Genomic DNA, 144179 nt, shown 5'->3' on the forward strand with positions numbered 1-144179 from the left:
AAAATATTCATTGATCTTAACGCAAAACAGATTTTATTGATCAGAGAAGATTAGATCACCACTTATTGAAATGTTACAATTTACGACCAGGCATAAAACCAAGTGGCAGTCACTTTACTCCGAGCGACACAAATGAAGAAGGCTCCGCCACAAATCATTTAAGACTCCGCTATACCTTTTGTTGATTCTAGATGGAATCCGCTTACTTTTGGCAGCCATATGGATGCCAAACGGTGTCATATTGTCTATAAGTTTGCTAGGGGTCGAAACCAACCAAATTTGACAAGTGACTTGATTCTAAATATACTGTTGCCTAGTCATTGCAGTGGCTACATTTCAGTATGTGCCGATCGGGAGAAGGTTTACACTTTTGTAAATCGATATGTGTCGATTTTTTAAAATTAGTAAATTAATTATGATTTTTATATGTTTTCTAAAAATGACTTTTAAATTAAACCGAAATTTGTATTAAATGCCATAAAAATCATTGGAATCGTCAAAATAAATGTGATAATAAAATGCTTGCATATTTAAATATAAACGACTATTTATGTTAAATGTGTTTTAATTGCCTAAATAGAAGCATATAGAAATTTTTGCGAACATGATTTTCAACATTTTATGCAAATGTCGCTGAAAGTAAAATTCAAGGAGATAAAATAAATTGAATTCTTTTTGTTCCTTTAATACAAAATAAAAACATTGACAACAAAATCTTTTTTGTGAAAGGATTTTTTTTTTCTCTCTTTTTTCGTTTCTTCTTTTTAAGCATTTTATAAAGCAAAGCAAACCACTCAAAAACGACAAAGGGAAATTGAGATTTTTTTGCTTTTTCTTCGTTATTCATGAGATATTTATTTTGCGAACAATAAAAGATTGAAATATTGTGAATGATGATGAAAAATAAATTTTTTATGATATTTGGATGATGAGAAACGAAATGTTTATCTATTAATTTGTGTTTATGCAAATTTATAGTTAATGAACAAAAATCCTTTTTCAAAATTTATTGGATGGAATTTCTGGATTTGAATATTACCTCAATCAGAGTAATAATCATAAAAATCTGAAAACCCCTCCATTTTTTCGAAAAAAAAATGTTCATCTGGTTAGTTGTGAGGTGGCATCAAAGGCCAGAGTGATCTTATATACATGCTAATGATCCTGAGATCAATCTCAGGTAAAGTCAAATTTTCGAAGCTCTTTTCATATTTCTCCGTTCTGGTTGAGAAGTTCGTGTTAAGGATGAAGTTTTGAAGTTTTTAACACAAAAAGTGTCTCAATTGGTAGGTTTACAAGAATACTAAAGTATCTGGATGATTTTCTATTAGAAATCTTACACACACGAATTATTGCTGGATAAATTGAAGGGACCAGCTCTTATGACGTAATCTTATCCTTCTAATGTGCAGAGTTTGCACGCAATTAGATTTTATTGTAAAATGTTGGTTTAAAGGTAGAGTGGCCAGAGCATTTTCGCAAAAAATCGGGAAACTTCTTAGTTTGGCACTATTGGGTTGTACTTTCGGACTATTTTATGTCCTAATATTCAAAAAACTAGTTAAATTACTTTAGAAACTTGCAATAAAATGTTCAAAATTTATCCAAAATTCCAAAATTTTGTATGGAGTTTTCGACTTTTTGAAAAATCGGGACATTTTGAAGCTTTGTCGGGACACAGCAGCAAGGTCAAAATTACAACAATATATTATTAATCCTCCTCATAAGGCTGGGCCTTTATGGGTCCCATATAAGTTACTCTCAATGAGGTAGACTTCAATTTGTTTCAAAATCCAAACAGATTTATAAAGCAAACTGAATTAAGCTTCTTTAATTTATTATAAATCTATTAATTAATGTCTACAGTAAAACTAATTTTTACACTCATTTTCAAATTTATTGCTGTTGATCATCACATGTTTCCATCACCGAAAATATTGTGCTCCTGACATTTACACAAAATCTCAAAGCATATCATGATAATAAATTCCACTAAAGCCTATTTCAACCTGTACGAATATATGTTCCGCTCAATAAAATCAAATGAAATTGTTAATTGATGGTGCGATACAGAGAAAATAATGAAATAAATGAGAATCACTGGTTACATGTGTGTGTATGGGTCGAAAACAACCTGTAATAAAATCGACGTACAATCAACAAATGTTATTGATGCTTTATTGCAAAACCAATATTTTTTACACAACTTCGAGCAAATTTCCAAAAGGGAACCACATTTGATGAGCGTAATCAGCTGCAAGTGTAAACATAAAATTATTTAAATTTTTTGGTAAGAGCATAAATAGTCCAGGAATTTGCTATTATTTGAATCATTTTGTCTAAATATATGTACATTTGATAAGAATAATGAATTTATCCATCTAAGTCAATCTTTCTCATCACGACTGATTATTCAACACATTGTCAGCACTCAAAACCATTCTAAACGATATAGTCTGAGTACCGCAACATACTTGTTACAAGTCCTTGATCTATGACTTTGAAATGTCCCAGAAAATAACAACTAATGCGTTTCAATTCCAAAAATTTTGATGAAATTTCCAAAAAAAATTTATTGTGTTATCCCCTTTAGCATTCCCATAAACACCCAGACATACATTACACAGCATATTGCACCCGAAATTATATTTTATTCTTTATCATGTTTACATTTCTCATCGTGCAAATAATTCAACGCTGTTATTATTAAATTTAGTGGTGACTGATGATTTTTGGTGGTGTAACGTACATACATGCTGTACAGAAAAGTGAAATTAGATATTGAATGGATGATGGCACACACAACAACCAGAAAAATTTCATTTCATTTTGAATTATAAAATTGGCTGGAGTGGTTCCCCAATCTCTTTTACATTCGTCTCTCCACCGTCAATATACACCCATTCAATGCAATTTAATTTTCGACAGGCAAATTAGATTACTTGATTGCAATCGCTTTTCACAAAATTCCCCCATCGCTTCAATTCATTTTTCAATCTATCTATCTGTCCTTCTATCTAGCTCTATGTATATATTTATGCATAAATATAAAACTTTCTATTTATTTGCCATAATGATATGAGATTTGAATGTGATCCAAAATTGCAAAAAAATCAAACTTTAAGTATATCAAGGCATTCAAGCAAATTGAAGTATGTCCCTAAATTTATTAGGAAATTATCTACATTTTTATACAAATAATTTCAAACCAAAATTCAATTTCTAAAATTATTTTGAATATTTTTCAACTTTCTAGTCCACTATGCATACCAAAATACCTATATATATTCAATATGCACATATTCTGTATGAAACGAGAGAGAAATGCTAAATTGCTTTGGCATATTACGTTAATTGATGTGATACGCATGAAATGAGATACTGCCCGCCACAATATACTATCTGTAATTAAAATTATCATCATTTCGTAGTCATTTTTGAAATCGGTACATGATGGATGGAAAAATTCATTTTTTTTGGTATGGATAGATTCTTGCACACGAGCATCACTTTTTAGTTGAATTATGAATTTAAAGTATCATTGACATAGAAACTCAGTAAAAAAGTTTTATTTTAATGAAAGTTTGAGGAGATTTTTGAAGATGTGCTTTAAGGTTTTCAGTCGGAACTTTGAAGTGATTTTCAAATTATTGTAAGGAAGTCTTATTCAGTTGTGACTTCAGGCTTCTTTCATTCAAATTGGTTCAAATTATTATGCTATTTAAGGATTATAATTTGTCAAAATAATGATAATACCTACATAATGATAGCATTAATCTGTAAAGGATTAAAATAAATTTAAAAAGACTTGTTTTAAAATTTTCCAATTTTTTTGTGGATCGTTTTTATTATTTTTCTTCAAATAATTTTTCAATTTTTTTTTTGTTCTTTTGTTTCATCCATGGTAAAATTAATTTAATTTATTTTATTTTACTCTGCTTTTTTTCATAATTAAATGTTTCTTATATTTTTCTCATTTTATCGTTTTTTTATAAATATTAATTTTAACACTACCTATTGTTTTAATATATATTTTTTTATGTACAGAGATTCATTTTCTTTCTTTAAATGTCTGTTGCCTTCATGCATGATGACGTGCAAAATATTTATTTCCTTGTTTTTCAATATTTTTTTTAACATTATACACTTATGCTGTCATTTGTTTGTAGTATTTAATTATTTATTTCTGTTTATATAGAAATACTGTTTTCCGACTGTATGAGAAGTGTAGCTGTGAGTATCGCATTTTATTTTATTATTTTTAATTATTATAATGATCATACAAAATTCATGTATATCCTTTAATGTTTAACAGAGTTGATGGTGAAGTACATTGTCTAAAAATCTCTTTTTTTTGGAAAGCTGTTGAGATTGATTTTGAAAAAATTCAAGAATTCTGACATTTAACAAAATTTTAGTAATTTTTTAAAACTTAAAATCTTTTAGAAATTCTTCAGATTAAACTCAACTCAAAATCAATCTTGCTTTTAGATTTTTGTGTCTATAAAATTCAACTTTCGTCTTTACAGCTTTTTTACCATTATTCTCCGAGCGACGCAAATGAAGAAGGCTCCGCTAAAGCTCTTTAATTAACACCAAATGAAAACCGCCTAGATTTGGCTTCCTTGTAGATACCACACGTAGGAGGCTTCCATTAGGTGTTAATGAAAGGAGTTTAGCCGTTCACTTATTACATTCAAGGGGAGGGGATTTAAAAATTGGAAATTCCTTGAATTCCACTATTCATTTTTGAAAAAGAGTCGTTAATTTGTAACGTAATAAATGAACGGTCCCTTAAAAGCTTAATAGCTGAGCCTTCTTCCTTTATGTCGTTCGGGAATTTTCTGTTTTCAATGGCTTTTATACTTCATTTTCATTCAATAATTTTTTTATTTCATTCTCTATGCAGTGGAGAAGTAAAGCATTAAGGTTTATTTTTTAAGCGCAACGATTTGCAGTAAACAATCTTTATACTACAGTTTAAAACTGTGTGTGCAATAATGAACATATTCTGTTAAGTGATTTATATTTCTGATTTTTGAATTTCATTTAATGATTTCGGAATGAATTTAAGAGTTAAACTTTGTATGAGAAGGCAGAAGGGGATAATATTATTTAATATGTAAAGTATAAGCTCATAATATTAACATTATCAACAAAACTAAAGTAAATTTTTTATTAATTTAAAAGGATTTAATAAATTATTCATAAATTTCAAAATTCACTCATTTCTGTCTTGATTTGTTTACTTTGGCTAAAAAATTACAAGTTTTGAAACTTTGCCTATCTCACAAAAAAATTATTATAAATTTTTAAAAACTTGAAAACGCTGATGTGATCTTTAAATTACTCACTTTAAGTCGTTCATCGTTATAATAATTAAAAATTCAAACGAAAAAGAAATTTATCTCGAGAATAAATTTCACGATGAATACTAATATCGAAATTCATGTATAATTTAATTTTGAAATCATATTCATAACTGAAATGCTGTTGACTTGGAAACAGTGTCGATAGAAATTTAATTAAAATCCCACTTAATTTCATTTTCAACTTTTTAGGAAAATTTTAATAATTTGAACAGGTAAATTTCTTAATAAAATCAAATTTGAGTCATTTTGCTAAACTTTCAAACTTTTCTGAAAATTGGGGAGAGAATAAAGTTGAGGAAAAGTGGGAATTTTGAATTTTCAACTCAAAAATCCTTAACAAATTGAAAATTGTTTCTCCAAAAAGTGAGATGGAGGTTTAACAACCTCTGAATATGCCCCTGATTACTACCAGGCAATGAACAACAAAGCATGATTAATTGCAACTTTAGGTAACAAAATTGAATGGCAAAATAACTTTCAATTGAAAGTAAAACAGAATGAAAACTATTAATTAATTTTTACAAAACGTAAATGTTCCTAGTCATTCGAGAATTCTTTTTTTTTTGCTGTAATTAAACTTGTTTTTCTGCTTAACAATAGTTATATTTACAAATACTTTTCAGTTAATTTCACTTTTTTTAGCCATAAAAACTTGATACTTTTTTTCTTCATCATATTCTAACATTTTTTATATTAATTCTTTTTTTAGTCTATATTTTATGTCGACATAATATATTAACATAAAAAAGTAAAGGTGAAATATTTTTCTGTAGTAATTTAATCTTTTCGTCTATTCAAATTTTTTTTGTGTTGCTCCTTTAATTTATCATTTATGTCGCTTAGAGCAATTTTTGCATACAGTTCATAATACGATAAGTATTTTCATATACACATAACCGATTATCTTTCTACCTTCATCATCATCATCACCACCTCTTGTGTTTATTCTTTGAATGGTTTTCTCACTCTATAGTTTCTGTCCCACAATTTTTGCTGTTGATCCATTCCACCCACTCAACAACAGAGTCCTCCATCTTATTATTCATTTATGATAAGATACATGTGTGTATATTCTTGCATATTCATGTCAAAAGGGGGTAAATGGTGGTTAATTGAGGCCTCTTATAGCACATTAGTTTTGATCCAAATTTAACTCGACATGCTTTTGGGGATGAGTATGAGAGTGTGGGTGATGTAGGTAGATAGATGGAATTATAATAATAAAAAATCTTTTATTTTATTTGGACAGGCAGATTAGGCGAATAGTTCTAAACTTCCACTACTTCTTATCGTAGATATTAAACTTGCATGTGCTACAACATGTCTGCTGGAATCGATGAAGTCGACACAAGCCCATAGTCTTTACATTATTACAATATTTTGATATGTCCTTACATTCATTTGCTGTTCATAGGAATAATAATGGGAAAATGGCATTAGCATAATAACAATAACAATGATTTTTATCACCTAAATCTCTAAAACATATTGAATTTTGTTAAGCTTTACATGCTTCAATGATGACTAAAGAGATGGAAAATTGCTACATTTTACTAAAGGGATATTCTTGGCAGGATTTAAATTTTAAAGAATTTCAATTTTAGGATTTAACCATAAAATTATAAACACAAGAATACCCACTGCAAAATGTCAAAAAATTTCAAAATACTCACGGTTAACAACACATGGCTGACCACTACATGGCTTCATAACAGCTGGTCTTGGTTGTTTATTGCATGCATTGCCAGCTGGCTTTTTTGTTCCATACCATACGCACGATATTGTTCTATACCGCGTTCCTTTTCTATTACATTGTGCGTTACACTGTTGATATGATTTTGATGAAAATAAAGTAAAAAAACAGAAATTAAGAAAAGTTAATTAATTTAAAATAACAAAAAAATCGTGTTTTACACGTGTTATTGAACATGAGAGTGTCATTAATTATAATTCATGTCATATCGCGTTTTAATGGACAAAAAATTTACATAAATGCAAAGTCTAATGAAATGAAAATTTCATGATAATTTCACTATGTTATTTGCCAATTTTACATCATAAAAACAGAGAAACACGCGTTAAAAATCAGGAGAACACGATAAACCCAAAAACGCATATATGAACACCCAGAAAGGAATCGGAAAAAATGGGCAGACATCATGAATAAAACATTTATAAAAAATTTATTTTCCACTCTCTACCCTGTTGAATATATATCCAATCTAAAAAAACAACATATTCTACCTCTGACCACTGCTCAACACGCCAAACACCTTTACACAGCTCATTGTAACACTCTTGTTTGGTTGTAGGTTTTTCATTTTCGTCGCATTTATCACTGACAGTATCATTGTCGAATGTACAACTAACATTGCGCTTCTGTAGCGCCGTATGCCATGCAAAACATTTTGATGATCGACATAGTGTCCATTCAGTCGTCGTCCACTGTGGACATGGAGTGTCACCACATTTTTCAATTGTATCTGGTGACTTTAAGCCAGCATCTTCACATAGAATATTATCAACAATCTTGGTAGTATTTTTAACTCGAACCATGCAATGAACTGACCGTAGCTGAATAAAATTTAAAAGGGTTAAATGAAAATGTTAATATTGTGATTTATTGCTGTAATAGGATAGGTCGTGGGAACTTTTTGGGGAGAAATGTGATACTTATTTAAAAGCCTGTACAGCTTCTTATAAAAATTTAGCTTAATCTAAGAAAAATTTCAGTTTCGTTGGATCCGCTTTCTAATCTTCAAAATGTATATAGTACATGTATTGAGATATCATTAAAGTGATTGATTATAGAAGCGAAAAGTCTCCCCATAAATTCAATTTATTGAACATCATTACTCACTCGATATCCACTGTCGTTAGTACCACAAGTCTGAGAACATGCTGACCATGGACCAACAAAAAACTCAAATTCTAATCCATCCGTGAAGCTTTTCTCTTCAGTTTTTAGTGCTGCTATTTGTGGCAAAGCACGTGGATCATCGTCTTGCTCGAATGCTCTTTCACCAGGATCGAGTGCGTGCTTTAAATGCTTTTCATGAAGCATTTGATGTCCTTTTGAATTTCTAAACGCCTGTAATGGCCAAAGAAACTGTAAAAGAAGGAAAGAAAAAGAAATATTTTTAAATAAATGCCATAAATATTTCCATGTTAATCTCTACTTATTAACTTCTAACAACTACTGGACGAACACAAAAACGAAAAAATAAAATAATTTTGATGGAATGTCTGACAAGTAAGAGAACAAAGAGAAATTTAATCAAAGATTAAAATATAATAGTTTTTGATTTAAATAATTAACTAATTAACGTGATTTTTGTGCATTATGTTAAGAGTCTCTGTATTGTAGGATTGAATTTTTATGTGATGATTAACAATGGAATGTAAGAAAATTGTGGATTAAAATTCATAATAAAATTTATTAACTTCCCAATAATCTTGGACTAGAAATTTCTCTATGATTCATCCCAAATTTTTGTTTTTCATGCAGGTATATAAAACTAGAGATGATATAGGTATAGTCTATACAAAATCACTATCAACTCTAGATTTATTTTATGATTTAACTTCAAGTTTTCATCATTCTTTTTTAATTGGGCCAATACCATCGATTTTTATGAAATATGACATAAGGTTCGGGAAATAACCGCAGGCCTGCATTTTCTGCATTCAAAATGCACAGACTGTGTCTTATAGTTCGTTCAATACTGCAGGTCTGCAGCTTTTGGGGAACTTTATTATTTTGCAGCGGAACTTGACAGTACCGACAATTTCTTTAAAACCACGAATGATTGAAAATAAGAAGTTAATTTTTATCAAATGAAGTCATATTGTTCAATTATCGTAAGTCCAATTTTCTCATCAATAATTACAGAAACGTGCTCAATTATAATCCTGTGCAGCAACACACTTATTTTAATCTAAATTCTTTCCATTTTAGCATTCCTTCTTTTTAAAATTAATTAGAACCTCAGCATATTCGAAAAGGGTATATGAAATTAACTTGGGGAAAACGTCATGACATAATTATCTTATTCATGTATACAAATATATTCCAAATATCAGCCTCTAATGCCAATTAAGTGGAAAGCTATAAATAATTAAAATCTGGTTAATTTTCTGTTTAGAAATTTTCGCATCAAAAGTTTTGACTACATTGTTTTACTATCAGACGTGTTTCGTAATTCGTTGAATTGAGTATATACAAATATGTATGTATGTAGAGTATGCTGTGACATTATTTAGATGGCATGTGGTATCTAAATTTATGTATTGTTTGATTTCAGTGAAATAATTATCGCTATCGTTCACATAAATACATGTGTACATTCAATCGTGTCATTTATCTTCTCGGTTCCACTTGATGGATTTTAGCAAAAATATTTAGGGAAATTAAATTTTGCATATTTTAATAATTATTCGACTAATTTGATGTTTGTTAAGTAAATATTAGGAATTTATATAATGAGATTCAGGTATGTAGCCAAAACAATTTATTTGGGGTGTCTTGACCTAATCTTGAATTATGTTCCATTTAAAGTCATACATTTACTTGTATTGCAAACAGAAAAATGATATTTTCCAATCCTTGGATGGGGTCCAAGCTTCCAATGCCCCCTCTCCCTAGCTACACCCTTGATAAAATCAATTTGTAGTCATATGCTGTGTTTTTCGTATAACATTTTAAAATAATTGAATCTGAAAATTCGTACATTCAAAATAATAAACCTGTTTTAGTTCATAAACTTTATAAACTTAAACATGTACGTTTTCTGATTATATTTGCGGAATTCCGCAAGAGCATGTATCGATAGATTAGCTGATGAACCAGAAGCTAAATATTCACATGAATATAGAGTCTATATGTATCTGATATTTACAGCATATGCACTCAATAAAATTCATTTTAAAAATGGAAATACTGAATTTTTTCGATCGTAATATTTCTTGTACCTTCCGAGATTTTTTATAGTGTCGTTTACTGCACAGGAAAAAAACATAAAAAAAAATCATATTTTTCATCATATTTCTAAATGACATTCACAATAAATAATAACAATAGTAGCAATAATAATAAACATTTTTTGGTTGTGGATAAATAAAAATGATGCCTGATTATTATTATTATTAATGCACATTAATTTCTACACAATGAAAAACAGCAATAATGAATATATAGGTGTTTTTGGAGAAAATTTACCTATTAATGAGGTATATTGTGTGTGATTTTTGTATTTTATTTCCTCAGAGCGTGTATTAAATAGTAAATAATAAATAATAAAAAAGTTCTCTCTGTTTTTTTAGACCACCCCGTTGATGAGAAATTGTTACAACATAGAGTGAAGAGATTTTGAAAATTTGAATTATTAACTGCCGTTAAAATTTAAATTTTTAAGTTCTCATAAATTAAGCTTTCGATCGCATCAATTTTAAAATTGTTCACAAAATCTTGCTCAATTTCTCATTAATGGAGCGTTCATAAATTACGTAACGCTTAATGCGGAGGAGAGAGATGACTCCTTTATTAAGGAGTACTAATCTTGATTCATGATTTTGCCACAATTCAATGGGAAAGGGGTCAAAAAAAGTCATTTTTAGCGTTACATAATTTCCGAACGTTCCCTACGGGGTGCACTACAATGTTTATGTATGTCCAAAGTACGTGAAAAATATTTTCATATATTGCATTTCTCCTTGATAATTATATATTGAAAGGAAGGACGATAATGTTTATAATAATACTAATAATAGTGAACATTAAGTTTATATACTGTAAACAACAACAACAATCAAATTGTAATTTACTTATTTTTAAAACTATCGTACATGCTTTCATATATATTCCTATGTATTATATGGACATAAAAAAAAGGAAAATATTTAACTACAAAAGTACGTGATAAAATTAAATAAAATAAAATCTTTTAAATTGGCCACAATATTTGTTTTAAAATTTATTGCTTTTAAAAACGGATATTATTATAAAATTATAAACATTGTGATGTGTAAAGTAAAGAAAATAAAAATTTTGTGACTTGAAAATTTTAAAACTTGACTTTAAATCTTTATTTACACCTTAAAGTAAATGACGATAAGTGTATGTCTTGACCGTAACCGAAACAGGTTGATCACCACTGTTCTAAGGTGAGCCCTTAGACAGAGTTTTTAAAACTTTATAGCACATCACACTAACGAATGCGAACGAAAATGCAAAACAGTATCCGTGACACATCTGTGATGGCTCTGCAAATTACTAGATAGTATACATACTACGGTGCTTAGTTTGAAAATCACTCCTTGAACTTTACCGGAATACTAAACCCAAAATTACGATGGAAGTAATTTACATTCGTTTTGATGGATTGCTAATCACTAGGGCCAATTAGATTCATTAATGAAAAACAAATCAAATATTCTAAATGATGTCTGGTTTTGGAAATTTTTGACCTATTCCAACCTTCTCAATTATATTCAAACTAAAATGAGTCGTCCTCATGAGTTAAAGTCTATTATTATCATGTTAATAATTTGGACAAAAATTCCAATAATGATGTCTATCATTCCACAAACGCCCACAACTTTTATAAGCTATGTATCATATAAACTAACAAGAATAGAAAGGAAAACTGTTCACAACAAAAGTCAAATGTAAACAAAATGATTCACTGAATACTTATTGTGTGGAAAAAAAATTCTCTTTTATTATGATTGTTGATATATCTTGTATCCGTATGTATGTTATTTCCTTAACTATTTTACCAAGTATTTGAGTAAACACAAAACAATATGATAACAAATATGTTGTGCAAACAATATTCTTCCTCGTGATTTTAATTATGTATTCATACATTTACATTTATTCACTTATGATATGATATTATATTTATGTTGTGAACGTATTATTGTATTTAAAGTTAAAAGTCTGAAGAGTAAGTTGTAATAATATAAAAGGACGAGTAAAAAGGTTGAAGACACATGTAAGATCAAACAGCACAAAATGTATAAAATTTGTGGTAATTTGAAAGAAATTTTCATGCAGAATGTCTATCATAGAATACTCGTAGACTACTATACTCAAAAAAATAGGAATTGTATACATGAAGAAAAAGAAGCTTATGCATTTTAATGAGGATTTTCATCGGATATACTCATACATTTCTTGACAATTCTACTTTTTTTTGTTTCTATAATAAACTCTCTCTTTTTTAAACTTATAAATGATAACGAAAATCCCTTTTGCTCTATGTCATGCTCATCAGTTTTTGTGCAAGCCAACTGATTCTACTTTGAGTGAATTTCGTCAGAATGTTGCATCCCGAGCGACACAAATGAAGAAGGCTCAACGGAGTTTTAAATGCTCCATCAAACTTCCTTTATTAACACCTAATGGAAGCTGCCTACGTTTAGCGTACAAGTGGCTGCCAAAAATAGTAAAATAGGTTTATCGAAGCTTTCAAAAATCCAGGGCTGAAACTTCTTCATTTGTGTCGGTCGGGCATATTGCGGTCATCTATACAACTTTACAACGATTAGAATTGATTTTTTGAATTTCTAAAATTTGAAAAACTTTGCAAAACAAGTTTCAACTTAAAGCATTGTAAAACCAAAATCTGACAAAATAATTCTAACAACTTGACTTTCACTGCCATTGCAATATCATGGAATGCAAAAATTTTCTTTCAGATTTTTTTTTCTACTAAAATCTCTTTCTTTCATTCGGTTGAAGTACCTCTTCTGTAAATGTGTAATTTAAATATTCATGAATATTTTTTTTCTCCATTTACTCTATAGTAATGCCATCCATGCATCTCATCGTTCCGTTCTTCTTACTATTATCCTCATTTCCTTTTTTTGAGTACTTCTGTTCAAGTTAAAGTAAATTAAAGTGAAAGATATCTTTCCACAATTTAATACATTGAAAGGATTTAAATGTTGGCTTGATAATTTGTTCAATAACTTTTATGAACTTTTCCAAATTAAATCATTCAAATTTGATACTCAAGCATAAGGAAAATCGAATATTTAATAGATTTATGAGAACTAATAAATCTCTAAATCTCAAAGCTAAACTTGCAAATTGACACATTAAAGCTTCTACTTATCTCTATACTAAAAAATCTATTTCAATTTGCATACAATATATAATTTTCTTTTTTCTAATAAAAAATGCAATAAAATTTGCATTTCACCAAGATTTTGATATTTCATTCTTAAGAAAATTGCAATAACATTAAGATAAGTCAAGCATGAATGGCAAGCAATAGAAATAGAAACAAATCTAAAAAAGAATTCATCAACAAAAGCTTTTTTTTCGCTCACTTTAGTCTTGAATAAACAGGTTTAATTTCAAATGCAAAAGGATATTTGTTGAATATTTTAAGAAGGCGGACTTTCATTATTTGAATATACATGCCATGATGTTAAAATACAGCAGAAGAAATAATATAAATATATAAATAATTTTTTTTTCTCCCAAGCAACAAAATTGCTTAAAAACATTATTCCTTCTTTCCCTGTGTATTTATATTACCATCTCTGTACTTTTTATTATTTTTTAAAGGTTATATGTAGCAAAAATATATCAAGCACAAAATATGATGCAAAAAGTTTTTGGTAAACACAAATAATTTAGCGCAGTTATATTTAATGGATAAGAATATCTTGAAACTGATGTGTAATGCAGCGATTCCTAGCAGACAAGGAGCATGCTCATGAGTATGCTCACAACATTGAACACCAGATCAATTTAAAGGGTTTGATATCCGAGAGACACAAATGAAGAAAGCTCCACATCTGGCTCCAACAAGGAGCTTTTAAGACTCCGCTAAGCTTCTAAGCCTATTTACGACAGTTAAGTGGACGCCAAAAGAGGCAGCTTCCGTTTGGAGTTAATAAAAGAGTCAGTGAATGAGCCTTCTTCATTTGCGTCGCTCGGGATAAATAAATTCCGAAACTTATTGTTATCCTTCTATTTATAACTTTGAAACCAACCCCCACATCCTGCAAAGTCAACAAAACATTCCAATAATTATTAACAATATTATTTCGTTCCTTGATTCCTTTAAAAATCAACATTTTGTTGTAAAATTTTCCCCCATTTAATTTTTATGAATCATTCATAAATTGAGCTTAAAAGCCTTAAATTAGACTTAATGGAAGGTAACGAAAATCTTCAATCTACTCAGAATATAAAGCCATGTATATGCTTCATCATCCCACACACCATGCAAATTTTATTGAAACAAATTTACCCTTTCAATCATCATTTTCAATAGATTTTGAGGTGAAAATCTCATGTCAATTAGATCTTAATCAAATATTGATGCCTAAAACAATAATGAAATGCCAAAAAAAGTTTTAGACATGAATTTTAGAAAATTTATTATCTGATGACCTTTTCTAAATTTTAGTCTGGAGCTCCGAAATTCCAACAAAAAAATTGCGCTAATATTTTCCCACATAGTTTTAAAAAATTCATGCAAAATGCACTGTGGGTTATATAAAATGTTAAATATGAATGTTCTTGTTTACGGTTGAATTTAAAAATCATAACATTATACAACTGTTACAGGAGATAACGAAAGGATGAATGAATCAGTATGTATGAGATAAAAGTTAAGGTAGGGTTAAGGATGAGAGGAAAAGAAAAGAGAAAATCATTGAAGGTTATTAAAATTACTTAAATATTACTACATGGGGATATATGTTTGTGAATTGAAAAATGCAAGCTGTTTATGTATGTATTGTACAAGGATGGAAAAATGAATTTTAGAATGTTAGTAAAAATTTGAATAAAATAAATTTACACCAAAAAATATGTTTTTTTAATTAGATCAGGGTGTGTATATGAGGTATGATAGTTGGAACTGTTTATAGATGATGTTCAATATTTGGAATAAGTAAGAGACTGAGCTTTATAAGCCTCTGAATAAGAAAAGTATGCATATTAAGTCAGGAATAAAGGGTTTGAAATCCAGTTCTTTTAATGAATATCATTTAAAACTGACTTCTTAAATGTTTTGTCAGTTTACGTAATACCCGAGCAACACAAGTGAACAAGGCTCCGAAATTTAAAAGCTCCATTAATTCATATGAGTGCCAAACAGAGGTGGCTTTCATTTGGAGTTATTAAAAGAGGTTTAACTGAGCCTTTAAAGTTCCATGACGAAGCCTTCTTAATTTGTGTTGCTCGGGATGCAAAATTAGATTATATAAAACATAAAACTGCATCAACTGTCTAAAATTTCAATTTAAAATGTAATTATCAGTAATTATGAAATTTTGGATGCTACACAAAAACATTCTCTTTTTAAAACCCGGAATGAATAAATAATGAGCTACAGAAACAGTGCAAGGTTACTAATACAAAAAACACTGAGAGAATACCCTTTAAAAATATTTATATGTAATAATGAAAAACCCTTTGAAACACACACATACAAAGTCAAAAAAGAAAACTCAAAACAAAACAAATTATGAAAAATCGGGAAGAAAAATTAGTTTTATTTTTGTATGACCTCATCAGTTCGTCAGTATTCTCACCTGTAAACTAGCCAACAAATGCTCAAAATGCGGCAGTAGAGGAAGATTTCTATTGCCAGAGCTGGTCGATGGCGTTATCGATGAACTATCAGTATGAGTCATTTGTGAGTGGGACTGTAAAGGTTCCTTAATTTTTATATTACGAAATATTTATCACACAGTTGTAAGCATTAGAATAGATATGGACAGAGGAAAGAGTAATAGGAATTATTGGAGGTTAAGGATGACAACAAAGGAAATTTTAAATTAATTTATTTTTTTGTACAATTCAATTAAATCAATCAGTGACAGCACATTAGCATAGCGTCAGCGTTGAGATGGCAAATAGAAAAAGAAGAAAAAGAGAGAAAAAAAGAAGGGAAAATGAGAAAACAAATTACATGGTACAATGGAGCATGAAGCATCTGAGCTTTCTCCTAAGATACAATAGCCTCGCGTAAATTAAAATAAAAATAATTTTTCGATCAAATTGCAGATGCTTCAAATAATTTTTTTTTCTGTACATTTTTCCGCAGAATTCAATTTGCTATGATTTTAATTTTTCTAATTTAGTAGCTTAAATTTCAATTATACAATCAAATAAATTAATACACTCTACCTCTTCCTCCTTTAGACGTCCATCTGTGTTTGCTGGATTGTCATTGACGTGTTTATTTCGTGTTCTATTTCTCTGCCTCGTTCTTTGATGGCTGTCCAATAAAAGACATAAAAAAAATATAAAATAAAGAAATTAAGGTATAAAAGATATATGGAAACATGTTGTATGAGACAGCAATAATTAACTGAACACGTTAAAGCTGTCTGAGAGCTGTATAAGCAATTTTTACAAGCTTTACACTGAAGGGAAAATATGTTGTGATTTACAAAAATCTGCAAGAATTTGATGGGGCTAATTTATAGGTGATGTCATTTCTTATGTCATTCAAAGACGTTGACTTTGTTCGCAATACTATTTGAATTAACTCAAGACCAAAACTTCCAAATAAACAGTATCAAATTTCCTTCAATTTTTATAAATCTATAAATTATTTTCTTTCAGTGTATCTTCAAGGGACAGAAAAGAAATTTATGCTTTTTGAACTGCACCCAATATTTTCATTTCATGTTTTTTGATTCATTTCACCTTGAAGTCAAGCAAATAGAAACACAGATAGATGTGCGTGTATGACTACATAATAATATGATAATTTTTTTGTCATATCTTACCTTGAGTTTCGGCCATGAACTGTAGATTGTGGGGAATCGCTATATTTAAATCTTCCACCTGAAATTTCCATTTTCACAACAGTCATTTGTCGTAGTCGATGTTGTTGTTATTTTGTTGTCGTATTTTGTTTATTGTACAAATGATAAGAACAGTGGCATCAGCAACAGCATCAACATGAACGATATTCAGTTGTTGTTTTGTGTATTTTTAGAGGAACAATAGACAAGCAAAAAAAAAGAAGAAAGACAAGATTGTTAAGATTTTTTCACTCTGATGTTGACTTAATTGAATTTTAGATGGATAGATACAGACACCGTTGAATTACGTACGGAAATATTGTATGTTAACGAAAATGAATGAAATAATAAAGATTTTTTCTGTTATACTGATGAAATTTAATCCTCTTGATAGCTATGAATAAATAAATTAAGACTTTTTAGTTGTCCAATAATTGCTTTTGGCTCTTTTGTTTGTATTTGTAGATTTCGCAGACTTAAGGTCTGAAGTCTATTTTAAAACTTGAAATCCTGATCGTAAAATTGAATTTGAATTGAAAAACGATAAATTCATATGAATGTTTCTATTTTATACAAAACAGTCATCAATTAACCGATTTTATGGCCAATCCACTTGCCAAAAGTCATAAAACCTCATATTACAACAATATTCATTGAGCGTGTATATGTTATTTCTTTGTCAAAGTTTAATGGACATTATGAAAATTATAAAAGTTCATTTGCATTAATTTCAATACGTGATCTCAGATTTATCTCCATGAAATTAATCAGATAATAATTTTAATACCAAAAAATTGTGTGAGGTGACATCCAACAGCGTGATAATTTAAGCTAATATATTTTATCGCAAATTAAACGGATTTAAAAAAAAATCTTCAAAATCGATAAAAAGGAATTATTTATAGTGTAATGGGCAGCGATAAGCGCTACTTAACTACTTGATGTGTCATCAGGCCCTTAAAATTGACATACTAATTGATCTTGTAATCTAAAGACATAAATTATGATTATTAGTTTCTAAAGATTATCAGGCAGGAGATTAAAGGAATAAAATCGACCGTCGATAAAATGTCAAAAGTATAAAGCATAAAACTGATATTTATAATAATCCTCTCAAATATTTTGTTACACTCATTTAATATAATATCAATATTTTTATTACTTAATGTATTCAGTGTGATATTTCAACGTCAAACACTAATTTCCTTAACAAGCTGTCTCATAAAAAAATTCAGTTTAATTTTATTCATCAGCAAATAACCAGAAAATTATAATTTTGCATACCATCATAGTCAGATTCATAGATTTATGATGAAAAAAGAATCGATGACACATAACTATCATTTGCATCTATCCAGCATTAATCAATCAAATCAACACACTTACTTAACACAACACTCATCAACTGACGAGCATTGGCATTAAGAATCTACAGAAGTCAAATAAATATAATCAACATACTTGAATCACGCCCTCTTTCACTCTCCTCACTTGATGGAAATTCTCCAGGTCTGGGTTTTATTGTTAATTGAATATCGGAACCAGATAAACCAGCATGACACGTATACACGCCAGCATCTTTAAATGTTACATCAAGTATACGCAACGCACCTTTCTTTGAGACTTTGTATTTACGTGATTTCGGTAAATAGTTATGATCCTTACTCCATTTTATTTTCGTACGATTGTATTTCTTGACCGGACATTTTATTTTGACTTGTACTCCATAAAATACTTGTGCAGCACCACCGACCTTTAAGCTAATTTTCTTTTGATTTGGATCATGTTGAATATATTTGCCATCATTTGCCGATATTATTGGTCTGTCATCCTCTGGTGGGCATGCTTTTGTATTACACATTTTCTTGTCAGCTGGCTTTATGCCCGGACACATTGAATCAACACGACCAACTTTGTGGTCTTGTGCCATTGTTTGCTTACAAACGACAGTTCTATTCTTGTATCCACCGCCACACGACTTGGAGCAACGCGACCAATCACCAACTTCCCATCTTGCTGGACAATCAAGAACATTACAATATTGTCGGTCACTTGGTGGTGGTTGTGGACACATACTGTTTGGTACAATCATTGTATTCTCACCACCTCTTGTAACCTCATGAATGCAATTAATTTCTCTAGTTTTAATACCAATTCCGCACGATTTTGTGCATGGTGAGAAGTCAGAATAATTCCATCGTGGTGGACATGGAATATCATTGCATGTTCTTATACGATTTTCAGGTTTCGTCTCCGGTGAACATAAATATGGTGATACAACCTTTCCTGTATCATCTCGTACACAATTAATTATGAGTTCTTCAACACCGCCCAAACAGCTTGCACTACACGCCGTATAGCCTTCATCACGCCATGAGTATGTTTTACCTGGCACTGCTGCTTGCACTTTTATTTGATCTCCATTTAATCTATCGCGTGATGATGATCTGTAGGTGTCATCATAAATGCCAGCACCATATGCATATGAACATGGCTCCATAAAACACCTTTCATAGTCATCTGCTGGTTTTGGTATATGACATTTGCTATCATCAATGGTAGCAATGACTTTTGAGAACTCTAGAAATATTTTACATTCAAAACGACGACGACGGACACCTTCACCGCATGTTACACTGCAAGGACCCCACTCACTTGGAATGAAACTTAATAAAAGAGGAAAAGAATTTATTAAACAAAATTCAATTTGTAAATTTTTGGAATAAAATGAAAATTTGAAGTGACATGAGGAAATTATTCTTGAATATCCATCTTCGTATTCTTATTCCTTTATCTAACTCCTCCCTATCACATAAAAAATGTAATAAATTTAATCTGAGAAAAAGTCAGATTGAAGATATTTCATTTTATTTTCTACTTGAAATGATAAGGGTTCACTGTGAGACTGCTTAAGCACAAAACAAAGACATAAATGATAGGATTGAAAGTGGTTTATCCTTAAGTTTATTATTGTGTTTTAAGGTTAGATTCATATCGTACATGACTAAAAGAATTTATTGCCAAACACAGTGAATCCTCTTGTTCCTGATATTTTGTTGGCTTATTTTATAAAATTTCATCCTTAACGAATTTTGACATTAAAATATTTTATTACATTTCCGAAGTAAATTTTCTAGATGAATTTATATCTCGTATCCCAACACATATTGCACAGTCATTCATTGTAAAAACTTAAGCTAGTAAAATTTACAGTTAAATCACTATAAAATCTATTCATTGCCTTATTCATGTCAAGGATGATTCCGATAAATAACTCATCAACTATAACATTTCAAATAGCAATAAATAATCAAACTTGATGGAAATGAAAAAAATGTTGAAGAGGAAAAAATAGAGCTAAATTAAATCATAACTCAATAAATCTATTAAAGTACATATTTCAATGATTGTTTGGAAAATTGGAATTGAATTTATGCAAACTTTTAATTAGGGGTTCATTCACTTGCTACGTAATGCTCTCAGATTTCAGGAGGGGGCACTCACACTATTTGGGAATTAGGAAAGGTGTACTCTGAATCTGAAGCTGACCACATGACAAGTGCATAACTGGCCGATTCACGTGATGAGATATCTACTACAAAAGGATGGATTGAAAGCATATTCTAACCCTGCTTAAAAGGTGGCAGCCCACAATCAGGATAGAAATGATATGATTTACAACTTGCAATCTCCGAATTCAACATGAACAAAGAAAGCAACTGAATGCAAACAGGACTGGACTATCAACAACGATCCTACGCAAACGACGCTTAAATGAATTAAACTGAAATGCGCCATAACAAAATATTCATAAAGCCTTTTCAAACAATTTTCCATATAATGCTTATCATGCTTAATGATATTTGATTCAATAATATCGACTCATTTTTTTGTAACGAATATCCATGGAAAAATATATTGTTCAAATATTTTTTTGATTCATAAAATTGAAAAAACGAGGAAAATTGTATTTTTATTTGTTGGAAAAAAGCCGAGCGCAAAAAAAAATCCACTTTCTATTGTTATTTTCCATTGAAACCAGAAGCTGAACGAAAGAACTGATAAAATTCAATTATTCATTTAGACGAGGGCCAAAAAAAAATTGTTTGCCGCTGCTTAAGCTCGGGAATAAAAATTATTACAGCAGTGGATTGGAAATTATCCAATACGCGATAGTCATGCATACATGTATGCTAACAACATCTCATGCTTGAATGGCTGGATTTGAGTGAAATTTTAATGCCACCAGAGTTCTTTATCTCACTTTTTTCGAATATTTTTGTCAGTGCTTTTCCCATATGATACTGTATAAGCATTATATGGCCAACCTGGTACACAAAAAAATGTTAACAATGAAATTGTTTTCAGGAATTTTTATGATAATCTTCTAGCATCTATGGCGCTTCTAATAAAAATTCATAGATATGATCAAAAATTATACTTTGTTAAAAATTCCAAAAATTATCATAAATTCATGACTCATAAGTATATATCTTAAACCTACCCTTCAAATCAAAAGGACCCATTGACAGAATATTAGACATATCTCCCATCTATGTCAATTTCCTGCTAAAAGTATGATGTATTTACATGTTAAAAATTTGTATCTGATGTTTAAATAAACCGTGGGATTTTTCTGTCTGATTCTGTAGCTTTTTTTTTCTTCTCTGCTGTGTTTCAATTCATTTTGCTGACGAGATATAAATTGAGGACATGTTCTGAAACATTTTTTTGTTATATTGCAACTTTTTTTCCACACTATGTCAGTTAAAGAAAATTTGTATTGCTGACTCGCCGTTATTTTTTCCAATATTTTATTTGATAGTGCGCGCATTGTACGTATAGTAGGAATGGAATGTGTGCATGAATGTAATAAAACTTATATGACTGAATTTCTATGTCATACATAGCTATAGATTTATGTCTTCAAACTTATTTGACACAATTATGTTCTAGAGAAATGTTTTAAATATGTACAAATTTCAATTCAGGGTGATTTATTGATGATCAACATAATAATGTATTTTGTCTGGACATACGGGTTTGTAGCCGAAAATAGAGTCACGGTACCGCTAAGGGAAATTCGCAACTTGCCTTTAATACGACATAGTAGCGATCTTCAAGCAAGCACGTAGTGTTATTCATGCTTTAGGTACATAAATAAGCTAGTTATAAAGCTACCCCAAGTGGACAAGAATACGCTAGAACGAGTCACCGAATGGAAATAAATGGCCATCAACTGGTTATAACGCATCTCCATACCATCAACTATGACTTTCCGTTCACTAATTAAAAATCGACTTTTGGACCCGCCGCATCCCATCTTCTCTTGTCTTCCTAACACGTATTAAGAGAACGTCCAAACAGAAGTCAGAGCAAAGTCAAACAGACAAGTGTCGCCAATTCTAGTTTTTTTTTTTTGAAACAATTTTTAGATAAAATATGTATAAAATAGCAATACATATATTTATGCTTATGGGAAAATATGATGTATACAGTCGTCGACATATAGAAAACAGTAACACACAAAAAAATGGAATGTACATATTTTTTATGCGACAATCGACAATCATGATAAATTCTTTTTTACCACCATACCACATACAAATATGTATATTCACAAACATTCTTATACACACCGTACCACATAACACCATCATATCATGCGTGCAAAAGTTGAGAAATGAAATGGATTTTTTTGCTTTGTTTTCTGTAACTTTCAATTTGCTATTTCCCGTATATGTTGATGGAATTGAATCAAAAGTGTTGAGATGTGAAAGATATAAATATTTTGAAATTGCTTCTTTTTTATGTCTGCTCCGGAGACTAAAGGCTTAATTTTGAAAGTTAACCTCGACTGCCTTTGAAAAATGATGAATTTAATCAATTTGTATTGTATAAATTTAATCAAGAGAAATGAACTAATTATCGGAAATATCTCCAAAACAATGTAAGTGAAAAAAATCAATTCAGAGACAGTGAACTAGAGTCAATTGAAAAGAATAAGGCACTCACGTCGAATATCAATAAATATTCAAATTTCTTTCATTCCATTCATTTTTCTTGATATATTCTTTTCACTGTCGTCGATTGTTGTTATCGCTTTCCTATAATATCAGCGACGAATATTCGCATATCGAACAAAAAAGAAGTATAAAGAATGTTTGAATTGAATGGCAAGAAAGAACAAAAAGTTTTCTATTTTTATTATGATGGATGGTTGTCAGGAACAACAAAATAAACAATACAGTCATAAGAATCTCTTACAATTGAGCGATTGAAGCGATTTTGAAAAATTTTCTTCTATCATGAACTTCCTACTTCTCTCATTCTTCTTTTCATAGCTAAACATTGCCTTCTTTTATATATCTATTCGCCTTTTAAGCGGGTTTTGGGAAATGGCAAGGGAAATGAAAATCCGCTTATATATTCTATTTGCCTTACTAAGTAGCTTGACGTTTGAATCGTTCAGAGCTTTGGATTAATACCCTCTTACCTTGAAGTTTATCGTATTTAACTCTTGCTATTTAATAGAATAGCATGTATGCTTACTGATTTGTTGAACTCATTAATTAATTGATAGTTCAAGGTAAAGGATTAGGTGATGAAAGTTTGAATTTTTGTATAGATGTAGGTACTACAATTGCAAGTCAAATAACAATCATTGAACTAAAATAAGAAAGAATCTTTTACCATATCTGATTTTATTTATTCAAATCAATATGAGAGACAGAATAAGAACTTGAAATCGGAAACAAGCATTACTACAATCACAATAAATTTCAATTCATTCTTCCTTACTATGTTTTTCTCGTTTCATCGTTTCATTCCTTGTATCTGACTATCAATTTTTTATGTGTATATTTCTTCGCTTCGATTCTTCCTATGTTATGACTTGTCTATTTCTTTTTCCTGTTCCATATATTGAATGGAAAGGCGAGAAATGCATTATTGGCTTTTAAAAATGTAATGCTTATAAAACCTCAGCACTGATACCTCTTTGGATTACTCAATGCTGATTTTTATTGTTATTGCCAGATTTTAATGGTGAATTTTTTACTAACCTAATGATGATTGGCAAGTGATTTAGTGATTCATAATATAGTCTAGTGTTCCAGGGTGTTCCAATAGAAATTCAATTCAAGACACAAGTTTTCCATGAGAAAAATCGATAATATTAAGTTTCGAAGCAGTACAATTAAATATGAATCCTTCGGAAGCAATACAGTGTCAAAAAACTTAAAAGTCTTCTCCATATAGAAACACTTATTTCCCACTAGACTCATAAATTCCTTTACTACCTGCCTTTTTCTTTAAATATCTTGCTTATTAAACAACTTTAAGTTTTCTAATTCTATCATAAAATAGACTCCACCATTAAATATTGAATATGTTTAGAAACTACCTTTATATACCTATACAACCCGAACAGCACTATGTATTCGTTAGGGAAATGCTACGTCAATGCGTTAATGGTAAGATGAGATGTTGCCTAATCCAGTGGTGAGCACCTTATCATCAAAAGTTTGAAAATGCCACGAAAAGTGCGGTCTTGTTATAAGCTTATCAGCAAGACGTGCCGCAAAAAATAAAAAGCAGCCCACAACTGGGCCACCCATCAAGGCGTCTCACTCAGATTCACCTCAAAAATGAGGTTCACCGCATTGTGTCGCTCGGGCAAGTGCTTTTATGTACTCATTAAAACAAAACAAATTTAAGACGGAACCTCAGGAAGAAGAAGTAAATAGCTCAAGTCATACAAGTTTCAAAAAGGCCCTTTTTGTATAAGTTTTCAAGCATATGTATAATTTTAGAGATTTGTGTTTGAAAAAGTTCAGTTTGTTGATGGAATAGACTTTTTTAAGTATAAGTAAGTAGCTAACTTAAAAAATTCACTAATTTTTAAAGACCTACACAATATTTTAAAGAGTACCTAATTTTGTAGCACAGATTAGCACGGTGCATTAATGTTACAAATCCGATAAAATTTAACAAACCTATATCCCTAGTTAATCTGTTCCTTATATACATCTACACAACGAAGCACATCCGCTTTTATATACAAAAAAACACACCCGTACATCCTTTTAAATCTATTTCATAGATAGGAATTAGTTACGCACACGTATATTTGCGTACATAATACCAAATATATAAACAAGTAGAAAGGATGAAGCGTCAATCGAAATAAATTCTTTTTATTTTCCACATCTACTCACTTAATCAAACCCATATGAAAGTTAAAATTAGAGTGTGAGAGATGAGCTATAAAATCATACTGATATGTGAGTAGGGAACGTAATCTAATTGACATGATACACGCTTTTTGTTAGAGTCAGAAAGCATGCTTTTTACAGAGTGGATTTTGAAATCAAAAAAATATTTTCAATTCGTTGTTTTACATTCATCAATGAATAGAATCTGGCTGTATATTGATGATAATGAAGGATATTTTTGAAAAAGTTGTTTGTTTTGAAAACTTTTTGAATTGTGAAGCTCTTGAAGCAACATCAATTGAATGTGAATATTTTCTATTCAATTCAATTCTTATCTATTCAAAAAGGGGGATATCGGAACCATAGAATTCATATATTATTCGGGATATACAAGAATAATTTCATTTTTTAAATACTGTTAATGCCACAATTCGGGTTAAAAATGAAACAAAGAATTTGATATGAATACATACGTTGGCTCATTCGGTGTATTTGAGTCAATGAGACGCTCAGCTCTCGGCATACGATATTGAAATGGATTATTTCGATGACTATGTTCCATTGGCTCATCACCCTGCATTTCAGCATCATCATCATCCTCTTCAGTCTCATCATCCATATCGATTGTTTTTCGTGGCTTTTGTTGATTTGTTTCGTTAATTTCCTTCTCCTCACCGTCATCATCACTCTCATCCTCGGCTGTTAAATCGTCAAAATTTTTATCTATATTATCCTTAATGCCATCATCATCATTTGTTTTTGATTTCTCGCTTGATAAATTCTCTTGATAGAATTCTGTTGTTGTCGTTGTTATATCATCAATACATGGTATACCGACAAAGCAATTTTGCATCGAATTGGGCCGAGTGGATGGATCGCACTGTGTATTGTGAATACCATTTTGATCAATACACTCCACAGACCTCACTTGCATACCTGAACCGCATGATGAAGAACACTTCAAAAAAAAAAGAAGAAAAAAGCTTCAATGATGAAAAAATTTCACACACGAGCTGGTTAATTTATAATAAATTTGATTAAAAATATATTTTTTCAATTATCGTTCAACATTTTCTACGTCTGCGAATATAATTTTTCACTTCAATATTCCCACGAGACATTCACAGAAGTTGACTTTTGAAGAGGTTTTTGCGGATTTCAACAAAAAAAAAGAAGAACCTTATTCCACGAAGGAAAGAGTGATTGTTGAAATTGGGTTATGGTTTTTGACATGATTTTATAAGAAAGTACTTGACTATGTAGACACTTTGTACAGTTAATTTGAACTTTATATTAAAGAAAATTTACAATTTAAAGGAATAAACTTTTCATAAATATGAAAAGTTAAGCATGAAAAAAAATCTTGAAATGTAGAAGGATGGACCGCATATAGTTTTATTTTCCACCTACAATAAATAACTTTTACCCATTTCACGTTTCATGCCATAAAATAAATTGAAGGTTTCCATGGTTTCCAATGATTTTTTTTACCATTCATAAACGAGCTTTTGGTGTTGATGTAAAAGATTCAATTTGGAAGTAAAAATGAAGAATTTTTTGCGTTGGATATAATTTATTAAATTAGCTTTTAAACTTCAGTGTTCTTCGAACTTTTTTGAGGCATGGCACACTTTGGTTGTAGAAAATTCTTTTTGCGGCATACCATTGATTAAGAAAAAATGTTTTACGGCATGCCAACCCGAGCGGCACAAATGAAGAAGGCTTCAGCTTAAGCTCATTAATCTAAACACCAATTGGAAGCCGCAGTATAAACAGAAGCTCTTTGGTGTTAATCAAAGAGATTTAGTAGAAACTTGAAAGCTTCGTGGCTTTATCTTCTTCAATTGTATTGCTAGAGGCAAAATTGTGATGAATTAGAATGTAATCCTAGCATTAGTCCATAACACCAAAATACACTTTTTGACGCTTGAAATAAGCTTTCTAGGTTTGAAACCTGTTCTATGACACACTCAGGTGCAGCGTCATACAGTTTGGTCTACACTGCTTAAAACAGACAATCATGAAAGCTGTTGCTTTTTTCAAGGTAAATGATTACGTTTCATCAGATATCTTAGAAAGATTTCAGCATTTAGGCTTAAAACAGAAGAACAACAGATAAAATAAACAAAACAAGATGGAAAATTGAAGATTTGAACAGTAAAACCAAATCTATTTCAAGAATCAAGTATTCTGCTTCTCATACAGATTGAGCCATATTCTTTAGGCTTCAAATAAGAAAAATCATAAATGGCAGATGTTGCTATATTCTTTAATTTTACATTAAAGGAATCTTATTCAATGAAATTTTTGTTCTTATTATCTACGCCTTCAAGTTTTAACCTTTTGCTATGTAAAGCACAACAAGTCATTTAAAATACAATTTCGAAGAAAAATGTTAAAGTTCAAAAAATTATTTTTATAAACGACTTAAAAAATGGAAGAGCTTTCTATTTGTAACTCATGATTCAGCTATCAAAAAAGACTAATCAATCAACTTACCCCCGACCATTCAGATGCTACCCATTTTGGGCATTCATGTGTATTACAATTCTCTTGTACTCTCGGTCTCATATTTCTACAAGCTTCATCAGGAACACGATGTCGTGCTCCATTACTCTCTTCCGCACAAACAACCAAACGTTCTCGCATGCCACCACCACACGTTTTGTTGCATGGACCCCACTCATCCGTTATCCATCTAATTGATAATTTTGATGTTATATAAAATTAATTTTAATGATGAATGTAAATAAAAGGCAAAACATCTTACTTTGGTGGACACGCATGTGTATTACATTGTACAACAGTTGGTTCAGGTCTTGATCCATGATTACATAATGATTCTTCAACATCAGCACCTGTAAGACGATTCCTACACACTGGTAACGACATTTTGTAGCCTGAAAATATTTTTATACAAGAGAAGAAAGCCACAGAAAGTGTGTAAGTGAAGGTTGATGAATTGTTCGCACACTTGTGTGCTAAATGCCTAATGCAATAATAAAAATCTTTCTCATTCTCTCTTACCTCCGCCACAAGTCACAGAGCATAACGACATTGGCGCAATTTCCCAATGATAAAGTGGTTGAGAGCATGTTGATCCATCGCCTCCACATACACCGCATGAATCTATCTTTTTTGTTGAGCCAATTTTGAGATCACAACCGACTCTCTACATATGTCAGATAATGTACATGATTTTTTTTGTTGTTTTTATTATCGATGGTGGCATCATTTTGTAATTTTTCATTTTTTTATTCACATTGAAAACATATAATATGGACGAGATTTTTTATAGACGAAAAAAGGGAGTAAAAGATAAGAATAAATGAATAATGCTGATTAAGTATGAAATTGTATTAGGAATGAAAATTTAGAACGCAGGTCTATGAAAATGACATTCAATCATATCAGGAACAATATGTAACTTTCATATATATTTTAAAGCTCTATAGAGAGGGACTTCATTCATATCAAGTGTCATGCTTTCTATGATTAAACTTCAAGCAGCCGATAGCGATTTACTTTTTTATTCACAATTCACTATTCTACCCTGTGCCACATTCATACACAATAAAAATTCTTCCATGGCTTTTTATTATAACATCTTCATTTCTACCCTTATTCACCTTCACACATGTTCATCAACCATACTCATGCTTATTGCTTATCATCTCAAGTATGCCAATGAAGAGACTTTGAAAAAAAAAACTGAATGAGAATGTCACAGATGTGTGACTCTATATATATGTGTATAGTGGATATAAGAGCAGGCATAATTTTTTTTCTCCTCTCTCCTTGTATTGACGCTTTTCTTTATTATTTTTTATTATTCATGATGACGATGATATTCAATTCAATGAGATATGAGAGATATATTGAAGTGTATTCCTTTGTGAGGCATTTATGAAGAGAATAGATAAGGTAAGTGGCGTTCTTCACACATATTGAGTATACAAAGATAAAAAAAATGAATAAATTGTACTTGTGTTTGTATACAGGCACTTCAAAAATCATAGATCCTTTCATTTCTTTTGTTTTTCACCTTCCTGTTCATTTTCCATATTTTACTAGACAAATGTTTTTCCACATGACTGAAAAATTTCATTTGTGAATTAAAAGCATCAGAATTAAAAGGTTTTAAATCCTGATAAAATGTCAAAAGACTAACTTTGTTAAGAAGGAGGGCTGTCAAGTAGTTATAAAATAAAATTTAGCTGTTCAGATCTCTGAGATCCATAGCTAAGACTTATATGCGTTTTTTTTTGTTATTGATAATTTAACAAGTGTAGGACGCCAGATATCCAGCTCAAACCTAGACCTACAGTTTAAAGTGGGATCCAAACTGCCTGTAGCCTTGAATAGAATATTGTAAACCGCGTATCCACTTCATGATCGCTGGGTCGATATTGAAATAATTAAGTACCGAAGTACTAAACCATTCAGCAACCGAGCCTCTTCAACTTACTAGCAATCAAGTCATGCTAATTAATCATTAATTCATTATATTATGTAATCACGGAAGCATTTTGTCCTCTTGAAACTGCGTTAAAGTTTACAATTCTTCAAAGTTTTCACAAACTTATCTATAAAACGATCATGTCAGAAACATTCATCATGCCGCATGTTCAGAAAAATGTGAACTTTTTTTTATTCACTCTTTACAGACAGGCATTTTTTTGTTCGCTGCTTTACATACATTTTATGAACAATATAATGTTCGTATATAACATGAATCTGTCTTCATCCACATTCGACCTCCTATCACCTTCTCCACCAACTAACATCATTTGAGCTTCCCATCGTTTGAATCATTTAGTAGAATGAATTTTTTTTTTCCATCCCCGTCCTTTTTGCTCTCTTCATTCTACTTAATGGCACTTTGTCATACAGTCGAAAAAGATTTCTATCTAAATTGTTACTCGTACAACAAGTCATTGGCTGACTGCCTATGAAGCAGGGTCTATAATCTGTAAGTGTTGTGTAGGATGTCAAAATATCGTGACACTTAATCAATTAAGAGTAAGTGAGAGGAAAAATATTGAAAGTGTGGCGCCCAGCACTTCATTCAATTTACTTACAACATGCCATATAAAAATAGGAAAAGGTATTGTGACTAACTATAACTTCTCTTTCATTCCCACTGACCGAAATCAATTTGAAATTGATATTGATATGGATGACATAAAAATCACAAAGTTAATGTGGATGTGATTGAATAAAATGAAAGATTATACCGCATGTGTTCTTTTGACCCTTGTTGGATTTCCGATTGTAAAAACGATTAAGGATTTGCTGCTAAAAATGGCTACGGCAATCCACAAAGCCATTATGTCAAAAAGTTTATTTGAAGGTATTTTAAACACTTTTTTAAAGTTTTTAATCGCATATTAAGAAGAAGAACATTCAGTGACTGAACAATATAAATCAGTAGCTCTTATATCCAAGAGAGGAGAGTCTAGAATATGATCAAGAAGATGAGTGAGATAAAATTGCAAAAGTTTGATGAAGTCTATCTCTTTAGTTTATGAAAATTCACGCATATATCCCATTTATCTTGCCAAAGGGAACAATAAGGTACATTATTTAAAAGAAAAAGGAGGTAAATTGACTAAAAACTTATTAAAGGCATAAACTTTAATCAACTTAGAGTATATAAATGAGAAAACTTTGTTATTTTGACATTTAAAAAAAAGGCGAGCAAAACGGAAGCGGAAAAGAAAAAAATTATCGACGATAAAGGATATTAATGAAGGTCATTTTATTTTCACATGTATAAAATTAATTAGAGAATGAAAATGGTAGGGTATGATAATCATTTACCCACATATATATCCCTTACCTGACATTTTCCTTGAATACACATATCGAGACTGCCAGGTCGACAACGTGTTCCATCTTGAACACGATTTGACAATTGAACAATCACACTTGCTTCTTCCGATTCCTCATCAGACGACTCAGACAGCTTATCGTCACGCAAATGCTCTGGACGACCCCTGTGAAAAAAAAGGTAACAGAATAAATGAAAATAAATAAATTTTTCATGTATAAAAGAAAATTTCTCTGCATATTATATGCGTATGTAAGGATGAATACGTCACCGAAGCAAAAGGAAAAGTAAAATGAACAGAAACGAAAAAAAAAGAAACGGCAACTGACAGTCAGGCAAAAAATTTATCAACGTTGGAATCAAACAAATTACGAAAATATTTTCTCTCTCGTGAGACAGAAATAAAGTGGAACTCGACAGTGACAGCAATAAAAAAAAGGTAGAAAAGAAAAGTGGTGCAGACATAATTGATGAAAATTATCAAGGCGCATTAACCCAATCCTCTTTTAGTTACATATGACTGTAATTGTGTCTAAGTGATAGCGTTAAAGTTGCGTTTCTAATGTTCTAATTTCAAGCTCAGATTGTGTGGGTTTTGATGTATGGTCGATAAAAATTTCCAGCTTTGACATCATGCTCATTGTCTGTTAAGGCTGGTTATATTCCCTAACAAGCAAAGAGATTGAGTTTTTAGGTACCATTGTGGTTTTTCTATAATCTGAGAGCATGTTTTATGCCTGTAAGGGATTAAATACCCTAGCAGGCAAAGAGCATGCTCTCAAGAACAAAGTAAGCTAAAAGTAACGCTCACGAACATGGTTATCTAGCATATTTGAGGTAGGCAGACTCTTTGCATGTTAGCTAATTGATTAATTTGGCTCAGAATGCATAACCTTTGACAGGAATTGCAGCACTTTATGAATGGCATGCTTCTCAACCGATGTACTCATCAGTAAATTACTAGGTAGAGCAAGTTTAATCACATCCTCGAAATGTAATGAGTAGAACATGCAACTACAAGCCAAACAGTAGATTATCTACAAACTGATCCTAATGTGTCTAGCTCAAAAAGCTTAAACATTATTATTGATGTGCCACAAAGTAGTTCAGACAAAATTCGACTTGTGCTAACAGATTGTCATGAAAGGGCTCTTAAAAAAAGGTAGAAACGGAAAACTTTTTTTTTTCTCCTTTCTGAGTGAATAATTACAAAAAGGAAAAGAATCTTTACTTCGACTGAAAACAAAATACCGTCTGAACTCATCTGAATTGATGTAACGAGGAACAAATATCTTTCATCGTTTTTTGTGTGTGTGTCTCTTCTTAGTTACTTTATTTGTTATTCAAAAAAATTGTTGATATAGAAAATTTCCTGCCTTTTTTGCCATGCATACATAGAAATGACATTCTCGTAGTTTTTTTTACTTCCCTTTCATTTTTATTTTCTTCCTTTTCTGCTACATTTCTATATTTAAGACTTTGAAAAATGCTCTTAAAAAACTTTTTTGCATGAGAAAATTCAGAAGAAGTAAAAAAAAAGTTTTGAGTGAAAAACAAATTTCAGTTTTGTGATTCATGAAGACGTCGGAGATGATTATTTCATGAAGCTCTTATGAAAATTGATTTAGCAATGCTACAACTTGGAACTGACTAAAATTTATTTTTTTAAAGCTGTTAATATTTATTTTCTGGTATTTTGAGTGCAAATAAATGGAATTATTTAGTTACATCACTTTGTGAATTATGCATCCTTTGAAATCGTATTATATGCTGCACAAAATTATTGATACTTAGAACTGCAACTCAAATCTTAATTTTGTAAAGTCTTTAAGAGGAGGTTAACCAGTCAAACATAAAAAAAAAACTTTGAAGATTTTTAGGAAACGGTAAACTTAACTAATGAAATTAACATAATGGATACATAAATTTTTCATTCTTTACACGAAGAAAATCGAGACAAGGACAAAGTTTTCTATCGTAACTCTATAAGTCACTCTTCCAGTCGACTGTTTCTACACTAAAACTGAACTTTTTTTTTTCGTTTTTTTGTTGATTATTTCTTATCCATTGCAAATTCGAGTGGAAAATTCCATCTAGAACAAAAAACTTTTCTTTTAACTAACCTGCATGTCAATGCACATGGCTCAGCATAATCGTAATGAGGTGTCCAATTGAATAAAGCACCATCGTATGGAACTTCGTTGTTAGCGGCACATTGTTGAGCACGAAAGTCTTGTTGTTCGGGACATGCTTGCATGTTACATATTCTATATCGTACAGATTCACCTTTACATCCTTGAGGTGAGTGACATCGTCTCAATTGAAATGCTACGCCACCATCGCATGTTCTTGAGCATGTTGAAAAGTCTGACCATGCGGACCAACCTAAAGCTGACTTTCCACTACTTCCACGTCTTTGCATTTCGTCATCTTCAGATTCTTTATTCTCTTCATGGTGAAATGTCGTTGATGATAATGATAATGATGATGATCTTGTCTTTGAGACATCACTATTACTATTATTTGTATTTATAAAAGTAAAAAGTACACCCTGAGGAGAGATAAAAGATAATTTGCATTAATTTTTTTTTTGTTCAAACTAAAAGAGCTGTAAAGAATTGGTCTTCATGTCGAGCGAATTAAAGAATAAGTTTCATGTTAACCCGAATAGCACAATGCGGCGAATTTCAATGTCTTGCCATCAACGCTTCAACACAACAAGTCCAAAACTACATTGTGTTGCTCGGGATAGCTAACGTTTCTCAAAAATTTCAGAAATTATGTAACAACTTCAAGAATCTCTACCCGACTCTGGACATACATAATACATCCAGACGTTCATATTCCAACATGAGTTTGTTAAATAATGTTGTTGTAAGCTTCATGGACTCTTACACATATGTTTATTTGAAAAGAATGAAAGAAAACATTTTTTTTTGTTTGGTTATCACGAAAGGAAAGCATGCGGAAGTAGATACAATATCAGGCTGTGTAGTTTTTCTCGTAAAAAAGTTACAATAAGCGTGTGTGTATTGTGCTTGACAGTTAGGGATGGTAACTTAATTAAAATAAATACTGGATGTTACCAAAAATCATTATCACATCTTATAGAAAGGAAGCATCTTGACATCAAAATAGGAGGTTGATATACAATCATTAACCTTTTAATGAGGTTTTTATTAGCTATATCAACCCAAACAAAAATTGTTATTCTCTTTGTGCTTTTAAATACTTTAAACATTTTAGTCAATTCTCATCCTTTCCTACACAGCTAGAAGAGATAATCTCAGATTACGGAAGGCTTATGATATTCTCGTCAGTTAACGGAATATTGAACATGAAGCAAAATAAAGCACAAAAAAGAAAATATGTAATGTAGTCACAGAAACAAGCGAAAAGAGTAGAATGGATGAATTGAAAAAAAAAAGTCAATTTAAAAAAGTCTCATCACGCCTATACACGCGACATGCTTACCTATAACTGTCAACATAAATTAAAAATAAATTAAGAGAAAGGAAAAAAAATTTGAGAGTAGAAATTGGAGGTACAAAAAAAGAGTTTTTGATGGGACTTTTTTACTGCATAAATGGATATTTATGAGACATTTTTATAAGTTGAGAATTTATTTGTGTACAAAAAGGGGCAATAAAATGAATAACATTTCTGTTTTGCAATAAGTACCAATAATTTTGGTTCTTCTGTTCACTTCTGTTCGGTAGTCAATGATTTGGATGAATAAATCATAAATATTTATTGTCAAGATTATTGCATGATTGACAATCATATAACGGTCATAGCGTTAAGCTATGGCTTTATTAGAAGTTATCACTAACCCAAAATACTGTCTTCATTCTTTCTGACCTGACTAAGCTGAATATATATCCATGCATCAATAGTGTCAAGGATGTTTATGAATATTAACGCCTTACTTAGCCACTATGTATACTTAAGGAATTCACTACTAAAATAATAATTTATCATATTTCTTCAATTTCTATTTAATGGGAAATATCGATCCTTAAACGTCATGATTCTTATTTTATATCGTGACTAAATGGCTGAAAACGTCTCTATTAAGAAAATGAAACAAATTCCACTTAAACGTTTCGCCGTTCAAACTTTGTTCTATCTACAACAATTGTTAATTCCGATAAGAAAATTGCCTTACACCAATGAACCTATTAAGATAAAACTGCCAAGATTTTTTTCCTTTCCTTGTTAAAGATTACAATAATCTCTAATCTAATTCATCATAATATCTTTATGTGCGTGTAATTGAAATAGAATTAAAGTATTTTCTTCCTTTTTTGCCCCATTCCTTATTCCATTTTTTCCATTCTTCATTTGACAAGCAATGAATGAAAGCACATATACAGAGTTGACAAGTATACATTTTTTTGTCGTTCATGGCTAATGTTAAAGTCTATGAAAACAGTGAGGAATCTAGGGCAATGTAATGACTTCATACAAATATGTATATATTTTCAGGATAAATTCTTCTAGTAATTCATGAAAAATAAACTTTTCTAGAACTGAATAGAAGGAGAAAGTAAATAAAAACAATATAAATAAGTAAAACTCCCTTAGGATGAATCTCTGGCTTAATTCTTATTCAACGTCAAAACAATGGCTTACAGATCTTTCCCCCTTCTTGTAAAAAAATACAGTAGAAGTTACAAGTCAATTCTATACTCAATTATTCTACCCACACTAAATAGCTGTTTGTTTCAACTGTTCATAGTTTTATTGCTACGTTGATTCTCTTTAGATTGGTTTCTCAATGGAATCATACTATGGTGGAGAATGTATAAGATGAGTATATTAAGAATTTATTCTTTTGGGATGTCCACGCAATGGACATCAATGACAAAGTGAGAATATTTGACGATTTGGTCGAACAAAGATTTCTAGTCCGTCTGCTTATGTTTAGATCCCAACAATAAAATCACCGGAAAGCGTACGGGTCAAAATCGGCATGACTCAGACCTGAGATCAAAATTCATCGAATCTGATTTGGGACCAGAGTCAAGATGCCTTGTGCCGGATTTCTATGCTTTCCAGGAAAGGTTTTTAACTTATTTATGTACGGCGATCCTTTTCATTCGCCTGACTTGCATTTGCTTTATTCATCGATGAGGGCGGAAGTCTGTTTATGCACTGTACCCAAAATCTATAGCAGAATAAATTTTACTTGAAATTCTTTGCGGGGATTCTGATAAAAAAATACAAAAAAAAATTAATTTTTCATCGATCGATGAGTATGTAAATTCAGCTCATCTAGACATCCTTTTGACAACACAGACAACAGAGTGATACATCAAACATGGAATAAAAATCAGAAATGAACATAAATAGGAATGGAAAGGATGGAAAAACAACTTTTGAGTTTATTTATTATTAATTTGCTGTATGAATAAAACGTCAATTTCGGTAAAAGAGAGGCAAGAGAGCATAATAATGTAAATACTAATTGAATAATGTGAAAGCTAATTCCCACTCCTGCTACTTTTTATCCATTCATTCATTGCCTGCCTACTCGACTTTTACATTATTATTGTATTTTGTATAACAAATTTTGCCTTCTTATGTTTTGTACACTTATTGAGTTTACTGCTTATTTTTTTCTTGTTTCCACTTTTTTTTGTGTTGTTTCTTATTCTTGCTCTTCATGTTGCCCTGACGCGTGCTTTTATAAAAGATATAGCATGCTGGAATGAGTTGGGGTGAGTAATGTTGAGAAGGAAATAAAATTAAACGTATTCGATTGCTGAAATAAAGTTTCTATTTCATATAAAAACTGTATAAAACTTGTTCAGTTTTTCTAACCATCCAAACCACCCAACATCTACCTCCTCAGAATTAATTAATAATTAATTTTTGAGTATTGATTTACAGGGACGTAAAAGAAAACAAAAAGAAACAAATTAGAATACACAGAAAAACTAGCTTAAGATGGAGGAACAAGAAAAACTGAAACAAACATGAAAGGCAAACAATAATGTTTATTTGATGGATAAAAAAAGGCTTAAGAATGTATGAAAAGGGATTCCAAAAAGACGAAATGCAAAAGTTTTCGATGCTTCCATTTTTATGAAAGTTTTTAGTCTTTCCGATCAATACAAGTTTGTCATGGCATTCAGGTGGGGGCAACATGACATCCAGATGGTGGTTACATGGCATCCAGTTGAGAATCACATGACACTAAGGTGAGAACCACATGGCATTCAGATGAGGGCCATAGGGCATTTAGATGTGGGCCACATGGACACAAAAGGCATTTTTACGGAAATTTCTATTTGGACGCCATATAGCAGCCACTTGGCCACTGTCATAAGCAATTTGTGCCATTCGGGTCATCCTTGTATATCATCATGTATATTGTGCATCTCTTTCCTTATCAGATTTCATATCTCTACTCCTTTGAGAGAATGGACAGAAAAAAGAAACTTTCTAAGTACCATCCTTAACAGATCAATCATAAATCGTCACTAAATTGAGAAACCCTACTCAAAAAACTGTGAGATAAAGAAACATAAAAGAGAATTATATTCTTAACATTAAACGATCTCAATTTCAATTTCAGCAAAAAGAACTTAACTGGGATCAGAAAAACTTTATATTTTCGGTCTTTTTAAGGAAAAAAAAGTTATGTGTGTTGAGAAAAAGTTGAGCGAATTGGAGGTGAGCAGCACACAAAGAAAAGGTTTAGTTCCGAGTGAAAAAAAAAATTAAGCATAAAGGAGAACTTTAGTCTTAACTACGTTAGAAAAAATCTTTATCTTTATTCCTGCCTTTGAAACAGCAACAAAAAGAAATTTAGATTAACCTTTAACCTTTCAAAAAATATTATAAAGTTTCAAAACTTGGCAATTTAAGCGATACGTGGAGGCGAAAATGTGTATGTAAAATGAGCTTGATTGTATAAATGTTCTCATCTTTTAAAGATGATTTTATTCTCAGAGACAACTCAGTTATCAACAGAAATTCCTGGTTTTTCATAAAACTCAATTTGTAGCTATACTTAGCCCTAACAGGCAAAGATACCACTTTTAGGTACCGTAGTGGTATTTGTGAACCATGAAAGCATGCTCTTTGCCTGTTAAGGTATGTGCCAATAAATTGACAATTAAGTCATTTAAAAATGGATAACATCCGATCTTGAATAAAAATCAATAGTCTTTAATAAATAATTACATTCTTTCGTGTCTCAAGACCTATTTTGACGCATTTTCCTAAGAAAATGCATGAAAAATTTATTTGAAATAGATAGAAAGAAATAGAGAAACTTATTGATTTTTGAATTTATTAGGGGTCATGATCACAATTTATTGAAGAAAATATGTACAAAACTTGTTAAACACATCTACATGTGTACATTTCAAATAATTATAAACTCTCAAATTAAGAATAGATATCAATATACTAAATTAATTCTAAGCAAAGACTATTATGTCAATTTTTCAATAAATATTCTTATAGGCACTCTTCAACTGTCACTAAGGATTAAAATTTTACTTATATTCAATTCTTAGTACTCGAGTTACTGAAGTAGCGAATGTTCGGAAATCACCAAAATTCGAAGTCGACTTGGATTTTGTAGAGAATCTGAGTCGACCATAAAGAATCCGAGTCAACTTCTAGCTCTGGAAATTGAGTAACTCTGAGAATACTGTATTTACCCCCTTTTTTCTCTCCAATTTGAACTCTACAATAGAATTGTAACCCTTCTCGCCCTAAGAGTTAGTTCACTTATTACGTAGCGGTCTTAAAGGGGAAGATAGGTGACATTTTGTTACGAGGGAGGGGAAGGATGGTTCATAATAAGTAAACATCCCTAAGCATTACGTAATTTTCGAACGTTCTCCTAGGATTTTTTTTTGAAAAGATTACTAAATACTCAACACTCAAGTAACGAAAAGTCAATCGAGTACCAATACCTGATTGTCACCCAAATGGGTATCATGATCACAAAAATCACAAAATTCCCTTTAACAACTTTAAATTAAAGCTAATCAAATCAAAAAACATTTCAATGATCACATAAAGTATCACTCAATCTCGAAATATCACAGCAGATATAATTTTGGACTTGTTCAATTTCAGTATGTACATTTTAGCATATATCTTCTTCATTCATGTCAACTTAAAGCGACAGATATAAATTTCTTGAGTTCATAAGTACAATGTAAACGAAACTAACTTCAAACTTCTCACTTCTGATTGAATGAAAATCAAGAGTTTGTGTCTACAAAGAAGTCAAGACAAGTCAGTCTGTTAAAATGCTTGGAAATTATGCAAACACTATACTACCATTCATACTTCTCTTCAGTTTATGATTCATATAGAAAAAAAAGGTGGAAAGGAAGAGAATAATATGAATGCGCAAACAAAATCAAGTTACAGAGTTAGTGGAGTTGAGTGAAATAAGACGCATTTTTTATATTGTCGTCATTTAAACGGGGATTTGTGTAATATCATTGTAATTTAGTAATCGAATGAACTGAATGCGTTAGAGCTGTTCACTAATTGGACACTAACTTAACTTTAGCTAGTTATAACTGACTAGAGTAGCTATGTCACTTAAATTATTAATTAAATTAGAAATTTGATGATAAGTAGACGCGGGTACAGCAATGCAATAGCACAGACGATTTCTCGAGTGTATTTTTGAAGCTGTCTCCATATATGACTTATTTCATTACTGCATATAAATATTTTGTGATAGACAAAAGTACAAACAGAACGTTAAAATAATTTGTATTGTAAAACTTCCATATGGGTAAAAAAATAAGTGCTTTCGGTAAAAGCAAAGTTATGAAAAAATATTTGCTGAAATCATTGAAATATGTAACGTGATATGAGAAATGTGTACACATTCATATTAATATTAACTTCATATATAGATGTTTTTAACAGCTTTAGGTTTTTTGTTTTGTGAAGAATTTTCCAACTCAGCCGACGTAACATGTTATTAATATTGGTGTTATTCTTATCGCCTCGACCATAAAGTTCGATTTATATGGAAATGAAGGGGAGAATAGGAATGGCAATAATAATAATGATCAAACTCACCAGGTACAATAATAAATGCATAAATTCCATTTTTCATCCGTCAAAATATTTCATTGTTTCAGAATTGCTGATGATTATCTGCAAAACAAGAGGAAAGAGAAAATGAGTTAAATTCAATGTAATAAAACATTTGCAATCGTTAATCACTTTCAAGACCATTTCAAGTTACAATCTTGATATCGTAATGCGATATGGTGAAAGAAAATTGAAAAATTATAATCTTTTTCTTTTCATACTATGACTTGCTTGCTTCCTAAATCGCATTGGCATTTGTGTACGGTCTGAGTAAAGCAAGTTCTTGATGTGAGATAATCGTTTTTATTTCAAATGCTTGTTTGAAATTTCCTTTGATATAATCAATAGCTGTAGTTTTGAAATTATCAATAATTAAATTTTAGCCCTCAATTTTAAAATTAAATGATTATTTGTGAACTGACTCAGAAGGCACACGCCATAGAATTGACTGAAAATTAAAGTCCGGCCAAGACCCGCTGGCCTGTATTTTCTGCATTTTAAATGCACGGGCCTGTAGTTTTTTGCTGAACCTTATACAAATTCTACTGATAATAATACGCCCAGAAACGAGCATAACTCTGGCACAATAATAGATTTGATGAATCCCGAACACCTGATTTTCAGCCTTCTCTAAACAGTATTCCTTCCGTGGGTGTGAGCAACAATGAAATGCTTCTACATTCATAAAATAACACTCAAGTCACAATTTTATCTAAACACATGTATTAGATGTCAGAAGCTGATCTATTAAAACTTCATTAATCAAGAAGATGACGCACATTTATGCTTTTATATAAATAAAAACGAGAAAAAAAGAGAAAAATGTGAAAACGCATAATCTGTTAAAATTTTGTAGTGGGTGATTAATACATCTGTCACTGATTCGGTAACATAGAATGATTACTTATAAGAGGCCGTTCAATTATTACGTTACATAAAAAAAAAATAATTTTTTGAATCCCCATCCTCTTACATCTCTATCGTTACAAACTATTCTTGTGAATCTGGCAAACCGACTGATTCTCAACTGATTCTGAAGAATTCCACAAAATTAATGAAATACTTTTATTTAGGTTGCTCTGTTTAAGACTTTCAAATTCAAGTAAAAAGATTTTTTGAAAAAAAAGAATTTTCTTTAGAAGGCCAAAAGATATGGAAGCTGGAGAGCTGAAATTTGCAGAATTCTAGATTGTAGAATTTTGCAAAATTTTAAAATTTATTAGGGCCATGAAAAACTGTTTTTTTATCTCAAAATTAAAGGAATTATCGACATATTGCATCCGATTGTCTGATCTTTTAATAAGCATTCTCAATAAAAACCAAAAAGAATTTTAGGAAAAAATTGAAAGTTGACGATTTTATAATAACAAACCCTAATTTTTGGCCTGTTTTAAAGTACGAATTTATCTTCATGGAATACAAAAAAATTTTAAAAATTTATTTAGGACCAATTAAAATTTCTAAATTTTTTTCAATTCGGATACTAACAAAAATTAAAAATATGTAAAAAAATTTCGACAATGAAAAGTTCTGTCTCATATGTAAAAGTGATCATTTTCTTTTCATAAGTCTCTTTAAATTTAACGTCATTTTCTAATCTTTAATCTGAGAATCGACTAAAATTATTCACGACAGAAAAAAGTTGCAATTGATCATTTTGTAACCATCTTTAATCTGAGACGGCAGAAAAAGGTTGCCATATGGCAATTTTGATGATAACTGCCATAAAATTGCCTATTGATTGCCATGTGCCTTCCATTTGACTGCCATGAAAAACTTGTGACTATCGAGCTATGTACCATACTAAACAATGTGATTGAGAATGTCAAAAAAGTCTACCTTTCTGTAAATTTTCCCCAAATGTCATTCACTTATTTTACGAAACAAAAACATCAAAATCATAACATTTCTCCTATCCTAAATCAAATTTTTAAGCATTTAGATATTTGTATGAATTATGAAAAAACATAAATGAGACGAAATAAAAATTAATTTAAATGTTGTTTAAATTAGGAGGAAGAAAAAATCCATTAAAAATTTCACAATAATAATTTTATTCTCACAATAATCTGTCTCAACTCCCTCTTTTTCTTAATTGACATATTCTATAATCTTCTTACAAAACAAAATCATCTCAGTTTAAGAAAAAAAGAAGAAAAATTTGCCTACAGAAAATATTTTAATCATTAATTTATTTTTTTGAAATTTTCTTATTTGACATAAAATTTCTTCTTGAATGATTAAGAAGATTACCACACGACATAAAGTTATTAATGAAATTAACCTAAAAGACCATGTAATACACAACTCAAGAGGAGACATTTATCGATTAAGTTTCTTGTAAAACATTCAAATTCTATTTTTAACATGACTGAAAAAAGAGTAGAAAAAGTGTAAAAGAAATATGAAAAGCGTGAAAGGTGAAATAGAAGAAAAAAAAAGCCAGTTCCATAATTTTCTTTCCTGACACATTCATTTGAGAAAGGCCATTAAGTCGTTTTTACGCCATGCCTTTGCATAATCTAATCTAAAGTGTTGACGAAAATGTCATTAACCATATTCACGCTGTTAAAGTGCCGTAAAAAATATGTTGCATCAATAAGAGGAACTATTTGGGTTATGGAGAGAAAAATTAGAATTTTTTTTCAAGGGGTAAAATGAAATTTTTCTCGCCCCAAGCGACAACCGAAAAAATAAGGAAAAATATGTGGAATGTGAAAAGGGAAAACAGCATTTGAACGTGTCGCCCATAAATCATTTCAACTTTCTTTTTTTCTTCATTCAATAACCCCATCTCCTTCTCTATCCTTTTATTCCTTTTCAGAAAGCTTGTAGTGTATTTTTTTTTTTTTTTCAATTTACGAAACATTTCTTCCGTGGCTTTAAACTTTTTGAACTATTTAGACACCAACTTATATCAAAACTCAACTTTGATTTTATTCATCTGTAGATATTGCTAAGGATATCCACATTCATTCTTTGAAATCAGGATGAAAACCAATCAGCGGTTATAAGCAGCGGCTATACCACAAAATATACTAAAAACAAATTCATTCAACTTATAAGCCATAAGGAACATACGGAAATTATGTAACGCCAAAAATAACGTTTTTTGACCTCCTTCCCCTCTCAACTGAAATGCTTTGAGACAAAGTCATGAGCCAAAATTATCTGTAACAAAACAGCAAGCCCCTCCTCCCTCCTTAAGCATTACCTAATTTCCAAACGCTCCCAATAGCTCACCAACTTTGCAATTTCTTAAGTATCTACATCCAAATTCAAAATTGTGAAAATATTTCAAGCAAGAAAAAAAGTCAGAACCTAACAGCAACAGCAGTGTCGACGACGATAAGTTAGTTATGGTGCGTGATAAAACTCATTCAACTTCAAGCTTTATGAAATATTTTATATGAGCATGCCGGTTGTCAAGTTAATTTTCCTTTTACTCTTTACTATATTCTTTTTGCTTGAAATAGTGTTTAATGGATCGCACTGTGCATATATATCAACCATCACCGACAATTTTGTGTAAAACATTCTGCATTATTTAAGGGAGGTGAGTTTTGACGAGTGGGAAAGTTTTGGTGCTTAAGCTTCATAATAAGTGTCAGAAATTACATTGAATTTGTTTGAAGTCTGTGCACTACTTGCAGTCAGCCTATTTACACAACAAATCTTCCTACTTTAAAAGCCTAATGGCGAATTATTCCCTTAACGCACTTTATGGAAAACACCGTATGTATTATACAGACAATTCTCATTGTAATACACTGTTCGTTATCGTAATGTGCCGCACAGGAAAACTTTTTTACATTTAATATCACCAAAATTTTCCTTCCATATTAAATAGGCACACGTTACACGTGCAGGAACACAAATAAAGCTTTAAAAATGAATTACAAATTAATGTTCTTTCACTTGCTGTTTAAGCAATTTCAGAAGCAGAATTAGAAAATTTTCAACAAACATGTAAATAAATTTATTAAATTCTTGTCAATATTTAAATTAAAAGATATGTTAAGATATGAGTCTACATACATCTGATAATTAATTAAGAGGAAAAAAAAGTTTTATTAATTTTAATTAAACTCATTTCAGTATTTAGCACAAAGTCTATTTCATTAAAATAATTAAAGATAACTTTATGTTATATGAAACTTCAAGTTCTTCAAATCAGGACTTATGAATTTACTATACAGGAAATGTTCGTAAATTACGTAAAGCTTAAGGAGTTGGTTTACAATTTTTTAAGGATTATGAATTTCGGCTCATGATTCTGTTGCAAAGCATTACTACGGGCGGAGATATGTGTTATATTGGTGAATTTTCCCATCTATTGACATCTATCCCCGAAAAGCATAAATCGGGTAATCGATCAAAAAATCAGGTTCTGGACCTGTGATTATTGGCCGAATAGTAAATTCAACTTTACCCATATAGCGCTAGTCGGTCAAAAATCCTATCAAAATTCGACATCAGACCGACATGACTCTAGCATGATTTCGGATTCAAACCGAATGAGACACTAAGTTTGAGTCACGTCGACCTGGTGGTGAATTTTGAATTGATTAGCCTACTTGTACTATTCGACTATAGATAAATTATGAAAATTAGGGATCATTAAATTGAATGAAATGTTCAAAAACTTTAGAGAAATTATGAAAATTTTAAAGAGTTAATTTTAAAGTGTCGTCAATTTTGATTCAATGCAAAATTCATGAGACAAAAGTAAAATATTAGAATATAAAAACCGAATAAAAAATTGTACAGCTTTTCACTGCATGTGAAAGAGTGAGCGTTATAATGAAATTAAAACGACGTAGATAAAACAAGGAGAAAAGTGAAATAATATTATAAAAAGAAAGAAAAAACTCATGCTTTTGAGTTTGTGGAAATTTTTCTTTTATATATTTTTCTTTCTATAAAGTACGAACGAGTAATAAAAGTAATTGGCGGTTTCTCAGAATAAACAAAATTAAAGACGCATTTTCAAGAATTTAAATTGATTTTCGAAATTTTTCCTTGGATGAAACGTCAAAAGGATAGTAACAAGGATATTTTTGGATTTTTTCCACGAAAAACCCTTGCAAATTGAAGAATTTTTCACGTGACCCCCTCTTCTCTGAATATGCTCTTAGAAACGTTTTAAATAGATTTCTCTGAATTCTTGGTTTAGCAATTTCTCTAAATTGAGACCGGAACTGAGATCACAAGAGAATTTCCCGAAGTTTCGGTCTCGAGAATATTCGAGAAATTTTGGTTTCGGCATCGAGAATTCTTTGTTCTGAAAAAGTTCACTCAATTTAACTTGACTCCACATAAATTTAGAGACAACTTCGAGTTCCACTTAACATTCAAACGATCTTAAAGTCCAAAGTGTCACGACTTTCATCAATCTCTTAATTTGAGTATAAAAATTTTTACGAATTATATTTTTTGTCTCTTCCCCAAATTTATATCATCTCTATGTATTCTATATTCTCCCTCTGTGTGTTATGTTTTGCATGAAAATGAACAGAGAGAGAAAGAGAAAAAATCGTGAACAAGAAAAAGTTGGAAAAAAATTTAATTTTCATTTCCACACTCGATTTGCAGCAATTTGTCGCTTGTCGCTTTTTATCTTATCACTTTTACTGAATTCTATACTTTGAAGTTGTTATTTTTTTCTATAATGCTATGACTGATGGAAATGAAATTTTCGTGACTTTATGTTGCAATCTTGTTTTATGGCATTATAAAAATGTTGTGGAATTTTTCATTAACTTCCCACGACATTTCTTTTTACTTTCGATTGTTTATTTTTTTGGTTAGTCTTGATACATCCTTGAATAACTCTTAAAGTAGAATAGAACGGAAATGCAGAAAAATTCTATCTACATTATTTATTTCATTTCATATAAAAAAAAGGTTTGAATCAACAAAATTCAAATAATTAAAGTTCCTGAAAAAGGGAATCGTTTAAATCTTTAAGAAAGTTTTTAATTACTATATTTTTTAACTTCTAATGAAATACTTTTTATATTAATAAACAAAAAGTTTTGACTCTCATTAATTATATCATGGATCCCTATCATCAAAACTCAAGCTTCTCATTTCCTTCTTTTTTTTGGAAATACAAACTTTCTTTCAGCATTCTCAAATTAAAATTGGCATGATTTAATAACTCAAAAAATGAAAAAGTAACGAAGTTTAAGTTTTATTTAATTTAATTGTAAATATAAATCAAGTTCAAAAGTTAGTCATCAAATATAGGATAGTTAGTTAACTTTTTAAGCTTCACAATTTTTCCCAAAATTTGAGTTTAAAATGTCATCAATCAATCAACTAATATAGGTTATGGAGCTGAGTCTTTAACTTATTAAATTGAATAAATAAAGTAAAACAAACTGAATTGACAGTTTTTCGAAAAATTCACCCAAACAGCACAAAGTATTCGATAGGTCTCATCGTTACATCGCTGGATTAATGGCAACACATAAGGTTGCCTTTAAGACACCGTAACGGCTAATTTGGACCCATATTTAAGATTGAAAAATATTGTGCCGCTCGAAAGAGCTCATGACTTGGAATTGAAAATTTGCAGACGGAAGCCAGCGATAGAGTCAGCATTAGGTACCATCTGAAGGAGACAATAGATCACAATTGATCTGTACGGCCAGCGAAATAAGTAAGTATTTACTGTGCCGCTCGGATCAGTTAAATAAAGTCAGAGAAAATTTTAAATTCTGAACCACAAGAACGAATGTTATTCAAACTTTATAAAACAATGAGTGGAAGGAAAAGATTATCAGAAAAGCAAATAAAAGCGGAACTATATTCATTATATTTTTCCGGAATATTCAGGAATGAATCAAGTAAATTGTGAAGATAAAAATTTAAAACTTGAATTTTACCGAAATCGGATTTTGCCAAGTCCAGTATTTGAATTAATTGAAGAGAATTGCATCTAGGAAATTTTATATGAAAATCATCAATTTGATATGATTAGATTTGAAGGAGAGTTGGCAGTAATTTGAGCAGTGCTTAAAGTTGACTCAGATTTTGTATTGAAAAGTCGACTCGACTCCATATGAAAATTGAGTCGACTTCGAGGTCTGACTTTGAGAATCCATGCTCCAAAAGTCCATAAAAGTGTCTTAACACTGGATTCCTGTCAACTTTAATTTGAAGCATTAGAAAGTGAATTTTCGATTGGATTACTTAAGTGACTAATAATAAAGGTCGTGAGAAATATTATGTCTTAAATTGCTCAACAGTTCCGAGAAGTTAGCATCTAATCAGGCATCTAATATAAACGCAGAAATCTTTTCACCAAAGAATTTCTTACAGACTGTTACAGACAAAAACACAAGAAAAAATTCATCCCGTCATGCATGTTGAAATTTCTATTATATACACATAACTTAACATTTTCAGCTTCTTTTACTACCACTGACTCGTTAAAGTACTCATGTAATGGAATGTATGGTTAACTGATTTTTTTTTCTCTCTTTATATCATAAAATAAGCACTTCAAAAACTTTAACATCACAATTTCTCATCTTTACTTCTTATTATTCCTTTCTTTTTGCATTTCATTTTTAAGATTGCCTTGCTATTGTATTGTGAATGGTACATCATTATGATGATGATTATTATTATTATTAGGCATGTACACAGCACTACCGGTAATGTTAAAGAATGCATTTCTATTGTCCTACGGACAGAATGAAAAAAGAATGAAAGATAAAAAGGTGGTAATTTATGGTGCTTGAAAAATTGTTGTACTGCTAAATGCCGACACATGTAAGGAAAATTAACTTGAATTATGAATAAAATTCCCTTTCTGACAATTCTTTATCGGATACAAAAGATATATTGAGGAAACAAAGAGGAAAAAGGGACGACAGAAAACATTATCGTCACCAGGAGTCTTCAATCTTCTTTCATTTGTTTTTTCCTTTCTTTTATTTACATCCTAAATTTTTGGAGCTAATTTAATGAGTAAATCTGTTAGGCATGTTCATTTTGGGTACTGAACTAATCCATTTTTGGATTTAACTTGCAGAAGTTGTTGTTTTGACTGGTCGTCAATTCACCTTTCAATTCACAATAAGAAAGCCATTACAGGAGCTAATTATAATCACTATAATTTTTAAGTCACATTTCTCGGTAAAGTATTACTAATAACATGCTTAGCGTCACACAACACCTCGATTAAGATTCATATTCTACCATAAATGCGTTCCAATTACAAGTAAACATCTTAAATATATTAAGAAACATTTATTGCCTTCTAACAACAAGACAGAAGGCATGTGGTCAATGAGCCTTCTTAATAATTGATTATCTTTGGCATGCAACCTCTCACCAGCTTGGAATGGACAAATAGATAGATGAATAGCTGATGGACAAGAGTAAAGAATATCACAAAAGAGACGAGATGAAAAGAGCAAAGAGAAAAAAAGGACACGAAATTAACCTTTTGGGTTTGTGTGTGTAAAGGAATATTGGTAGACATAAAAGAAATCAACACAATGCGTCACATTGAGTGAAAAATAAATTTACTCTAAAACTTCAAAAAGAATAAGATAAAAGCTGATGACAATCTCGAGACATCTTTGAGTTGTTTGAGATACTTAAAATATTTATTAAAGATAAAATATTTTGACCGAAACTGAGATTGTTTATAAAGTGGCAATCTTAAAGCTAAAATGACAGACCCGAAATGTCCATAAAAATATACAAAAATCAATTTTTTCTTCTTTATGAATTTGATCCGATATAAATAAATCATTGATTTTTCTTATTCAAATTACCCTAGATCTTAAATATCTTATTCCACATCCACAATTCTCAAAGAATAAGGGTCAATATTGTCTTCAGTAAATGCAAACATAACGAAGGTAAACAAAATCAGATACGAAGTGTTTTACTAAATTTATATCTATTTAAAGGAAGGAGTATGAGCTTGAAACCATTAAGAGTTGTGAAAAATTTATCGGCTTTTTTGCCTTTAATTCCACTTACTTTTCGTTCTTATTATTTTCACTCTTACTTTTTGTTGTTTCTTGCTTATGTGATTACTGACGGTCGCATCATCTTGTTGGCGTTGATTTGAGATGCATAAGCATCATAAAAAGAATATTGCTGTTGGGATTAAGTAGCTGTTTAAGAATCATTTTTGACAAGGTCACAGTATGCATTAAATAATTAGTTTTAAGGTATGAAGAATTTTAGATCCCTGCATACCTAGACCGATATTTCTTAATGGGAAGTTCAATGGACTTAACACACATATTGCACTTTTATTTAAAACTTAAATCCATAGCTTAAATTCGACTCAGATTTTGTATGAAATTGGGTCGACTTCGATCTCTGCTTAAATTAATGTTTGATCCACGTCCGAGCGACACAAAAGAAGGAAGATGGGCTTTCTTAATGTGTGCGGTAAAATCGCTATGCCTTGACAAAATCCATATTTGGTTCCAATTCATTTCTAGGCCAAATTCACCTTCATTTCATTCCCAAAAATCATAAAGCAGTCTAATGTCACTTAAACCAGCTAAAGCAATATATTCATCAATGTAATAAAAACAGTTCTAATGCCTTTGACTTTAAGGAGCAACACACAAAAAAATAAGAAAAATATTTCATGTCTGTTGAAGGAACAAAAACATAAGATGTACATATGTAAAAGGAAAATTGATATTAAATCTGTCTCGCTGAAACTCAGACATAATAAATTTTATCTCTGCTATGTTCCTTTGCCGCTTTTCGACTTACAAGTATTACGGAACAAAAAAAAATATGAGAAGGAAGAGAATATACATTCAGAAATAGTACGAGAAATGGGTAGGAACGAAAAAGGCAAGTCGTCCATGTATGAACAATGTGTAATACATTTTTTTTCGGGGGGCAAGAATGAACAAAGAAAAGACACAGCCAAGAGAACTGTGAATAAGGAAAAACAATGTTCCGAGATAAATGGTGAAATACGTTTAAGGAATAGAGAATGAATGAGAAAGTGAAGGAGACTAATAGATAAATGGTACAGCACAAAAAAATCTGAAGAATTGAAGTGTTTGGGGTATTAAATAGAGGAGGTTATAGTTCTTCAAGCACAGGGGAGTGAGTCTCTGGTTGCGTACCTGATGGGACCAACTTAAGTCTGTAGATTCCGACAATTAATTTCCAATCATTCCTTAAAGATAAATTCATTCAAGTTCATTCAAATCATTTTTCGATTTATCTTCTTCGTAGTCAACCAATAATAAAAACAAGAAAGGAACCCCAATTCTGATATCAGCTCGCAAACAAACATGTTCCTCGTCTTAAAACAATAAATAAATTCTTCTTTTTATCTACGGCTGTTAGACGGTAAAAAAATGTGTAACAGTGGGAGAGTGTATTGAAAAGAAAATATCTGTACTCGATAGGCTAAGAAGGATTCGTGATCCCATGTGATGGACATAAAATAAATCTTATGAGAAATCTATAAACAGACATGATGATGTCGACACCATAGTGTGTGAAGAATATTTATAGCTTTTTAAACTGTAATCGTGGCAGACGATGGATATTTTTTTAATGCTCTTTAAATATTTGTATTTTCGTTTCCTTTTTTAATTGATTTTCAGGTAAATGTTAGTGTCACATAAGAGCTATAAGCCGGTAACGACAGCAAACAATGCCGAGTATGTGAGTGAATAAAGAAGGCTTTTTTTTGTGAAAAGGTATTATATGATTATGTAAACTTCTACTGTATAACAAAAGGGATCAAGTTTAAATTCCTTTCGCTTTTTCATCTTTTATATGTGCGACATCTAGCACATATCATATCACTTACACTCGTGCTGTCCTCTTTTCAATTCGCTTACACTCTGTGTACTTGTCTACAAAGTATGTAAATAAGAAAATCATTGAATGGTTATTCAAAGACGCATTTCACGCAAATAACACAAATCAATACTCTTTTATATCAGCCTGACATGTTATAGATTCATGAATATTCTGAATCAACTTCTGATAACAAAATAAGCTAGACAAACAGTCATCTTAAGTGCCTTATATATATTCTTATATACACTGTTTCTAAGCACGAAACGCTGATAAAGCGAAGCTAAGTACTATATGACACCCCTTTAACACACAGACAATGCTTATCCGAAGAACAGGAAATAAAAAGAAAGAAGGGGAAAAGTAAGCATATTTATTTTTAACATTAAAATTCATTTTCTTGAATATAATGTAGAGCTTTCGGAGTTATAGTAACGTGAAGAAGAAGAAGAATTCTACATACGTATGGAAATATCATATTTAATAGCATTAGAGTGGATGGGGGTTCATGCAAGTTCACACAATTGAATTGCTCCTTTATCTTTTTATACATATGTGTGTACACATTTATTTGTGTGGGCTTCAACCGACAACAAAGTGTTGAAATGTCAAAATATATTTGGATTTTATTCTCTTTTTTTCTGTTCATCCCCGCACGCTTTTTTTTTATTTTACATTTTGAATTTCATTTTTTAAATGTTATCCTCACACAATTTTTTTATTGCCCTTGCGTGATTTGAAAAAGGAATGTATGTGTTATATTTTTATACCGCATGTTGGGGATTTATATAAATAAAAAAAGAGAGACTCATATGAATGAAGAAATTTTCATTCTGCATTTTCAAATGAGGGAGCACAAAAAATCATTTTTCATGATTATTTGACTCACGTACAATTCTAATTTGATGTTAAGTAGTTGAAGATTATTTTTTCATACAAAATGATACAAATTTGTAGTTGTGAAAAATGACACCATGTATTACAATTCAAATTTGACTTTTAAAATTGAAGTAAAATGTTAAAGCCTCAATATATACATTTATAATGTTTAAAGGGCTCAGCCTTATGAGCTGGAGGCACTGCGAACAGTAATCCATTGCATCGCACCCTTTTGATTCACAGTTCATATTGGGATCCGAAAGCACTTGTAAAGATCTGCATATTATAAGGACACGAGTACGTCATTAGACCTAGCACACTCTGTAATGTGCTATATCCGTGTATACTTAGCAATGGATACGCATTATGTGTCAAAGACCTCAAAACTGCTTAATACACGAACCAAGCTTATTAACTTGAACGACGAAATCGAAAAAAAGCTTCAAAAATTGAGCCTGGCATTGGATTGAAACTAGGACCTTTGGCACGTAAGCCCAACATTCTACCATCTAGACCACTGAAGCCATTTCACTATATACGTTGAGTTACAACCTCATCCGTTGCTGCATTTCAATAAAGTCATTTAAATAAAATTCAAAAAAAAAATATTAAAATTAAAAAGAAATCCAATATCATCAAATAAAATAGAAAATTCCCTCAATCCCTTTTCTGTTTCTAACAATTTTTTTTAATCTCAATAAAAGCCAGCAAATAAACAAAGTATAGAATTCATGTCATGAATAATCCCACTTCCATAAGACAAGAAAAAAAAAAACAAAAAGCAATCTCAAAATTATATTTTTTTATTATTTGATTATTTTATCATTCACATATTGTTTCAAAATCACATCACATCGCAAATGCACATAACAACATTGTATTCATGCATGCACACACATTCCAAGTATAATTTAATCTATTTTCCGAGGCTATTGGCACTGAGATGTCATATATGTGAATTTAAAAATTTTTTTCTAAACATTTTTATTAGAAATTTTTGGATTTACTTTAATTTTGGCCTTTTGACTGGACTTCGTGAAGAATTTAGGCTGCAACTTTTGATGTTCAAGATATAGGCATGCGGAAGAAGCGAGACAGACAATCTGTGATCGAAAGGGTAGGTCAGTTTTGGTCTACCTGTGTGTCGCGGCTTTGATCGAGGTTTGTAACTTAGGTGTGACTCTCAAAATAAAGGTATTTGAGGAACGATTTTTGACTCTTCAATTTTCGCCACAACTTCAGACCATATCTCATAACACAACGAATGCAATAAGAGGTTGCACTGATTAGGTTCAATTTCTAGGAAGGGAGGAGTAAGGGGGTAGGGAGTGAGTAGTGGATGAATAACGTAATATAATAAGTAATCGGTCCCAATGTTGACTCTAAAAGTCAAAAATAGAGTTAAAATGATTACAAAATAAATATCAATAGCAGCATCAATTATAAATGCATTTCACACTTGTTTCTATATATTTTGTATATTCCCAGCAGACACACATACAAACCATAGAAAATGGAATTGAACAATAATTTTATTATATCATCGTCATGCAGTGATTGAATTTGAAAGATAAAAAATGTTGAAAATTGATACACTCAATTTTATTATCAATTTTGTATGTAGTCACTCAATAGACACAGATTAACTGTGAAAATATTGACATGTTCTCGGAAAAAAAATCCTAAAGTGAAACAACAACACACAAAAAAAGTCTGATCGAATAAACAGTAAATTGGATTGTGTGTGAAAATGTAATTGACCTCAAGCTGAAAAATCAAATGAACAATAAGTAAACCGTAAAGTAACATTTTGTTTCGTAAATTGATGACAACTTTGTGAGAGAAACAATCGAAAACAGCTATCGGATTCTCTTTTTTTTTTTTCATCGAATCTTTAAATTGATTATAATGATATCAAAATTCACTTGTCAGCTGTGTTGCTTTAGCACTGTTATTTAATTTTATTGGCTTTTTTTCGTAGCAAATGATTTAACATGGGCGGAGACATGAAAATAACAATTTACTTCCATTTCACATTCTTTAGCAATTTTTGGTTCCATATAAAATTAAAGAATGAGGAAAAGTAAGCGATTTTTTTTTTGATGAGAATATCAACAAAATATTTTGTGTGGATTCTGCGTTTTTATTTTGGTTTCATAAAATATTTGTTGAAAATGAAGCACGCAATTCTAAATTAACAGAATCAGGAAAAATCCAATCTTGAACATTCAAAAGTTTGCCATTTTAGGTAGATAATTTTTGGATTTTTGGTATGGGGATAATCATAAGCAATGTCATGCTTTTATAGGTAAAGAGTTAGTCTTATGAATTTACGAGAAATCAGATCAGATTTTGTATGACGTCATTTGTGGACGACCTATATAGTAAAATAAATATTTATATTTTCTACTGTATTTTAAAATGTTTAGGTGTCTATAGACTCATATTGAGTTGAAACTAGTGTCATTTAAATATTTTTTTGGATTAATCCCGAGCATTACAGATGAATATGGCTCTGGAACAGAACCTCATATCCATATGGCTGCCATATCCATTTTCCTTTTGGAGGAGTGCATTTGGCTTTATTAAAAAGCTTTGGTGGAGTCTTAAAAGCTGCATGGAAGTCAAAAGAAAACTCAATTATTGAGTTCAAAATTTCTAGACTTTTATTATTGTCCAACAATGTGTTGTGGCACATATAACGACTGGGAAGTCTTGTTCTCAGTCTCGAGAACACTTAAGCTTGTAGCTTAGCTAGCATAGCTTTTCCGCAAGATTAAATAGGTCGTAGATGTCCAAAAGCTACATGGTTCAGAGCAGTGATTGAAGAATATCTGCTTAACATGTGGACAAAAAATTTGTACAAATTAAGTCACAAATCCAGCAACAAATTCAGATGGAAAAGATTTTGATGTAAACTTAGTTCCACATAGGTGCATGGCTTAAGTAAGTTAGTAAATTAGCTAGCAATGATCTGCACAGAATATATTTGATCTTAAATGCGCTTTTATCCAATGTATTGAATAACAAGCAAATTTGTTTCGCAAATAATTTTTACCAAAAGTTTAAAAGACAAACACAAAATCAAACCCATTTGATTTTTTGCTTCCAAAAACTCAATATGTAATTCTCTTTCTTCTTTTATTTATTTTTTTCACATATTATATAAGAATCATATGAATGAAAAACAGAAAAAAGAAAATCAAAATCAATAAAAACCACCGACGGCATGTAAATATTGTTTTAAATCAATATTATTTTTTATTTTTCCGTACAATATCATGAACATTAGAATATGGCAACATATTTTTCTTTTCCTTTTAAACCATTTCTTTTTGCCCAATCATCATACATCCTTCAATTTTTATTTTTTATTTTTATTTTCTGAAAATACTTTTTTATTGTTCATAATACAAGAATTTGAGTGGTTATACCTCAATCATATGAACTTTTTGATATTTTGTTTAGTAACTTTTGGTTGTTGTTGTACGGAATATGCTTAGAATCAGGGTTGTCAACTGAAAGTTTCTGATTTTCAGATTTCTCAACTGAGTCCCCAGCGACATATGGCAGCCAAAATTAGGCGGCTTCCCTTTATTTTTAACCTTTTGACCCTCTTCATCTGTGTAACTCGGGAGTCAAACACAAGTTTATACAAAAATCTTTAACAAATTTGATTTTGGACAGTAAAAGCAATTCTGCACATCAACATAAAATACCAACTCTGCTAAAAAAAATATACGATGCAAAAAGTTAGATATGAGAAAATATCAAGAAAAAGTTTTCAACTTTATTTCGATATATCGAAGATAAAGTTTCAAGTGCAAATAATTTGATTAAAATTGAATTTGAAAATAATTTTTAATTGAACCAGATTTTTTCTTCACTTAATGATTTGATTTGAAATAGAAAATTTGAAAAGTTTTTTCAACAAATTTGCAACACTATAGAAAGAATTATATAGCTTTATTCTGTTAAAAAAGTAATTGTTTCACACTTCATCGTGCTGATCAATTCACTATGAGGGGGATTTTCCTAAAAACCAACAAATTCAATTTACCCATGTCAATTTTTAAAAATATTTTGAATTATTTATCCTTTTTCAAATCTGAATCAATGGCAAAACTTCATCAACACAAACTCTAAATTAATCGAAAAAGTTTGATCAAACCACTTATCAAACCAGCTTGAATAGAAAAAGAATAATTACTTCTTTTGTTTTGCCAAATCCATACCAAAAAGTTTATTTTGAAAAATTTCATCAATTGAAATTTATTTTCAGCATACGAAAAAAAAAAAGCTAATTAAATTTTATTCATTTTCGTAAATTAGATTGATCACGAAGAACTTGATCGATTTAGTTACACAGCACTAATAGTTTGAACTGAAAAGATTAATTCAACTTTTTTGATTTTATGAACATAAGTTCTGAATAAATCATGAAGAAAAATTTGCAAGTGGGTGTGGAAATCGAGATTTTATTTCGAAAACAGAATAACAAACTAGTGAAAAATCAAGAAGAATGAAAGAATTGCTCAATCATTGTTTGAAGAAATGTTTTCGTTCCCTGATGACGTTTGACATTTCTAGAATGAGATGAGGAATGGTTGAAAATTCTACCATACTCCATTATATCAGAGAAAATATGGAAATTATTAAGTTCACTATTCCTTGAAGTAGAATGAAGGATTGGAGAAGCCGAACAGTGACTCCGAAGCTGACCAAATGTCTTGTTTATCCATTCTTGTTGTGTTCCCCGATCTAAAGACTCCGTTTGGGTCCAAGCTACATATTTATCGGAAAAAGTTCAATAAACGAAAGAGTTAAAGACTATCCAAACCACCTCGTCTGAAGGGTGGCAGCTTCACAATCAGACTAGGAATATTTAGGCTTTCAACCGACCAAATCCAAAATCAACTTTTACAAAGAAAGCAACATTCCTAGAAGAACGCAGGATGATCCAGAAAATTCCAGAATGACAAATGACCTAAATTATACTAATAATATCAATAATGTGATAAAGGATGTCATTATTCGTTAGACTTTAGTTAAATATTTTTAAAGAATTTTTCAAAAAATAATTATTAATAAAATCCCCAACAAATTGAGCCTATAAAGAAGTAAAATATGAAAGCTTAATCACGTATAAAAATGTGTCTGTCTATTAAATTTTCGCAAAAATATAGCAACTTAATTTACAGCACAGGATAAAAATTACATTATTTTCAAAGATAGTAAATTGCCTTTACTGTGCGAAGCAAAATGTTTTTCGCGAGTTAATAGCTTATGATGGTTATTAAAGGCACGAACGTTGCCTTCACTGGTTGCGTTAAAAATTGATTGATTAGATAATTTTGGCAGCAAGATTCAACATCAAAAGTAAACTTAATTTGATAATTTAATTTTTACTATAGAACTAGATAGTAAACACAAGATAGTCATGCAATTTAAGTTGTTTGTTTACTATGGATGTCTACTTTAATTATCATCATCTGATCCTCAAATTAGTCCTAAATAACTTATTTTGACCTCATCAAATAGAAACTTTTTTTCAAGTTCCACTTAACAAATCTTCAAAATTCTGAATTAATTTAATTAGATTAAGGTTCTGTTTTATAAACATTTTATGTAATTCAACAATCTTATCTTCACTCAATCGAATTAAAATAATCTCAATGTTTATAACCAATCTTACTGTCTTTAAATACAAATCAGCTTAACACAAAAAAAGAAATCCTTAAATTCTCATGTTTTTAAAATTGAGTAAAGCAAGAAAAACGAGAAAAATCAATTTTTATTTAATTTGCATTAGAAGAGAAAAAAGAAGAAAAATTTGCAATTCTTTTTCTGACTTCTTTTTACTTTTCTTAAAGATTAAAATGTTTGGAGTCAAAATTGAAAAAGTTGAAGCGCATTTTAAGATTTTCAAATAAAAATTTAAATTCTAAATTTTAAAACTTTTCCCCTTAAAAGTTTTGTTGACTGAAGTACCACGGCATGAAGTGAAAACCAATTTTTTCTAAATTTTCTGAAACCTTGTCAGAATTAAGTCCATATTGTGTCCATTTGCGTCCAACAAAAAAATATTTTCGTCCTACTTCCAAAATATAGCATGTTGAAGTTTTGGTGATTTATGCCGTCGTACTTCAGGATTTAAAACGGCATCCCCTCTTAAAATCAACTTTATTCAACATATTATATATCAAAATTGATCTACTAATTACGTCCATTTACGTCCCGCAAACACGATGTCTCAGACAGAAGTTATGGTCAAAATTCCCGAAAAAGCTTGCAGCGCATTTTAACTTTTGAATGTTATATATCAAATAAATATTTAAATTCCAGTTTTAAATTTCAATAATAACGAATTTGTAAAAAAATCTTAATTTTAATCATTTTTTAAATCACATATGGTATTTAAAAAATCATTAATTAATTTTTCAATTTACACTTTCGATAATTTCAAAAGTTTTTTTAATTTTTCATTTGTTATTGAGATTTTTGAGATTTAAAATTTTGGGGAAGAAAAATTAAAAAATTTTGAAATTATCGAAATTTCGATTTGAAAAATAATTAATGATTTTTAAATACCATAAGTGATTTAAAAAAGAATCAAAATTAAGATTTTTAAACAAATTCGTTATCTTTGATGAAAATAGATATGTTTAGACATATAACATGTATGAGCAAAGTTGAGAAACTTTTCATATATTCAGGTACGGCAGTAAAGCTGGAACTGCCATAATCCTAAAGCTTTTGTAAAATTTTTTAATAGCTTTGAAATGCTGAGAAAAAGTAGATCTGATTTGATATATAACATGATCATATAAAAGTCTTTGGACGAAAAAAATATTTTGGCCTTCAAGCAGCCTGGTCGGGAACTTTGAGTGTCTGAGAATCGGTTCCTCAAAATGTTTGCATGGACGTAAATGGACGTAATTTGCCATGCTATATTTGTGGTTTTTTGTTCAAATGGACACAATATGACTTAATTCTGACAAGGTTTCAGACCAGACTTCATGCCGTGGTACTTCAGTCACACCTTGCGATCTGCAACCTGTGTGCTGCGACATATTAGTTTTGGAAATCGTATGAATTATTTGCGTGTTCAATCATGGCTCACCACCAATTAAGTGTGGTGACAAAATAGATTACCTATCATCTTTAGATTATGGATTAAGGTTCGAATCTCCTTAAACCTTTTCACATACTGCAGATTTATGTCTCTAATACTGACATAAAAGAAAATCATTAATTCAAGTTTTTGTGGTCATTTCAAAGCCTAAGTGCTACTTTGAAGAATGAAAATTTTCAGTTTCACTTTTGGATTCGTGCTGTGTGTCGACTATACATGTACACAAATTTATAGGAATAAATATATATATATAAAGGAAAGAAAAGAAATTGAAAATGGAATGAAATGAATAATTTGTCGTTCGAACGAATAATAAAATATGGAAAAAGCGTGCTAGATGAAGGAAATAAGGAATGAAAATTTTATTGAGGCCTCGTTAGTTCAGAGAGTATTTCAATGTACGAAGTAAGTGAGAAACGAAAATTAAGGAATAAGAAGAAAAAAAAATTCCTTTCAACTTCATCATTTATAATGTTCGCGCGCAATTTATGGCATCAACAAAAAAGAAAAATAACTTTACAGCTTCATTTCAATAAAGAAGGGAAGAAATGTTCACTTGAAATAAGAAAATATGCTAATAAATTTTAATCATAATGAGGCAATTAATGCTCTTTTTATTCCATAACAAGCTGTAAGTTTTATACGACTTATATTGAAATCTTGTTAGTTTCCATTTATAGAAGAAAAAAATCTCATTAATAATATAATATTCATTATTTATCGTTCTGACATTTCATTAAACATTGTTGATGTGGAAAAATTTGTGAGAAAATTATTTAGAAAATATGCAAAAATTAACTTTTGTATTTTAATTTGTAAATGTCATTAGTCTATGAGTTGATTTAAGATATTGTGTAGTTTTGCATATCTCGGTGTGGTCCAAAGTTTTTATGCCACGGCACACCTTGATAGAAAACCACGACCAAATCAACAATTGCGGTTCATGGACATTTTCAAGATATTCCCGCAGCACACAGTTTGGACAAGACTGACAGCTGAGCTAGTGCAGTGATCAAGTTCGACTTAAAATCGTTTGTTAGATGTGAATAGTCAATTAAATCTAGGGTTCGGCCAAGAACGCACAAGCCTAAATTTCCTTCATTTAAGATGCGCAGGCTACAATTTCGGCTGTACCTAATAAGTAATGTACGCTGCAGATTCTGCAGTTTTGGACGAACCCAAATTAAAACTAGTAATGTAAAATAAACAGCAGATGACATTTTAGAACAAGGACTTGTATTCCAATTTTTAAAGGGGAGGGTGATGGAATGAATTTTGGATGTCCCTTATTCGAGCAAAATTCATCAATTTTCTACAACTTTTCGAAACAAAAAGCACCACTTTGTCAACGCCCTTGAGGTTAGTCAATAAAAACCTTCATCATAGACAACATTCAATCAATTTCAACTTCAATCACCATCATTAAGTTTAGAACATTCTAGTTTTTGTGATCATAAACTATGTTTTAATCTGACGTTGCCACTTTTATAAAGTATGAAAATTTTCTTTGCCTTTTCATTCGTTAGTTTCGTTACTTAGTGATATATAAAACTTTTATAATTGAATTATTTTTTCATAGAGTTTATGACTTTCTTTTATAAGAAGCCTCCTCCACCATAAAACTTATTACATTACATTCTTAATAAATTCCAATTTTATTTCTCATTCCTACTCAAAAAGCAGTCAATTTATTGTGAAAATTTTTTTCCTTTCTTTTTTGTATTCATCAATTAATAATCAATTATAATTTAATTTTATGTCGAGAATGAGATTGGAAAAATAATGCTTCCCATTATGAATCATAAAAGGAAGCAAAGAGGAGCAACAATCAATTATTTGAATAGAATTAAAAATTGAGAATTTTACAAAAGCAATATTAGAAATGATTTGCTGTTTTCAAAGAAATTTCGGGGATTATTTAAGTATTGAGTAGCCAGTGGTGGAGAATCTGCGTTCCGCGATGTACCTGTGTGACGACTAAAAATTGTTTGGAAATGCCATGAGCAATAGGCCGTGTGCGGTTTCGGTTGAGGCATACCACGTTGCCAACCGCTGGAATAAACCTTAATTTAGACTCAATTTGCCTGAAATTGCTCATAAAAATGAAAGTAAAATTTATGTAAATCATTAAAATTTACGCTTCTTTAAATCAAACAATTTTAAATTCTAAGAAATCCTTCAAAAGCTACAGAAACTCAATTTTTTTGTTGAATATACACCCTCGACTTTTAAGAATAGAAAAGCAATATGAACAATCTTAACAGATTATATGAAGCACATCTGAGTTATTCTTTTCTCATTTTCCTCTTACACAGTTCTCAGCTGAAAAATTTTTGATGAAGAATCTAGCATGCAAACAATTTTGTTTTGTTTCTCATTTTATATTATCAAACTCTATTGTGACACAAAGCTCATTTTTAATGCATGAATCATTTCAAGAAAAATTTCTAGAAACAATATGCAAAAGTAGATAGAAAAATGTCATGAGAAAAAGTCAAGAGCATGAGAGGGTTGAGCAACCTTATTTGATGTTTTTTTGTCAAGGGAGAAAATTAAAATTCATTGTTTATTTGAAGATAATTTTAGATTCAGAAAAGGGGGAACTAAAGCTTTCAGATGGAATCTAAAGGAAATTAAAATATATGTTATTGAATAAATTATTATTGAAAATGGGATCTATTGAATCTGAGGTTTTTTTGACCCTTGTTAAGGAACGTTTGTAAATAAAGCTGCACTTAAGAGGGAGGTTTACAAATTTCGGTTCTTGATTTTGTTACTAAGCATTAAGGTAGGGAGTGAGGGGTCTAAAATCGTCATTTTAAACAGTCGCAGTTACCCGGAAATAAATATTTAAAACGGTCGCACTAATTAAAAAATGTCATAACATCTGTCAGTGACTGTAGATCTCGAGTAACACTCGGACCCACGGCCTACGATTTCCGGTCGCTCCTGACACTGAGCTATCAGGAGTAGTTGACAAAGTGTCAAAGTATCTCATATTAATTACATTTTTTGTATCCCCCTTCCTACTACACTCCCAATGATACATCGTTGAAAGGACATTATTGGAATCCAGTTCCAAAAGTGACAAATTTCGCAATTAATTTTTAATTCCTAATTTCACCATATACGATATCAATTAATGAAACATTTAATAATATTAAGGTATTCCAAAGCTTAAAAACTTACAATTATGCCATAATTTTGTTTCAAATTCTCAACATATACGAGCGATAAAACTTTCTAAAAGAGCGTTGATGCTTGTTGAAAGTCTGTTATTTCCTCCTTTTTTGCGTCTGTAATACAATAATTTCACTGTTGTAATCCTTAGCTTTATGTCGTTAAAAAAAATTCTTTTTCGTCTTGTTTCTCGTTTAAAATGAAGAACAAAAAATTAATTTTAATCCAATAATGAAAATTTTTTGCATTAAGCTTCGAGAAAGCTTATTCCTGATTCAGTCTTCCTTATGGAGATGTAAGGATGAGTAATAAAAGCAATTTTATCTCATTTCTTTTATAAATCCCATGCTTTCAGGTGAATTTTACACAACAGCACATTTCACAACACAAAACTTTTTTTTTTCTTCCTTTCTTTCTTTTTTCTGTCTGTGTCGTTTTCACTTTTGCTTCCTTTTTCAATTTTTAATATTTTTCATCACTTTTTCACTTATCTGATAATTTTTTTTTCTTTCTTCCTTTTTTTGTGTCCTTTGAAATTCTTTTGTCAGGTTTTCCCTCTATGGTTTAAATTACATTTTCTTTATTAAGTTGTTTTGAAAAGGTTTAAAAAATTATCCCGAGCGACACAAATGAATAAGGCTCCACTAAAGCCAAATGAGCGCCAGAATGAGGCGGATTCCATTTGAGATTCAATTTGACTTAAAAGAAATTTAATAGAGCCTTCTAGAAAACTCCATGATGGAACTCTCTCTATTTGTGTCGTCCGGGTATAAATCAATGATTGAGAGTTTTTTAACAATTTTATTGAGTCAGTTCCAAATCCTCAATATTTTCAAAATTTCTCCCGAATAACCCAAATCTTAATGACTCTGATTTGATGCTGGATTTAAACTGAATCCTTAAATAATACCAGAGTCATAATCCTGAATTTTGGATTGATTAACCGACTTGTGCTATTCGGACCAACGACGAAAGCCTCATCGAGCTACCAAACTCAAATTTTAGGATAACTCAAAAATTCATGAGATTGAAAAATTTGGCTTTGCCAACTCGAAAATCCAGTGTAGCAAAAGTTAAACGCCACCGAACCACTTCAGCATACATACATGAATTTGTGGTTCAAAAATATGAAATATTAAAATCTGATAAAATTTTCATTCAAGGCAATTATACAATTCACGAAATTTCCATTTATAATTAATTTCTCGGCTCCTTATTTGCTAAATTTCTGATATTTTCCTCACTTTTTTTATTAATATTATTATTATTTTATAGCCAACGGAAAATACAAAATTCAGTGCGTTTCGAATTATGCCTTCAACACTCAACGCGGAATATTAAGCACACACTAATTTCATTAATTTCATTTTACCTACTTTTTTCACTTCTCTTCAACATTCATTATCATAATTTTCGGCTAATTTTATTTTCGCACTGTGATATGACGGCAACAACAGTGTCAGAATTTGTGAAGAGAATTGAGTTGAGCATTTATTGGTGCTGCTCATGTAGCACAAGAAAATTAATACATTCTTCTCTGTTGATAATTAAATTATTAGCGTCCTAACAGTTTGTTATTGTTGCTTGAATTTTTATTCTTCCTACGAATCTGTCACTTACGGTTATTTGCTTAATTTACTAATATGTAAAATCGACTTAAATGACTCATATGCACATGTTTTAAATATTTCTAAACTTAGCAAGAATATGTGAATTAGAATAGATGAAAGGGAAATTAGTTCTTATGAAAATTAACAGAATATTGTGTTTTTAAAAGCTTTTACCGAGCGGCACAAATGAAGAAGGCTCCGCAAAAATTCTTTTTGTACATAAAATGCCTTAAAAGCTCTGAGACTCAGATTTCTTAATTTGAGTCGATTGGGATATTTTTAAATGAAATTTTACTTGATAGCCTTAAAAGATTTTTATAATCAGAACTCGAGGTCGGCTAAGGTTATGTATGCATTATTACGACTAATATCCCGAGCAACACATCATGACGATGACGTTGTAAAAACATTTTTTAAAAGTGTCTTGAAGACTTTCGAGTGACGATTTTTCAGAAGACAATCACGGAAAGCTTTACTGCTCCAACGGCGTTTAGCCAGATTTTTCTGATTCAATTCACGCTAGAGTCATGTCGACCTAGAGACATTATTTTTCTGCACTTTTTACGCCGTATGCCTTTCGGGATTATTTAAATTAGTACGGAAAATCTCAAAATTTATGAACAAATTTTCTCAATTCTTAAAAAATTAAGCCCACCTCCCCATAAAAATATTTCTTCGATAATACTCAAAAGATTAGTTGCTAAGTAGTGTCTTCGAGTGTTTCTAAGAGAATTCATTCAATTAAAACCATAATTATTTTAGTTAAGATGTATTTTTCCTACTTTATTAAATGATATTTTTTGAGGAGTTCCAGAAAAAATTTCCAACTTTGCACGTGTTTATTAAAAACCACAAAATTGCTTATTTATTAAAATTTGGATAAAATTGATTAGTATAACAAATTAATGTTATCTGGTTACAAATGATATTCCTGACCTATTGCATTTGAATGCTTATTTTATTCAGATTTTCTATTCCAAATTCTCACGACGCTCAAAAATATTCCAATATTAACCTGTCCTATTAGAAACACATTCTGAATTTATAAAATTGGATCTGCTAATATTTTAATTTATAGTCTAAATTAAGCTTAGTCAGAACATTGCTAAAAAAATTTCCGATCGAAGCGAATAAGCAATTTTTCAATCTAGAATCTCGGAACCATTAGAAAGAAAGTCGAGGATAGTCGTGTATGTTTAAAAATCAATACAAAATGTTTCACATTCTTTTTAAAAAACTATTCACAAAAAAAGTTTCTTGTACGAAAATCACAAAAATTACCAAAAACAAACTTTTTTTTTCTCTGCCAACGGCACACAAATTATGCAAAAAAAACCACACAAAATAAATTTTGTCTATCTTTATACGACGAACGTGGATGAGCAATAATATGTTTGTATATGGAAATTTCACTAGTTTGAAGGTTTCTTATTTAGCTGCTTGTGTTTTTGCACTAGTTTCGTAATATTAAATTTCACAAATGCCTTCGTTTAATCTATGTTTATTCACTATTATCCTTGTATATCCGATGATATTTTGTGTGTATTGTGATATAATAAATGAGATTAATTTTAAAGATAATTCACACTTATTCAGTAAAAACGAAGTGATATTTAACAATACTGTATGATATTCATATTCCACAAAAACCGATGAATTTTTGCAAAATCGTGTAATAATTTAACTAATTATCTATGATTTTTCACTATAAAAATTTTAATTAATTATCCATTTTTAATGTTCACACAAATATCCCACGAGACACTTAAATTTTTAATTAAATTTCTTTATTGTGACTACTGATTAAAGTCCTATCACAACATATAATCAATTTACTCCACATCTGATAATAAATCGCTCCGTTTCGATTGAAAATCGACACACGAATGAGACACAGCACGAGCATACGATTTACTATAGAAAATGTTTCGTGTATAAATTTTCAAAATATTCTCCTTTATTTTTTTCTTGTTTTGTTTCTCACCGAATGTACCGAAGTCTCCGGCTGATTATTTTCGAACAGTTCGTCTATTCGTCGGCTTTAGAAAAGGAAAAATGTGAGCGATAAAAGCATGCTGCTTTTGAGGAATTTTTCGAATATCATAAAGAATTCTCTCAGAGAACAAAACGAGTATTTTGTGAGAGTCACAAGGTTTAATTTCGAAAGAGAGCCGGAAGAATTGGTTGATAAAAACAGAACAGAAACGTATAAATGTGAGAAAAATTGGTTGAGGATAAGTGAATGCTTCGAGATTTAAATTCTCGTGTTTCCATAATCATCATTAACAATAAATATACATATATATGGTTAAATTCACACAAATTATAGCCCTTGAGATAAGTTTCTTCAAATTATCAAAAAGATTTGTTAAAATTCACGATCAGGATTTTCAAAACTTCAGAGCTCAAAGTGGACTCTTTGAGTGGACTTGAGTGTCTTTTATGGAGTCAAAAATCAGTTCGAACGACTTTAAAACCTATTTTTTAAATGTGCATGTTATTTTTTCTGCTGATACTTGTGAAGTATAACATTTATTCAAATTTGAATCGGTTTTTTTCCGAATGAAACAAACTTAATTAAGCTTCGACGTCCCAAACGTGCAGAAGTTATCGAAAGATAGAGCTGTCTCCAGACGTTCTCTAAACCGTCTTAAAAATGTTGATAGTCAAAGAGCGCGAGGAAGGTCCAATTGATCTACATACAGAGAAGCTGTCGATAGAGATGCATAACATTGAATTTAGATAGAAAGCTTTAATGTCTTAGGGAGATCATGGATCGAAACTGTATGATTGATATCAGTTCTTTTGACAAGCTCGCAGGGCTTCATTTTTAAGGCACCACAAGATGAACCGTTTTCATCTTATCGATGCCGACTTTCACTGAGCCTTCCTAACTCTTCTAGTTGATATGACAAACTTTCAATCATTATTTTCAATAAAATTACAACTTATTAAAAGTTAAAACTCACTGAATAAATTTTGTAGAATTTAAAACTTTTTAAATAATAAATAAGAAATTTTAGATTCCAATAAGAAGAGAACATTATGGAATCAAGAAGAAAAATGCAAAACAAAAGAGAAGAAAATTATCAACAAAACTTTGTGCTGTGTCGGAACATTGATACAAGATTTTTCTGTTTTCTTCACCGTCTTATAAATCAGACACAGCTGAATAAATTAGCTGGATTAAAAAGTGACTCATTATGGTTAATTGACATTGAATGAGAATTCTTGTAAAAAAGAAGAAGAGATTGTTGCTTTGCATTTTATGTGTTTAGCATTTCTGATCTGTTTTTTCAAGGCTTTAAAAAATTAATCTTTTAATTTGACAGTTTTAGAAAAAATTTGAAAAATAATTAACTTCTTTCTTAAAGCAAAAAAGCAATCACCGAACTTGGAAGCAACAATAATTTCCTGTTTAATCAATGTGCACAGTCAATGCCTTTTATCTGCTGTATCACATGTTAGAGTCTATCAAAAACAGCAGACTTCTGTGAAATGTTTATTGCCAAAATAGAATGTGTCTTTAATGCTCTGAATGACAGTTCCAAAATGGGGTCGTTCACTAATTAGGTAACATTATTAGATGGAGTGAGATTTTGTTACGCAAAGGGAGGGAAGATAAGCAGGAAAGGTTCAAAAAGAGTTCGATTTTCATCGTTACCTAATAAATGAACAATCCCCAATTCAAGTTTTAGATATTTAAATAAATTTTCAAATCAAATGTTACTCATTTGAATTCGATGTACGAAGATGAACGTTGTCATAAATTTGGATGTCATTATTTAAATATGAATGATTGTGATTGCTATTTTTATTTCCTTTTGCCATTCTTTTCCTCCCGAAAAATGTTGAAACAAAACGAGAAATTTATAAAATATTCAATAAACTAGGCTTAAGAATTGCTTGAATTTTATTGACATTTTGATGTTTATTCAGCTATGAAGCTACTCGATTCTTAAAGGAAGTTAAAGTTACTAAAAAATTTAAATTTTCTCTTTGACTGAAAAGTCTAAAAGATCCATTTAAGAGAATTGACGTAAAATCCAATAAAACGATTTAAAGATGTTAAATTATTTAAGACTTAGTTCCCAATTTTCAATGTATAAATCAGCCTATAATTCCAATCATGCCACAAACATTTTTTATGCATTTCTTATCACATTAATCCCTAACTTTACATTTATTTATATTTCATTTTACCAGAGTAATCAAAATGACACAAATTGTTTGTTATTTTTCTGACGAAATCATTAACTTTTTTCTAACCACTTATTCATGCTCAGCTTAATGATTCCCTTTTCTGAAAGAATTTCAAAAACATGAATCACATCGCTATCAATTTAGTCAGAAAAAGATGAAGAAAAAGAAGCGCAAGAGGGAAGAAGAGAAAAAATTTATATTTTAAATGAGAATAATGTAGATTGATGGGTGAGATTAACTAGCATTTCAAAATAAATTTTCAATCATTCCGAGGTTTTAATAATCCATTGTTATTGTGTTGGTCGTTTCTTCACTAAACTGGAAGAAAAGCATTGGTTCTTTGAGCATGATTTTCGTGGGGTATGAATCATTTGTACCTTCCAGAAATAATTTAGTAGGCATAAAAATGTATCAGTAACTACATAACTTTAATGCAAAGTCATGAATGCGCCTTCCTACTCATCACATTCCCAACTTCTACATCATTCGATGAAGAGTAGGAAAAATCCATTTCTCCTAATTTCATTATTTCTATTCTCTTTTATAATGTTTCATTACAAAACAGATGACTGCGTATTAAATAGATTATTGACATAATGATGAAGTATTTTAAATAATGTGATGACAAGCGAGCAAAGGCTGCTGACTGCCTCCTCTCGCTCCATCTTTCACTGTTTATTTTTCAATTTTATTGATTCAAAGGTCATCATCATCATTATGATCATTATGAAGGGATTTTATGTATATATACTTACTGTCTTGTGACTAATTTTGGAAGATCGACTGAATTGACACGCTGATTGACACATGTGTTACCTCATAATGATGAAATTTGATTCATCGAAAGACTGCATAATTTTGAAAATGCGCTGTAAACCAGCTCATTCATGCTCAATTTCATGTTGTGATAATTGAATGGCATATTTACGAATTTGATTACATCATATCGACTTTCATTGTATATGCACCATTTAACATTCAATTGATTTTTAATGAGTAGGTACAATGAAAAATCAATTCAAATTTTATTTTTCAGTTAAATTGAAAAGATATGTAAAAAAACAATAATTTGACCTTTTGAACGTTTCACCTTTTCTCATTAATTTGCTTAAAATGTAAATACGAAAACATAATTTTCCGTGAAAATAATGAATGCATTTAAATGTTAACAAATATGTATATACTTAAGTTGAGATATGATTAAGCCATATTAAACGCATTTCTAGAAAGTGCGATTCGGACTCTTGGCACAATTGAAGCAATAACTCAGTCATAATATGCTGTTTTAAAGTAAAATAAAAAAAAAATGAATAAATGAAAAACAAAAACTAAAGCGAAATTTAAAAAAATAATAAACAGCACTTGTGTACGTGAAATAAAAAATTACTCTGCAAATCTACAATATTTATACATATGATGCTTATAAAGTTTAGCAGCATTGAAAAATGACTTCAGCAAATTTTCACACGGATGAGAAATGAAAGAATTTCCTTTTATTTATTATCTTAAAAAACTTAATGCTCAAATACAAACTGAAATTTAAAGGAGTAAGAATTATTAATATGCTAATAATATAGCTCTAATGGATATACATCTCAAGGGAATACAGCAAATGATGATGATAAATTTTAAGGTCAATAGAGTGTGTCAAATGTTAAGTCAATAGAAATGTGTGTTTAGACATTTAATGTTCAGGATAAAGTGGCTCATGAATTCAGGACGTTCTGCTTATAAACTGTGTCATGTCAAAATGTTCAACTTAAAGTAGCATGACTGACAAAATGACTACTAATAGAATAAGACAGTGTTGATCAAACTGTTCTTAGAACTTAATTTAGAGGCGAGAAAAAGTATTTCACTTTTAGGTACCTTAGTGGTCTTTCTGTACCATAAAAGTATGCTTACTTTCTTACAATGTGTGCCTTAAAGAACTACAGCTCAGATGTGTATTGACCCTCTATCTTGATCACACAACCATCACCCTTCCTGACTTCCTAAAAAGCGAACATAATAAGTGAACGACCCCTAATAGGTGATAAGTGTGTCAAACAAAATGTGCCGTAGTTCATAAAAATTAGGACATAAAGCTATCCAGAATAGAACTAAAATCTAAATAAAAATAATAAACAATAGTTTATCAATAAAATAAATACTTAACCTTCAATACACACACAACCCACCCTCTCACATTCCCGAAAATAAAACAAAAAAAATCAATTGATGGACATCCCATTTAGGCAATTCAAGGTAATTGTCTCTACAATGCATGCAATACCACGCTCATTAATATTTAATAGCAAAAATTAAATTATTCATCGAAGAAATTTTTTTTTATTTTAAATATTTAATGGAAAATTTCCTCAATAGCTGTCTACGGATATTGAAATTTATTGCATTAACGACATTTGACTTTCACAAATAATCATCGTTGTCAATATTCACCGACAATAAAAATAATGATATTTTTTCTTTCTCGAAAAAAAAGTATGGAAATAAGAATCGATCCTTCATATAAACAATAATAAATTTTTGACGTCAATATGTTCGATGTGGATGAAAAATTAATGGATGATGGTGAAAAAAAATGATTTTTGTAAGGAAGAGATGTTTATTTATGTCTCTTTAAATTTAGGAGGAAAAACTTTTGATTGTCAAATTTTGAAAATCCATTCGCTGTTGATAACAGTTATTAACTGAGGGTTCGTCGAGTCACGGCACTCAGACCTTAATTTGAATAGCACAATGCCAGTATATCGATATCAATCCAATATTCGTACATATGCCCACACCAGTACCTATAATATATTTTTTTAAATATCACGATGACTGGATACTGTGTACCAATTCTCATTGCATAAATCTATACTTTCTTAATCATTTCTCGGTATACCTTATAGAAAAGGCAAGGGTAGGTATAGAATAGGGGGAGGTGAAATTGCAGGTGTATGCCAAGCAACCACCCCAGGAAAGCATGTTGCTAGATTGAAACTAATTCCAACACTTAGTCAGGATCATGCCAACCTGGAGTCGGATTTTTGATCGATTAATCGATTTATGCTATTCGTGACTCTGGCAAAATATTGAATTTTAACCAGATTCAGTACAAAGTCATAGTCATGTCACCCTGAGTTCGGATCGATTAACCCATTTGCACTATTTGGGTAGCCTACAGTTTACAGAGGAATCTAAAAAATTCTTTAAAACTTAGGAAAAAGGGGTAAAAATCTGATTTTGTGCAAATCATTGTAAATGGTCAACTCATCGTCAGTATTGTCTATAATATTAAATACTAATGCCCCATATCATTTTCGACAATTCCTTATGCGAGTTGCACCCATTGATTAGAATAAAAGAGAAATAAATAAATAGAAAGCGAGAACATTAAACACAAAAAAATGTATAAATAAAGTTCCTTCATAAAGCATTATCATTCGATTCCGTATAAACAACAAAAGTAAAAGGAAAAGAAGGAGAACATGAAGATAGAATGAGGCACATTCAATATAGTTGGCGCTAAATTTTTCATCATTTATTATAATCATAATGATTTAGTACCTTCTAATGTCTTTTGGCTTTATAATGCATCGATGATCAAATATTTAGAAATCAATAAATTACATTTTTTGTTCCTTTTTCTTGTTCTTGCTGCTCTTTTGACTTTCTACCTTATTTTTTGCATTCTATATGCTTACTCTCTTGTTGCTTAAGAGATAACCTCACATAAGAGAGAATTAAAAGATTCCGAAACAGATTTATTTATTGAAAAAAAAAGGTAATTCCGAGAACAAGCGTAAATAATGAACTGTTGAAATGTGAACATGAGGCTAACATTTATTATGAATATATGTATGAGTCTATTGGCTTTAATTTCCTTTTTAGAATTCTTTCATTTTAAAATGAATAAAAGAAATTAACAATTTTTCAAATAAAATTTTGGTCTTGTCTTTCTTTGTTAAATGCATTTGTGGAGTTAACAGCAGGATTCCTTTTGTTCATCTGTTTCACGCTTGTTATTGCCTCTTTTTATTCACTTTTTGTATGCATCGCACACTATGGGGATGCATATAAGGTTAGAGTCTAAATGTTTGTTGATGAAGACAGGGCTCATGATGGTAAAGTAAGTGGAATCAGGAGAAGACTTGAAACAGAATGAATCCTTTTATATAGGTTAAAGATAAGTTATGTTTGCTTCTGACTAGCTTGCCATTTATGTGTTTTATATGTATTATTTGATTCTACTTAAGGACATTTTATTAACTAGAGTAAGGGAATTCAAAAGGATAACTGATAACTGCCAATTGTATCTAAAATCTACAATCTCAAAAGATCTTTTGCAGCAAACGACTTCCAATACTCAACTTACATAACATCTTAAAGAAACATTCCACAACAGTGACTAAGTGATGCTCATAGACGAAGGTACTTTAGTTGTGCTTCATCAGAAAGAAGGAATGAAAGTCATAAAAGTAAAGGAACATGAAGAGAAGGAATTTCTAAAGGTGATAATTTATGACCCTTCCATAAAAAATTTCATATATATCTTTAAAAAAAATACATTTCACAATATTAAAAGAATAATGATTTTTTTAAGAAGAAATATGAAGCAATTCCATGTATTTGTGGCTTCTTTAAGGTAAGAACGCATTTGTAGAAATTGCTGCCTCAGTGTAGATTTAAAGGACGCCTGTTTATGTCAATATCCGAGAGACACAAATGAAGAAGGTTCTGTTTTGGCCTCAATAGCCTTTTTCATTTGTCTCGCTCGCAATGGCGTCGTGTAGGTCACGTAAGCAGTTGTAGCATCACTGAAATGCAAGACCATTGACAAAACAAGAATTAAAATCCAATTCATGCTGAAACATGCTAAAAAGTGTAAAAGAAATTATGTCAGTAAAATTGAAATTTATCGATTTTACTTTTGCATGCTTCTCGTTTGCCTCCTATAGTCTCTAATGTATTCTGATAAAGGTAAACCAAAAAAAAAACGACAAAAATGTTGAAAAGAAAAAATAAAATTCCACTTCATTTTCCATCTCTTCCTTTAATTGACCGCAAACGCGCGTGTTTATAGCATCAGCCACAAATAGATTTTAACAATCCACTCAAAATGCCATCAATTTAAATTTTCTCCAAATCAGATTTTCAATTTTCAATTTTCCATTGAAATTCCGGTGTAGCAACGAAATGAGAAAAAGATATAGAGTGTGAGGTGAATAGCAATAATGGACAACAGACTGAGATGAGGTCAATATAGATGATTGAATTAGTGAACGCAAATTTATCAATTAAACTGAATATTCAAAATAAATCACGAAAATCAGGGGTGTGATATGCGTCACATTATGATCAGATGTAGTCTTTGGGGATCCAGACAGGATTCGTTGGTCATACATATCAACTGTGATCCATGGCCTCTTTTAGTTGGCGTCTGATTGGCTTTATAACTTTAAGCCGGCTGTTTCTTTGCCAATTGCCAAAACTAAAGGTTACATTGTTTCTATGAGCAGCTTCTTTGCAAGAGCACCAGCCCTTTATTCCGACAAAATATCTCGCTATCTGTCTCTTTCAAATCAAACGCTCTTCTGTTCATAGAATCATATTGTGGTTTGATTAATTTACACTCCATCAACTATAGTCCTATTGCGATAAAGTTAAGCTCTTTGTTAATACCATTGAATGACTGAATGAGAAAACATTATCGTGAATAAAATCAATCATAATGAAAATGACATGCATATATACACATTAAGGATATAAATATTGAGACGGTATAGCTGAAAGTCGTCAATTTCGAAATAAAACTGACAGCGTAGAAGAGGAAAATTGAGATGAGAACATTTAAGCTTTTTTGAGTGGTAATAAATGTTGGAATGTCAAAGTGAATGATAAGTTATTCATCTCGCTACGTGACAAGGAAATTATTCATTTACGGATCCGATTCTCAAATTATGTGATTTGAAAATGAAATTTAAGGAAAACCCCAATTTAAAAAGGTGTAGACAGGGATTTTTTTTAACGAAGAAATTAGGGAAAATTGAAAAGTTCAAAGATGTTTCGAATGGCACAGATTTGAGTACTGTCACCATGGTAACGTGGTAACGATGCAGCAGTATATTTAGGACCAAATAGGAGAAAGTGGTAGAAAAGTGCCAAAGTTCTCAGTATATTGTCGCATTGTTGTAAATGTCAGTCAAGTAGTAAATTTGGATGTTTCCACTTGATTCTAAGTATTCTGTCACATCGTTGCACGTGGCAGTCAAATTGCAAATTTGGTTGTTCCCACTTGGTTGTTAGTATACTGCCACTTAGTTCTTGGCATGCTGCCGCATCGTAGCCGTAGTGACAAGCATTTCAACTATGTGTCGATACGGCATCAAGTATTTCATTTAATAAACAAATTAAGTACCTAAATTAATGTTCAACCAAAAAATTTCATTCATTATTGTCAAGTATATCAATAGATGACTTCCTTGACAACATGAGCAACAATCGCCGTCAAAACATTAACATTTCATTTTCTTTGCTTTTTTCATTCATTCTTTTTACAACATTATTACCTTAACAAAAATTTCCAAGCATATCAAATGAACTTCACATTGAACTTGTTTGAATCTTTCTCGCGTTTCTTTTTCTTAACTTTGCCGACAGCCTGACAAGCTGATGATGGCAACAAAAAGAAATTAAGATGTGAAACCAGAAAAAAATTTGGTGAGAAAAAAAAAATGAAAGCAAAAAAGAGTAAAACATCACATCAAAATCACAGCACATAGCGGGAGAAGCCAGGCGATGAAACGAAAAGAATTTTTTACATAATTTTGATATTTAACACCCAGTCACGTACACGATCGCATTTAAAAACTTTTTTCTTTGCAGCTTCTACTTTTTGGAAGTTCATAAAAAAAGGGAAAGGAAATTTTTTTTTCGGCAGCAAGTGAGAAAGAGCCATTTAGGAATGATTTTTCTGTTGCTGGTAGCTATTATTGAAGATGATGATGCTAACCTTTCTGGAATGTTAACAAAAGCCAACAGGGATTCTCCTTAAATGAAGGAAAAAAAGATCTTTTAAATGCTATTGGCTATATTTTATTGTGAACATGAAACGCATTCTAGATTTTACCTTAAAGTGGACTTTTGGGCATCAGAAAGTATAGCATCATCTACTTGTCTCGAACACAGAAGGATCATGCTCATTAGGATGTTTACAAAATCGAGCATGTTCAAATGTATTGATTGTGATTACTTTTTTTGTAGTGCCAAAAGAGCACGAGAACGGCCAAAGTATTCATGGAAGAAGGCTGCTGATGGAGTATAGCACTTGGTATTGGTAATTGGCAAATGGGCAGCCAGCGATAGAGTCAATTTTACCATGTCAACTGATATTCATAAGCATGTTCATTTAGATGAGTACGCTCATTGTCTGTTAGGGTGAACCTTTATATTTCAATCATGTCCATCTCAATGAGTAAGAGCAATTGCATTGTATGAACCAGTAATTCGTGTATACTTCCAAGAACTGAATAACAATTTAAAACTGATTTTCATAAAAATCGATACAGTCTATACTTCAATTTAATACCAGACAGAACATTACTCAACTTAGACCATAAAAATTTAGCTATAAGTAATAGACATTAAACAATTTTTTTCTAATGAGGTCAAAAATATTGAAAAAATGAGACAAAAAAATTGTTAAAACTTTATGAGACTTTAAGAAAATTTTCATGCTGCCAACTCCTGCTGTTGTTAAATATTTTCTTTCTCATTTCTCGCCTCCTCCGAAAATCGATTTAAATTTTTCTTCATATTTCTTTCATTCTTACCCAATTTTTTTTAAATGCGAAAAGTTTTTTTTTCTGTTCATTTTTCTAAAAAAATAATAATATGAAAAAATATAATAATATAGGAATAAAATCGTTTTGCAATAAATAAAAAATTGGCAAATACAGCAAAGTTTGTGACAAAAAAAAACAGTACTATGATGCAATAGCGACAAAAAAAAACGTAAAAAATGAGATTGAACAGAAAAAGGAACGTGGCGGCAATGACAAAAAAAAGTTTTCACTTCAATTTTCGTGAACAGTGTGTGTTCTAAATTTTGGATGTATTTCTTTTTCAGGAATAACAGCATAGGGAATTGTTTTATTGCATAAAAAGCAGAACAACGTTTAATGAGCACATTAGTATGAGCGCATTTTGAAAGCACTTAATGGTCAATGAATCTACTCTCAAATTCAAGAATCTTTCATTGAGTTTCATCATTTTTTAGGTACAACTACATCTATGTATTGTCTTTCGTGGACATTTTATCTAAGCACATCCAGGAGAGTGTCTGTATAGAAATAGCATGATATTTGGTATCGGCAATTGGCAGATGGAAGCCAACGATAGAATCAGCTTTAGAAGACGTCCAAAAAAGGTCGTGAATCGCAATTTATCCCAACGACTAGCGAAATAAGTAAGTAGTAAGCTAGAGTTGGATATGGAACAATGGAATTCTTGAAAATTCTTTTTAAAATCTCTCATAAACCGCATCTTTTCTATATGTAATAAGTGAATGACTTCAAACGGTTTACTTACATACTTACTTACTTCGCTGGCAGTACAGATCAATTGCGATTCATGACATCCCTCAGATGTCGTGTGATCCTGGCTCCGACTTGCCAATTTCCAATACCAAGTACAATGCTGTCTCTATCAACAGCATTCTTCCATGAGCTCTTTATCCATCCACGTGTTAACGGTTTACATAAAGTGAATTGTAAAGTAAAAACCTAAGCTTCGTATTTTATAAATGATCCCATCCCTAAAATTAAAGTGTCAAATTAAATAACCTTTTATAAGAATCAAGTTATCAAATAAAAGAAAAGCTTTAAAATACAATCGTAAGAAGTTAAAATACAATTTGGATTTATTTTTTTCTTCTTCAAATTGCTTTATTGTATTATGGCACTTTCGAGAGATATTTATTGACAATTTATTGCTCACATTAGAAAATTCTCACATTTTTCATACAAAAACTCATAAAACTTCAATCAAAAAGACATTAAATTACTCCTCCCACGTCATCTAGTCGAAAAGAAATTATTGGAATTTTTTTTCCTGTTTCTCTCTATACAATTGGAGGATTTCTACACTCTGAACTCAATTTAACGACCAGCTGGAAATCATTTATGATGGATTTAGCTAAAAAATTTCTTTTTTATTTTTTACTTTCATAATAAAAAAGTTTAGCCATAAAATTTCTCTCTTTGAAAACACAATTTTCTTTCAAACTGCATACATATGAAGATGACAAAAAGTTTTAAGATGAAAATTATAAGATTTTCTTTCTTTTATTCTGATATATATCTTTTCGGGGGTGAGAAACAGTTGGAATAAAGGTAGAAAAATGTTAGAGTCAAAGAAGGACTTGAAAGTTATTACTGTTAGAAATTTTCTAACTTTTATTATGATTTATAGGGGAGTTGTAATAGAAATTTAAGATATGACTAATCTTATATCAATTTTTTTTTTAGTTTTTTCTAGAGCTCGAAGTCGACATGCTTAAAGACGATTCCAAGTCGACTCGAGAAAATCAATTCAACTCGAGTAGACTGAAATCGACTTCGAGCTCGGATTTTTTCGAGTTTATATTCTCAAACATATAAAAATCCGAGGGATATAAATGAAGAATCCGATACGTCGGGGTCACCATGTAGCGACCGGGGCTCTGCTCTGACGGATAGGTTGATAGTGAAATAAATCAAATGAGAGCTCCTGTATTCGTAAAACAAATGAAAAAGTAAATGACGTCACAGAGCTCGAGATGCGTCTATCGACTGTAAACGTCAATATTTACAAGCCAATGCTTGAAACTTTCCTATTGTCACAATGCAGGTGTCAGTAAAACGCTGTTATACGTCATTTTTGTAGCGCAAACTAACGGCGACATATCTACGGCATAATGACGCTACAGCCGTATCTAATTGACAGTCATATTGCTTCCGTTTGGTGTTAATAAAAGATCATCAACTGAGGCTTAAAAACCTCGTGGTTAAGTCTTCTTCATTTGTGTCGCACGGAATTGTTATTATTATATTTTTATTTGAAAATCTTAAAAGCAATTAATCGAATCACCGCATTTTATGCATTTTAAATATCATGGTTTTCAGGAACAACATGTAAAACAACTTTCTGCATAAACAAGTATAAATTCTCTTTTATATTCTTAAATTACATCACAGTCATGATACATACATATTAATATAACAGCGGGCAGTCATGTCCATCAACCACTGTTCATAAATTTTCAATCGATTTATGATCTCATTACCAAAAAAAAAGTGAGTACTTAAAATAATCACACAGTCAGTTAGCGGTACGGCTTAAAAAAAAAATCCCATTCATGAACATAAACATCGAGAAAAAAAAATTCAAAATCATCACGCTACCATTAATTTGGCGATGGACGAATAACATCTTCATTAAAAGCCTCTGCCTACCGTAAAGAAATTTTTATTAATAAAGAAAAATATTTCATGTTATATTCATAAATGCTTTTAAAAGAAGGGCTTTGCTTTATAGTCTATAATGCATCTTCTGAGAAGTAAATATCATAAATATGAAATTTCAATTAGGGCTGGAACTACATGACTGTTTTACGACACTCTACATCCGCATGATTACCTTGATCTGCTATTTTTTGTATCCCACTTGTTCATCTTTTTTGTACTCTTTTTAAATTTAAATTTATAAATTTAGTTCCGAGCAGCACATCTCTGACATTAACCGGAAAGTCCTCAATCAAAAGGATGGCTGGATAGGTTACATGCTTTGAAAGCGAAACACTAGAGAAAGTGTCGTAAATGGGATGGACTCTTGTTTAACCGCGCTTGAATGGAATCCATAAGGAAGAATACGCCCTGGTGCTCCAAAAGCAATTTGGCGTAGAACAGTAACGCGGTAATGTCAATTAGATGTCAAAATAGAGTATATGTACAAGCTTTGTGATATGGCCAGTAACAGAGTCAGATGGAAGAAATTTAGCTGAGTTTGTGTCATTTGTGTCACTCAGGTTCGTGTCAATTGAGCACCACTCTATCATCGTGTTAACGATAAGGCGCAAAGCTGCTCTAACGACGGATTTCCATCAATTTATGCAGCCAAAAATGCAGTTCATAGTAATGTGCAGCTCGGGAGTAGAACTGAATTATTCTGAGATTTTTAAAGCAGAGTAAAATTTAACAAAACTGTCTTGAGAATTGGAAGATAAAATAATGCAATAGAATACATAAAAAAGAATCCCTCGACGGAATTATGATTCTTTTAAAGTTAAGCAACAACAAAAAAGAAGTATTTCAATGTCTTCAATTCTCAGAATGATGATGAAAAATCAACAACTCATAACTGCACAACAGAAAACATAAAAAAATCTTATCATAAAAACGACTTGTTCATGAAAATTGCTGAATATGCTAATCAACAAGATTTTTTTCCCCATTGTTTTTATTGTCTAATAAAATGAGCCTCTCGTGATGCTTAAATTTCATCGCAACTCATAATTCTTAATCTCGAATGCACCAATTTTTATATCTACACGAAATTTAGTGTACATGAGGAGATATGTCAGTGATCTCTATATTATCATCATCGTTATTATTATCATAAGGCGTATTGTGTGACACATTGTCGTAAAATTGAGTTGAATTATTATGACGAAGTCGAAGATTTACAGCGCAAATGCTTTTACGACTCTTTTCAATATCAGATCAATTTCATTCAGGAATTCATATTGACATATAGGTACGATCGAGTTTCCGTATTGTAATAATTATTGACAGAATGTTACAGAATGCCATTATGTTCCGATCAATAAAAATCAAAAATTAATTTACATATGTGTCATAAAATATTAATCTTAATCCATGAAAAAGTCACAAAACATAAATTGATGACAACTTTCATTATAAGTCGCTTTAATATCTTATTAATTTCAATTTATACATCCAAAACTAAAACTTAATTTTTTTTAATCGCTTGTCGAATTGAAATAAGCATATGAGAATTAAGAATGCATACAGTTATGGTCTTGTTTCTCTTAAAATGATCATCATATCATTAATTTTCTATCCGACAAAATTTATCGTGTTCAAAACACGTAGAGACGAAAATAAAGAAAGACAAAAGAGATTTATCGATCAATGAATGCGTGAACACGAGACAAGTATTAACTGCATTCTGAAATTGATGATTATTCTTAATGCATACATAATATTATCAAGTAAATTCAGTTTTTGGAACTAGATAGGTATTTTGTTAAAATTATCAGTCGATTCGAGATTATAATCTAGACCCTTAAAATGATCATCATGGGAATTTTGCTATCCGGTAATTAATTTATCGTAATTAAAACACATAGGTCTGGACGATTTTAATATAATTTTATTAAATTTTATATATTAAAAATGAAAGGTAATTATATAAAATATTAATATGTCGTAGAATGGTTAGACAATCTGAAATTTATCGATCAATGAATGCGTGAACACAAGACAAGTATTAACTGCACTGCAAATTAGAGCCAGTAGCTGATTGATAACATCGTTAGTCAAATAAGGTAAATTTTTTGGAACTCACTTAGATATCTGGTAAAAATTATCAGTCGATTTAGATTATTTCCTAGACGGCTTGAAATCTGGGAATTTTTGCAAAAGTAAAACAAAATAGAACCAGCTAAATCAGGCACACATCAATTTTGAGGTCTTATCAAAAACAGAGTGGACATTCTATCATAAAAAACCTAAAGTTACATTACCTATTAATTTTTAAGAACGTCCAGAAGAATGCGCATAGGTCTGGTACCATGGTAAAGACCTTTTCGTTTGAGTTATTAACCAGACCACTTTGCCAAATTTAATACGATTTTTACAATTTATCAGTACTAAAATATTAAATTTTAATATAAATTTTAATACGGGATATGACAAATCAAGAAGTGAAGCAAATTAAAGCCAGTAAACTGATTTGAATAGTTAAAGACCGTTTCCGTTACATAAGTGATTCTTTTGGATCCAATTCTGTCAAATTTACACACCCAGAGAGGCACAAGACAGCTAAATCTATTTTCGCTGTAATTATTAAAGTACTAAAAATTGACAGTAAATGTGACGACAGAGCACCTTTGCGTCTTATCATAAACAACGGCCGACTTGTCTATCCAATCAACTGCATAAATCTGCATTACTCAGAAAATGTATGTGTTGCTTTTAAAAACAACATTTATTTATTTTACAAAATGTCAAAAAAAAAGTTTGTTAACAAGAACAGTAGAACCAATCTTAACATAGTTTATTAATGATATTATAATATTAACACTTTGAAAAATACATAAATTAGTGAACTAAATGGAATGTTTCTACTAAATAAAAAGAAGACTTAATACCCAATGAAGAAGTTCTCCCAAAATGTTTTAAAAATTCCATTCAATCGATGTGACTCATAAATTTCAATGTCCACGAGTGCTCTCTATTCTTGAACGAATAGGAATAAAAATCATGTAGAAATAGAAATGTTTGTGCTTTGGTGTTTGATGTCTTGTTTTATATTCATAAAAAAATTTTATAAACAGAATCAAAAAGACAAAAAAAAATAACAAGCAAACAAGCTTTCTCATCTGACTTATGGTGAGGTAAGATTAATGAATGTGATTTGGTGACATGAAGAGAAAATAGAGCATAAAACGAGACTGTCTTGATCCAGTGGGAAATATAGAAACGAAGATGAAAAAATTACTCGAATTTTTTTATGCATTTTTAAAAAAACAGTATTGATTAGGAAGAGGAATGCTATATTAAGTACTGAATTATAGTTTTTAACGCATTTGCAGTTTGGTTAGTTCTAACATATTCCACTTGCTCTACGAACACCCTTTCAGACAATCCACATACTCACCCAAATGAGCGTGCAAATGAGTATACTCAATCAATCCGATTGAGCATGTCCAATCTCGTATACATACTCATGAGCATGATAACCAATAGCTCCTTGTCTGTCCATGAACAGTTGAATCATATGTGATTGTAATTCACATCGACAAAAAATTAAATAATAAGATTCTCGGTATTGAGCTTATAGTGCAATTTCCCTTATACTTCTTCAAAGAAGTAGCTCAAACATACTTATTAAAATGCAAAGTCAACAACATTGCAAATGTAATCTATTAATTTCCATTGAAATTTCCATTTTTTGCATGATTTTTGTCTCTTACTATTTTCTATGAAGAACTAAATAATAAGCTTCAAATCACATCATGTAACATTGCTTGTTACTTTTATGTATATTTTCAATCACTTTTATTCCTTTCAACGCAATAAGATTAAATAAACAAGAAAAGTAACGAGCATAGAGTAAGACAGAGACACAAAACGAGAGTGAATGAGATAAAATAAGAAGATAATTGATGACAGCTAACCAACAGCTCATTAACAACTTGTTAGAGGCAATTAAAACTCATCCGAGCGATAATTAATTCCCTTGAAAATACTGTGACGACGACAACACGATGTTGACGTTGTTTTTTTTCCCTCAAAAGTCTACATTTTTTTTCTCCATTTTTTTGTTTAAATTTTTTTCTTCTTTCTTTGACTTGCTTTCTCCTGTGGTGTGTTCTGTTTTATCTTCTATTTTTAATGCACATCACGATTACCTCATACACATTTTAATGATGAATAATTTTTTTTTCCTCAAGTTCTTATTGAATATCATTTTGTGTGCAAGTCATGTCATCGCAAAGTGTAAAATGTAAAATAAACATTTATGTAAAATGCAAATCTTAATAATTCTTGTCCTTAATGTTGTCTAAATCCCCGAGCAATTCAAATGAAGAAGGTTCCTCTATAGAGCTATTGAGGCATTAGTATAGCTCGGGGTATTTTGCAACAGAAGATAAAATTAAACAATTTATGGATCATGTCTAGTTTAACTTTGTTTCTCTTAATGGCTTAATATCCATAACTATCCATAAAAGGTATATTTCATGTAATAATATCACAAGTTGGTAATTCGATCCGAAATCCGGCAATAAGCAAGCTTGATTCTTACATGATGTGAGATTTAAACCAAATCTATTATAAAGTCAGAGTCATGTCGGTCTGGGGTCAGATATTTGATAGTTTAAACAACAGTGCAAGCTTTAGGCGCCATCTGAAGAAGGCAGTCGATCACAAATGATCTGAACGGCCAGAGAAGTAAATTATTACTATTCGGATAGACTACGATTATGGTAATAAATAATGTGTTAAGATTACTTGTCCAAGAGTTCATTTTGAGTCAATAAACGCAATAGAAATGATTTTCGGATTTTCATATCATTGATTACATAAATCCGTCACCTCAATATTAAGCATAATATGAGAAGCTGAGTAATTTTCACATAAATATGAGGAAGAAAAAAAAAAGATTGAGTATAAAGGCAAAAAGAGACCCATTAATCATAAATTAGTAAATCTTCATACACAATTCACAAAATTTAAGACTACGATATGCGCCCTTCTGAAATGTAATTTAATGTAATTTATATTATATTATCTGCTGAATTCGTGTATATACAAACATTTTCAGCGATATTATGTTGAGCCATTAATGCCAATCATGTACAGCATTCATACACACACAAATATTTCAGTGCCTACATTAAATTTTCACAAAACATACTGATAAATTAGCAATTTCAGTACAAATGACAAAATAGAAACATTTGCTTAATATGCTGATTGCATAAATTCCAAACATAGTTTTAAATTCAATTAACACACAACAAGTTTGAAATAGCGGAGATGTAATAAATTCTGTGACAAATTATATTATACGAAATTCTGATGATGCGTTTGTGCTCATCATTGAATTAGATATGAGAAAATGAAAAATACTTAAATTATCTTGCAAAACGCGACAAACATTTAGTGCATCATTCTGCAATTCTTCACATAATTAGGTCTAATTTTTGATGACAAAATCATGACCTACATATACTCATATCCACTCCATTTTTGACAAAATAATTCAATTCAACCCAAAAAAAATTCCCTCCCCCTGGAAATAATCTTTAAATAAATGACTTAACTTTTACATTTGAAAAACAAAGCCCACACATACTTGTGATATAAAAGGTATGAAAGCAGCATGAGGCCCACGATACGGCCTCGCCTGATGTCTTTAATAAAAAAGTGAGCATTTCGCGAGAATAATATGTGCCGCGGGAGAACATTATAGCATAGATAAAGTGCTTTACTTTACTTACTTATTTTGCATTCAGGCAGGAAAATGATGTAGGAAAAGACACATGTGGTGGTGTTTTTAATAAAAACGTGGCTGAAAAAGAGAAATTTTCAGAAGACCTGAATTGACATAAAGACACGAGTATCAAGGTAGAATAGAAATCAAGGTATGGCGAATGAAAATTGGAACTTAATCAAGTTTAAACCAAAATCGACCTAACAATGTTGTGCAAAATTTCAGCCACAAAATCACCATTAGTCTCCCCCATTTTGACAAAAAGAACAAAAAGTATTGTGAATTTTTATATCATCATTATGTTGAGATATACACACAAATGGATGGAAAACCTTTATACATCACATTATGATCGCATTATATATAATAATACAATGTGATTTTCGACAAAAATAGGCTCTTTCCTCTTATGTTGGCTTTTGTCACATTTATTTTATCACTTTTACAATATTATTATACCGCGTGCAAGCCATTTCAGTGGTGTTGTATACACATCCTCATACATAGGTAGACGATATCAATGCATTGTAATATGAGAGAGTGTATGACAAAAAGGCACAGGAAAGTTATGATTATTTGAAATGGAATTCTGAAATAAAAATGGCATTGAATATGTTGAGATAGAAACAAACAAAAAACGATTTATTTTTATGAGCTTTTGAGGATACATATGTATCTATGGTGGATATGATTGTAATGAATGAGTGAGTGGGTCAATAAGATAAATTGAATGGAGCAATAAAAAAAATTCTCTTTAATGGCAGCTTTTTGATTTTTATTCAATTTTTTAAGTACACAAAATACACATTGGAAATTCGTAGAAGCATCTTTAAGCTCATCCTCAGAGGTAAAATACTGTAATTAAATATTCACAATTATATCAGCCTACTCTCAGTAAAATATTTACTTAAAATTAATAATGCATTCAGGGGTAAAGCCAACAAATTCTTTGAAATTTTGAATTTTGTACCCCCTACTTCAGTAGAGGGCAACATGTGTGCCGCGGCACTTTTCGGTTTCGGTCGAGGTCGAACTACAAGCAGCCCTCGAAGTTGACTCTAATATTTTATGGAGTTGAGTCGACTTGAATTGACTTTTTCATGTAAAATCCAAGTCGACTTCAAGCTTTGCCAAAAAGGTACACCGCGAAAAACAAAAACTTGCCCACCACTGCCCCACCCCCTAGCTCCATCCCTGAAGGCATTCATTTTGGTACAAAAATCACATCAAAACTCAATATCACGACAAAACTTTCGAGACGTTGTTCGATCGATAATAATTAATTATGAATACAAAATTATTCCATCTTGTGCTGTATGCTGAATGAAGGAAAAATTTAATGCTTCAACGATAAAAAAAATCTGCTCGATATTTTATCAATTATTAAATTTTTATACCATAGGTTGTGAATATTTTTCTAAGAAAATCTTACGTAAACTTTAGTAGATTTTTCTCAGGCATTAATTGGTGATGAGAAGTTTTTGGTCCGTGATTGAAACGAAATAATCACAAGGAAATTTCACAACTGAATGAATAATTTAAAGGAAAATTTTTTCCTTAAAAGCAACATAATAGATGAGAATTTTTATCGCTAATACAACATTGATTTTTTTCTTTCTTTTTACTCAAAGTTTCTACTCAAATCACTACAGACAAATGCCACATTTGTAGTAAAATTAATGAAAAAAATTTGTGAACAAAATCCTTAACATAGACAGATAAAAACAGCAATGTCATGAATGATTTTCCACAAGCACATCAGGGCTTCATGGTTTTGTGGATGACGATGAACAAAATGTGGGGTGATGGTGAGAAAAAATCCATTGTTAAACATGACGTTGTACCATCAAACTCAATATTTAATATAGGTTAACATTGTTCACTCTAATCTCTTTCCCGTGATATACATTTTAAGCTCTCTTTGTGTTCTCGTTGAGCTTAACATTAACATTAGGGAGAAAAAAATATGGTAAGATAGGAAAATGAAGGACGTAAGATATTATTTGATCAAAGATTCTTATAAATATAAAACTTTAAAAATAAAATAGAGAAAAATTTATATTTCTGTGGATTAAAATCTACCTTTAAGGTAAGGAACATTCGTTTTTATTATTAAGAAAAATGTTGGTCTTGAATTCTTTGAAATGAGAAGCCAATAAGATCAGGCTATGAGTAAATAAGAACAAAATAAATTTCCTCATGACCGCTGCAACAGAGAGGTCAAGGAAACTTGTCAGATCGCATTTAGCTATTGAAAATGAGAAATTTGAAGTGGTCAATAACCTTGTCTACCTGGGATACATTATTAGAATTAACTGACATTTCACTGGAGATCTTGCAGAATATTGACAGTTTAGCGAGCACATTATTCAACTATGCATCTACTAAGCACAGGAGAATTTTAAGACATACCGAATCAACCATGTACACTTATCCGTCCGGTTGCATTATTACTTTACCAGACGAAAATTTATTTGGTATTTTTGAGGAGAGGATCCTTAGATTCATTTTTGGATCCAAAGAGAAAGTTCAGTAAATGTGTAGGAATAACGTAGAATTATATCCGTTTTTATAGAGTAATTGATATCAATAGACAAGTCAAAGTGAACAAACTGGGCTGGACTGAGTATGTTACTACAAGTTTAGAAAAGCTCCGTTGAATAAGGTTTTTAAATCTGACTTGGTGTTAGAAATTGACATTTGGTAAATTATACTATATTTACTGTAAAGTAAAATACCTATGTTAATAAAATGATCAGTGCACATTTTTAAGGTCTTTCTATTTCATAATTTAAGTTGCAAAACTCCTTACATAAATCACAACAAATTAGAAAACAAAAAACGTATTTCATAGTGCTTAAAAATTTCCACGAAAAAATAAAATAAAAAAAAGTGTAAGAAGCATGGTTTTAGATAATGTTGGTGGTAATATCAAATAAACTTCGGCTTGTGATAATATTATTCTCGTTCGCAGTATTTTCTTACATTTTCCTTTATTTGCTATTAGCATATTCACATCGTATCTTATGGCTTATCGTCATTTCTACAGGGTAGATTAAGGTAAATACGTGAATTTTTGCTAAGTAACGCTATCTTTAACATTTTTTTGTGCTTTTACGAAAAAATTTATCTATTCGCATGTTATGGTGGAAATGGATTAAAGAAGAAGCCATTCTTTTTTTCGGTTCTTAAAACAATATTTACATTAGAAAGAACATGGAAAGAGGTCAAATTTAAATCGATGATTCTTCGTTGTTTGATTTTTTTTATTTAATTCTTCTTAATGTGACTTAATGTATTAGATTGCTACCCGAGGGACATAAATGAAGAAGGCTCTGACAAGAAGCTCTTATGGCTTTGCTAAACCTGCTTTATTAACATGAAATTAAGCCACCTAATAATGCCAGCCGTATGGAAACACGAGGGACACCTCTGTTTGGTGTCCATACGGCTGACAACAATTGGAGGTAATGAGAGAATCCATACGACTGACATTGAACGGACGTGTCCTTGGTGTGATACCAAACGGAGGTGCCTCCGTGTATCCCTACGGCTGGCAATAATAATCGGATTCGTTTTGATGTTGCTAAAAGAGGTTTAGCGAAACCTTCTTAATTTGAGTTGCTCGGGCTAGTAAAGTAATCTGCCTACAACAGTAATTTCTTCCCAAGATCCTCAATAAATTGAGATAAATATTAAAAGATTTCTCATATCAACTTAAATATATATCTGATTAAGCAAAGCGGAATAAGCAAACGATCATAAATTTACCTTTAAAAACATACAATTTTTATTATTGCTTATTTTGTGCAAATTGAAATTAAACAATCTCGTATAAATTACTTAAAGCACGCGCAAATGATGCGAAAGGAAGAAAAAAAAGCAAAAAAGTTAAAATAAATTGATTTACTTTATGTTATTTAATTTCTTGCGTTCTTTCAGTTTTTGCCTTTTTTCATTCCTTTTATTTGAAGTCTCATAAATGTAATTTACGTTCTTTTATAACTTACGTGTGTGTATGTTGTGTTTATAATATGAATCATGCTGTGTGATATATTCCGAGATTTACGATTTTGAAATAAAAGAACATATTTTTATTATTTCTCAATTGTACCTTATGTGACTTTCTTTAGATCCATTCTTTTGCACTTTGAAGAAGGTGTGGATTCCAGGGACTTAATTTATTCCTATCGGTAATCTTACATATCAGATTAAAATATTCTTAAAGATCGCAAATAATTCAAAATTTTGTTAAATTAATAAATCTTAAAATATTATTATTAAATCACAAAATGCATATATTGATCAAGTATCCATCCCATGTCTTCAAGATCTTCCAAAGATCTAAGATACCAATTGGATTTTCTGTATATGGAAGTACAGAGAAAAAAGATTTAATGATGCTCCATGACATTTATGTGAACAAAATTTGCAAAACGTGATAAATTATGTTAGAAGTAAAATAATATTTTACATCGTCGTCTTAAAAAAGTACGTGAAAAGCGTTCTTAGGCGTAAACACATTTAAGAACATACCGCGTGCAATGCTCTTTTTTGACCTCAAATGTCGCATTACTTGCCTTCTGATCATTTGTCAAATGGAAACTAATGCTTGAAAATTACATATTACATTGAATTTTTCACGGAAGAAAATAATTTCCGATCCCAATAGGATTAAAATCAATTAGTTCAGCAATAGCGTCAGAAGTGAGGCTAATGAGCATTAACTCAGTCAAACTTAACCTCAAATTCACGAAAATAAATCTATCAGTTATTTTAAATGTAATTAAGCTTTTAAGTGACTTCTTTGAGTTTTAATCACAGCAACAAGACTACTCGTCACTCTCTGGAGCAACCTTGTGCCTATCAACATCTGAAAAAGACAAATTGGATTCAACCTTGGAGGAAATCAATACATAAAGTAGTGCAATATGAAAAGAAATTCTTTAGAAGTAGAACAATCTATAAGTAAAAAGAATGAATAGTCAGGCATCTCCTGCGACATAAAAATAAACATAAACTACTGACTTATTGATTCCCATTTGCTATTCTTTGTAGAAAATGAACTTATGTCTACATAGATGTCTATATTAAGATGTAATATAATAACTTTATTTCTTCTTACTTGTCTCCATATAAATCCAAAAAAATAACGTCTCTTGGTATATAAAACTGTACTGAGCCAAGAGGCAAATAAGGTGGACATAATGTCAATAAATATAAAAAGGAAGAGAAAAAAAAGAGAAAATAAACATCATCCCATTCCATTTCTTATGGATATTCTTTTTTATGTTATTTATATATACATACCGCCTGTGCGATTTAGTATGATAATACATTTTAGTCAAGAGTGTAGTACTCCAGAGTCACGAATAGAAAAAAATACAGAACGCAATGTGTAAAAGAGAAAGATGAGGAAAAAAAGTGTCAAAACAAGCTAATACATTTTAATAGACATTTTCTTTTTGCGTTTATTGGATTTTTACTGACTTAATGTCCTCTTTATTATCTCAAGATGAAGTCTCTTATTTTGGTGTTAAGTTGGGGTTTAAATAAGTTTGAATTGTCTTTTTGTCGGAGAATTTGATTCTTTGCTGAATTTTGATAAAGAATGATTAGGGTTGTTGGCATATGACAATCTTAAAATAGGATTTTCTTAACCACTTCCCTTACTTACTTTGCTGGTCATGAAGATCAATTGGGATTCATTCCTCCTATAGTTGTCGCCTGAAGTTGGCTTTATCGCTGGCTTCCACTTGCGAATTTCCAATGCCAAGTGCAGCACTATCTCTTTCAACAGCTTCCTTCCAAGAATTTCTTTGGTCGTCCGCGAGCTTTTTTAATATCCAGACGAGACTTTTAATCTTCCTTCCTCTTCAGTTGCAAACCCAGACAAATATGCCTCCTGGATGTTCCAAGATTTTCATAACGAATATCGCATATGTAGTTACAGAACATCATCACATAAGAGGTATATGTCGTGCTCGGATCCAACTAGGTATTAACAACACCGCCACGTCAGAGTATTAACGGAATAACGCGTAAATGCGTTACTTCCATCAATTTTCAGCAATTTTTTAACTTATTTCGCCTTACTTCTGCCAGTGCAGTGGTTTCACTTCTTGCTTATCAGGCATTAAAGAAAGTACAACAAAAAAGACAGAAAAAGAAGAAAGACTGTCCCAAGTTACTGTATAAATATTGAAAGCACAAAAATCACTACTCTGTGTTTGTGTGTCTTTGTCTTTATATTATATTATTTTCATTCTGTCTTTTGTATGATACAGACTTCGACATATATACAGCTCGACGGCTTCTTCTTTATACATAAATGAGCAAACAATAAAATAACGATAAACTTAATAAGATTCATGTCGTGATGTGCATATAAATCAGATCCTCATTGCCTTTCCTTTCTCCCCTCACACTCTTCAAACTGTTTGACTGCTTTTATCGTCCACATTTGAAACTTATTGGTGCTAGTATAAAGACTTAAAAAAATCTCTGTTTTTCTTATGAAAATCGCTCCTGTTTTGCATGATAATGCTTGAAAATCTCGATTGAGGCATTTTACAATTCTCTTTATTTTCTCCATCACGATTTACGATTTTGTGATTATTTTTGTTCTCCTGCTACTGATTTTTTTGTCGACTGATTTTTAAAGACGTTCATGAATTTTCTCGATTATGATAAATTTGTCAAATTTTAAACAAATGTTGGGGTGAAATCTACTACTTACGTACATCGCTGGCCGTACAGATCAATTGTGATCCATGGTCTGCCTCAGATGACGTTTAAAGCTGATTCTATCGCTGGCTTCCGTCTGCAAATTACCAAATGCAATATTGTCTCTTTCAATAAATTTAATCCAGAGTTCTTTCGTCTTCCACGAGGGGTAAAGTCAGATTTACTATTTTTGACTGAGGTATGAACCTCAATCGTCTTGACAGTTAAAATCATTCAAATCTCCAGCTTTCTTATATTATTCCAGGATGCCATTAAGCTATTTTAGCATCCGCTCGCAAAACTGAAATTCAGCTAAGGGAAATTCGCGTTTGCTTATCTCAACGTTATTTTACTTTCCTCGTTATACTCTATTTTATCTCTTCATTTTTTTGTCTGAATTTCTTGCTTATGGAACATTACTGAGTAAGATGGTGCTGATAGAACAATGAGTATTAAGGTAATTGAACGACATTTTATGAATAGACAAAAAGGAGGTTAATTTGAAATTTTCTTCAGGAAAATATCTTAAATTTTATACATACTTACAAAAGGGATACTTACATACTTCCAATGCAGAGATAAAAGTTCATGAATTTTTATTAAAGCTTTAAGTATTTTCACCAAATTTTTAGATTGAAAGTTCAACTTATTGTACACTTTAAAAAAATTCCTGAGCAGCACAATGTGGCTAACCACACTTTTTTCCTCAAAATTGGTCGAAATCAGTCGCCAAGGTGCCATCAGGTCAACTTCACGTCGTCCCGTTACATCGATGTACTGATGCTCTAGCGTGTACGATATGCCTTTCGAGACTTATGCTTAGTTATGGTTTTAAAGCATTAGATGTGCAATTGGATCTTTCTGATCATAAATCACAGCTAAATCTAGTATTTCAATCAGTATCTAGATACATACATGACAATACTCATCGACCCATGCCACACACCCACATAACACTTATGTAAAGGTTTTCCTTCGATAACAATTGTCAATCATCATGCAAATGAATTATTACAAACACAATATAGTGATAATAAAGAAGAAAAAGGAAGAAAGTTCATAAAAGGTTCTACAAATAATGATAAATTTAGATCAGTAGCATCGACATAAAAAGTGCTTATTTATTTGTAGAATCAAAGCCTTTTCTTGTTGTGATGATGTTCATATTGTATTGAATACATTACACACTTAATATTATGCGATAAAATATGAAATGAGTCAAAAGGAAGGAGATGAAAAAAAAAGAGATTGATGACGGTAAAATTTCCATCAACTCATCCCTTTACTTTCCACTCACGTCTTCAGATTTTATATTTATTTGCTCAATTTATGAAGAGCAAACGAGTTGATGCTTTTGTGGGGAAGTAAGATGAAATCTACTTATAATTTATCCCATTTTTCCGAATCGACATTTCTTTTCCATTTACTCTTTCAAATGGTTGATTGCTGTATCTGTATATATACACAACATCCCACACACACTCAATCGTTTATACAAACATATTTTTCATATAGTCATCAATGTATTCATGCCAATCTGATTAAAATGTAAATATTTTATTTACAATCAAAAAGGGGAAGAAAAATTTGTTGATAATGGAAAGGCCCATTTTTTTGCAATCGATTCAATACAGGAACAAATAAAAATTGGCGTAATGAATTATCGATTGGCAAATATGTCGGCAAAAGATTGAAAAAAGTCTTCTTTGGAGTTTTGTAATGTTGTGGGTTTTAAAGAGATTTTGTTCCTTGTAAGATGATATAAATTTGATTCCAAATCTAATTCATGATGGCTCTAAATTTCCTCTTGTTAGGTTTACAGTGGAAGATCAACTTCACCCTTATAGTGATGGATCCAATCCACTCCTTTGACGACATTAATGTTTGTAGTCTACAAATGGAAGTTGTGAGCCGCGTTTCAATGTCAAATCTCAAAACCAATGATAGCTGGATCAGAGTGCAATGATTAAGCTCCGAAGAACAAGACAACTATGTCACCGAGCCACTTCGACTCACTTTCAAATGTTGAAAGTACCTCACCAAAATTTGCTGACTATTCTAAATGAATTGATCCAGATTCCACCATGTGTAACTTCCTTTCATATACATTTTCATCATAAGCATGAATGATTTACAATACCAAGAATCTCAAATTAATTGATTGCTGCAATAAATTTAACCGTACAAATTTAGTAAGTATCAAATAATAAAGGAAGGTATTTCCTCTTACAGAATGAAAAATCGATACTAAAGTTCGACATTTTCAATATCGCACCCTCCTTTTTTTGATTACTTACTCACACACACTTTTGCTGTATAAAAATGCTTTTGATTCAAATGCAATTAGTTCCGTGATTTGTTGTTGCTGTCAATAGCTATTTAGATGGAAATTGTAGCAATTTGTTTTCTCTTGTGACATTATTGTTGTCGCCTGCCTGCCTGGCTTTTGTTCAAAGCTCTCTATTGTGTTATTTTTCTTCTGTTGTGTTACAATCTCAGACGCTTTAGAGAATGTTGTAATGTTGGGATTTTTGTAGACAAATTTGAAAAATATGTAGCAGTAGGTCTCAAATTGTGAGCCTTGGTACGCATTTATGAGTTTTCCTTGCCTACTTAGGTCTTAAATTATAATATTTTCAAGTATAGATCCAGAAATGACTCTTACTTAGTGACGGATTCAGTTTAAATCCTGCGTAACACTGACTTAGTGCGTGATTCAGCTTAAATCCGTCACCATGCCAGAGTCACCCAGGCTCGTTGTCGTATTTTGGATAGATTGTTCGACACGTGATATTCGGGATAGAATCCTAAGGCTAAATAAATCTCAAATATATTGAAAAAATTATTGCAACAAATTTCAGTAATGCAATTTTTTCACCTTTACATTTTTTTAACAAGGAAATAGAAGAAGTCTTATAAAAACTCTAAGTCAAAGTTTGAAGCACTAAAATTCTAAAGTGCCATTCTACCTGCCACTAACTTTCCGACATTCTCAAATGAATTTTTTACATGCAAATCTAAAAACGTAAATCCAAAAAGGAAATTTATTAACTGAATTGGAATGGCAATGCATAAGAAACTTATTAGAATAACTTTTGTCGTAAAATTTAAAGGAAATTGAAAATCAAATGAAAATTTTCAAGAAAAATAATAAAACAATCTAGAAAATTTGTTAAAGTAGTCTCAAAATCACTACAAGGGTGTCAGAAACGAAGAAATTTTTAGACTAAAAAGACAATAATGATAAAAGTTTTGACATTAACTACCTTGAAAGTTTTTCATGATGATCTACATGATTTTATAAAAATGCAAAAGAGTAGAAATGCAAATTGGAAAATGATTGAAAGTTTTTCATGTAGAATGAGAAATCAGAGCATGAACTCTCATACCAAACAACCGATAGGAGGAGTTAAGCAAGATTTTTCAATTTTTATCTATATTACTCACATCGTTTCGTGTTAAATGAATATAATGAAATTTATACTTGAATTTTATTAACTTGATGCTTCAACTAGTTGATTGCAGTTTTTGAACTATCAAAAATTGAGTTTTATGTGATACGATCTCAGCTGTGATGATGCAAACTAGGCATGAATTATATTTTATTTAAATTAATTTTGAGGATCATTTTTTAATGAAATTCTAAATTTTATAGGATTACTAAATATTCTAATCCCGAATATCACAAGTCGGTTAATCGATCAAACATTAGACACCAGGCAGGCGTGACTCTGCCATGGTGCGGGATTCGGTTAACATTTGGTCAGTGTCACACCGTTTATGGCCTAGTGAATGATGACCGAATATTGCTCCAAGTCAGTGGTGCTCCCGCTTTAGGTTAATTGGGTTTAAAACGAGAATCACGCTGACCTGTGGTCGAATTTTTCATCGGTTCCCATCAGACAAAGTGGACGCTTTTAGGTACCCTAGAGGTGTTTTTGTATCATGAAAGCATGACCTCAATTTGTACCTTGAAATTCAAACTTTTATCTTGGGACATTAATGCCAATTTGATGTTCTATTACTTACTTAAATTACTTCGATGGACGTACAGTTTTTCAATCTATTTGATGAGGGTTGGACTGGACCTAAACTTAAAAAAAATTCTATTAAGCTATAATAAAACAATTCTCAGAATCTCAACCTAAAAAGCAAAGCTCATAACAGAAGCTAACAGGTGAATGAATGACAGACAGGAGAAGTAATGATCTAAATTATATTAATAATTAACAAAATCAATACTTTTCTGGAGTAATTTTGATTTTACCACAATATCAATGGCAATGAAACAGCCACTCAGTAAAAAAAAGTAAAAATATCTACTGATATCAAACGAAGAGAAGAATTGTAAATATAAACTTTTACTTCTGATTACCTTATCACTTACATTTCAACCTCTGCTGAATTTTCCCTCTTTTCGCTTATTTCAATTTCCAATCTAATATTTAACACCTGCCAATTAGCTAAGCTTCGAAATGAAGAAGAGTAAAAAACTTTCTCTGTAAATTTCATCCAACAGCAACACCCAATTGATTCCATTGTACTTGGTTTGCTGATATTATTTCTCATGCTTCAACTCCTACCATTTATTTTTCTTATAGCTCCAAACTGAATCATCCATGTAATCAAATACAGTGAAACGAAAATGAACAGTATGTCTCGAGAATTTTAATTAGATCATTGCTTAATTAATGAAAAGAAGTTGGTCTAGCCGCAGGTAGAACATTTTTATCACAGTTTGCGATGGTGATGAGAATAGAAAAGCTGATTTTCATGTCAATTAGGTCATATTAATTACACTTTTACTAGAATGATGAGCCATTTTAAAATTATTGGATGTGGAAAAAATTGGCTAAATTCAAGTCATATTTAGTTTTGAAATTAACGTCGCAAAAAGGACCTAAATAGCCTTTAGATGTTTACTTACTTACATACTTCGCTGGTCGTACAGATCAAGTGTGATCCATGATTTCCTCAGTCGGATCCTGAAGGTGGCTCTATCGCTGGCTACCGCTTGCCAATTACCCATTCCAAGTGTGACACTAAAAAGTTATATTTAAATACCTTTTCCAATGGAGCATCCACAGGCCTTCTGATAACGTGTCCAGTCCACCTAAGTCTATTTACTTTAATGCGTCTTTAGGTGTTTATATCATTGAGATCCAGAGATCTAAACTCAGTAGATTTACATTTTATAATGGAATCAGAACCACCTCGATGGCATTACTGCCTACATCCTGCAAAAGATGACTGTGAGCTGCGTTTCCACTACATATGATTTGAAAAGGGACAAATAATAAAAATCTCCTCCGGAGTTTCGTACCCATGATCGCCGGGTCAGTGTTACATAAATTTAGAATCGAAATTCTGATCCATTCAGCTACCAAGCCTTTCTACTAGCTTCAATACATAGTCTAAACTTATCCCGGAAGGCACAAGAAGGAGAGTCGGTTCCAGTCCATCGTGTCCCTTCTGCAGACCATCTTGATTTGTGTCAAGCTAGCATTATTGGATTCTAAGTGTATAATGTATGTATGTATCTAGATAATGCCGATTGCTTGTTATATGTGTATTGACCTACTAAGTACCCATAAAAGAATCCTCCATAGACAATGGCTTAATGAAAAATGCAAAAATAATCAGCATCACAACAAAACTCATAGCTTTCTGCTCATAAAAATCATCACAACAAAATCAACGACTTTAATGCCAATAAAATTTCTTCTCGTAAATGGATTTCATTCCACATCCAAGAAACCCTCAAATACACTTAATGATAACATTAAACCTCAATAAACACAAATGTAAGTACCATTATACTCGAACAGAAAGCACTTCAATATCTGAATGAAGACAAAAGTTTCTAGATTCTTTTTATATTTTTTTGTGAATTGAATAGGAAGTATGACATAGTAAGTAAATCAGATCAAACATAACCATAAAATCAATAATTGTATGATTATTTACATTTAAATCTCTCATTTTTGTTACACACATGGTATGTTTAATTTTATTGGGTTTGACAATTTTACCACATTTATGGTCGCCTCATGGCTCATGTTAATGCAAAACTTTTTCTTTTTTTTTCCTTCTCTCTCGTCTTCTTTCCTTTAAATGCTTATTGCACTCTTGAATTGTTCATTCAAGACTCATTCTTTTTTGCAGTATGTGTATGTCTCTTTGTGTACGTAAGTATGCATGTATATTTGACAATTTTATTTAACGATACATATCTTGTTTCAGATAAAGGTCCCTCATGAAATGTACCTATTCATTCAGTTCATGAAGAGCATCAGATAAGAATAAAAAGAAGTAGCAGACGTTTATTTTATGTAGATTGTAAAAGGTTAAGGAAAGCAGCAAATATGAGCTCACATTCCTTCACATTCCAAATGTGTGTAATATTCAAACGTGATAAATAACGGTCAATTTATTTTTGAAAATTAACGGTCGGATGAAATTCAAATTGTTTGGTTTGTCCCAATCAGCACAAATTATTCATGAGACTCAAATGGCTACCATATCGCAGCCAATGTGGCAGGTACAATGACAATGACAGGTCAAATGACAATTTATGTGTTAACTGCCATAAAAATTGCCACTTAAATGACATGTGGCTACCATCTGACTGCCATGAAAAACTTGTGCTGATCGGAAAAGCTACCAATCCAACCGATAAGCCAGTATCTACTCATGCATAGACAAAGTGTCCAAATCAGCTGTCAAAATATGAAAAATTGTAACTCAACAGAAAAAAAGCAGCAACAACGTAAACAGTAATCATTTTGAGGGCTGTAAAGGGAGTAACAGAAAGAGATGTATATAGAGTAAAATGGTCAATAAATGAAATGATAAAATGAAACGTGACCTGAACATTTTACAGCCTTTTTCCACATGCACTAAAGGAAGACAGGGAGCATAGAAAAGAAAAGTCTTCAAGAGAAACGAAAGACGATGATCATGATACCAACGATTATGTATCTATAGACATGAAATTTGAGGAAAGAGTACGAAGGTAGAATGAATGAAAATGTAAAAGGCAGGTCAATTACCATTCAAAGAAAATTATTTTTTCATATACACAGTTGAGGTATGTGGGAGGAAGTTGAAGGAATGAGGAAAGAAATTCCTTTATCAGCAAATGAATGATACAATTTGAACTTCAATTCTTGTAGGGAAGCAAGTGAGGAATTAATACAATTACAGATGTGTATGTAGAGCATAATCCCTAATTAATTTTCCAAGAAGTAAGGTTGAGATTCAACGAAATTGGAACCAACAAAACATAATTCACAGACACCAAGACACAACATCATTTCTCGTACTTTCCTCAAAAGTCTGTGCCGAAAAAAAAAAATCTTTTTATATTCCGGGTGTAATTTTATAGCTCATTGACTGCAACCATTGAATCCACATGATTCCATATATCCGCAAGACATGTACATGGCATGTAAGCTTTAATACATTCATTGTAACGGCAGCTTCCTGCCTTGTATACAGTTAAATTGTCGTATTGCTTCCTCCTCTCTACCACCTTTCAATAAGAATGGAAGTGAAAAATGAAAGGAATGAGGGAAAAAAATGATCGATTTTGGTGGATTCATATATGTACGGTAGAGAAGAGAGAGAGCTTTAAACTGAATGAATAGAGTGAATGGCATAAGATGATGTGACACGAATGTGTGTATTCAATATTGATTTCGATATTGTTCAATGAGCTCTTTGCCTTACTCAGAATCCCTCTGAATTATTGAAAATATTTAATTCGCTTTTTCTTACCATATGACAATTGTTTCAACCATTTATGCATGAATAGACACACAAAAAATTCGAGAAATTTCAATGTGTGGATAGATACATAATATGTAAGAACAATAGACAGATAAAAATTTATTCGTCTCACAACTTTCCTCTATCATATCACGTTCACAATAAATCTCAGTCAAAAATTGAGAGATGATATATATTTCCAACACAATAACTGATAAAGTGATTCTATTCTACATATAAGAAGTGAAAGATATTCAAATTGAAAAATGGAATAAAATTTGATATTTCATTGCTATTCCTTGGGAGTTGTGGCTGTAAAAACTTTTTGGTACATATTTGAATTTTTGTGAAAATATTGAGTGTTCCTTCAAATTATCTGGAAATTTATTTAAACAAAAATATTGATAAAATGGTATGAATTGATGAGCTTTAATGCAGGGATGTAGTCAGGGGGTAAATTGAAATATTTTTGATTGGCTGAAATTTAAGGAAGATTTTGAAATTTTTCACGATAAACCCAAATCAAAGAATTTCTTCAATCAAAAAGGTAGGGAGGGTGTCTTCTTCCACTCCTGAAGGGGGTATTCAAACGGAAAAGGTCAAAACCCCAGAATGCCCTCTTTTCTGAATACGCTCGTGCTTTTATTCAGTCGCGGATATAACTCTGGAATTGTCATTGTCTCCATTAAAATTAGAAAGTCAATGAAATCTGGTTTTAAAGCTAGGAATAAATTAAAATAAACCAAATTTCACTTGAAAATAAGAAATCAATTTAAATTACCTTCATCAAATCATATGTCAGCTCTGATTAATTTTTCAGGTCTGTATATTAGCAACAAAAACTGTCTAAATCATCAAGAGATAAAAATGAAAAGGTTGAAACCAATTTTTAAAGGGAACAAATTAAAGTCTAGAAATCAACAAATTCAAAATAAATCAAACAATTTGAAACTTTAATAAAACATTAGATAGAAGGATAGATGGTCCGTAAATAAAGATCAGTATCAATTCATCTTTCCTTTTACTGGCCTTTAAGCTTTTCTTTATATCACATTTTCGATTTCCAATTCAACAATCCTCATGGAAGTTAAAGTAATGAAACCACAATAGAAGTCTACCACAAGTAAGAAATGTCGCATGACAATTCTGATGATAAGGCGCATGTAGCAATCAAATGACTTTCTAGCCAAAGGTCTTAGCTCATTTATTACGCAACGTTCTAAGTGGGAAACAGATGGGGGTAGGCGAGTGGCTACGGACGGGAGCTGGTGGTAAGTCATCTCCTGGCAGCATTATCTTCTACTCCAGTGGGGAGCAATCAATGTGCCCTGACACAAGTAGATGGTCCAAGTGGCCGATCCAGTAACTTCAGAGCCATTGCTGCTTTTTTACTGTATTAGACATCGCTCCTTTAAATATGTATATATCCAACGTTTTTTAAGGACAAAGAGAACCTTAAAATTCATCATTCGAAATCAAAATCACTCCACAAAACATTGATTTATATAAAAATATTAGAAGGCTGTTTGTCATCATCCCATATCATCTCTTAACTCATTCAATGAAAGATAGAAATGAAACAAAAAATGAAAGAATGAAATAAAAACTCCCTTTGCGATGTAAAAAATTCAATTTCAAACATCCGGTAAGTCCCTAAAGTTTTCCATTCTTGTCTTGATTGCTCAGCAGCTTAACCAAACTTCTTCTTTTCATTCCTATTTCTTACCAAAAATAAAACAAAAGAGGAAAAAAAAAATATTCCTTGCTGTCAGACAAATAACAAATATATAACCATGTCGTATATATGTGTAAATAGATGGAGAGAATGAGAGGGACATGAGTCTGTATAGTCTCAGATTTTTCTTTTGTTTTTCTTCTGTATTCATTTCTCATGAGAATTCACACAAAATTAATCGATTAGATTTTTTTTGTTCTTCCTTTCTTACTTTAGCTGATTGAAGACGAAAAAGCACATCAAATAGAAATTAGGAAGTTCCTTTTCGATTTCGTATTATTTACTGTCTGATGGATGGGATATACGGTGCTGTCAATGATAAGTAATCGCGATAGATTGTTTTTTCAATAAACTTGAAGTTTAATGTAGTTTACAGCTCAGTTAACTTAAAGAATTTAGTTTTTGTTTTGTGACATGTCCTTGGCAAGTTGTGGCTTAATTATGATGTCCTTATCCCTTACAGACAATGAGCATACTTGGATAGATTAAGATGCATGGCCTAACTAAGTTCTCGTCTGAAGCAGACTGCTTCATGAGTATTATTCAAGTAATGTAATCGAGCATCTATCCATGCTTAACTTTTATAAAATCAATGAACATACTCATCTAAATGAGCGTTCTCAGGAGTATATTCAATCAATATTATAGAGAATGCTCAATTTAGTAAACATATTCATGCTTCTTGACTGTTCGGATATAATTTATATTAGGAGCTTTAATATAGACGCATACGCTTAATGAGCATCTTACGATACCAATTAGGCATATGCTCAATGAACATTTTACGGTATCAATGAGCATGCTCACTAGATAACATAAAATTGGAAACTCATTGCTTGTATGTTAGAGTAGTATATTAGCAGGATACAACCGTTTAACATTTTCAGCAATCATTAATGTAGAATGAGCTTTAAAAATTCCATAGGCTTTAAATTATTAAATAGATTCACATTAAATTATATTACAAACTAATAAATTCCTGAAAAAATATTAAAAATCAATTTTTACCGCCTTTTGCATTAAATTGAGCATATGATATTTAATATTCATTTCCATTTTAATCGCCTTCAACCAAAACACAAAAAAAATAATGTTTGTTCATAAAAGTATGAAATCATGTAGGATTTCGAATATGTAATATTCAGCATACATGATTAGTAATTCACATCAATAAATCATTAATATAATTGCAATTGAAACTCCTCTTCTCTTCTGCTTGTTATACAGAGCTATAAATTGACATTAAATTAACTTCTTTTCCATCATAATCGAAACTACATGTAGGTTACATACATATATTGGAAAAAGGGAGGTAGAATGGAATGAAGAAGGAGAAAGACGGCGAGATTGATTATTGGTCAAATGATTTATCGACTTTTAAATAACTGAATTGCATGCTTTTTCGGCTTACGAGTTAGTAAGAGAATTGATGACCATTCGATGTTTCGGTATGTCAGTAATAAACAATAGAAGTCCATCAAAAAATGACCATAAGAAGCGAGAATTTTTAGCATAATTGCAATGATGATTTATTATCTTTTCAGTTCTTTTCATTTTCTTTTGGAATTTCAAACAATGCAAAGATGTATTTTTGATGCACATTTAGTGAGTATAGATGCATAGAGAGTAAATAGGCGTCGTGATGTCTGAGAATAAATTGAACATTTGGGTTGGTGCCAGACATTCTATGTTATAGACAGATTTGTGTTCTGACTAGACAATCAGTTAGCAAGAAGTGATTCCGAATAGTTTTAGTAACAGGAAATGCGCTTAATGCTGATTCAACTTGAATTTTCATACTCCGTGACATTTACCACAACGTTAAGTCACTGCGCATCATGTAAATCAACTGTCTGAGTTATACTCTGTTCATTTTTCAGAAGCCCCGCAAGACTTTCGTCTCGAAAAAAAAGTAAATCGTTCATAAAATTAATTTATTTTGGCAATATGTTAATGCTCATCGACATCCATTGCTCTCGTTTAAATTATGATTGTACATAAGCATGAGAATGCAAATAAATTTTCATAAAAAAAAAAAGCAATGCAATAAAGTAATGCGAATTAAATGAGGAAGAAACCAAGAGAATTATGATATAAATTTCTTTGAAAATATTTTTTCGCGTATTCCAAATTTTTATGTATCTCTGCATGCCATTCTTGGTATATCATTGGCAAAATATGTTAACACACAATAGCATTTATAATATTAATATGAATATTGTAGGGGGATGTGGATGTGATTTTAGAAATTTAGGAAATATTGGTGGGCTTTTTTAGACAGAGCTTGTCCACAGGGAGGGACTGGGGGTCAGAATATCGATTTTTCGCTTTACGTAATAAGTGAACGGCCCCACGGCACTTAAAACACTTTAATATTACTTTAACGTTGAATGACATCCTTAAATACTTAACCTAAATACCTGAAATTATTCATGACATTCTAAATTCAATTAACTCAAACAAGTTGCCTATCCTTTCAACTTTTTCCTGATTTCTCGCTCTCATATCTCTTTACACTCACTCCCATAATATATTATAACTCAATTTTTTTTTCTCCGCCAAAAAAAAATGATGTGCAGACGAAAGAGAGCATAAATCCGAGACAAGAGTTGAGGTAAATTGTTTCATGTTGCTTGCCTTTTTCCTGTTCATATCTCACTCCTTTTAAAATTCATATATGCTTGAAAAATATGTTCATATTTGTGTATATAAAACCTATAAATAATAATCTGTTTATATGCTCTGCCAACATCCCTTGAAGAGATTATCAATATAAGATTTTTTGAAGGATTTTCATCTTTTTTTTTACTTTACGTGAGATATGTTTGTTGAGTTAAAGGAAATCACATAAAGGTGTGTAAACCTCATTTCTTGATCTCACATCTCGTATAAATTGAATCATCATCATCATAATCTTCATGATATGAGAATGAAAGAAAGGAAAAAAGGGAAAAATTCTCTTACTGAGAATGAAAAAAATAGATTTTTAAATGTACTGTTATCAGATACTTGTGAGCTTTATCCTGCTGTTGACTTCATGTCTTATAAATTTAAAAATAGACTATGGCTTTCTATGAAATGATCTTTTTTGTAAAGTTGACATCCATGACCTCTTTTTAAGAATGTATGACTAATATTGACACTTTTAGGGCTTTATGTGCATCCTTTATGAGCATAGAAGTTTATATTTAGATTTATTTGGAAAATTGAACTTTGAATACCTTAACAAAGTTATTAGTTTCCATGAATCTCTCAAGAGATAGCAAAGTTATGGTTCATATGATCTGTATCAAAGTTATTGCAAATTTACAAGAATCAGAATACTCTACAATCGATAATTCCTGGATTTAATATAACTTACAAAATACCATCAGAATGTTTTGAATTCCAAACTACCAAAAGTTTCTACGATTTAGTATTTCTCGATTGATGTCTTCCTGACCAACTCTTCTCATCAAAACTTGATTGCATAGTGTTGCTTGGGAGAGACACAAGCTTTTTATAACGCACTGGTTGGAATTCACAATAGAAAAGGCGTCCTGGTGCTTCAAAAGCAATATGGTATAGTACGGTAATGAAGGAATGCCAATTAGATGTCAAAACTGAGAATTTGTACAAACTTTGTGATTCGGTCAGCAATAAAGTCAGATGGAAAGCTTTTGCAGTAACCTAGGCTGCAAGTCAAAGTATGTAAAATTTTCTAAAGGATCAACAGAGTTTTGTGTATCGTATAACGTACCGATTGACAGGACATGTTATTAGAAGACTGTTAAAGGTCCTTTTAAGGTCTTTAAGGACTTTGTGATGGTAGAAGATAACATGGGCGTCAAAGAACTCATGGAAAGAAGCGGTGAGACCAATCGGGAATTAGCTAACTAGTTTTAGGTGACATCTATTAGAGGTCAGATCATCGATCAGCAATTGTTTAAGTTTGACTCATAGCTCATTGTATCGATTATCCAAGGTAGGAAGAAAGTCAAGAACGTTTAGTTTGTTTCAAAATCTCATACCTGAATTTAAAAAATGCGCTCAACATTCCCTTACAAGTGTAGTGAGCTTTAGAAAATAAAAAATTTAACGTACATAATAATATGCTTGCAGAAAAAAAAAACTGGAACATATTCGAGTCGATATTAGAACAGAGAAGGAAAAAAGAACCACATGAGATTTCTACCGTTCACTTTTTCATTTTTTTTTTCAGTTCCAAAAAGGATTCCAACAGAGACTTTTATTTAAAAAATAATATCAAACAGAGAATCTCGGCAAATATTGATCGAAATAAAAAAGGCAAAAAAAAAATTGCAAGTTTCGTCACACAATAGAGCAATGATGGAAAAAAATAGGAAGAAATTTTTGCAAACGTATGATAAAATAACTGAGATTTGAAATAAAAAATATTTTTAGATTGTTTCGATTAGCCATATAATAACTTTTTTTGTGTGACCCGTTTTGTCAGCATTTATGATTGCGTCAAAGATAAGGATTGAATCGATAACATGACAGATATTATTTTTAAAAAAGAGATATCATTTTGCTGCATTAAAAAGTTTTGCAATTTAGGAAAAAAAGTGTTATTGTTGAATATTGGGGTATTTTATTTAACTGTTGGGTTTTGACTTTAAATCATAATAGTTATGGAAAATGTGGAAAATCGGTTGTCATGCAGTAATATTTTTAAAAGTCATTATACCAAAAATTTGACAACTTTTGATCGTCTTACTGAAAATTTCAATAAAATAAGATTGTCTTTTAGTTATTGCTCAGTTTAAGTCGGTCTATTAGGGAAATGGTTAACTTTGTTAATAGTTTCTTTTGTCTTAATGAAGATTTTGTAAAATTCTCACCTCTGCATTTCATAGTTAGACAAATTTCTTTGTATTTTCCAAAACAGACAAAGATAATCCTATATATCAGTGGTGGGCCACCTTTTCTTTTTACCGTTACAACTAAGTGTTATGCTCCGATCGAAACCACACACGGTATGCGGTTCATAGTATTTCCCAGTATTTTTAAAATGTTTTGGCTGCACACAGATTGTCCACGACTTTTCTAAACTCAACAGTAATAACACAATTACTCTTAGTATATTGTGTTGTTAATCAACCACATAAAATGACACAGAATAACATGTTAAACTGCTTAAATTGTAATTTTACCAGTAATATAATTAGGTATTTCTAAAAAGATTCAATAAACTAAACATTTTTACCAGCAAATAGAAGTCTTCATACTGTGCATAAGCTCAAGATTGAAAGAAGCGACGTGAAAAGTCGATAACATTAAGAAAGTCACAGTAAACGCAGATCATACTGAGATAATACCCTAAATTGCTAAAGGTCAAATTTGCTTTTTCATCCCCGTCTCAGAGTGCTGAATATTCAAATTAGCCAATTTGTTGCTGTTTTTTTAACATTACATCAGTAAGACAACGAAGCACAAAAGAATGTAAATTGTAATTTTTCTATGCTCATCTCCGTTTGCCCTTTCATATTGCGGACAACAAAAAAAAACTCTGGGAAGGAACGTAAAATTACTCGCACAAAAGATAACTAACTAAAAAACTTTTACTGTTGCAATTTAAAAAGGAAAAGTTTGAATTAAAAAATCCTTGTTTTAAACAAAACAAAACAGAAAAGTTTTGTCCTTTTCCATTCCCAATTCCTTCCTTTATATTTCCTCTTTTGGAATTTTTATCTCTCAATTTTCACAACCAAGTATTGTTGAATGTAAGAAGAAAATAATTTAAAAAAAAATTAATAGCAATTGAAGACAAGACGATGTGATGAAGAGTTGAAGAAGAAATGGAATAAAAATTGTAAAATCCCGTGCGACACAAATTAGGAAGGCTCCGCTCTTTTACTATTCCAAACGGAAACCGCCTCCGATTGACTTTCATATGGATTCAAATATTAGGAGCCTTCCATTTCTTGTTAATTAAGGAAATATAGCGAAGCCCTTAATATTACATGGCGGAGCCTTCCTAATCTTGTTACTCGGGATGTTACAATGTAGTGACATTTTTAACGCATTCCGTATTTTTTATCAAGTTTTTTCAGCATTCCCCATAATTTAAGTTTTTATAAATTGTTAGTTTTATTGTTGAAAATTAAAATCAACATTGTTGCTCAAAACGCGCAATTTCATATTAAAGAAACTGTATAAAGCAACAAGAACTTTCTTACCTCATAAAATTGATATATCTCTGATCTGATCTCTAGACGTAAAGAAGAAACTTAATAGGATTAAAAAATGAAGCGCAAACAATTTTTTTATTTCAATTTAACTAAGGGGGCTTTATGTACGTAAGAAAGATTTCTTTGAATATAATTCATCTAAATTCAGAGGAGGGCAACCTTTTTTTTTGCGACACACCTTAGGTGGTAAGATCGACCAAAATCGCACATGGCTTCAAGTTCATGGCATTTTTAAAATTATTTCGACAATATAGTGCGATCAGTGATAGGCAATTTGTGTGTCAAGGCACTAGGTTGCTCATCAATGATATAATGCCAAGAAAATAAAGTTTTAAAAGTGAGAAAGTTTGCTATTAAATTAGAAAATCTTTTTGCTTACAACTTTAAATCAATTTTATTCATAATTTGATTCTTGCACCCAAATCACTTGTAAAGAGTGTATCCAGGTGGGTGGTTTTTGGGCTCAAAACCTACCTCTTCTGGCGAATTTAATGTTTATAAAACCCCACTTGAGTTAAACTCACGTAAGCTGTACTTGCCGTTCAAATATAGATATTTAATCCTCTACAAGTAATTTTGTTTTCATAACTAATGATGAAAAACAGGCAATTATTTAATAAGCATCACATCTTCTCACGATCGATAAATACTTAGTATTGTTGTTGGGTGCCTTAAGGTAAATTGAATTTGATTCAGGCTAATATTGACATTCATAACCTGGCCATGGAAAGATTCATTGACATTGGCATCATTCATGTCTGTATTGTAGGCAATATTCATTAATAGGCAATATTCCAGGTATTGAGAGAACTAATAATTCTAATATGAGCTTGTTGTCGACTTGAATTTTGTATGGTTTGGTCGACTCAAGTCGATTCAGATTTTATGGAAGGATCGACTCAAGATGACTCAATTCCATAAAATTAGAGTCGAATTCGAGCTCTGGTTCTAATTACGGATCATTTTGTTACATTTCAATCTGTGAGCTCTCTCTCGTCTCAGGAATTAAGCACAAAAAGGATTAAGTATTCCTTAATCACTCCAGAACTGACCCAAAAACTTCAGATAATGTTCTTAAATCTACATTTAATAACCACACTAAAATCTATTTTTTAAAATCTTTTATAATATTTTTCACACAACTACACATGTAGAGATAATTTAATGAAAAAATGAACACAAAATGATTCTTTCGCTCTAAACTCTTTTTATTTAATCTGCCATAATATTTTTCTTTTTCATTACTCCACAGGAAAGAAAATTGCAAGCATTTCCTTCTTCAATATTATGTGCATCATGTGCAACTAATCTCACGTTTATAATCAATGAAACGTGCACTGCTTCCCACGTCTTACTCTTTTCTTTTTATTCTATCCAGTATTTTTTTGTGGTAATTGATTTAGAATGAAAAAAAAAATGCCGTCTAAGAAGAGGAAAAGCTCAAGCTGAGTGTATTTAAAGCAAAAATTGTGTTATTAAAAATAAATTGCAGTTTGTCATGATGGAAGATAAGTTAGATGGAAATAAATATGAATTTATAATACCGAAGATTAACTGCTTATCCTAGTCGACTATTAACCCGTTTATTGTGCTAAATATGGCTTGGTTGTAACCCTAACAGGCAAAAAGCATGCTTTCGTGATACAGAAAGACCATTAAGGTACATAAAATCCGCCTCTTTGCCTGTTAGGGTAAACGGCGTTTTAGTCTTGAATATCAGATATGAGAAGTAATTTTACATCATTCATATTTAGTCATTCATTCATTAGGTCATTCACAAATGATGTCCAATAAAAATTTCATCTTTAGACCCTTTACTTGCTATGTCTTAATAAGGTATCTCACATTTTTGACAGAGCTGGATGTCATCTCGGATTTTGTATGAAAAAGTCAACTAAAGTCGACTCGACTCCATATAAAATTCGAGTCAACTTCGAGCTCTGACCACCTTTAATTCAAACATCATTTATGAACAATCCCCGATTAATGTCATTGAGTAAAGCTAAAGAGATAATGAGAAGTTTCATGAATGACTTGATAGTACTTAATTAACACAAAAGATGACTCTTGTTAATTTAAAAAAACCCTAAGATATGGAGATGAGGAAGTCTGAAAGCTCAACAAGAGTTGACTCTAATTATAATTGGTCGGCCAATTATATTGGGATTAAGTTTGTTGAGTGTATGTATAAAGTTTATAAAGGCTCATGGAAGCATAAACAAAAATATTTTTTTTGCCTTCCTTTACCATAATAGGATAGACACACGCAGACTCATCATCTAATAATCTCATAGCAACATTCCACATTCTGACTGTCTATGTCTTTTCATCTTTTTTTATATGATATTTTTTTCTGTACTTCTTTTTTTTCTATATCAAGTACATTTATGTCATAAGTGGTGTATATGTTGCTCTCTGAATCATAACGATGATGAAAACTAAATACGGCAATATCTCTTAAATATATGGAGGAAAAAAAATTTTACTCTCTCTCCCTATATTTTTATCTTTATTCCTTGCTGCATACTCTGCATGTTATGTGCTACATCTAAACATCCATCAACAATCATTTTCTCATTCAAAAGTAGATTTCTATATTTTTACATGTACATACATACATTATGATGGGACTTATACACTCAGAGAAATTTTTAAACTTTAAGGAACGTGTTGCTGTCGATGGAGACAATATTGCACTTGGAATCAGAAATTGACAAGTGGTTGCCAAATATTGCTGGTTTTAGTTGACATCTATGAGATCACAATTGGTCTATTCCGCCAGCAAAGTAAATAAAGAACGTATTGGCAAGTTCGAGAAAGAGATTAAGTATGTAAAGCACACGACGCAGAAACAGTCAACTTGACTTTGGCCTGATTCCGGACTTCACATAATCTGGCTTGGTGCTAGATTAATGCTGGCTTGATGCCACAGTCATGCTTCCCTGGGGCTGGATGAAACTGAAGCTCGAGGTCAACTCAAGTGCTTCATTAAGCCGAGTCGACTCAAATGCTGTTTTAACTCGCGCCGATTCTAGTTGACTTCGAGATCTGATTTTATTTAAGCAAAATTCGAAGTCAATTCGGATTTTGTATGGAAAATTCAACTTGACTCCATATAAAAATAGCGTCGATTTTGAGAACTTAAGTTTCAAGTGATTTCCTTTCCAGGAAATTCCTAATTATAGCTCTAATCACACTTATCCGAAGTACTAAACTTTATGGAGATAATGTAAAATATTTACTTTCAGTGTACCTTTATGAAAAGACGATGATGATGATAAAGATCACATATATAAATAAAAAGCTTTTTTTTCTGAGCAGAAGAAGAAAATCATGGAAAGAGAGTGAAGAGATAGGAAGAAAAAAATTATGTTATGCAAATTTGGATCAATTTAGCAAAGAAAAGAATGAAAGGAGAGATGCAAAGTCATTACATTATCATTTTTCCATTCATTGTGTGGCACAGTCACTCTTCCTTCCTTCCTATAACCGCTTTTCATTCTTGTAAGTAATGAGAAGATATCAAGATCTACATGTACATTCATATCCTTTTCTTTCTCTTTCTTACATACCCGTTATACTCAATTTTTGAGAAAATGTAAAAGAAGCGGAATAAGTGAAAGTGGAAATGTGTAAAAAGGATAGAAGAGAGATGAACGATAAATTATATAACTGATAAATTAACATTATGTTGTTGAGAGCTTATTCAACCGATGATACCATTGATTGTGCTTTTTTTTAAATCTCATCGTTAACATTAATGTTAACAATAACATCACACTGTCGATTGAAACTTATAGGGGTGATGTTCAGTTTTTTCAGCAATTTTGAATCGTTTACAAATAGGATTTATGGATCCTTCTTCCGCGTTGTCACAAAACATTTATGCAATACAATTATGAGTTTCCATACAGCTCAAAAGGAATTGGGGAAACCAAGGGGAATTGAAGAAGCCGAGAGGAATTAAAGAAGCGGAGGGGAATTGGAGAAACCGAAGTCAGGCTTTGAAGGTGAACAAATGTCAAATGCATACCTTTGGTGTTCCCTATTATCACTAAATGCACCACTGGCGACCGAGCGCTGTGTCAGGATATGTTCCTTAACTTACTTACTTCGTTGGCCGAAAGATGAATTGTGATCCATGCCCTCCCTTAACATGCATCTAAAGTTGGCTTTATCACTGGCAATCACTTGCCAATTAGCAGTGTTAAGTGCATTACCATCTCTATCAACAGCATCTCTCCATGTGTGCATTAAAAGATAGATTAAAAGCCTGTTCACGTATTTAAACTCTGCCTGAAGGGTGGCAGCCCCACAACCATGATAGGAATGGTAAAATTTACAATCTATCATCATATACGATATAAAGAAAGCAACAGAAAGAAAATAGTGCTGGACTAACATTGACGACCCAGTGCAAACTACAATGGATACAGCCCAAAAGACTTCAATTTCACAAAATTTGTGACTTTATTGATGAACAACCCCATAATATGACTTTATTTGAAACATTTAATTTTTAAAACTAAAAAATCCAGACCTGTCATGAATAAATGAAATAACAAAGAACAAACATGCTCAAAAATCTCTTTAATGCTTTCACTATACATACAAATATATAAAAAGAAATGGAAACAAAATATAGCAAATGAAAATCAGCATAAAAATTGGAAAAATTCGGATCAAAAAGTCACAGAACAAAAAAAAAGTATTTTATTTTTGTATATTGTGTTCAGGGTGAGTAATAGAAGGAGGAAAAAAAAATATCCATTTCAATTGTGTTTCATTCTCATATTTGTATTCAAATAAGATCACATTGAACAAATGATATCAATAAGTTATGCAATAAAAAACAACATAAATATATACACATATATACTTATTGTATGCTTTCTTTCCTTTCGTAACATTAAATAAATTTTTCAAATTTTTATTTTTTCTGAAATGTACCCTTTTTATATTTTTTTATTTCGTCCTATTTTGATGTCAAATTATTATTATAAACAAAAATCTTCTCTAGACAAAGGAAAGAAATGAAAATCATAAATTTATTTTTGTCTTGCTCTTCATTTTTTTGGACAATAATTTATATTAAATGAAAAAAAGATTTTTCCAATTTGACCAAATTTTACTTTGATAAACGATTTTTTGAGATTTATTTTTTGCTCAAATGAAAGAGTTTGACCTAAATAGCACAAGTCAGTTTGGATTTACATCAATCCAAAAGACGAATCCAATTCCAAGTCAGATTAATCCCGGTCTGCGGTCGGATTTTTGATCAATTAACCAATTTGTGCTAAGCATTCGGATAATATTTTTTAACAGATAAACTTAGAACTTAAATGAATTTTTGATAGAAATTCAATAATTTTTCAATGACTAAACTCACAAAAATGAATTTTTTTCTTCAATCTATACCTGAAATAAAAATAAAGAAAAGAAGACCCCAGTTGACAAGTTTTCATTTGACTAGATCAGTGGTGAACAACCTTTATTTTTTCGCGACACACCTTGGTGGTAAGACTCGACAGAAACCATTGACACTCGAGTTGCAGCTTATAAGATGCCACCATTGTATTAGATATAATCTTGTTCTAGAGACGAGTAATGGCTTCTTGATGAGGTTAGTCGTCTTTGGAACTAGACATTCAACTAGTCAAATAAAACTATGTCCACTTAGGAACATTAAGTATTTCCTATTTCACCATTTCGCATACAACAGCATTTATTCTACATAAATAATTTAATAATATACACAAAAATAAGTATTTTGAATTGCCCTACATTTTTCTAAAATCAAAATTTATTTTTTTGCTTATATAAAATTCAAAATATCTATCAGATTCTTATTTATAGCTCCAAGCAATCAAAAAGTTTATTCCCACACAACAACAAAAAGTTTGCAAACAGGATGAAAGCCTAAGAAAATTTCAACTATCTAGTTTTAAATTTGTTGTTCAATTCTTTAAATTTCTCCCAAAATGTGAGATTCAAGAGATGCTGTGGAGCCATTCGGAAATAATTAGGCCCGAATCCTTTATAGAAGCCACCAAAAAAGCCTTCGGTCTTTGTGACTTTAATAAAGCAGTCGATAAGGTTACGATATAATAAACCCCTTCCATCCTTTCCTACTGGTTGATTAAACATTCGTGTTGCGGCTGTATCAAATGGAGTCATAAAAATGCAGGTTACTAAACCCGTTACTCCACTGCCTACAACTGCACGTAAGAAAATCGAATCTGCAAATGTTTCGTATTGTGCGAGAAAGTTTTTGCAAACGGAAAATGTTGAGAGCTGCACACTTGATCCAACAACATTTCTCGGCACAAGAGCTGTATAACCTTTCCATAATCCTTTAATTCCATTGTTTGTGTAGATGGTTTTCAAAGCATCAATGAGACCGGAATGACTATGCTGATATCCAACGGCATATTTTGAACTCGCACTCTGTGACTGTAATTGTACTTTAATCATATAAAAGGGACATGAGGCTGTTCCACCTAGAAATCCACAAAATCCACCAACAATAACACAACGTATCATTGATAATTTGCCATTCTCGTCACGATTTAAGAATCCATAGTCATCCAATGTTTGATACGCTCCCAATCTTACACTATTCAAAGTAAATTGAAAGGCTGTTTGTGCTGATAAGCCTTTTTGTAAGCCTTTCCATCCCTCTGCTTTAATGATTGACTGAATTGATTTGTAAATGTTCTTATATGGTTTGTTCTTTACATCTTGCGCTCTCATCAGTTCGCCTTAATGGAAGATAAAAAGTAAATTTATGATAATCTTAGTCAATTTAAAATTTGGTAATGTTTAAGAATGACTTTGTGGGTATCATAAAATATATCAGAATTGTTAATATTCGAAAGATAAAAATTTTTGATTGACATTCAGACATTTTCTAGGAAGAGATTGATTTAAACAGGAAATGAGAATGTCATGCTATTTTTCCTTATGCCTATAAATACCAAGTTGATTTATTCCTGATCTTAATATAAAAGTTTTTGAATATGAATTGCAAAATTGGTTTTGTTTGTAATTTGACATGTAATAAATATCACAAAAATTTGATTTTCATTCATTAAAAGTTTAAATATAATTTTCAAATTGCTTAAAAATTTATACGTATGGACTAATAAGTACGTATGTCGTACGATATGTAAAATGAAACTTTTTCAAACAAGAATGTTTCAAAAATGTCAATTTCTTAACTTCTGCTAACAAAAAAAGGAAAGTAAATGTAAAATTTATAAAAGAAGTGGAAGTTAAGGAAGAAACTTTTCGAATACTTTATTAAGACTGAAACGTTTCAATTTCAATCGGAAGTAAATTTTTCAAAATTTCTTAGCCAATAGAATGGGGAAAAACCCAAAAAGTTTTTCATTTCATTTCTTTCACATCACTTACCTTGAAGTTGTTGACGAGTTTTCATGACCTACAGCAATGAATGTTTTCAAATTTTTCAAAATTAAGAAGAAGTAAAAATATTATAGAATTGATGTTTATTTATTTGATAAGTTTATTGGATAATAAAAGGAAAAGTAAATTTACATCGAACGGATTGCTGAAGAAACCGGCACAAACTCCGGAAAAACCACCAAGAACAAACTCCATTGCTGAATGAACTAATTAGATTTTCACTAAAAATTATGATGCAAACAGGTTGCAAGAGTTCCGTTTGTTATCACTTCAATTGACTATCATTTGTGTTATCTAGGCAAATATTTATATTTTTCGCATTTTCTACTTCATTCTGATAAATTTTTCTAAATATTTGTACTAAATTATGCTAAAAGTATGACTGTTCATTAAAAAATTTTCACTATAATTTATTTACTAACGGTTCGTTAAAAATAAAAACAAAATTTCACTAAAAAATTTTTATTGTGAAATTCAAAACAAATATCAACAAACACATCGTGCGCGCTACTGACTAACAGGGGACAGATCACTACATTAGATTTGTGAAATTTGAATTTATGTATCCGTTACTTTATTGGTAACAAAGTTGAAATTCTTTAACATAGAGATTCTTTATTGGATATTAATTTAAATTATGGTAGCTTATGGATATTATAAGAATAGTCAAAGTGAACAGTCCACGATGGACTAGACATGTTATTAGAAGATGCTACATATTGCATGCTGCAGAAGCTACATTAATTAAAACAGTGCTGGGTATTCTTTTATGGTAAAAGAACTCGTCAGCGACCAAAGAACTCTTAGAATATTGTGCTTGGCATTTGAAATTGATAGACATGAAGTCAGCGATAGGACCAGCTTTAGGTGCCATTCGAAGGAGTTCATAGATCGCAATTGATCTGTACAGTCAGAGATTGATTCCAGCTTTAGTTTAAATTTAGTTTAAATACATGTTTACAGTCAATTAAAAACAAATAACAAAATTAAGGAATCAAATTTTAATTTAATTACAGTAATAACTTTAATTATGTACATTAACTCAAATTAAATTATGTTAAATAATTCTTAAATTTGACGTTCATATCTTTCACACAGCAAAATGCATAGAATATTTGCAATCCACGCGTAAATATAAATTATGATGCAAGAGACACGTTAATTTCCAGAATTGTATCTTATGTTCAACATTGTAAAAAATTTATTATTTTTTGAAGATGATGTAAAGTAAATTAATATCATTAAGGCCTCTCATTATCTCTTTCCGTGTGTTCAAGATGCCTCAACTTTTTTTTTCTCAGTAATAAAACTGCTACAAATAAGAACGAATAAATTTCATCTCCCACAGAATAATAATCATAAATTCTCCTTATGCTTATTCATCATACACACAGTAATAAGAAATGCAAAGTAAGAGGAAAAAAAATTAAAGGAAGAAGAGAAAATGAAGCGTTTCATGAGCTGAATAATTAAATTATTGTTATATTACATTGAATATAGAGGAACAATAAGAACTTATAAGTTAAGGAAAAATATTCAAGAAGGAAAATATGATAAATCATTTTAATGACTTTATTATTAAGAGCCGTGCTCGAGTATAAACGAAAGTTTTTATGGTCAGGATGAAATTATGAGAACATCTTTAAAATCTAATAAAACATTTCTGGTTCTTAAATTTCTGAAAATCTAGTCAATTTAAAAATCAATATTTCTTCATGGAGTCTCAAAATCTATTTTATTGATGATTGGTGCTCAATTATGTAAAAAGGTAAAAAATTAAGCAAATCAGCAATAAAATAATGATTCTTATTGATAAATCAGAAAAGATCATAATGACGTCTTAATGAGGGTCAAGTAATTTATGCTTTCTTGCTAATTGATTGCAAGAATTTTCAGATCATCATTTTGGATTAAAAAGAAAGATAATGAATAAAAGTCTCAATCACTTAACTAATTTAGTTGATTTATGTAAAATTTGAAGATTTGGAGGTCATTTACATCAATGCAGGCATCCTTTGAGTCACGTAATCCTAGTTAATAGCCTAAGTATAGTCATAAGTTAAGGTTTTGAGATATTGGGACTAGATTTTTATGAAGCATTATGATGGATATGATCCACTGTAACTACCGTCAAATTTAGAACTAACCCATAGGAGTCACAAACCGGTTAATCAATCACAATCAGTCTCCAGGCCGGTATATCTCCAGTTTAGTACCGAACCCGAGTGGACAAATTGAATGTTGTACTTGACATAATGTCAATTTGTCCACTAAAGGTATTTAAATTGAATATCGGATCGATTTACAGACGTGAGGTTCTTAAGAGTGTTATGGTCGACTGATCCAAGCATGTTTCACTCGGAACTTATTCTTAATTTGTAATATTCATAAAACTTTATCCGGATATCAGATTAGTATTTAATGATTAAATTATAGATAAATTAAAAAGTTTATTTGTTATATTTTAAATGCTCCTGAAATATGTGAGATAATAACGATTGGACAAACGAACATGAAGAAAATAAAAAAAAGTACAGTGTAGGAGAAGCAAAGTGAAAATTATATTAAAAACTTTTCTTCCTCATTGTATACTCGCCTCGATTTTTCGTAGATCTCATACATTATATCCCATACAATTTTTCTATCATCCATTCTATCCATTCATTTTATTTCATTTCATTGTGAAAACATTCTCGAACGTGATTTATCACATACAATAGTGAGAAAGCAGAAGAACATAGAAAAAAAAGTGGCAAACAATATCATTTCACAGCTCTCCTTTCATCCATCTATTGATACTACATGATTCAATCCTAATGCTAAAGAATAAATGTGAAAATGAGAAAAAATTGGAATGAAAGAAAAACTTTTTTTGTGTTAAAAAAATTGAATTACGATCAAGTCGACGAAAAGATAGTAAACGAAAATTATAAATGATCTCCAAGAAATCCACAAAGCGCTCTTTATCGGAATTAATTCAAGTAAGGATTCAAGTTCCAAATGTAGCTAACGACTCTGTTTTAACAATGAAGAATTAAGAACTGTAGCAGATTTCCTCCTCAATCTCTGACTTCCTACTTCTATTAATCCATCAAACCAGCCATAAAGGAACCAGGAAACTTGAGTTATCAAAATCCGGGAACAAACTGACATTAAAATTAATTTATAGTTGGACAGACAAATTATATTGACAGTCTTCCTTCCATTACAGTAAGTCTCGTGAAAAGAAAGTGTCGTCCATTTAATGCCACATTGTACGGAATATTCAATCAATTTAGAAATGAAATGGAGCGATTGACGACGAATGGAATGGGATGAGAATATAAAAGGATATTCATTGAAATGGCAAAATAAACTTCGGTAAAGAACATTCTTCAACGATGTCCTTTCCGTCAGCACGTTTATATTATTTTTTGTCCTTTCTGTTCTCTATCTATATCAATATATAAGATGATGATGACTACAATTGAGATGTATTTATTGACGTCTGTGGTTCAAAAGGTTAGTCATGTCAAAAAATAGTGTTCATTAGATTTCAATCGACGATAAATTTCGTTTGTTCGGATTGGAATTCATAACAAAGATTTTCGAATTCTTCAATAATGTGTATATACACATAATGTGTGACTGAAGGATCTATAATTAGTGACAGTCTTTATTTTTATATAATATACATAATACAGTGGTGGGTAACGCTTTATTTTTCACTGAGATGTCTCAGAAATACCTAAAATAAATCACTCTAATAATATAACTTCGGTCATTTGTCATTCTGTCGTTCTATCACCCTACCAGGTATGGGTAGGCATTCTGTGAATTATTTGGGAAATGCCATGAACCATATGCCGTGGTCAATATCGTTAGAGAATTACTAACAAGCTGTGTGCGAAAAATATAAGCTTGCCCACTCGTGCCCTACACCCTTTTTTTTAGAAACATCAAATTTTCTTAAGTAAACTTATTTTACCAGACACATGTTAATTCCAATAGAAACCTGGAAAACTCATAACTTTAGATCTTCCCGCCATGCTTGATAAAGCATTATTTTGTTAACTAATATTACTGTAAATAAATGAAATCCCTGTGTAGAAGCAAATTGTAATGAAAATTGACATTTCTTAATCGATAATTTAATGGCATACCCAAATTTAGTAAGCTTTAAATTGGGTCAAATAGATTAAGGAACTCTAATTGATTGATGGTTTTATTTCAAAATATAATATTTATACATACACATAGATTACAAGATAAAACATATAAAATTATTTTTGCATCATAGAAACTTAATAGTGTCCAAAAAAGTACATTCCTGATTCCATTTCAATCTCTATTTATTATTCAAATACTCGCACAAGATTTATCTTTATTATCTAATCTTATATCATAAATTGATGGATTTAACCAATTCATATTGAAAACGATAAAGCTCTTGTTCAAATATTAAATCATTTAATGAAGCATAATATTCATGGAAATACTTCTTATATCCACATATCTTTGATGCATTTATACATGTACACAAATCATAATTGAAATGAAAATATTTTTGAGGATAACATAATCAAATATTCAATGCAATGTGTACTTATGTCCATTTCATGCTTGATTAGGATAAGAATAACAGTAGAAATCAGTTATCGTAATTTTATGAATAAATTGATTAAATGAATGAATGAATCACATTTTGATATGTGCATGCGTACAAGAGATTCTATGATAATGGCCAGAACATACTTTTGATAGTTCTAATAATAATAAATGTATGTCAATAAAGAAATTAATGGAGTATCCTCTTATAAAAAGTTCGTGCTCATGCTTTTAATTTGATGAATTTTCAATAAATTCAATTTATGCATGTACAATAAGTTTGTCCATTATTAGGTTTTGTACAAATATCAAATACCCAGCAAGTACCCAAATAGTGGAACCCCCAAATATTGTACACATATCTAATACAAATCAGGCCGAAAAGACTTTGATTTGTTGCCAGATTAGAGCCATATACGGCCCCATGAAAATGGCATGCACGCCTGGTGTAGAATTTTTTTTTTTTAATTAGCAGATTTGTGCTATTCGGCAACATTATAGACTCCAATTAAGAAACTTGTAATGCCTATCACTGTTTAAAAGTTTCTTTAATGACTTATTTATAAAAATTAAATTTAATTGGCCTGAATATATTGGCCTTATTTAAAGTTGCTACTGTATGCAAATCATCTGCCGCTTTATTTAAATCGTTTTAATCAACAAAAATTTAACAAACTAATTACAGATTATCCCATTTTCTATTTATTAAATATTGTTTTCTATTCAATTTTATTTAAATTTTTTGATTCGATGGAAATTTTGTTTATACTTTTTTTCCAATTTTTTTGCATATAAATAAGAGCTGGAACTGATTAATTTTTAATTTAATTCAAACGTTTAATCATTAAACTTTATTAAAATGTTTTCTTCAAAGATTTTTACTTTAACTTTACTCGTTCTTGTTGTGAGCTGCATGGTCAAATCTGAAGCAATCAACGGCAATTATGAAAGAGTTAAACGTCAAGGTAAGTTGTGCTTAATACTCAATTACTAAAATATAACAATATTGAATTTTTAATATACTAGGATGTGAAAATGGAGGTATCCCACCCTATTGCTGCGAGAATGGCTCAGCTAGCCCATACTGTTGTGAAAATGGATCAATTAGCCCATACTGCTGTGCAAATAACTCTCCATCACCATACTGTTGCGAAAATCATTCAATGAATTCTAATTGTTCATAAATTAGAAGCAAAACAGTTAAGACGAATTGATGACCCCTGCTGGATTCTGGATATTTTTCAAAAACCCATTTAAAAATCATTTTGGAATAACTTAGTAGATTCAAAAGACTTTATATTTTAAATTTGAAATAAAATCAAAATTTTTGATACCAGCAAATTTTTGTTGTTACCTAAATTTAATTTATGATTTTTCAGGAACAGGGAAGAGCTTTGAGATTTTGAGAAATTTTTACCACAGCTAGAAATCGACTTAGTTTTGTATAAAAAAAATCAACTTAATTCGACTCGACTTCGTATAAAAATCGAGTCAACTTCATACATATTTACTTACAAAACTCATGGAACTGTGAACTCACAAAAACTTTAAAAAGGATTTATTTTTACAATTTCTGTAACGACTTGTACGAATTTGAAACTGCTACAAGAATGGTATAGTGAGTTTGATAAGATATTGTAGTAATATCCAAAATACGGCAGTTTAAAGTAAAATAATATTTTCTATCTCTTTCTATTTAAGCTCACATTTTCTCAATAAAATCTACTCTCGCAAACCGCAATTATTCTCATTCGGATATCAACACTCGACACAAGTGCAACGAGTCTTAACGTACTTAGTAGCTTTATTAAAAGAAATTATTTCTTAAAAAAGAAAATTATTTTAAATTTTATTTTTCAAAAGTTAAATTAAAGAAAATGCAACAACCAACAGTCATCATTCAACGTAAGTATTCTTGTGAAATTTCTAAAACTGTGTGATATCTAAAGTTTCAACACTTCGTTTCCTTCAATGTTCATTGTTAATTGCCTTCTTATCTAATCTATTAAAAATTATTGTTTTTTGACGTCTGTTTTTATAGAATCAACAGTTTCAGTCGGTCCTGGTTCGACTCGATTAGTTTGCCCATCATGTCACGCAACAGTATCTACTCGCGTAGAACGTGAGGCATCCGGAAAAACACACATAATTGCCTTAATTTTGTGTCTTTTCATTTGCTGGTATGTTTGTGGTTGTTGATATTAAGAAATACAAAATTTTAAAATTTTCTCAATTTTTAGGCCATGCGTATGCATTCCATACTGCACAGATAGTTGCCGTAATGCGAATCATTACTGCCCAAATTGGTATGAAAAATGCAATATGTCTATACTTTCCTATTTTTAACACTTTTTCATTTTACAGCAACGCATATTTGGGAACATACAAGTAAAGATTTGCGTAACATCATTTTAATTAATCAGGTAGACTTAAGGACCACGAAAGAATTATAAAGTATTGAAAGTGTTGATCGAGTTCTGCAAAAAATTGTAATTTAGTTTGAAAAGCACCGGGTGGGTGATTAAATAGACTATTTCTATTAAGTGACTCATCGTACTTCAATGATAAAGCAAGTTAAATAATTGCCGGTATATTAGTGTTAAATAAGCGAGTGTAGCTCACACTTCAAGTGCAATTAACAATCGCTATCAGAGTAAAATGTTTGTTTTTATAGATAAAAAGTATATACTTGAGAAAAATTAGTACTTTTTCTTAGAAAATGATGTGAATGGCAAGATTGTTCTTTGCTGGAGAATTTTATTTTTAACTGTAAATTTTAAAGGTTTTTCATACATTTTTGGGGAAATTTAATCAATCATCAGCTAAACTTTACACTTCCTCTTTGATATGCTTATGTCAAGTCAATCCATTGATCGATAAAATCATACAAGTAATGAAAATGTCAATTGTTCATTCACCCACTGCTTTTGCTTATTATTATAATGTAGTGCTACAAATTACTATATTGAAAAGCACGTTACATATATTTCCATAAAAGCATTGAACAAGTCATATAATTGTTATAAGGGAACCCAATAATAGCATATGAGCTGATTACTGATAACGTATTTTACTGTACAGAATATGCCTTACTATTTTAATAAAATTACAAATTATATATAAACATTATGAATATGAATTTTAAATCGTAATAAAAAATATTTTAAATAGTTTAAAAAATTAAAATTCTTTTAAGTTGACCCCTACACCCCCACCCTCTTAAATTCTAAACTTTAAAGATTAGAACGTTAAAGATCGTAGGATGGTGAAATAACTGGAAAAAAATTTATAGAATTTTTTTAAAGATCGTCGGATGGTGAAATATTTGAAAAAAATTCAATAATCTTCAATAATTTTTTTTCCAGATTATCACGTGTTAAAGATCGTCGGATGGTGAAATAACTGAAAAAAATTCAATAATTTTCAATAATTTTTTTCCAGTTATTTCACCATCCAACGATCTTTAACACGTGATAATCCAGATTAAGCAAAAAATTCCTATTAAGATGATTAAGAGTTGTGACGTAGAAGGAAAAACTCTAGTGTACGTTTTTGTATTGTATTCAAACACTTGTTACAGTAATGTTATTGTTGTTGTTATGACTCATATTGTAGTTACAGTCAGGTCATACATATACGTAATTACTTTTTCTATGTTATATTTCTAACGCCATTAAAAATTAAATGATCTGATAATGTTGTTCTTCACGAATGTTATAGGGATGTTTACATACTATGAATCACTGGGAGCGTCTGTGCAAATTTAATATGTTTGTTGCTAATTATCACCATAACAGGAAGAGATCGCTTTGTGGTACCATAGTGCAAGAATGCATGCTCTTTGCCTTTAGAAATAAAATTTCTTAAAAATCGAGAGCAATTTATCTACTTTTGCACTTAATAATGTCAAATAATTTGCCCTGCACAATCCAAAAAGTTGTTAATTTAATAAAGATAAACGTGAAATAAAGTTAATTAAATTGCATTTTTCAAATTTAAAGGTATTTTTGATTATTCTGAAAATTGAAATAGAAAGTAATTCTAAGCAAAAGTAGTAAATTAAAATAAACAGTTTCATTTGACTGAGATTTCACTTTCATTTATAATTTTCGTTATTTGATTCAAGTGAAAAGGCAGAAAAAATCTTAACGAATAAATAAAATTTGAAATAAAAGCACAATTTTAAAATATTAAAAATAAATTTAACCGTTATTTTTTGAAGAATTTAAAATCTTTTTAAAATAATTTATTAATTTTCAATTAAATTATTAAAATTTTTAATTTTGTTGAGGAGAAAGTTTGACATTCACATAAAAATAATAAATTAAAAAAACACATAAATTAAATTAATTATTTTTTTTCTATGTGTCCGTCATTTTGTATTTGTGTTGTGTTTTTATAAGAAAAAAAAGTAAATTCCTACCCCTTGTGAGTAAATCTTTTCAGAGTGAAAACAAAATTTTTTAAAAATTAAAAAATTGAATTAAAAAAGTCGAAAAAGTGAAAATAATTTATTAAAAAGTCATTTTATAAAACAATCAATAATAATTTGTTAATATTGAAATGACATCTGTTGAAGAAAGGACAATTTTTGCAAAACTTGAAATCATGAAAGATATTCGGTAAGAAAATTATAAATATTTGTGCAATTTAATGCATCCTAAGTGCAGCATAGTATTAATTATAATAATTTTTAAACTACTAATCACTAGAATGAAGACAATTCAACTTGAAAAGTTAAAATTGCGAATAGTAAATCAAGTTGAGAATTCAGATGCCGAAGAAAAATGTCTGGGAGAGTATCGTCGAGAATTAGAATTATTGATGCAAGAAAAAATGAGTCATGTTGAGGAACTTCGACAAATTCATGCCGATATAAATGCCGTAAGAATTTAAAAACGATTTTACACTTATAAATATTTATCTAATTTTTTTGTATTGTTTAACGACAGATGGAAACTGTCATCAAACAAGCAGAAGAAAATAGACAGAGATCAGTAGGCATGGCTAATCGATTTCATGAGGAATATGTTCCACTCAAAACTGAAATTGATACAATGAGACGTGAATATTTGGGATTAGAAAAATTGCCTGAATTACATGAAGAGGAAGGTTCAATTATTCCACCAGAGTAAGTATTTTAAGGTTTCCCGTTTGTTCATGTATAGAAATTTTAAAAAATTATTTAAATTTTTTTCAGGCGCTTCCAACAACACACAAACTATTATTCAAATAAAATTACGACACCATCAGCAAGCTTCACACGGCCAACTCCAGTTTCAGCACTTACATCGAATTCCGCAAATGCTGCTCATCTTCCCTTGCCGCCCAATGATAATCCTCACATTACTCCATTGAACCCAACACACGGATTTCTACCACCAGCTCCACCATCATCAGTCGGCCAAGGCTTAAGAGGAATGACAAATAAACAGAATGAAATATCAAATCCAGTTAATCGTATACAACAATCAGCACCATCACTCGGAATGCATCCAACTTTCAGGTCTGATTTCAATGTCTCATTGAGGTATTTTCTTTTGTTTTATTATTTCATTATTCTTTTGCATTTATTAGTTTCATTTCCATTTACATATCAGTTTTCATTTATTATTTCGTTACGATTTGCGTTTCTTATTGTGTTTTGCTCGGTCATAAATCTTGAAGAAGAAAAAGAACTTGATTTGTATAGGGGGAATTGTTGAATGAAGAAATTGTTATTAACAGTCCAGAATAGCAGGAAATTTAGTCTTCATGACTGAGAATTTTATATGAACTCCAGTCAACGTGAGTCGATTTTTCATACAAAATCTGAGTCGACTTCGAGATCTGAAATAAATTGAACGTTTTGCACAGAAATTTGACACTTTATTGGTGTCAGTAAGGCCTCTTTTTCGTCATTTTAGACCTGTCACTGTCAAACGGAATCCCTTCAATTCTGACTGTACTGTACGTTTGGCTGCCATAAAAATAACATTATATTGTGTATCAATCGAGGTTAAAATTCTTTGAACAAAATTAATAATTTCAAATGATCCAGAAAAATTGAAAAATCTCAAAGCAACACAATGCGGAGACTTACGCCATGGAGTTTTAGAGACTCTGCGACCATACGGCAACTAAAAACAGGTGGCTTCCATTTGGTGTTAATTAAAAATTCTTCACAAAATAAATGCGCTTCATTCATTAACTTATCATTTATTTATAATACCTAATTAAATTTGATATTTCATGCATGAAATGAGATTTCTTGTTAATAACAGTATAGTTCATTCAAATCACTATCATATTTCTTTTTTACAGACAACAACCACCACCAATGAAAAGTTGTCTATCATGTCATCAACAAATTCATCGTAATGCACCAATTTGTCCATTGTGTAAGGCAAAGAGTCGATCACGTAATCCAAAGAAGCCAAAAAAGAAGGAACATTAAGGAGTAAGGATTGAATATGCAGAAATCATAAATAAAGTGGATTTTAAATGTATTTATTACTTAATTATTTTATAAGGTGATTTACAAACATTTTTAGGATATTTTATATTAATCTTTTATCATTCAAGACAATAGAAAGATTATTCCAGAACTCGAATTTTACATAAAGTCGACTTTTTCATACATAATCTGAGTCGACTTTGAGATCTGGATTTTTCTCATTATAAAGCATGACAACACTAGTGAATTTGAATTTCTAGTTAAAATACATGGACTAAAAATCCAAATATATCCTGGAAAAGTATTTAATTTTGAGTTGACTGTCGAAATAATTTTTCAATTAATTATAAAAAGAATTAAGCTCTAAATGGCCAAATTAGTTGTCGTTTTTTGATTTAACAAATATCATGACAGAGAACTAAAGTATTATTAGATATAAAATTTAATTGCAATTACGTATACATTTTCGTCGCTCGGATTTACAACTTCTGAATGATAAATTGATAAATTTCAAAATAAATATTGTTTTGTAAAATATGATTTGAAATTTGAATTTTAGGAATTTTTTAATGAATGATAGAATTAGATAAGATGTAAGAAATTCTTTTTTATTAAAATTAAGGTATGCGAAATATGATCGACGAAACTTTTTCTTATAAAAACTCCTTGATGGAACAAAATTTTACAATTTGACTGTTCTTTTGTGTACGATCAACATAATAATTTCAAAAATAGCAAATGTGCGAACGTAAAATGAGAATTTAAGAATTGAAAGTTCAATCTGCGATCATTAAAACGCATTTATTAAATGATTGTGTATTTTCCATTTACACCACATGGCAGACATGCATTTTTACTATTGAAAACAAAGAATTGCAATTAACTTATGAGATTATTTATCTCACATAAAATATGTAATAAAATAACAAGAATAATAATTAGAGTACTTAAGTAAACAAGAAATAAGGAACAATAAAAAATTTAATAACTTAATCAGAGTCTTTAAATAAACTGAAAACTATTTGATTATTTTTGCAATCAATTTATTTCAGGATCTATTCATACTGACTTTTACTGCAAACTGACTGTTTTGAACAGTTGACTGGTTCTGGCATAAAATATACTTTTTGGTGTTTGTAAATTTGACAGTTTTAAATATTAACAAGACAGCTTCGTTTCTTTCTATTAATACGGTGACATAATGTATTCAATGGAACAAATTGAGCTGTTCAAGATTTAAATCATTTTTAGGAATTCAATAATCATCGACAAGTTTGTTGTAGTCAATCTTTCTTTCTTCACGAATAAGCAATTAAACTCCTTCTTAAATATTCATTATCTTTTAAAATTGTTTAAATCACATTTAAATAAGTGATTCACATGGTCAGCGTAAAAAAATTAAATGTTCATAAAAATTTCCCGTTTCCTTAATTCGTGGGCTTTTATTTATTATAAATTCTTACTAATCTTAATAAATTTGTTTCATTTGTTATCTTTATTTAAGTCTATCTCCCTTAATAAATTCCAAGAAATTAAGTAAGGGATAAATAAAATAATTTAGAAATGTTTAGACGGGTTTAGACATTAAAATGTCATAACAAATATTCAAACAACTTTTTCACGGTGAAAAATAAGTGCAGAAATATTTCATGTGTCACTTTTGTTTTAAAATTAGTATTTTTGAGTTTTGACAATTTGACTATTCAAAATAGCGATTTTAAAAGTTAAAATTTGTATATTGTTAATTAAAAGCTATTAAAAGATTAATCAGAATTTATACCTACCCAAAAAAATACTTAAAATGTTTTATGTGTTTAAATCTTTTTTTAATTTCATTGTTTATTAATTAGCTATCTATGTTTATAGGCATATTTGAAATTTGTTTAAAACAATAGAAAAGTCTAAAAATAAAAATATCATCATTACAGTTACTAGTTAATGTTACAATCAGAATGTAAACCTATTCAAAGAAAATGATTCACTTCTCGTACAATATGAATTGCATTAATTTAATAAAATTATTAAATCATTTATGAGGTACTTGAGATGATTATGTCGAAATAAACCTAACATAAGTAAATCATGGAAAATAATTAAAACTTTTTGAATTTGTTAAAACTTTTGGAATCAATTTTTAAATTTTTTTTTTTTGAATCAATTCAAACATTCCAAACAAATGAGTTGAAAGAATTCTTTGAAAATTTTAAAAGAATTACATTCAAGATTTCCGAAATAAGTTCAAAGTATGTAATGGTATGCAATGTCAATCAGTCCATTTTTCATATGCCATCAACATCCTTCAAATGATGATCTCACTTAAAAATAAAATTGACTAAATACCTTAAAAATTCAAAAAGAAAAGTACATATGGTGTGAGCTTTTCTTCATATATTTCGTAATAAAAACGAGTAGTAGAAAAGAAAATACAATAAGACTCATCAATTATAACGTCATCGTTTACTTCTTATAAACAATTTGTGATATAAACATTCAGGAAACGATTTTCTTAGCAATTACTGTCTTAAGAAAAAAGGATGAATTGAAGAAGATTTTGTTAAAAATTATTGTAAATTATTTTTTAACGTAAACAATGAAAACGTGCAGAATTGAAAACAGAGAACTAAATTAGTGACATCACAAATGAACAAATTAACAAGGAAATAACGTAAACATTTTTCAAATCTACACTGTGGTGTTGAGATTATAATGGTTAAAAGCAGTTTTAAAATGAAATTTTTTAGAAAATCAAGACAAATCTTTTTTGAAAATTAGCAATTTTTCAATTATTTCTTAATTTTAAATTTTAAATCAATAAGTAAATTGTAGCACATATCATAAAAATGCATGCAAACGGTTCACACTACAAAGTCAAGCTTGCATGTGTGAATGTAATTTGGGGACTTTTAATATTCATTTATATTTCATTATACTCATAGATAATTCAACACACATGCAATGTTGTTGATAAAGAACAAAGTAAATAAAACACTTGTTTTTTCACTCTCATTTCGATATAAAAATTGTCGCAGAATAGACGTGAAGAAAATAATTACGTGACCAAATATGTCGGAAAAAAATAATCAAGCAAATCAGCCACTAAATAATCAAACTAATAGTGCACAACCCACTCAAATAGGTGGACAAAGCTATGGCTTCCAACCACAACCTGGATTCCAGCAACCACCTCCAGCTTATGATCAAAGTTTTACAGCTCAAGGTCAGCACCAACATCAGTTCTATCCAGGACAACCAGGAGCTCCAGTTGTCACAAGTTAGTAACTATTAATAAATAATGAAATTAATCTTAAGTGCCGCAGTAAACTTACATGAACTTTAAGTGATTACAGAAATTTCTGTAATTGTAGTGCAATGCAATAGAAAATGTAATGATGAAGACATCTTTACTTAAAGTTGTTGATAATTCTAAATTGCACTAGCTGGCTAAGAGCGTGTTCTCAAGGGCACTAAGCCAAGAGCCACACTCATGAGCAAGCTCTCATGAGCATGAGTTATAACTATTAAGGTTGACTTCTTAAAAATTGAAAAATATTAAATATTCCAATTTAATTATCATCTATCCTTAATAATAGTAATCGCAAATACCATATATGGTCCTGATCCCAAAGTGATAACGTGTCCAAGCTGTGGACAAATGGTAACAACTCGCATTGATTACGAATCATCGACCAAAACTCATTTGATGGCTGGTCTTCTTTGTCTTCTCATTTGGCCATGTTTTTGTAAGTAACATTTTGTTTGTATTAATTATTATCTAGTTTTGTGTCTACGCCAATTTATCAAAACATTCAACGATAACAAAAGTTTTCGATTGAAGATATTTCACAATTTTGGAAATTTTCTAATCAACTAAATTTTAATTAATTTACAGGGCTTCCTTATGCCATCGACTCATGCAAGAATGCTAGTATGTATATGATTACTTCTATTTTTAAAGATCTTACCATTATTTAATTTAATTTTACAGATCATCTTTGTCCATCATGTAACGCATATCTAGGAACATATCATGGATAAAAAGGACAACCAATGTGATCAGTATTCTTAAGACATATCTATTTATTCACCGAGAATATTCTTAAATTTGATGTCAAATTTTTTTTTAAATTTATAAATAAATAAAAGTGATATCCACTAATATTATCCTAATGTAATTCTGTTTTTGTTCATTTTGTTATCTAGTATCTTATCATTTTATCAAAAACAGGGATTAAGACTCACCAATACATTTCACATCGTGGAAATAAATCGAAATTCCATTTTATTGAATTTCGTATTCAGTAAGTTTTTGGCTGTTGTGAAAGAAATTTATAATTTAATCAATGGCTGCACCAAATCAACCACCATCTTATGATGATCATTCGAATTTTCAGAGCCAGCCACCACAGAATGCTCAACCATATCCGCCAGGTTATCCACAAGGATATCCCCAAGGTTATCCACAACCAACAGTAATTGCTCCTCCTCCAAATAATTTCCATACAGTTCCTCAATTTACGGTCGTTACTCAGCAACCAAGTAAGTAAAAATAAATAAAGAAAAATACCGAAAATTTACAAGTTTAATTTGATATTAGCAACTAGAGTTGTTGTTGGAGTCACTCCATTACTGGGTCCACTTCCAGTAGCCATGTCCTGTCCATATTGCTATGCATTGATAACAACATCAGTAAAAAATGAGATATCACTGCGAACGCATTGCTGTGCATTAGGTCTTTGTTTGGTGGGGTAAGTTCGAATTTTCATTATAAATTTCCTTATCACATAATAAAAAGGCATTAAATCTTATAAATATTTATAATTGCTTGATGACATGTTAACGATCGCAAATATCATTTTTTTATATTTTTATATTTAGTCTTTGGCCATGTGCAATTATGCCATATGTATGCGGTGGGTGCTGTCAAAAAACTGTTCATACATGTCCAAACTGTAACACATTTATTGGAAGTGATTGAAAATGATGAAATAAAAAAAGAGACTGACTCATTGAAACTCTTGAGTATTATTATATACGTCTTTGAACAACATTTATTAATTTTACATTTGATAAGATTTTGATAACTTCATTAAAAATATACACTTTGAGTGTAAATTGGGATTTAACTTTAATATGATTTGATTATATTTTGAACTTTGAATTGTTATGCATAGATAAAAAGAACATTTTTTAATTAAATAAAACTAAAAATAATAAACAAAAATATTTGCCAACATCTTTAAATCAATACTTTTCAGAAAGATAACAAAATGTTAAAGGAACCATTCACTTATTATGTAGCATGACCACCTTACCCCCTTTACCTTTCTAACAGCGTTATGAAATTAGAGTCCCGAGCAACACAAATTAAGAAATCTTCGCCTTACAGCTTTCAAGGCTCCGCTAAACCTTTTTTATTAACACCAAATGGAAACCCCCTTTGGTGTGACGTCCATAGACAATGATAGAGAAACTATTGAGAAAGCTATTGGTAACTGGCAAACGGAAGCCAGCAGAAGAGCCAGCTTTAGACGTCTAAGCGCGCACGTAGATCACAATTTTTCTGTATTGGCTTCCATTTGGTGTTAATAAAAGAAGTGTAATAGAGCCTTAAAAGCTCAATAGCGTCGCTCGGGAACTGACCCAAAGAATGACGTTGTTTACTCAAGAAGCAATTAAATGTACGTCAAATTCATGACTTCGTGAATCACCAACTATATTTGAAGGCTTATCGTATATTTTATTTAAGTGACGATTCCCTATCACAGTTTTTATTTACGTCTCTATTAATTGCAGATAGTGAATGTAAAAAAAACGAAATATAATCTAACCATATTCCATTGGAATATTTCAGTTTGTGTGTAAATTTCAGCCAGTAAAGTTTACTGTTGACATTTTACCAATAATTTGCACGACAATTTCCATTGCAATCTTATCTTGATCTTTTCTGATTTACGAAGAAATAATTAATTTTGTCTATGGAACTGAAAAATCCAGCAATGAGCCAACCACCATATCCAACGCAAGGACAGCCACCATATCCAAATCAGAGTCAACAACAATTTGGACCACCACCAGGCGCAATGCCTGCGCCAACATCATATCCACAATATGGACCGCCACCAATTACCACACAACGTAAGTTATTGTTATATTTTTTTGAGCTTCTTCAAATATTCCTATAAAGTATTGAAACTTACAAAAATCAGAGGTCGAAGTCAGTGAGGCTAAGTAGTGGTCAAAATTTCAATCGATTTCAAGTCAACTAGAGTGAACTTGACCCCCCGACCACTACAGTCGTCTTAAAATTAGTTAAAATTTTAGTGAAGTGAATTACATTGAACTCATCGACTTTGACCTTTGGCTTTAATAATTAATAGTGGTTATCTAGAATACAATATCTATTTAAACTTTGCAAAGCTTTATACATATTAGAAACATTTCATAAATCAAGAATGCGCATGTAGAACTGCATAAGTTACTGAAAAAACATGAAACTGATGTGAATACGTTTTATACTCCTTGATATTAATCTAATGAATCAGAAAAAGTGCATGGTCATGTTATAGTAATCACTCGACCACATATTTTAGAAATTCCCCATCAGAAATGATTTGCACTACAACATATTTTGAGATGATTTTATCTAAAATATTTGACTTACAAAATATGTTTAAATTTATTTTAGCGACGACAGTCATCATACAGTCATCAGTTCATTTGGGTCCTGATCCACAGCCCATGACATGTCCAAATTGTAGAGCAAACATAACAACACGAGTAAAGGACGAAGCAACGACAAAAACTCACTTATTTGCATTAGGTATATGCTTGGTCGGATGCAGTTTGGGATGTTGCTTCATTCCATATTGCGTTAGTAGCTGCCAAGGACAACGACATGAATGTCCAAACTGTGGTCAATTCGTTGGAATGCATAAATAAAATCGAAATACTTTTATGTGAAATGTTTTAAAAGTAAATCTTTTTATCTACATATATTCCGGTAAATGGGAAGTGATAAGATACGAAAAGACGATTAAAGTTAATGTTTGATTGAAATTACACTACTTTTATCGCTTTTGTCTACGTTTTATTTAGTGTGTGTATTTTTGTTATCTGAATATAAATAAAAATTGTATAAATAAAATATTATATTGTTCTTTGATACCTAGAAATTGGCAAAAAAGTCATGCAATACTGTTAAATAAGCTTAATCAGAAATTGATTGGGAAAATACAAAAAGTTATGAAACCAATTTCTTCTTCCGAATAACATAAATCGTTCAATCAATCCAAAATCTAACACCAAACTAGCGATACACTGACTTGAACCAAATCTGGCACAAAACCAACTTTACGTCGTCCTAGAATCTATGATCAATTAAGCTATTTATGCTAGTCAGGTCTGTTACATTATGGATTATTTCAAACTGCAGACATTCAAATTGTAATCAATGCCCGCTATAAGTCGCAAGACTGATCATAATTGACTGTTACTGACTACTAAGCTCAAGCATATATCTAAATTTTCTCCAAAAATTAATCAGCAATAAATTACACTCGTTAAGAGATTCACATTAAAACCAAGATTTATTTCCATATTACACGAAAATTTCTCATTATTTTTGACCATCCAACGATCAGTCAGTATTTATAGACAACGCATCGATATCGTAGAAAATATTTTACTCAAAAAATTTTCTTTCCTTCAATTTCCCTCAACTTTTGTACACACAAAAAGAATATGAAAAACAAGCAGTCAAAAGAGTTTCTCTCATTTCTTCTCATTTGGGTTCCATACAGTGCACATTCTTTGACTTGATCTTCTTTTCATCGGCGATGAAATACATAAAAAAGAAAATTAGCATACTACACTATACTATACAAAATATAATTATAATACACCGTCTGCCTTTCTCTCCTGAAACGTTTGTGTTTTCTTTTCGCTACATTTTCATTGTCTTATTTGAGCTGGACGCGTACGGAACATCTCCTACGATTTTTCTCAGATTTTTAAAATCTTGTCACTCGTGTTTAAACTGAATAAAAAAAAAGAATATTAATTTAATCAGAAAACAAATTGATGTCAGATGTGTTAATTGACATTAATAGCATCAAGTGAAATATAATTAACTGAATAATAATTAATTCAATTAAGTCGTGAAATATTTTGGATGTTAAATACTTGTTAAGAGACAGTAAAATAAGTCAAAGTTAAAAATGGATAGTTTTATGAATCCACAGAAAGGACATAAAGGATTAAAAGAACCTGATAAACCATGGAATTTTATAGAGTGTGAGGATACATTCCCAATGAATCCATTGATGAAATAACTTACTGTGATTAATGTCCTGCTTTTTATTCTGTTCTTTTTTTTACACATATAGCTGCACTTATTGCAAGACACGCACCTGAAGTTAGTATTGAAATTTTTTGTTAAACAATTAAATGTGCCCACTATCGTTTTTGCAAGAATGTGATAACTTGAGTCTGATGAAACGCAGACGAAATTTTTTAATTCTGATGTGAGATATTTAAAAATATTTTAATCTCCCCAGGCAGAACTAGAGTTTTTTTTATAAAACTTATTCTTAGTTCTAATAATATTTCATCTAAAACATTGATTTACATGACAAATTCTCAGTAGGGAGTCACAACAAGAACATTTCTAATCATAGTCACTAGTCTGTCATAGAGTTGAGTTAAGTTTGTTGTCTCAACCAATTTAGAAGTGAAAAATGATTTTCAATTTGGAAAATTAAAAAAATTAAAAATTCATGTACAAAATAAAATAGAATGAACAATTGATATCGGAAGTTCTTTTGTTTACAAAATTAATGTGCTTCAAATTTTATGTGAAAAAATGAAAATGTGAAAATTGAGAAAAAAGAAAACAGTGAATGGAGAATGTTTAAAAACGAGGCGATTAGTTAAATTACTCCGTGGAATTTAATCACATTATATTCTTCTATTGCTTGTAGATTGAGAATAAACAATACCACGAAATTTAAACAAAAAATGTTAAAGATAAAATTTTTGATTTTTTTCAAGATACTGATAGGCTTGCCAGATATCTTCAAAATTGTTTTTTTGCAATATTTTACTTTAAATTGATTTTTAAACGACTTTTAAAAGCGTAAAAGCTATTTCATTCAAGATTAACGACCATCTCTTAAAAGATAATAGTTACAACTGCTAAAACCAGCTAAGTTTTTCAAAAGAATTACTGCTTAAATTCTTTTAATGCGATCCTCCTAAATCACTCAATCAAAAACTGTTATTTTAAAATTTATCTTTGGATATTCATTTTAATTCTGTCTTTATATGACAAATAATTTAAGTCGTTTATTATTCTGACTCTCTGTCATTCCGCTTTAAACTATGCTCCTTTTATTTTCACCTCAATTTTCCTGGAAAAGACTTGTCAAATAAGAGATTTTGTTAATTTGGGATTAATTTTTACTAGTGACAAAAGAACATTAGTTTCCATCTGGACATTAACTTGCCATCAACTATGTAGTTAAAACGTATTTTCTCGGATTTAATTATAATCACATAAAATTTTCAATTTTGCAGATCGTGCAATAGTTAAATTCTTGAATTGATATCTTCTTACAGTGCTTGTTAGGATTTTATTCTAGTTTCTAAATAAAAATATTATTTTATGCTACAATAGAATGGATGTAGCAGTAATTGAATACAAAATTTGACAAGAAAGTGAAGTTCCTTCTCTAAAGTTTTATAAACCTAAACATCCCGAGCGACACACATGAGAGAATTTCACCATGCTGTTTTTAAAAGTTACACTAAGTGTCCCTTATGTAGAACTCGAAATGGTACCCACCTCAGTGTGACATCCATATGCCTGTACCAACATGATTGAAATCTAAATTAAAGAAGAAGTAACGAGTTTTATATATGATGAGGATGTCGTAAAATTTTTTAAAATGTATAGAGTGTCACGTTTTTTTACATCAGTTCCAACTTAAGATTTTTGTAGGCTTTAAAACACAATCTAAAAATAAACTCGAGTTATCACAATTCTTGAAGCAAAAAAAGAAATGTGTCATTTTTGTTTTGACCACTTTAATCACATTTCACTTCACATGTGGATTAAAGAATACATTTCCTTAATAATAACTTACTTAATGTAAATTCTCTTTATGAAAATTATTACTGATAATTTAATTTCTTATTTTTCTTCTTGAAAATATGAAAAGGTAGGACCACATCCAATGAAAATAAAATGTCCCTCATGTGCCAAACAAATCACATCACACATTGATACAGAGACTTATTCAAAAACGCATTTTTGTGCAGCCGCTCTGATGATGACAATTGTGTAAGTTTTTACAAAATGTGCATTATTTCAAATTGAAAATATACTTTTGTACATGAAGATGACGATCATAATGGGATATAAAATTAATGGGTTTGTAAGTGAAGAAAAAGAAAATATTTTGAGTGACATGAAAATGAGTTTTAGAAAATTTCAAAATAAACTGACAAATGACACAACTCGTGCTAACTGAATCATTTTAGTGTTTGTGAAACCAGCCGTGACTTTATGTAGCAAATACTAAAATTCCTTGACCAGTCACTCTAATGATCTTCAAGACACAGTTTCAAAACATAGATGAACTTAAACATGATAAGTTTGATCTGAAATTGCCAGTATACTTACCATTTTCGGTGACTATATTTCAATTTTGCCGGAAATTACAAATTGCTGGTATAAAAACTGTTAACACTGCCTATAACTTACCGCATTATCAAATATAAATTCATTCTTTTGATGATGCATCAAGCATAGGCAACAGTTATATGTAGTGGAGATAAATGGTTAAAATGTGCTTTGCGTCATGCTTTCTAACAAACCCCGGTAATTCATTTGTAGGAGCAGATGACCGGAAATTGTAGGGCGTGGGTTTGAAAAACACTCAGGATATGTTGCGGGGAATTGTGAAGTCAAATTTTGGCGAAAACAGCCAGAGTCATATCAGACACAAGCTTCTGACTTTATCACGTCATGCTACTTTAGAGTAGATTAATTGGAAAAATAAATAATGAAGGACTAGACATTCTAATGATTCCACATTAATCCTCTTTCGTTTTGTATATTTTTACTTTTCATAGCAGTTAGACAACTTTACTCATAAATCACACTTATAATTTTTCAAACAGAAAATATGATGAGAAAAATGTCATTGATTGACACTCCAGACTTAGAAACTTGGTGCCTCTCTAATTACCATCAGTAAAAAATAAACAGTCGCCAATTTTATGCAAAGCACAATTCCTACATAATTGCGTTTTTATAAATATTTCTATCGAGTTTCTATGCCTAGGTATTTTAAAAGAAAAAATTTAAAATCAACAGCATCAAAAAAATTTTTTAAACGACACAAAACACAAGCTCCACATGTTTATAACCAATCGTTCACATTGTAAAATTGTAATTAATGTCAGTCAATTTAAACATATACTAATAAAAATTTTCTCACTTTCTCTCTCTATTCCTATAGATGCTGTCCACTGTCATGTCTAGTGTACTTAATAGATACATGGAAGAGGAAGCATCACTATTGTCCGGAATGTAAAATGTATCTCGGAACTTACAGTGGCTAACAAAACTGTGATAAAGAAATTTTTATACTTTATATTAATACATTTAAAGTGTGAATCTTTCTCCTATTCTTAATTGTTTTTTTTTATTCTATTTTCTCATTGTTACAGTCATTCTTTAATTCTTAGTGTTACTATCATAAATTTATTATTGTTGTCATTGTCATTTTTTTAAAAGAATATAAATATTATTACGTTCGAAAGGATATTGTAAAATATTATAGACATAATGTTTTGCCAAAAATCGTTAAAATCTCTATCGTTATTGTCACCGTAAGTCTACTTTTAAAATATATTCATGATTACATTTTCTTGTAAACAGGGCAGGGGCGTATTAAAGAATTTTAAGGATGTACGCTAAAATTGTTAGAGTTTTGTAATTTTTGTCACGAAAAGCCCTAATAAGTTGAGGAATTTCAATCTAAAAATAGAAGATTTAAGCCTCTTTCCCCCTAAATACATCCCTGATGCTCGCGACGTGATTTTAAAATCATAAAGAATGTGAAATTGGGCAGGGTCACGGCTAAACATTTTCCTAATTTCTTGTTCCTATTTTGTTACAGTTTAAATATTTTTGATGTGGAAAACAAATCTTTTATAAAGAAGTCCAACATTTTATTTAAAATAAGGATGATATAAAATAAGTATTAAAGTTTTATTTCAAAATGAAGATATGGGAGTTTAAAAAAATGTTTTAAGTCACTTGTGAATGACCTAAATGATTCACACTATTCAAGCCCCCTCAGTGCTTGCAATCTGTTTCTTGATGCAGGAGACATTTTCCATTAAAAATATGTTTGTTCTCTTAGTCAAACTTTAACAAAAGATTAATCAATAGTGATGTCATTGTTTCCCATGAATTTCTGTTTAAGCATGAAATTTAATTTAAAACATCTGAAAAGTCAATGTGATGATTATACAAAATTTAAATATATACAAAAAAATAATTAGCATGACTCAACTAAAGCCTGTTAATTATTGAAAAAAAATCTCATTTAAACTTTCTCAAATAACAAAAGAAACAAAAAAAATACGAATATTATTAACTAGGACTGTGTTTACTAAATATATTGGCACAGATGTAAGCAATCTAGCTGTAGTATATTTACACATTTACCTAAAGATATTTACTGATTTTTCACAATGTTAAGAAAATTAAATTGTATTACAAACTATATTGGGAATCTAAAATCGAGCTGATATCAAGGATTAGCTCATTATTAAACTTATAAATTTAAGAAAGTTTCAAGGTTTTAAAAAATATTCATTCTAAAAATTGGCGCGTGTATTTTTTTCTCTCATCTTATCTGAAACTTCGTCAACTTATTCTGAATTTCACCATATCGGCAACATCAATTATCCCAAAAATATTTAAATTTAAAAAAATATCTTTCAACTACCCTCATTTAGTAGTCTTATTTATGACCAATTTGATTTCACACTTTTTAACGATTTTACGTATTTCCCAATGACAAATATTTAACTTTCTGATTCAAGAATCTAGCAAAACATTAAGTTGTTGACATTTTATAATCGTTATATACATTAAGAGACATTACTAATTTGTTAAAAATAATCGAGGAAATTTCTTTTTTAAAATTCTCTCTATTTTTTCGCTGGTTTTCCATTTTCTATTAATTAAAAAACGTAAAAAAAAAGTTTAATTATGTAAATGTAATTAATGTTATTTTGAAAAAAAAATACAATATGTTCTGTAATAAAATAAAGACATAAACTGAATTTATTAGAACAAGATTTTTCATGATGAACATGAAAGCTGAAAAATCAATAAACACATTTTTTATTTCTCTTCACTTTCAAATACGTCTTTGTGAAATACACCAATAAGATTATATTGTTATTTGACAGTCAATGAAATTTTCAGGCATGGCAGGAGAAGAAAACATTTTGTTTAAAATTTCGTCAGATATTTTTTTATGTTTACAGGATTGTTTGACCTTTATTCTTACACCTACCTATGTTTTCTTAGCAAGTATTTTCAAGGTTAATCTATTGTATTAAACTATTCTAATGAAGTTTAAAATTCATTAATTTTTAAAATTCCTTATTTTTAACATTTTGTTCAACCTTTTGAATTTTTAAAATTCCGAATTTTCAGAAATCACATCATGAAGATAATCACAATCGGAAATTGATTGGATAAAACGGGTACCGAAATACGCAATCATGAATTAAAAAGCAAAGAAAATTTAAAATCAGATTTACTAAATATGAAAATGTGGATCAAAGGAAACTCCATGCCAAGTAGAAATGAAGCAATTAATGTAGATGAGGCAAAGTGTCAAGACATCACGGAAGTACTTTAAAAGTTTGATGAAACACATAATCAATGTGTGTTGTGTGATGCGCCACAAAACTTTCGCAATGCTGTTTTAATTTGATGTGAGGTAGGTGATTATGGTTTCAATTAAGTTGCAAAGAAATGAATTTTTTATTTCAGAGCATATAAAACTGTTTTAAATTAAGAACAGTTGTGTAGCCTTAAATCACTTGGTTTTGGTTTCAAAATTTCTACTGCATATTTTTAAAAACTTCGAGCAAATTAAAAACAATTTTTAAAAGGATTTAAGAAATCCGATCTCTATTATAAGAATGTGTTTTTATATTTTTTGGTACATATTACTAATAACACAGTCTGTAATTTTACTGAATATTTCAATTTAAAATTTAAAAGTTTAACAATTGAAATTGAGATATTTATACTAATTATCTATCAGCAATTAGGCATTGTAAAAGATCACATGAACAAACACAGAACTTCTGGAAAGCGTATGGCTTCAGGACAGATTCGATGAAATCCAGGCTCAATCCAAAGTCAAGACGACATGACCTGGATTTTTGGTAATTTATGTTACACTGTGCTTTTATAAGATTCTTGATAAATACTATTAATTGAGGCAGTATTGTACTTGGTACTTCAAAGATGTGAGCCAGTTGTAGAGTCAGCTTTAAGCGCCATCTAAGGAGGGATCACAATTCATCTGGATGATCTTAACGAATAAGATAAGTCTTATTGCATTTAGAATTAATTAATTCATGCATGCAAATGAATATTAATTTCATTATTTTCGTGTCATTCTTAATGCAAAAATGATGAATTTATTAGTTATTTTATGTCGATCAACGGAAATTCACAAGTTAAAAAGGAAGACAGGAAGAACAAATAAAATAAATAACTCATACATATAATGCAATATTTGTTTGAAGAAGTAATGAAAGGTTGTGGGAAAATAGACAAAGCTGATAATTTAGCATGTGATCATTTTACCATTCATTTATTTAACTATCAATATTTATTTTTGCAATTGGAAGGATGTTTTAATTAAAAGAATGAAATACCTCTGTTGATTCTTCCGTCAATTTATATTTTATTTTCAACTCCAATGCCAAGAATGTCTACAGTTTCCTTCCTTTTTTCTACAAATAATTAAAACACTGAACTTAAAAAGGGATTAACTACAGACACAAAAGAGAACTTGAAAAATTTCAAAAATACGCTTTAAATTTTCTTTATTTTTAGCCTGACAGTCAATAGAAATGTACCGTAAATCATGTTAATCAGCTGAAAATGTTCAATTTTCAATTCTTCTTCTCAAGTGAAACCAAAACTCATCTCATTTACAATTTCTTTTTTAAAAAGATTTCACATTTTGTTGTGTTAAGTTATGATAACATATGTCATGCTGTTCATACTCTCCATGATATATTTTTCTTAAAATTTTCGTGAGAAAAATTAGTTCATTGAGAAAAATAACGTACAAAAAAACTGTGAGAGTTAATATTTCTATCATTGATCGGCGTTAATGATCATCTGATTTAAATTTCCGGAAATCTTCTTTATGAACGAAAAGACCGAAAGACGAATGAAAAATTTTCTCTCATTTACGTGTTATTTAAAAGAAAATACTCAGCATCATACATACGTTTAGAGAAAAACTCACGCATGAAAAATGAGAAAATTAACAAAAAATTGCTTTCAGAAATTTATTTCCTCGAGGAAGATTTTCTTTACCCAGTGGGGAAATTCTTAAAATTATAATTTCAATTTTGCAAAGTAAAAACCTCTAATTTAAATTTAATAAAGTATATGTGGCCACTTTTAGCTAGGTTATAATCTTCCCGAATTGAACAGACTGCGATTAATCGACCCTATATCTAGCAATAACTTTGACATTTGTGGAAATTGCTATAAAGTGTCTAGTTTATTACTTCATTTGAACTTGACTCCATTGCTTTCTGAACATAAGTAACTAACGATTTTCCTAACTCTCAGATAGGGCTCGTAGAGATGGTAATGCACTGGTCATCGGTTTTTGGAAAGCTGTTAGCAGCGATAACTAGTTTCAAAAGCAAACTAAGGGAGGCCATAGATCACAATTAATATGCACGACCAACGAAAAATAGGCCGAGCACTTCAAAAAAATTACTCATCCCACTTCCTTGACAATGTCTCTAAATTAAAAACCTTCCTTCCATCCCTGATGACGTTAAAAAGACTCCCCAAAAAATCTTAAAAACCCCACAGTACAGACGAAAAAGAAAATCAAAACAAAAATTTACTCCAAAACAGCGTTACGAATCCTAATCGATGATATTTTTAGGCCAGCTCCTCATGTGTCTTCATGATGATTTCACTTTCGTTCTAGTCAATTTTAGTATCTTCATTGGAGCGAATGTGTAAAGCACAAAAAAATATTGAGTGGAGAAAATTTTGAATACCTATTTTTGTTAATTTTCCAATAAATAAAAACAAGTAAATTCCGCAAAGTTCAAATTAAGATAAAAGCAACTGAGAAAAGATGGCTGAAATGATATATTGTAAGTATTGATGCACTCAATTGACTTAATATCTAAAATTTAAATAATTTTTTTAGATAATGATGAACTTAAAGCAGTATCTACACATATTATTTGTCCTAAGTGTCAATCACCAACGTCCACTAATGTAGAAGTGAAAAATACCAAGACAACGCATATGATAGCATTTTTAATGTGTTTAGTTGGCATGTGTCTCTGTGCATGGCTACCATATACAATAAATGGTAAATTAAATATTCTCAAATTTTTTTATTTATTTATTTTTTACCCCATCCAATTGCCACATTTTGCTACTCCAAATGATTCATTCGCATGCTGTGGATTGGATGTTTGATAGAAACCAGAAATGTGAAAAGATCAGATAATTGCGAAGTTAAATTTAATAGAGTAACATGATTAAATTGAGACATTTTATATGGAATTCAAGTCATTAAATTTTGGAACTGATTTATAGAGTCAACTAAATTAGAATCGGTATTTCTACGTGTGGACAACTTGACATAATGTTAATAACAAGATTTACGATCGACTAATGAGCAGGTAATGACATTTTCTCTGGAACGTTCCGTAAAATATGTCATTAGTCGATCGTGTGTCTAGTTGTTAATTAGAAATTATGTCTGGTTGTCCATTATTTTATTTAATTGACCTCAAATCAAATTTAATGCATCCCAAATCACACAAGTTATTTAATCATTATAATTGTTTTATTTTCATGCCGGCATGACTTTGGTATGGTGCTGGATTAAACCGAACTCTGTAAGTCAGCTACAATTTTGATCGCTAAATTGTTTTGTGCTATTCTTTTTCTAAAAGACGTCATCTAATGACGTCGATATTTAATGACCATTTGCTGATTATAAATTTCAAGTGCAATGATATCTCCCGCTATCTCAAAAGAAAAGAAAATCATTTTTATCCGCGAAAAAAAATTAGAAAACTCAAAACATAAAAAATGATTCACAAAAATCTTATTTTTAGTTTAAAAATATTTCTGATGTGTGCTTTTGTTATTTTATGATTTTTCTTAGATCTTTAATTCTCGCATTCTTTTTTTTAGACTGCCGATCTATCAGACATTACTGCCAAAAATGCAATAGATATGTTGGAAATTATCGAGGAAATTATAGATTCTGTTAAATCTTCAACCGCAAAAACTACCATCATCATTCAAAACTATCATCAAACTCGAACGGCCCAATGCAAGTCATCACGGTGTCGTCAGGGTAACTTCACGTCTTATCGTTAATACGGCGATTTACGGGTGCCCTAACGAGCATGTTGTGCTGTTCGGGAAAACTTTCATGTTAATCATTTACAAAGTCTAAAGCTCTTAAAGTCATTATAATTGTTTTATTTTCATTTTTGTGACAATTTATTAAGTGTATGTAACTTTTTAAAAAGATGTCCGATCGGCACATGTTGAGATGTTTGAAATGTTGTCAACACGACGATGAGGCTGCGTCTAATGCCAACATTTCAATATGTTCCGATCGAGATTCATTTTTGAAATGTAAACGTTTGTATTGATAAACTAAAGATTTATATTTTACATTCGTGTTTCATTTATGACTTATCGGAACTACAAAATTTTAAAGTTTTATACGTTCAAACATGAGATGAAATGAGATTCCTGCAGCAGTTAATTATATCCGTTGATATATTGTTCTGATGGCCATTCAGGATGGTGAAATCATATCAGTAACACAACTCAGTTAAAAATTTAAAGTATCATATTGCAAAAAAAGAAGTGACCCGAGTGGATAAAAATTCGTTATAACTAGTTAATGTCAGTTCATGTTAAGTTGATATCTAGCTCTGACATACCGGTTGTCCCGTGGGGAAGATACTGTCCTGTGGGGGTTCACACAGGTTGGATCTAATTTATGAACATCTTATCAAATCATCAAAAGTGTGTATACAAAAGTGCATTTAAAAGGAAATTCATACATCTTTTGCTGTATATCTCTCAATATGTGTGAATTTTCTCAAGTTCAAAATTTTGGTAGTTAAAAAAAGTAATTTTCATTGGTGAAGTGTGAATTGATGTATTGAGTTTGAATGTACAAAGAAAAAGAAGAAACATGTGTAAATGTAAACAGCTTTTTTGATATTTCAATTTTAAAAGCAGGTCGTAAAGCAGCTCAAATTTTATTCATTCAGAAAAATAAGGAAATTAAAAAAGTTATTGTTAAGTTGTGCATGAGCTGTGGTTTGATTTTCTCAAAAGAAATGTGTTGTAAACTATCAGTAACCAAATATGTTAGGAGTCATTTGGATATTTCGTAACACTACAATTGGATACATGACCATTAAAATGAGATCCAGTGACTCATGTCATAGATAACTCCCAGATATACTCCAGTTCACACTAAGGATCCATACAACCGTGCATAAAAACAAGATTTATTACGTTACGAGAATGAATTTCTATTGTTTAAATAAAATCAACATAA

The 144179-nt window shown here is 30.6% G+C and overlaps 8 protein-coding genes and 1 long non-coding RNA gene across 17 annotated transcripts; 7 read left to right on the forward strand and 2 right to left on the reverse strand.

Moving 5' to 3' along the window:
• Positions 1-3853: 3853 nt before the first annotated feature.
• nolo (no long nerve cord) lies at positions 3854-65762 on the reverse strand. Of its 8 annotated transcripts, none has more exons than XM_070639244.1 (17): positions 65715-65762; positions 62314-62861; positions 40278-40355; positions 33329-33756; positions 31215-31371; positions 28400-28544; positions 28143-28272; positions 27872-28070; positions 25846-26330; positions 18618-19822; positions 17139-17196; positions 16531-16621; positions 15933-16058; positions 8233-8481; positions 7617-7946; positions 7046-7196; positions 3854-6776 (listed from the first exon to the last, which is right to left on the reverse strand). In XM_070639244.1, the coding sequence occupies exons 3-17, from the start codon at positions 40305-40307 to the stop codon at positions 6652-6654; spliced, it is 3909 nt and encodes a 1302-aa protein (XP_070495345.1). In that variant the 5' UTR covers positions 40308-40355; positions 62314-62861; positions 65715-65762; the 3' UTR covers positions 3854-6651. The 8 variants fall into 8 exon arrangements, with proteins under 8 accessions (XP_070495345.1, XP_070495344.1, XP_070495343.1 ...); XM_070639243.1 differs by lacking the exon at positions 65715-65762 and adding an exon at positions 65207-65509; XM_070639242.1 differs by lacking the exon at positions 65715-65762 and adding an exon at positions 65207-65509 and having other exon boundaries at positions 62314-62882.
• A 46605-nt stretch (positions 65763-112367) lies between these two features.
• Positions 112368-114649, reverse strand: LOC139089674 (solute carrier family 25 member 35-like). The gene is made up of 3 exons (XM_070639257.1): positions 114372-114649; positions 114228-114255; positions 112368-113572 (listed from the first exon to the last, which is right to left on the reverse strand). The coding sequence occupies exons 1-3, from the start codon at positions 114432-114434 to the stop codon at positions 112746-112748; spliced, it is 918 nt and encodes a 305-aa protein (XP_070495358.1). The 5' UTR covers positions 114435-114649; the 3' UTR covers positions 112368-112745.
• A 5918-nt stretch (positions 114650-120567) lies between these two features.
• LOC139089668 (lipopolysaccharide-induced tumor necrosis factor-alpha factor homolog) lies at positions 120568-121955 on the forward strand. Its single transcript, XM_070639252.1, has 4 exons — positions 120568-120731; positions 120868-121006; positions 121067-121132; positions 121191-121955. Exons 1-4 carry the CDS (start codon positions 120704-120706, stop codon positions 121216-121218), a joined length of 261 nt encoding a protein of 86 aa, XP_070495353.1. The 5' UTR covers positions 120568-120703; the 3' UTR covers positions 121219-121955.
• Positions 121956-123297: 1342 nt separating this feature from the next.
• LOC139089676 (zinc finger C4H2 domain-containing protein-like) lies at positions 123298-126255 on the forward strand. Of its 2 annotated transcripts, none has more exons than XM_070639259.1 (5): positions 123298-123448; positions 123539-123710; positions 123779-123957; positions 124027-124356; positions 125130-126255. In XM_070639259.1, the coding sequence occupies exons 1-5, from the start codon at positions 123390-123392 to the stop codon at positions 125260-125262; spliced, it is 873 nt and encodes a 290-aa protein (XP_070495360.1). In that variant the 5' UTR covers positions 123298-123389; the 3' UTR covers positions 125263-126255. The 2 variants fall into 2 exon arrangements, with proteins under 2 accessions (XP_070495360.1, XP_070495361.1); XM_070639260.1 differs by having other exon boundaries at positions 124027-124332.
• Positions 126256-128257: 2002 nt separating this feature from the next.
• LOC139089665 (lipopolysaccharide-induced tumor necrosis factor-alpha factor homolog) lies at positions 128258-129434 on the forward strand. Its single transcript, XM_070639250.1, has 4 exons — positions 128258-128533; positions 128853-129002; positions 129152-129187; positions 129248-129434. Exons 1-4 carry the CDS (start codon positions 128326-128328, stop codon positions 129295-129297), a joined length of 444 nt encoding a protein of 147 aa, XP_070495351.1. The 5' UTR covers positions 128258-128325; the 3' UTR covers positions 129298-129434.
• Positions 129435-129551: 117 nt separating this feature from the next.
• Positions 129552-130274, forward strand: LOC139089664 (cell death-inducing p53-target protein 1-like). Its single transcript, XM_070639249.1, has 3 exons — positions 129552-129798; positions 129857-130007; positions 130138-130274. The coding sequence occupies exons 1-3, from the start codon at positions 129603-129605 to the stop codon at positions 130235-130237; spliced, it is 447 nt and encodes a 148-aa protein (XP_070495350.1). The 5' UTR covers positions 129552-129602; the 3' UTR covers positions 130238-130274.
• Positions 130275-131094: 820 nt separating this feature from the next.
• On the forward strand, positions 131095-132406 carry LOC139089675 (lipopolysaccharide-induced tumor necrosis factor-alpha factor homolog). Its single transcript, XM_070639258.1, has 2 exons — positions 131095-131397; positions 131948-132406. Exons 1-2 carry the CDS (start codon positions 131238-131240, stop codon positions 132199-132201), a joined length of 414 nt encoding a protein of 137 aa, XP_070495359.1. The 5' UTR covers positions 131095-131237; the 3' UTR covers positions 132202-132406.
• Positions 132407-133215: 809 nt separating this feature from the next.
• LOC139089677 (lipopolysaccharide-induced tumor necrosis factor-alpha factor homolog) lies at positions 133216-136953 on the forward strand. Its single transcript, XM_070639261.1, has 4 exons — positions 133216-133554; positions 133647-133675; positions 135480-135601; positions 136785-136953. The coding sequence occupies exons 1-4, from the start codon at positions 133479-133481 to the stop codon at positions 136885-136887; spliced, it is 330 nt and encodes a 109-aa protein (XP_070495362.1). The 5' UTR covers positions 133216-133478; the 3' UTR covers positions 136888-136953.
• Positions 136954-141539: 4586 nt separating this feature from the next.
• Positions 141540-143275, forward strand: LOC139089667 (uncharacterized). The gene is made up of 3 exons (XR_011544320.1): positions 141540-141723; positions 141780-141947; positions 142784-143275. It is a non-coding gene; the product is annotated as an uncharacterized lncRNA (long non-coding RNA).
• Positions 143276-144179: the final 904 nt, after the last annotated feature.

This window comes from Chironomus tepperi, unplaced genomic scaffold (assembly GCF_022539635.2).
Source record: "Chironomus tepperi strain 1889 unplaced genomic scaffold, CSIRO-AGI_Ctep_v1 contig_191, whole genome shotgun sequence".
In the NCBI taxonomy this organism is placed as follows: Eukaryota; Metazoa; Arthropoda; class Insecta; order Diptera; family Chironomidae; genus Chironomus; species Chironomus tepperi.

What these genes read in the sequence shown, in the direction of transcription:
- nolo (XM_070639244.1), bottom strand. Translation starts at nt 40,307, where the DNA reads ATGGAATTTATGCATTTATTATTGTACCTG. An exon ending in TGAAAGAGGGCGTGATTCAA is followed by an intron (nt 17,197 to 18,617) that starts GTATGTTGATTA and finishes TGGAAATTTCAG; the next exon opens with GTGGAAGATTTAAATATAGC. An exon ending in GACGTCTAAAGGAGGAAGAG is followed by an intron (nt 16,059 to 16,530) that starts GTAGAGTGTATT and finishes ATAAAAATTAAG; the next exon opens with GAACCTTTACAGTCCCACTC.
- LOC139089674 (XM_070639257.1), bottom strand. Translation starts at nt 114,434, where the DNA reads ATGGAGTTTGTTCTTGGTGGTTTTTCCGGAGTTTGTGCCGGTTTCTTC. An exon ending in TCTTCAGCAATCCGTTCGAT is followed by an intron (nt 114,256 to 114,371) that starts GTAAATTTACTT and finishes TCATTGCTGTAG; the next exon opens with GTCATGAAAACTCGTCAACA. An exon ending in AACTCGTCAACAACTTCAAG is followed by an intron (nt 113,573 to 114,227) that starts GTAAGTGATGTG and finishes TCTTCCATTAAG; the next exon opens with GCGAACTGATGAGAGCGCAA.
- LOC139089668 (XM_070639252.1), top strand. Translation starts at nt 120,704, where the DNA reads ATGCAACAACCAACAGTCATCATTCAAC. An exon ending in ACCAACAGTCATCATTCAAC is followed by an intron (nt 120,732 to 120,867) that starts GTAAGTATTCTT and finishes CTGTTTTTATAG; the next exon opens with AATCAACAGTTTCAGTCGGT. An exon ending in TTGTGTCTTTTCATTTGCTG is followed by an intron (nt 121,007 to 121,066) that starts GTATGTTTGTGG and finishes CTCAATTTTTAG; the next exon opens with GCCATGCGTATGCATTCCAT.
- LOC139089676 (XM_070639259.1), top strand. Translation starts at nt 123,390, where the DNA reads ATGACATCTGTTGAAGAAAGGACAATTTTTGCAAAACTTGAAATCATG. An exon ending in TTCATGCCGATATAAATGCC is followed by an intron (nt 123,711 to 123,778) that starts GTAAGAATTTAA and finishes GTTTAACGACAG; the next exon opens with ATGGAAACTGTCATCAAACA. An exon ending in GGTTCAATTATTCCACCAGA is followed by an intron (nt 123,958 to 124,026) that starts GTAAGTATTTTA and finishes AATTTTTTTCAG; the next exon opens with GCGCTTCCAACAACACACAA.
- LOC139089665 (XM_070639250.1), top strand. Translation starts at nt 128,326, where the DNA reads ATGTCGGAAAAAAATAATCAAGCAAATCAGCCACTAAATAATCAAACT. An exon ending in AGGAGCTCCAGTTGTCACAA is followed by an intron (nt 128,534 to 128,852) that starts GTTAGTAACTAT and finishes CCTTAATAATAG; the next exon opens with TAATCGCAAATACCATATAT. An exon ending in CGACTCATGCAAGAATGCTA is followed by an intron (nt 129,188 to 129,247) that starts GTATGTATATGA and finishes TTAATTTTACAG; the next exon opens with ATCATCTTTGTCCATCATGT.
- LOC139089664 (XM_070639249.1), top strand. Translation starts at nt 129,603, where the DNA reads ATGGCTGCACCAAATCAACCACCATCTTATGATGATCATTCGAATTTT. An exon ending in GGTCGTTACTCAGCAACCAA is followed by an intron (nt 129,799 to 129,856) that starts GTAAGTAAAAAT and finishes ATTTGATATTAG; the next exon opens with CAACTAGAGTTGTTGTTGGA. An exon ending in TTAGGTCTTTGTTTGGTGGG is followed by an intron (nt 130,008 to 130,137) that starts GTAAGTTCGAAT and finishes TTTTATATTTAG; the next exon opens with TCTTTGGCCATGTGCAATTA.
- LOC139089675 (XM_070639258.1), top strand. Translation starts at nt 131,238, where the DNA reads ATGGAACTGAAAAATCCAGCAATGAGCCAACCACCATATCCAACGCAA. An exon ending in GCCACCAATTACCACACAAC is followed by an intron (nt 131,398 to 131,947) that starts GTAAGTTATTGT and finishes AATTTATTTTAG; the next exon opens with CGACGACAGTCATCATACAG.
- LOC139089677 (XM_070639261.1), top strand. Translation starts at nt 133,479, where the DNA reads ATGGATAGTTTTATGAATCCACAGAAAGGACATAAAGGATTAAAAGAA. An exon ending in ACCATGGAATTTTATAGAGT is followed by an intron (nt 133,555 to 133,646) that starts GTGAGGATACAT and finishes TTACACATATAG; the next exon opens with CTGCACTTATTGCAAGACAC. An exon ending in TTGCAAGACACGCACCTGAA is followed by an intron (nt 133,676 to 135,479) that starts GTTAGTATTGAA and finishes AAATATGAAAAG; the next exon opens with GTAGGACCACATCCAATGAA.